A 121,896-nucleotide genomic window follows, 5' to 3' on the forward strand; every position below is an offset into this window, starting at 1 on the left:
CCGATTTCTCAGCAACAAACCCAAACAAGCAGACAAAACACATCCAGAAACCCTAGCCATTCTCCCCTACATCAAAGACATCTCGGAAATGACTGCCAGACTACTCAGACCCCTTGGCGTCATGGGAACCCACAAACCCACCAACACACTAAAACAGCAACTAATGAACTTGAAAGACCCTATACAGAAAATGAGCAAAACCAACGTAATTTACAAAATACTGTGAAAGAACTGTAACAAAACACTACATTGGACAAACAGGCAGAAAACTAGCCACCACGATACATGAACACCATCTCGCCACAACTCGACATGACCCTCTCTCACTAGTATCCTCACATACTGATGAGAAAGGACACCACTCCTACTGGGACAACACATCCATCCAAGGACAAGCCAAACAAAGACACACACAAGAATTCCTGGAAGCATGGCATTCCAACAGGAACTCTATCAACAAACAGAGTTAGACCCCATCTACCACCCCCTAAGAAAAGGAGCAGGAAGTGACTTCACCACAAGAAATGACATCACCAATCCAAAGAAACCCAAACATATAAATAGAAAACAGGAATTTTTAACATTGCTTCACATGAGACCCACTGAAGATGATGTTACCTAGAAAGGTAACAAAACGTCTGGAAATGAACCTTTCAGTTCAGTGAACAAACCTACATCCAAAACATAAATAGCTGTTCTTTCCAGATTCAATTAAATGCAATCCGTGACTACCTGGTCAGGTCTGCACTCCCCAACAACCAACCCTCCCTTCCTGGCACCCTGCCCTGCCACCGCAGGAATTGTAAAACCTGTGCCCACACCTCTTCCCTCACCTCCATCCAAGGCACCAAAGGAGCCTTCCACATCCAAATGTTTCACCTGCACATCCACCAATGTCATTTATTGTATCCGTTGCTCCTGATGCGGTCTCCTCGACATTGGGGAGACTGGACGCCTCCCAGCAGAGCGCTTTAGGGAACATCTCCGGGACACCTGCACCAATCAACCCCATCACTCTGTGGCCCAACATTTCAACTCCCCCTCCCACTTTGCCGAGGACATGCAGGTCCTGGATTTCCTCCACCACCTCTCCCTCACCACCCAACGTCTGGAGGAAGAACACCTCATCTTCCGCCTCGGAACACTTCAACCCCAGGGCATCGGTGTGAATTTCACCAGTTTCATTTCCCCTTCCCCCACCTCACCCCAGCTCCAACCTTCCAGTTCAGCACCTCCCTCATGACCTGTCCTACCTGCCTGTCTTCCTTTCCACCTATCCACTCCACCCTCCTCTCTGACCCATCACCTCCATTCACCCATTGTACTCTATGCTACTTTCTCCCCACCCCCACCCCCCTCTCATTTATCTCTCCACTCTGCAGGCACCCTGCTTCTACTACTTTTGCCCGAAACGTCGGTTTTCCTGCTGCCTGACCTGCTGTGCTTTTCCAGCACCACTCTGATCTAAACACATCTTTTACCTAGTATACTCTGCTACCTGTTGCAAATGTTTCCTTCACTTTACTGTGAAATTCCAAACAGAAATTGATCTCAGATGCACTGCTGGTTACATGTAAATCAATAAAATTCATTTTTAAATAGATGCTAATTAAAATGTATTAAAACAATTCCAACATAATTAGAATAATCCTTACATCATTCCTGATAGAGGTTCCAATGGAGAAGAGGACAAACTTGTCAATTTGCTCTGCGTCTGAGGGAATATAGTCTTTTTAATGAATGCATCCAACAAATACACTTAAGAGGGGCGATTTTCATTATTCATAACATACTTTCAAAAAAAAGATCAACTCACCAAATCCGTCCTGCCTGGTTTAGTAATCTCAGTATCCTTAAAGAATCTGCTTTTTTCAGACAGCTGTATTTCACACATCAAGTTCAGGTTTAGCTGCAAACCTTTCTCCCAATACATTGTTATTCATGTAAAAATCAGCCTTGAGAACGGTTTGAACATTTGATTTCCCCAAGTTGAGAAGCAAAACAAAGGTGGAAAGGAATGGAGCCTGTTAGTGGTGGAATGATTTACAGATGAAGAAAAATAGTAATGTCCCTCAAAAAACAGCTTTTTTAATCATGCCAAGAACTTGGCAAATGAGGATGTCAATAGTTTTAAAATATTTCTTTTCCCATAATTGCATCTAATTTTCAAATCAGAAGGCTGTAAAAGGAAGAAATGTAATATTGAATATCCTTTTGCCCCCAGAATTTGTTTTAGTAGTTAGATAGGCCATTTATATATAACAAAACAATATATTGTTTAACTTGTGCAGACACAATTACATCAGATTACCAACAATTAACTTTGGAATATGACAGTTGGTTATAATCCATGCGTGAGTTTATTAGTGTTTTGACATTGTCTTCTCTGCTGCATCGTTGATCACCAAAAGACACTTAAAGACTTTATATACTTGGTGATATCTGCAAGGATAATATGCTAAAATTGACAGTTTCAGTTTAGGTCCTAGCATAAATTATTGCTACAACATAATGTAAATAGGAAAAGATCAGTGGCTTTCCCAATACAAACCAGAGACGTCAGTCATGATGTGGCTTGAGAAGATGTTTGTCCAGTACTTATTACTTCTAATTTGTTTTCATCTTAAGAAACTATTGTTCTGAAAGTTAAGAATTTCATTTGATCTTGAATATTGCTTGACTTGTTGCAGCAGCAAAACTGTCTGCATTGGTAATTTGCACAAATTGTAGTGGTCATTGAAACATGCTTCTTGCTATCTGTTAATTCTAGGTACTGATGAGTTGGAAAAGGGAGGTAACAGTAACTCAGGTCAGTTTTTTTTTGCCTTTTATAGCAGTTAATATTGTGAGTGATTAAGAAGTTTTAATCCCAATATATAACAGTGTCCATAACATAAAACAGCAATGACATTTGACTAAAGTTCACTGTAAAAACGTAGGAGAAAAGAGATTTAGATGTTAGGAAAGCTGAGAAAGTGTGTTGGGTCACTGGTTCTCATGGCCTATCCCTCATTTTAAAACAAATAAAAAAGTTAAATTCCCACAATCAGGGTGAACTGTACACAATACACACAACAAAAAAGAATCAGCTCATTTAACACTGTATTCAATTTATTTTGAAAAATATAAGTTACAAATGACCTTGTATTCAGCGAGTGAGTAAAGATGGACAGAGTAAAATTCATGTTTTTCTCCCCCCAACAGCATATACATCATACTCAATTACTTGTAGCAGCAGTGAACTGTAAACACCTTATGCTGATAATGCTCATACTCTTAACACTATTTGAGGTCTACTTTCGGCAAAATGCCACTGCAATTTAAAGCACAATTGAAGTCACCTATCCCACTTGCACGAAGTCACATTGCATAAATAACTTGTATCACTAGATACATAACATAAAAAAATATACAAATTGTACAATATGTACATATGTACTGAACAATAAGCTCGATAACTAACTGACAGATGTGAGATCCTGAGAGTACCAATCGTAGTATACTTTTCCTGAATATAAATATGACCTTTAGAAAATCAATGGTTAAGTTACAATCATTTTAATGCACAAAAAATGGGTCAGGAATTTATGGCTTCAAAAGGTAAATGCAGTGCCCAGTTTCAAAAGTACATCAACGAAGTGCAAATAACCCAGATATACATCTTTCATTGATCTTTAGAATTATATAAATTTAAAGATGAAGTACTATTGACACTTTATGTATTAATGTCTCAATCCTGTACTTTTTTTTAAACTTCAAACATCAGCATCATAGGACTAGAGAAAATTGGAAGCAAATTAATCAAACCTTGTGAGTCACCCTAGACTAATAATGTTACCTTACATTCACGAAAGTCAAACAGCAGCATACACTACTATTTTTACCAAATAAGTAGTTCTGAAAGACTATGCCTGAATTTGCACCTCATTCACAGAGGTTACAGAATTGCCAATGAGCAATTTTAAATGCCCCCAAAATGATGCCACGGTGCTGTGTGCATGCTAAATAGTGGTGTTGACTATGCATATGAAAATAATCTGGATTTTGTAGTTAGATGCTCTTGGGTCTGTAGAACAATCAGGCTGAACTAGAAAATAAGATTGTTTCAGCTCTTGATTTCTAGACATTGCAGGTACCTAGAAAAACAATGAATTTTATGATTTGTATTCTATTAAGAGCACCTGACAAGGGTAGCTGATTATACCATCTGAACTTAGGTAAATGGATCAGAGCCATGTAAGACATTAGTTTATCAACCCCATATTACTGCCAAGGATATTTATGGTTCTATTTTCAAATATCTAATCAGAACAGCATTTTTGAAATGTATGAATGGAACTCAGATTAAAACTCAATTTACAAATATCCAAATAGTCACATGGTATACAGAAATGCTAGTTACCAATCGGAGACATGCTGTTGAAGCTTTGTATCTTTGATTCATCAAGGCAGATACAAGAATACCAGATTTCAAAAGGAATAATAATTTCTACAAATGAGACTGGGAATCTACTTGGCTGCAAAGTGGATTCTAAGGCCAAGGTAAACTTCATGGAAATTGGTCCTAGAAGTCATGCCAAAGATTTTATTTAAATTCAAAAATGGTGAGTTGACTCTCAAGCCTCCAGTATGTCTCACTGAGTGGCATGGTGGCTCAGTGGTTAGCACTGCTGCCTCACAGTGCCAAGGAATCTGGGTTCATTTTCACCCTCAGGTGACTTGTGGCATTTGCACATTCATCCCATGTCTACGTCAGTTTCCTCCCACAGTTTGAAGATGTGCAGGCTAGGTGGATTAGTCATGGGAAGTGCAAGGTTATAGCGCAAGGAGATAGGGTCTGGGTGGGATGCTCTTCACAGGGGTGGGTGGACTCAAACGGACTAAATGGCCTGCTTCCACACTGTAGGGATGTTATGAACTATTTCCTGGTGCATTTTCCATGGCACAGTCTCAATCAGAATTTGCTTACCAGTAACTAGCACCCTGGTCTCTCATGCACTATAAGTTTCTGTTCCTTCTGAAATTTGGTATTCCTGTCTATCCTGATTTGTGGAAAATGAAAAGCTTTGGTAGCAAGTTTCATTTTTTTTTAAGCAATACTCTACTTGTAAATCACAAATGAATTGGAATTTATACAGAGTGACATTTATGATCAGTTTTATTAGATTAAACAGACATTCTTTTAAGAACCAAACTGTACACGCTGTTGTGTTAAAAATTGTTGGACTTCAACTTTTGACCCAATTACAGAAGCTCTAGACAGTAATATTTTGCTACACCTGAATTCTACTGACATATAGACCCATACGCACATTGGATCTTTGTTCTGATTAAAATTATTTTTCTAATGTTATTTGATATTCATCAAATAGTAAATTGCCAGTGAGCAGGTATACTGAACTATACTTCTGTACAGCTAAAGGTGTCAAATTATATATAAACTTAAATAGAACTAAGTACAAGTTGGTATAAATAGTTTAGTTAACTTTTGACTACTGGCTATAAACAGAATAAAAGATACAAGTCGGTTAACTGGTATGAACTAACTGCAACAAGGTAGCTGTAACTTTATAAATCCAGTATAACAAATCAATAGAACTGCATTTTATTTTGTCATTAACTAAATTTATCTTTCCCTAAAAGTATTTCCGTTTATATAGTACCTGTACCTTTCATCTAGAAGTATTGAAGCACTTCACGATGATGTATGGGGAAAAAAAGATTTAGTCTAAAAAGGATAAGGATGTGACAAGAAGTTTGATCCAAAATATAATGCTGATGGGATTAGTGATTTAAGAAGAAAATTCCAGAGTGCATCAACCAGGCTTTGAACACCAAGTCTTTAGTTTAAAAAAACTACAATGGTAATTGATAATATTTCATGGAATTTTCTATATTTTGCTAAGAAAGTAACATTTATCTATTTGGTTGCTATATTGTTCAAACATTGGAACCTGTAGCACCTGAATTCATGACATCCTAACTTCTCTCTCCATGGGAAAAATTAAACAGAAAATCGGTTTCCAAATAACTGTCCGGTTTAGGCATATTAATTTTGCAGTCATCTGGACCCAAATATACTGGAAGCAGCAATTAATTACCTTAAATGACAAATCTACTCTGAAAAATCATATCAAACTTGAAACATTAACTTTATTTCTCTCCACAGATGCTGCCAAACCAGCTCAGTTTATCCAGCACTTCCTTTTCTTTTAGATTTCCAGCATTCACAGGATTTTTGCTTTTAACAGAAATTTGATTCTTAACTATTCCAAAACTTGTGTTAAGCATCTTGTTAAAGCTGCAGTAAAATTTAAATGTCCAAAAGTACCAGGCACCAAGGATTATGTTAAAGGCATAGAATTACATTGTCAATATAAATAGAAGCTTCTATATAAAAAAAAAAGATATATAATGGGATCAATAGCTGACAGATGTTACCAACCTACATGCTCCACATTTAACTATACAAGTAGCGTGTACTTACTCTTAAAATGCTCAAGGCTTGTTGGGAATGTATGTAAAAAAAAGTGTGCAAAAACAGGTAATAAAATGTACGTTCTAATACATTGTCAACTCACTAATGTCTACAGATTCAAATTAACTTAAACCTGTTTTGTATGTTTTCATTTCTTTCAATAAACGAAGTAAATAAAATTTTACAAAATGATAAATATGAAAATATTTGTGGATATGGTGCCAATCAAGTGGGTTACTTTGTGCTGGGTAGTGTCAAGCTTTGAGTGTTGTCGGAGTTGCACTCATGCTGGCAAACGGAGTTTTTCATTACACTCCTCACTTATGTCTTGCTGATGATGGAAAAGTTTTGAGAGTCAGGTGGCAAGTTATTTGCTGCAAAATTCCAAGCTTGATGTGCTCTTGTAACTATAGCATGTACATAGCTAGTCCAGTTCAGTTTTTTGTCAATGGTATTGACAGTGGGAGGAGGATCAGCAGTAGATATGCCGTTGTAAGTCAAGAAGTGATTGGAAATGGTTTTGCTGGAAATAGCATCACTTGGACAGGGCCTGGCGCTTTGTGACATTTTATCATTTGCCACTTGCTTTCACAAGCCTGGATATCATCTATGGGCATGTGTCTTGCTGCAGCATAAGGAATCACAAATGGTGCTGGATATTGTGCAATCAAACATTCCAACCTCTAACTCTGTGATGAAAAGTCATCATTGCTGAAACAGCTGAAAATGGTTGGACATTGGACATATTTTAAAGGAACTCACACAGGGACGACTAGCTGCTTTATAGCACTGATGATCCCCACCAAACTACTTAACTAATAATTGAGGTAAACTGGTGGGGCAGTAATTAGCCAGGTTGGATTTGCTCTGTGTCTACAAGACATACTTGGGCAAATTGTCACATAGCTGTACTGAAACAAGGTGACAAAAGGTGTAGCTGATTTGGAGCAGGAGCCTTCAGCACTGCTGGAATTTATTTCAATATTACCTATTCAAGTTTACTTTAAAATATGATTGCACAGCCAAATAAACATAATACTAGATACTCCAACACAAATTCTTTTACCCCTAGAAACCAGTTCTTCAACTCTCCCTTCCCCTGCTGTGTAAAATTTACATTTTGATTATGCTCACATTGCATCCAATCATTCCTCACTTAGGCGAGTCATGGATTTTATATTTTTGTATTGTTATCCTTACAAAATTTACATAATATTTACATGCATACACTGTGCTAATTGCTAGAATTAATTCAGCGTTCATACATGGACCCTGTAAGGTGAATAATGTTATAGGAATTGTGAGGGCTAAATTGCATTGGTGAAAACAGATTAAACATAATTATATGGCAACAACATATTGACTAATGAAGAAAAACAAAGTTTTTGTTTTAAAGTATACTTTTCCACATATGATAGATCTCCTACAAGCAATTAAAATCAGTTTAGTCGTTAGTTATTTTACCATGCATACATAACTCAAATTATGCTAATGTAAAAAAACCTCACCTTTACTATTCAGATGCAATATTATAAATGAATAAGCAATGGATGTTCAATTCTTTTAGAAAAAAATAACCACTTTCCGATCTTCAAAGCATGGAATTCACAATCACAAATACCAGCTCACATTTAGGCTCTTTGGCTGAAATCAATGCATGACTATTGTAGATGACGACCTCACGCTACAATATCTAGTTCATGTTAAGTTTGCGCTATTCGAAGCGATATGATTTGTGCACACTTGTGAATAGAAAAGATCATGACTAACATCCCTGTTACAAATGTAAATAAAACCCAAATAAAACAATGCTACCATTTTGGTCATCTTCCAATTACAGACCACTAAAAACATAGGCATTTCTTACCTCTTCCAAGCTCATTCCGGATAACTCACTACAATTTTGAATCTTTAATGATAAAGACATTCTGCTCCAATTTAGTTGCAGTTGAGCATTTTGGACATCGTGTAGTTATTAACACTGAATGAGGTCAAGCTAATTATTTTTAAAAATTGATCTATACAAAGCTGTGCTACAAAATTAATTAAATAAAATGTAATCTTTTATGTTTAACAAGATTTAATCAAATTAAACAAAAAAATGCGCACATTACAAACTCATTAACTCGAAGTAGCTTCCTGGAAATTGTTGTTTAAGGAAATTATTCCAAATTTTCTTTTTGAAAATTTCTGTAAAAATCACTAACACCCACTTCCCCACTAAAATCTGACTTTGCATTAAGTTTATAAAGTCATGGCGCACAAAATTATTGGTGTTATTCTACATCTTCAATTTCAAGCTGCCTCAGAGGCCTTTAGCTGTACATTTAGGTGAGGAGCAGAAATACTAATAATTCAGTTTTTCTCCATCTTCAACTTTTTCATCTGCCTAAACTGCTTTGATTTCACATACGAGAAGTTCTCATCATGCAAAAGGATTCCGCTATTGTGATTATTTACACTGTACCAATGAGGATTATAACATTGTGAAGGTTTAATAAGGTGAACATAAAGTAGTTGGTAGTATAGAAACTGACTATTGCTGAAAAAAAGTGACATCGTGTTGAAGCTTCTCATCATGTAATCATCAGGACAGATGCAAACATGCCAAAACACTTCTCCAATTAAGCCAAAACACATGGGACAATAGCACCCTGTACAACCTCCAAAGCAAAATCTCAACCATCAAGATTGACTTTCAAAGCCATCAGCAGCCTTTCATGCCATAAAAAATATTGCTTCCTTTGAAATTTCACACTCTTGCGCCAGTCATGATGAACACAAAAAAAGTGACAAAAGCTGGACTCTTAATTTCAGCAATATCAAACATGAATTGTGGTTCTTTTGGTTTGAGTCACTGATGATAGTTCATCAATTAAAGCCATCACTAAGGAAGGAAGGAAATATTTGCCGTTAATTCTTTACTTGGTTGATGGAGCATAGAAAATTTTTAACAATGGAAAATTGAGGACAGAAAAAAAGAAAATGTGAAAGCAAGGCAGTGTCTTTTAGAGTTATAAAATTGGATGACACTGTACGAAGTAGTTCAAGGAACATGCTTTTAGCCAATAAAAATGTTACTGCAAAAGGTGAATTGGCATGGAATTGTAACCTGGTTTTTCAAGTTCAGTCCACATTGATGAGATGAGTGTCTCTTCAATTTCAAGGGCAACTAGGGACAGGCAGTGAATCTGGCTAGACAGCAAAGCCCACCAGTGAATAAAATAAAAAAATCTGCCCGACAAGTGAAATAGCTTTTGATCAACGCAGACCAGTTTGTTTTTGATAATTACCTGCTGTGAGAATACTGATACTAACTTGGTGATTTGTGGGGAAAAAAACCCACTCTTCTTGAGATGCAGCCCAATCTATGGCATTGATTTTGGTAATAAGGCACACTTTGTGTCAGTGTAAGAGGGAGCATGATTCTTTCATAAGAATTATTATTTCATTTTGGAGTTAATGAATGAGAATAGCCATATTTGGCACTTTGGTGCATTTACATTGCAATTTTTGTAATATGATTTTGACATTTTACTTAGAATCGTAGCATTTTACAGAAAACCACTCGACCCATTGTATCTGTACTAGTTCCTCACAAAGAGCTATTTAATTACCATTCAAAGCTATTAATAACAGATGTAGTTATTTTCTTCTCTACAGAATAAAATGGATAAAATACCTTTCAGATCGTATAATAATAATAACACAATAATAGCTAATGGAAGTTCTCTGTATAATAGTCGATAGGACAGTTGGGTATAAATTAACATTTTGATACCCAACCAATCACAATTTGTTCATTTTCTCGACTCAAATTACCAAGTTAAATGAGCATCAGAAATAAAAATGATGTCAAATTTAACAGATTAAGGCAGAATTGTAGCATCAAAAAGTAGTGCAGATGAAATGTCATCAACCTGAAACATCTCTCTTCAGATATTGCCAGACCTTCTTAGCATTTCCAGCATTTGGTGATTTTGTTTCAATGTTTAAAATCACCATATCAAATGAAGTTCTACCATGATAAGTCACTTAAAAAGTCTCTAAAACCCACAAATATTATTTGATCTACAAGCATTCAAATGGAGTAACACATATGTTTCTTTCTGGCGAATACATATCAAGTAATGATAAAAGGATTTAGTTGTTTCAAATTTTAAAAAGTTAGCTTTACATAACTATTACTTTCTAAAGCATTTCTTTGTCAATGTTTAGGGATAACCAATACAATATAATTACCTTGATTTATCCACAATGACAATGACGCAAGCAATTTTTCTTCACTAAGGCAGAGACAAAAGTCAGTTGTTCACAGGATGCAGGCAGGATCTTACATTTGCGAATGCATCAGCTTACACATAAAAAGATTGGCTCAAGTGCAAATCAGATGTCAACTTTTTTTTAAAAACCGCAGCTTGTCAAGGAATTGTATGCTGAGGCACCATTGGGTATTTGTACTAGATTCATTCAGTAATAACGCTAAGGCTTTGGACTGGGACATCCATAGCCCTGCTTTTTGACATGCCTTCAGTTTAGCCTTTTTTCAATTGGCCATTCACAAACATCACACTGAAAAATTCATTTTTTCTTCCCCTTGGAGTTTCAGCTACTTTAACTACTTGCAGGTTAATTCAATTTTTGTTTAAGTATATATATTAACAGTAGATAGTCTTTCTGCTTGTGCATTCATATTTGTAGGTCAAATATAGCAGGTTGACAGTGTAATATCTATCAACTTTACAATACAATCATGTGTTGAACATATCATTAGCTCACAGTTGCGTTATACTGGAGCAGAGGGGATAATTACAAGTCCTATGATACAACATCCTATTTCACATATGAAGTGTGCAGATTTCAGTTCAGAGGAATCTCAACCTGTTCATAGAAACTCCTTTTTTTTTCTTGGAGTGCAAGTAATTAGGATATGCGTGAGAAAATGTTAACTCAAAAGAGCAACTAATTAAAAATATGAAAAGTACTCCCCTGAATATGTCGATACATGCCAGGTCTAATGTAGTTATTTAAGTATGTACCTGTGACTTCCATGAGCTGATCACAAAATGGTTGCCAAACAAAAAAATACTTTGAAACAATAGAACTACAGTTCATTAAACCTCGAGTCTTCTGAAATGACTAGTCACAAAAATAAAAAGATTTATAGCTTATTTTTTGACTTAGCTTGCATTAAACAATTTTGCAAATATGACACTTGCAGATGTGTTTAACTCTGCGGAAGTAAAAGCAACCCAAATTTAAGACAAAGAAATTTATCCATGTCTGTAATTTTCAGGCACCTAATACTCTATAGGATTAACTAATTTCAATAGCTATGAAATCAAAACATTTATCTTTGAATGAAATAAGATAATTAAAAAGTCAAATGCAATTCCTGCTATGTAAACAGAAAAATTAAGAATGAGGTCCAGCCTTTGCAAACAACCAACAATTTGATCAGCTCATGGTTTAATCATCCCAGGGTTTAAAAAAAAAACACTCCTTAAAATTCAATTTAATTCCTAGGGATTAAATTATCCCAGTACATTTTAGGAATATGAGGTAGGTAACAGTATTTTGATTGTCATATCTCCCCAAAGTTGGTGTGCCCAGTCTCTTTGGCATGGTCTCGAGCCTCTACCTGACCCACCAGTCCCTTTTGGCAGACAACACATCGCAAAGTGAATCTATTAAGGTCAGTAAATTGTCGTTTCCTTCTCGCTTCATCTGCCAACTCCAGGGCTTGGGCCAGCACAACATCATCTGCTGTGGAGAAGATGGTTTGTGGGGGTGTTTCAGGATCTTCAAATTGTCGTTCTAATGGGTCATAATGGATTCCATCATAAATCAGGAGGACACGTTTTCTGTAACCTACGTCCTCTCCAAACCGGTCTATTCGCACAGTTTGTGTGTCCACAACACATATTTCACATTGGTAAAACTTGGATAAGAGAGAGATTTCAATGGCTCCTCCCCAAGTGTCTTCTTGTCGAATCCAGTTGCAGTAATCCCCATTAGATTTTCCTAGTACAGCTTCAGTGTAGGAATCAGGGTCACTTGCCACAATCTGTGCTATCAAATTTCGCATTTCTGGAGCACAGGATGGCTCACAAACACCTCCTTCTACCACATAGTGGATGCTTGTGAAGAGACATGAATTATCTGCAGGGACAACATGCCGTATCAGATGTGGGAAAGTATCTTTATCTGAACTTTTAGCACTAAAGTTCGACACTGAGACTTTGATCTTCAAAGTATCCCTTTCTTCTTCCACAATCAAAGTATCTCCTGCAGAAAAGTATAATGATACATTTAACGCAATCTTATTTTAGTGATGCCATAATAACCAGCTTAATACTAATAATTTACAGAAATTGAAAATGTTTAAAGTGAGTTTTGAAATAAATTTTTGTCACTCATTATTGGACAATGAATGTGCATTATAAAAGGTTTTATGCATAACCAAAAGTTGCCGGAAAGTGTTTTACAACTAAGAAATATTGTCTTTTGAAAAATAATCACTGCTATTATGCTGAAAATTAGGATATTTAGCTTGGTTCACACAGCCCATTTTATCTTACAGTTTCATATACAGTTGATATTTACACACATTACTTGTTATCGTGCTTCAAAGTTCACATTCCCCAATAAACATTTGGATTACATTTAAATCTAGCGTGAAAGAACAAAGCTATTTCTAGTGTGCAGAAAAGGTTTTCAGGGGCCTGCATGTTCATTTGATTGTAGTTCTTTTGCAAAGGTTTTATAGTCTGAACAATGAACCTTCACTAATAAATCTTTGCAGGCTTAGAGAGATATGTCACTAGTTGTATATTGTGTAATCACACTGCATCACAAACTGGCTATCCAGCCACTGAGTTAACCCAAACAATCTCCCTTTAATGGGAGAGCAGCCGTATGGTTTGGTAGGATTATAGTGACTTTATTATACAATGCCTCTAGCTCTCCAGATAAACATTGCATTGAGTCTTAATGCAAGCATTGTAATATATTAAACATGTTCATCATGTCTTCTTTATTCTTCTCACTTTTATCTCGTACAGGATATTGTTTTACATGAAATCTTTCACAATTGATCACACTCTCTATTACACTAATCACATTCTACATGACATTTTTCCCCATCAACTTCAACTAGTCTCCACACAAAGAAACAATTACTAAAAGAGATGAATGGTATTAAACAACTCACGTATACTTATGTACACCATGACTCTAGTTGACTGACCCCCAACCAGCAGAGTTTGCCTGTTTCCTAGATTTCCTTCTATGTCTGCATTCAGCCTACATCCTAAACATGGTTGCCAAACACAAAGTCATGCCTTAACCCAAGTAAATAATTAAGTATGAATTTAAACCAGTTGTCTAACAGCAGTTACCCAAGTTATTATTTACACAAGCTTGTGCTGCTACATTTTGGAAAATTTAGAATTATTCAATTTGTGCAGTTTTCTTTTTTATTTGCACATGGATGGACTTGAGGTTGAGTTTCTTTAGTTGCTGGTTTATTTTAATTTTGCTAGTGCAAAATAATGTTTGGCCTGATCCACCTTGAATGAATCAATTATAAAAAATGAAAACATTCAATCAAGTAAAGGTTAGTTATGCAACCCTTGTGGAGTCAACTTTTTCAAATTACTAATAATGATTTCCTCCAAAAGAACCAGTTCAAAAAAAATGTACGCCTCAGAGTGGTACTGTTGTGTACAAACCAAAGTTTCAAGGTAGATCCCTGACCTAGGCTGAGACTGTCTGTCTCTTCTGGGATTGCTACAATTGTGACTACATCTCAGCTTAGCAACACAAGGTAGAGAAGGGACAAATAGGTATTCTTGTGACACAACAGTAGTGTCACCACCTCTGGACCAGAAGGCCTAGGTTCAAATCCCATCTGCTCCAGAGATGTGTAAAAATATTCTGAACACGTTGATTAGAAAATAAAGAGAGAAGGAACAAGTGATCCTTGATCTTCACCACAGATTTGCAAATGGAAACGCGTGTCTATCAATATGAAGAAGGACATTTATTATGCCCTTCAGTTTTCACTTCTTGAATTCACAGACAATGTAATCATATCACTTGGGAATGAATCAGCTAGTAGGAGCACTTACAAAACTATACCATAGCTTGTTTCAGTGTCATTAGAAAAGGAATATGGGGGATGGGTGAGCTGAAAGTCAGAGTAGACAGTCTAGATTTCACCACTCCACATATTTCTAGAATTTGAGATTGTAGATAAATAAACATTGCATTTTTGTTGAGGGTAATCATCAATAGCGATAACAATCAGACAACAGAAATTAAAATTACTTACTTAATGGACAATTGAATGAAATTTATCCTTTCATTGTGAAATATCATAACAGTAAGAAACAGATACAAAAAAATATCCAAAATTCTGGAAAATATAATTTTAAGTTATTTTTTGGATCAGTAACTAGCAAACAAAGTCTTTCTGGAGATTGCAAGTTGTGTTCTGTACCTGTAAAGAAAAAAATTGCACTATGATTGAAAATTTCTCAGAAGAACATTAACCTGCTTGGGTTGTTACTCACTAGAATTTGGTGCAATAGTAAGACATTGGTATAACAAAACAGTTTTGCTTTGTCTCCACGGGCATTATATGAAGAATAATACGAGATTTCCCAAATTGGTGGATCATTGGACAGGAAATAATTCCAAATAATGGCTGTAAATATCAAAATGCAAAAGCAATTTGACAATATCGCAAGATCTTGGTATTATTTACATTTCGGATAATTTTCAGGATGATTCTTTGTAGAGTCTTGTAAGTTCCAGGCAATGGAAAATGAAATTGTAACCTAAGGATAGCAAGCATCCCCAGTTGAGCCATGATTTATAACCCGTGATATTAACTTTTTCCAGTGATTATATTTTAATGAAATAGTTTGTCTTCTGATTTTTCTGCAGGATGGTCTGACCAAAACAGGCAAAAATCTTTGGGTGTCAGGGCAAGCCAGCTACAGAGCAGAAAAAAAATGACTATCAATACAGGCAGTTCCTGGGTCGTGAGTCGATTTATACACAAATCAGAACACAATACAGGATGATATAAAATAACCATTTGGAAGTACAGGAAATATTTGCATGTCAGGTCTTTAAAATTTCATCCCTATTTGGGATAGTGGTCATAAGTCAGATGTTCAAAAAGTGAGGACCCCTGTAATGATCAAATTATGCTTACATACACTTTGTATGAACAATACAGCTTTACAAAAAAAAAGCCAGATCAACATTTGGTTATCCAATTAATATCTTTCTTATCAAATAAAAATTTGGATCATCATGGCATACATCTCATTTTCAAGGAGTTGTGAACCTTCATATTGGATTTGCTGCAGCTGATGCGATTGCATAAGGCATTATATAAGGAATAGTATGAAGCTGTTGGACTGTTCAATCTGCACACATTTAAACCAGTTCACTGCCATGTAATCACAATACAGCAAAACTGTTAAGAAAAAGCCAAAGGGAGAAAAGATTGTGCATTTCCTTCCAAATTGAACATGCCAATTTTACCTGCATTTTGAGAACTGAATTAGAACAATTCTTAGTTGAAGTCAATACTTTATGAAATATCTCCCTGATCCTTAATAGTATAGTGCAAATTCAGCTAATCAATATTAAAGCAGTCAAACCTGGTCTCACAGTTGTTCAATGTCCCAAACAAAGAGACGCAAAAGTGAAAGCAAAGGAATTTAGAATCTAATTTCATAAACATTAGAAGTGCGTTTATATTTTGAACTGTTAAAAATCACAACACCAGGTTACAGTCCAACAGGTTTATTTGGAAGGACTAGCTTTCAGATCAGTTACCTGAAGGAGTAGCACTATAGGGGCGTAAGAATTCAGGTTAACGACTTTAACCAATCCTGATTTTTCAATCCACCTCTCTATACTTTATCTTCAACAGACTTACCAGATTTGATAGGACAATCTTTGAGAGGCAGTTCTCCATTCCGAAGATCTAGACTGGATGGAGGAAATCCCACCATGATTTTTTGCAGTGCACTTGGAATTCCAGTTAGCTCTTCCACTTTATCTTTTAACTCTTGGACATTAGATACTGAAGTCAGTCCTTGCATCAAATGAGTTCCATTCTTTGCTTTACATCGTAAACGTAGCATGATACTCTAGAATTGGCAAGGTGAATAGATGACAATTGCAATGAGATATCCATCTTATATCATGCTTCACCTATATGCTCCAGAAGATCTGATCTTTCATTTCATCACCTGCACATTTATACCATATGAATTAGGTATGGTATAAATTAATTTTCTTGTAGTTATTAAAATATATCACTTAAGTAATCTGCGTAGTTCTCAAAGGGAACAATCCACTCACCAGAATTTTTGAAATAGATGTAGACAATCAAACTTTGCATCTCTTTTTCAAATGAACAAAAGCTCAAATCACTGGAGTAAATGTACATTTATGTTCAACATACAAGTGAACACTTCTTTTGCCTTCAGCAACTATTTTTGACAGCCCACAATAAAGTTCAGAGAGGACAATGAGCAAGCGGTCAAGTATTGCTGGTTACTTTAGCTTGGTTTTACCCTTGGCTTCTCCGATTAGTCATATGCATGTTGTTTCTTGGTCAGGTTAAATCGAAAAGCAGACTGTTAATTCTCACAGATATGCTGACAACTCTCAAATTCTACGTCAATATCACCTCAATAACTAAGTTATAAGGCCTCTTAACAAATACCTGTTCTAAATAAGCAGAAATATCCTTCAATTAAGTATTCATAAGATTGATGTCATGTAAGAGAGGACTGAAAACTCTCTCTGTTTTAGCTACCGACTCCCAGACTCTCCTAAAGCAATTATACAATCAGACCATGGCAACCTTGGTGTCATATTGGATGGATGAGGTTCTGGCAATAGACATATATTACCATCAAGACAGCCAAGAGAAACAGAATAAGATTAGGCCATCAAGCCCATACTCCCATTCAAAAGGATCATGGTGCATCCAATATCTCAATGCCATATTCCTGCTCTCTCTACATCTTTTGTTTCTAAAATATCTATACCTTTCTTAAAAACAGTGACTTTACTTCCATACCATTTGTGGAAGAAATTTCTCATTGCAGTCCAAAATGCCCTACTGCATATCCTCATAACATGACCTCTTGAGTTGAACACCCTGCTCCCCCCACCAGTAAAATCTCTTGACAAAAATGCTACCATTTCAGCATTCAGACTGGTGAAAGCTTGTTCACCAAGTATGTCTTTGATAAAGAGATGGTCAAGTTAGGATGGTCACACCAAGGCACTGTAGATCTCCAGTAAGACTTCCTTTCTCCTGTACACAAACCCTCTTAAAATGAAGACCAACATACCATCTGCCTCAGACTTGATGCACTGAATGCTAGCTTTCAACAACCCAGGTGCCTTGTGCATTAATAGTTCCCAATCTATCAGTTTTAACAATACACTGCCATTCTGTTTTCCTACTGAAGTGGATAACTTCACATTTATCCACATTATATTGTACCTTCTATGTATTTGCCTATTCACTCAACTTGGTTATTTGCCCTGAAGCCACTTCACTTCCTCCTTACCACTCCTATCTAGTTTTGTTTAGTCATCAAACTTGGAAATAATACACTTGATTCCTTCATTCCAACTGTTGATATCACACTTGTCACCACATTCAACTCCAAAAATAGCCCACATATTCCTATTTAGTTTCCTGTTTGTAAACTAATTCTCAATTTATGCAGGGGTGTTTCCACTAATTTTACATAATAATCACTTACATGGGATTTTATCAAAAGGTTTTTGAAAATATTTATCACATTGGCTCTCCTTCATCGAGTCTACTGAAGAAGTAACAAAACGAATTGATGAGGGCAGAGTGGTAGACGTGATCTCTACAGCCTTCAGTAGAGCGTTCGACAAGGTTCCCCACTGCAGACTGGTTAGCAAGGTTAGATCTCATGAAATACAAGGAGAACTAGCCATTTGGATATAGAACTGGCTGAAAGGTAGAAGACAGAGGGTGGAGGGTTGCTTTTCAGACTAGAGGCCTGTCACCAGTAGAGTGCCACAAGGTTTGGTGCTGGGTCCATGACTTTTCACCATTTATATAAATGATTTGGATGTCAACATAGGAGGTATAGTTACTAAGTTTGCAGATGACACCAAAATTGGAGGTGTAGTGGAAGCGAAAAAGGTTACCTCAGAGTACAACAGAATCTTGACCAAATGGCCCAATGGGCTGAGGAGTGGCAAATGGAGTTTAATTTAGATAAATGTGAGGTGCTGTATTTTGGAAAAGCAAATCTTAGCAGGACTTATACACTTAATGGCAAGGTTCTATGGAGTGTTGCTGAACAAAGATGAGTTCAGGTTCATAGCTCCTTGAAAGTAGAGTCGCAGGTAGATGGAATGGTGAAGAAGGCGTTTGGTATGCTTTCCTTTATTGGTCAGAGTATTGCATAGAGGAGTTGGGAGGTCATGTTGTGCCTGTACAGGACCTTGGTTAGGCCATTGTTGAAATATTGTGTTCAATTTTGGTCTCCTCCTTATTGGAAGGATGTTGTGATACTTGGAAGGGTTCAGAAAAGATTTACAAGGACGTTGCCAGGGTTGGAGGATTTGAGCTATAGGGAGAGGCTGAATAGACAGGGGCTGTTTTCCCTGGAGCATCGGAGGCTGAGGGGTCACCTTATAGAGGTTTATAAAGTCATGAGGGGCATGGATAGGATAAATAGACGAGGTCTGTTCCCTGGGATGGGAGACTCCAGAATTAGAGGGCATAGATTTAGGGTGAGAGGGGAAAGATATAAAAAGAACCTAAGGTGCAACTTTTTCACACAAAAGGTAGTGCATGTTAAGAATGAGCTGCCAGAGGAAGTGGAGGAGGCTGGTACAATTGCAGCATTTAAAAGACATCTGAATGGGTATATGAATAGGAAGGGTTAAAAGGGAAATGGGTCAAGTACTGGCAAATAGGACTTGATTAGGTTAGGATATCTGGCCAGCATAGGAGAGTTGTTTCCTGCTGTACATCTCTATGACTCGACATACATAGAAAAAATTCCAGAATCTTTCTAGAACAAAATCTCCCTTTCGTAAATCCATGTTGACTCCGAGTAATTTTTAAGTGTCCTGTTATCACATCCTTCATAACACGAACATTTTCCCTACTGGTGAGATACTAACTGGTGTGGAACAGTTGGTTTTCTCCCTTCATCCTTTTTTAAAGGGTGGGGTCACATTGAAGATGGAAGAAAATTTTAATTGTGTCTGCACTGACTGACTGCCCATTCTATTCTAATCCACTTTCCAGCTCCTGGTCCATAGTCTTGGAGATTAAGGCTGTGCAGGTACAGATCCAGGTTCCTGTGAAATAAATTGAATGTTTCTATTTCAAGTACTGAACCAGATAGCGAATTTCAGACATTCACCAAATTTGCGTGAAAATATTTTTCTTCCTAAGATTTCTAATCCTCCTACCAAACACCTTAAGTCTGTGGCCCCAGGTAACTGATCTTTCCATTTGGGTAAATTGGTTTGCACTGTTCAGTCTTATCCAAAATCCCTCATTATTTATATATCTCAATTAAATTACTTCTCACAGTTCTAAGGGAAGACAACCCCAGACCATCCTATCTTTCCTCACAGCTGTAGTTTTCAATCCCTGGTAACATTTTTTCCAAATTTCCCCTGTTTTTTCTCCAGAACAATTATGTCCTTCCCTTAATATTGTGACAAGAAAAGTAAATAAAACTCAATCTATGGCCTAACCAACATCTTAGATAGTGCCAGCATTAGATTCTGTTTTTGTATTCAATAACTCACCCAATTAAGGAAGCCATCTCATATGCCTTCTTTACTATCTTAATCGACCTGTTCAGTCACCTTCAGGGACCTATGGACATAAACACTATGAACAAGGTCTCTTCATATCCTCTGACTTAATGTGTATTCTCTTCTTTGTTTTCCCTTCCCAAACAAACAGTCTCACAATTTTTCATAATCAATTCCATTTGCCAATTTTTGCCAACTCAAATGAACCATCAATGGGGTAACACTCTAAAAATCAAACTGATATTCTCAGGTTTGTCATAACTATTGAAGATACTTAAAATTATGCAATGTACCGATCTTTCTGGCCCAGGGTGACAGATAGCACGTATCAAATTTCAGTACTTAACAAGAGTTACTATTCATTACACATAAATGCATTCTCGCTAAAGAAAAACAATAATGAACCATTGGTTTAAAACTCTACTAGTTATAACTCTGATCTTGTCACAAATGGCCCCTTACAATACACAGACAAAAAAAAAGACATGGGCATATGGTGAAATTGGGAAAGCAGTTCAGATGGTCCTTGTGCTGATCAGAACGCTGTTATTTCGTCTTCCTTTTCTGGATACTTCCATGGTTTCCATGAGACATAGGGTGACTGGTTCACACTTAGAAAAAGGTCTGACTTTTTAAATTAAAAAGTCACAGCATACACCAACTGAAGGAAATATAAACAATTTTTTTTCCAGGCTTGAAGTGGGTTTTACCACAGAGAACAAACAGCGAGATCTCCTAATTAGTCAAAGTCTGTTGCCTTCTAACTATCCTGTTCATAACTCCAAGCTGTTCAGATATCCGAGAACCAATCACATTGATGCTGACAGGCAAAAAGCCTTTCCCATTAATAACCAGTCAATCGCCAACAGATCAATCAGCTACTTGTTACCAGCTGAATCTCAACTTCCCCTTGTCTGCAACTCATCAGTAAACCACGCTTCAACAACTGCTTGAGACTGTGTTAATGGCATTTATGAATGTCAGGTTACTAGTGTGAAAATGTGGTCATTTTAAAAAGGTTATTTTATTCTGGGTTTTCTTTGAAGGGAGGTGCCAAAGTGGCTACGGAAATAGCCTAAATCAAAAATCTGAGGCCACCTTAAAACAATTGTAACAATGGAAGGGAAGTGGCCAGTTTTCCTCAGATCGGGTTTTCTCATTTTTTTTAGCTGTAGCAGTCAGAAGCTGTTTGGGTCCCAGAAGAATTGGAGCTTCAGTAAAATGATTCCTCGCTGCTACATTCTTTGAAATCTCTTGATGCTGTTCCCTCCTGGATTGGAAAACTGAAAGAAAGAACTTTTGTCTCAATTTACCTTTTTGCCAAGGGTATCTTTATGGGATGTTATGATATTGGAACAATGTGTTCTGTAATAGGTACTGTACCTATTATACAGTTAGGTTTTCCAATAATTAAGTTACTTGAAATAGGTCCTCCTTTTGTTTGTAATTTAAATGTTAGTGTTCAAATACATTGTGTTTTGCTTAATGTTGAGTGGTTTGACCAGTTGCATTACATCTGCAGCATGCACTTCACATCTACTATTAAAATAAGAAAAAAAGTTATGGTACAGGCTACCTTTCTAAATTTTGTTCGGGGGTCTGCTCTGGCCCATTATACCATCATTCAAAGCTGTGGTAATAAGACCACAAGACATAGGAGCACAAGTTAAGCCATTCGGCCCATTGAATCTGCTCCACCATTTAATCCTGGCTGATGGGTTTTTCAACCACATTTTTCCGCTTTGACCCCGTAACCTTTGATCCCTTTTGGCATCCAAGATCTTGTCTACCTTTGTTTTAAGTATACTCAATGACCTGGCCTCCACAGACTTCAGTGGCAATGATTTCCACAGATTCACCATTCTCTGGCTAAAGACATCACTCCTGATCTGTTCTAAAAAGGTCTTCCCTTTTCTCTAAGGCTGTGCCCTCGGGTCCTTGTCTCTCCTGCCAATGGAAACATCTTCCCAATGTCCACTCTGTCCAGGTCATTCAGTATTCTGAAAGTTTCATATATAGATACGCCTTCATCCTTCTAAATTTCATTGAATATAGTCCCAGTGTCAAACGTTCGTCTTCTGTAAGCCTTTCACTGCTGGGATCATTCTCATGAACCTCCTCTGGATGTGCTCAAGGGCCAATACATCCTTCCTGAGGTATGTGGCCCAAATTGCTCACAATACTCTAAATGTGGTCTGACCAGAACCTTATAAAGCCTTAGAAGTATATCCCTGCTTTTATATTCTAGCCCTCTCAAGATGAATGACAGCACTGTATTTGCCTTTCGAACTACCGACTCAACCTGCAACTTTACCTTAAGAGAAACCTGGACGAGGATTCCAGAAAATAGTCCATGCCTCTATTCTTTCTACCAAAGTACATGACCTCACACTTTCCCATGCAGTAATCTTTCAGCAATGTTTCTTTATTTAAGAAACAATTTTCCATTTCAGACCACAATTAAAAATACAGAAAAATAAATTTTAAAATTGTCTTTATACCATTGATGATATTCTGCGGTTGACAGCCATCCTCTTCACTATCAACTATATGGCCACTTTGTGTTTTCTGAAAATTCTGGTCTCCTTCCTAGAAGAAAGATGTTGTGAAACTTGAAAGGGTTCAGAAAACATTTACAAATATGTTGCCAGGGTTCAAGGATTTGAGCTATGGGGAAAGGTTGAACAGGCGAGGGCTGTTTTACCTGGAGTGTTGGAGGCTGAGGGGTGACCTTATAAAAGTTTATAAAATCATGAAGAGCATGGATAGAACAAATAGACAACGTCTTTTCCCTGGGGTGGGGGAGTCCAGAACTAGAGGGCATAGGTTTAGGGTGAGAGAGGAAAGATATAAAAGAGATAAAAGGGGCAACCTTTTTCACGCAGAGGGTGGTACGTGTATGGAGTGGGCTGCTAGAGGAAGTGGTGGAGGCTAGTACAATTGCAACATTTAAAAGGCATCTGGATGGGTAAATGAATAGGAATGGTTTGGAGGGATATGGGCCAGATGCTGGCAAGTGGGACTAGATTGGGTTGGGATATGTGGTTGGCATGGACAGGTTGGACTGAAGTGCCTGTTTCCGTGCTATACATCTCTATGACTCTATAATTCTAGAATAATCATAAGATTGTGCAAGTCCCTCACCTACTTATTTCATTATTTTTCTAACTATCCTCATTTCAACCAGGTTATCCTCATCCTGTAAAGACGGATAAAAATACAAATAATAATCAGCACCATTCTTTAAGGGATCAGCATTAAACTCATCCACCCTTTCTCTTTACAGTTCTTTTTAATTAACATATCTGGGTAAGTGGGACTTGAACCCAGACCTTCTGAACCAGGCAGAAGGACACAACCATTTCACCACACCTCTAGATATTTTTAAAATCAACATGTTCAGACATATTATGACATCCCTCTGCACAAGGTGGGACTTAAGAGTCATGGAGCTGTACAGCACAGAAACAGATCCTACGGTCCAACTTGTCCAAGCTGACTACACATTCTAAATTAATCTTGTCCTATTTGCCAGCATTTGGCGCATATCCCTCTAAACCTTTCTATTCCTATACCCATACAGATGCCTTTTAAATGCTGCAATTGTACCAGCCTCCTCCATATCCTCTGACATCTCATTCCATAATGCACCACTCTCTCCATGAAGTTGCCCCTTAAATCTTTCCCCTCTTATCTAAACCTATGCCATCTAGTTTTGGAGTCCCTTACCCAAGGAAAAGATCTTGGCTGTTCATTCTGTCCATACCCCTCATGATTTTATAAGCTTCCACAAGGTCACCCCTTAGTCATCAACGCTTCAAGGAAAATAACGCCAGCCTATTCAGCCTCTACCAATAACTCAACCCCTCCAACCCTAGCAACATCCATGCAAATCTTCTCTGAACCTTTCAAGTTTCATAACATCGTTCCTACAGCAGGGAGTCTAGAACTTAATGCAGTATTCCAAAAGGTGCCCTTACTAATGCCCTGTACAGCTGCAATACATGATCTCTCAACTCCTATACTCAATGCACTGACCAATAAAAGGACCTGTCACACTGCCGGTGACAGGCCTCCAGTCTTACAAGCAACCTGCCGCAACCACACTCAGTCTCCTACCTTGGACCCAGTTCTGTATCCAAATGGCTAGTTCTCTTCACATTCCATGTGATCTAACCTTGCTAACCAGTCTACCATGAGGAACCTTGTCGAACGCTTTACTGAAGTCCATACAGATCTTGTCCCACCACTCTTCCCTCAACCCTCTTTGTTACTTCTTCAAAAAACTCAATCAAGTTAGTGAGACGTGATTTCCAATGCACAAAGCCAAGTTGACTATTCCTAATCAGGCCTTGCTTTTCCAAATACATATAAATCCTGTCCCTCAAGGTCCCCTCCAACAGTTTACCCATCACTGATGTCAGGCTCCCCAATCTACAGTTTTCTGGCTTTTCCTTACCCCCTTTCTTAAACAATGACACTATGTTAGCCAACATTCAGTCTTCCTGCACCTCACCTGCAGCTGTCAATGATACAAATCTCTCAGTAAGGAGCCCCGCAATCACTTCCCCAGCTTGCCACAGAGTTCTAGGGTACACTTGATCAGGTCCTGGGGACTGATCCACTTTTATATGTTTCAAGACATCCAGCAGTTCCTTCTCTGTAATATGGAAATTTTTGAAGATGCTGCTATTTATTTTCTGAAGTTCTCTCATTTCCATATCCTTCTCCACAGCAAACACTGATGCAAAATACTCATTTAGTATCTCCCACATCTCCTGTGGTTCCACACAGGCAGCGTTGCTGATTTTTAAGGGGCCCTATTCTCTTCCTAATTACTATTCTGTTGTTAATGTATTTTTAGAATCTCTTTGGATTCTCCTTAACTCTATTTGCCCTCCTGATTTACCTCAAGTATATTCCTACTGACTTTATACATTTCTCAGGATTCACTCGATCCCTGCTGTCTATACATAAGCTTATTTCTTAATCTTGACCAAAACGTCAACTTCTCTGGTCATCCAACATTCTCTACAGCTCCAGCTTTGCCCTTCACCCTAACAGGAACCTACTATCACTAGACTCTAGTGATTGCATTTTCAGCTGTCATTTCACCTGCGCAAAGCTGCCCCCTATTATCTTTTGAAAATTGTTGCCTCATACTGTCAAAATTGGCCTTTCTCCAATTTAGAACTTGAATTTTTAGATCTGGTCTATCCTTTCCTATTGCTATTTTAATACAATTATGATAATCAACTACAAAAATTAAATACCTGAACTATCAAGCAAAGTTTTATTGTGTACAGGATCACATTGTGACTAATACTATCCAGTATTATCAGCTGGGATCATAACAGTGTGGTACAGAAAATGCAATCTGGTAGAATTTCCTATCGTACCAACAGAAGGTGTAATAGCAATCTCCACAATTTCCTGGCATGTGACCCAAGAAATTAGTATAGGGTGGAAGGAAGGAAAGATGCACATAACAAAAATTAAGAGAATTCTATCCTGCAGGAAAGATGCATAGTTTTAGGGTGTAGGTTTGCTCACTGAGCTGTAGGTTTGATATCCAGATGTTTCATTACCTGGCTAGGTAACATCATCAGTGGCAACCTCTAAGTGAACCGAAGCTGTTGTCTCCTGTTTTCTATTTATATCTTTCTCCTGGATGGGGTTCGTGATGATGTCAATTCCTGTTCGTTTTCTGAGGGGTTGATAGATGGCACCTAGATCTAAGTGTTTGTTTATGGCATTGTGGTTGGAGTGCCAGGCCTCTAGGAATTCTCTGGCATGCCTTTGCTTAGCCTGTCCCAGGATAGATGTGTTGCCCCAATCGAAATGATGGCTTTTTTCATCCATGTGTAGGGCTACAAGGGAGAGAGGGTCGTGTCTTTTTGTGGCTAGCTGTTGTTCGTGTATCCTGGTGGCTAACTTTCTTCCTGTTTGTCCTATGTAACACACACAAACAAAACTGTATCAGAACACTATTCCAACGAGCCACCACACTGCAGCACAGACGAACTACGCAAAACAGAGGAGAACCACCTATACAACGTATTCAAGAAGAACGGATACTCAAAAAACACACAGTGCGCTGATTCCTCAAGATCAAACCACGACAAGCAGACCAAACAGCCAGAAACCCTAACCACCTTACCATACATCAAAGAAGTTTCAGAAATGACAGCCAAACTACTAAGACCCCTCGGAATTCTAGTAGCACACAAACCCACCAACACACTCAAACAAAAACTAACAAACTTAAAAGACCCAGTACAACCCATGGACAAAAACCAACGTCATCTACAAAATTCCATGCAAGGGCTGCCACAAACACTACGTAGGACAAACAGAAAGAAAGTTAGCCACCAGGATACATGAACACCAGCTAGCCACAAAAAGACACAACCCTCTCTCCCTCGTAGCCCTACACATGGATGAAAAAAAGCCACCATTTCGACTGGGAAAACACATCTATCCTGGGACAGGCTAAGCAAAGGCATGCCAGAGAATTCCTAGAGGCCTGGCAGTCCAACCACAACACCATAAACAAACACAGAGCTCGATGCCATCTATCAACACCTCAGAAAATGAACAGGAAATGACATCACCACAAACCTCAGGAACCCCATCCAGGAGAAAGATATAAATAGAAAGCAGGAGAAAACAGCTTCGCTTCACTTGGAAGTCGCCACTGATGATGTTACCTAGCCAGGTAATGAAACGTCTGGATATCAAGCCTACAGCTCAGCGAGCAAACCTACATCCTAAATCTCAACCGGAGCTACAAACCTTCACAAACCTTGCATGCATAGTTTTCTTAACATTATTGTTGCAACCTTATAGGTTTCAGTTACCATTCTTAAGGATGCAAGGCATGCTCAATTAATTAGGGTTAATCAATTTTCACATATTTCATAATACAAGAATAAGCAATGTTGCAATAGCAAAAATGCAACCAATCCAGAAGAAATTCTCCCATGTCAACTATCACGAATAGTAAGTTCCGTGCCAAATCCAATCAACCTGTGTAGTAAATCAAAAACTCCATGCAGGCCTGGGTTTGAATTGTCTAAATGGAAGACTAAGTACCCTGTGGAATCTAACTTGAAAAAAAAACAATAATCTCACCTTCAAACTAGAAAACGTGAACAATAGTAACAGTTTTCCAAGTGAGATGGTTGGACATTTAAGATTTATTAGACCAGAACAACATCTAGCTTGCACGCATTTTATGGAGAGATGCATGGAAGGATTGATTTTCTGTTGTAGGTGTGACCTTCAGGTTCAAACATTAACCTGTGGCCCTGTTACCCCCTCAGGAGGACGCACCAAGAATTTGCAGGAGATGCAGGGAAGTTATCTCCAGTGTCATTTAATCCGCAACATCACAAACAAATATTCTGATCATACTGCCGCTGGTGGGACTGTGCTGTGCACAAATTGATTGCCACATTTCCTACTTTACAACAGGAATACACTATAAAATACTTTATGACATCCCAAGGTAGCAAAAGGCACAATATGAATATTTATTTATTTCACTTCTGAAATAATTCAAATATTACAGTGCTGTTACATCATTTGGCTGCCTTACACAACAAAGATGCTTAGGTAACCGCGAAACAAGCACTCATCATAGGTGACTCCATTCATGAACATACCAGAGTTCTGAGCAAAAAAAAACGTATTTTCAAAAATTAAATAACATACAATCAAGCACAAATTTCAGAAAATTGATCCCACAGACTTATATGTATGTGCATGTGCATGAGGGAGAGATTGAGACGATATGTGTGCATGTGAGAGGGAGAGAGGAAGTGTGTGCATGTACATGCGTGCTTGATAGAGTGTGTGCACAAGTGTGACAGAGCATATACCTATGAGAGGGTGTGCACAGAGTGCAGGTGTGTGCATCTCGTGAGTGTAATCATGTGCCAGTGTGCATGTGTATGTGTGTGTGTGTGAGTGTGCAAGAGAGTGGAGAGGGTAGTCAGGGTCACCTGTAGTGTGATACGAACCCAAGGTCCCAGTACCGAACTTGGCTATCAACCTCTGCTCAGTGACTCTGTGTTGTTGCATATCCCGCAGTCCTCCTTGGAGGACGGTCACTCTAAGATCTTAAGCCGAAGTCCCTTGACTGCTGAAGTGTTCAGCAGCCCTGGGAGGGGACAGCCCTGTTTGGTGATTGTTGCAGTGTCTATTCAACCATTATTGTCGACACACACTCTCTTACTCCCTCTCTCATTCACATGCACATGCATGCGCATACACACAAGTCTATGGGGTAAATTTGCATTTGCAGATACATTCTATTTTATTCAAAAAGCAAACAATCTGCAGGCAGTCAGTCCATGTGACTTTTATAAATTCCTACTTTGGAAATAGAATCAGTCTGACTCAAGGTTGGAATACAGACAGATGCTCGCCTCACACCGTTAATGCATTGTCTGAGCTGAGATGTCACTTTTTAAAAAAAATAAAACCTTAAATTATCTCAGGACTGTGACTTGAAAGTAGTTCTGAGATTTACGTATTAACGAATCGAAACCTGCAACCATTTTAAGTGATTAAGACTTAACAGCAATCTAGTCTTGCTCAATACATTGCATCAGTTGATCTTTTACTATAAATTCTGTATCCCCTGATCCTGCCTCACTACCTACCTGTCGAAGGAACAGTGCTCCGAAAGCTTGTTCTTCCAAATAAACCTGTTGGATTATAACCTGGTGTTGTGTGATTTTTGACTTTGCCCACCCCAATCCAACTCCAGCACCTCCACATCACAGTATATTCAAGGCCGAGATTAATAGCGTTTTTTAAAAAAAATCAGTGAGGGAATCAAGTTATAAAGAAAAGGCAGGAACGCAGAGTTGAGGATTATGAGATCAGTCATAATCTCACTGAACAGCACAGCAGACCTGATGGATTGAATGTTCTACTTTTGCTCCTGTGTAGTTTGGTCTACTTTCCAAACCTGAGGCCCTTATAATTTGTATGCCTCAATTGCATTCCCTCTCAGCCTTCTCTGCTCTAAGGAAAACAACCTCAACATATCTTGTCTTTCTTCATAGCTGAAATGCTCCAGCCAGGAACATATTCATGAATGCCCTCTGCAATCACATCTTTCCGATATTGCATCAACCAGAAGTGTACAAAGTATTCCAGCTATGGCTTAACTTACATTTTATACTGTTCCATCATAACCTCGTGTTGACAAAAATGGCAAGTATCCTATTAGCATTCGTGACAATCTTATTTCCCATCCTGTTGTCTTCCAGGACCAATGGACTTGAACACCATGGTCCGTCTGATCGCCTGTACTTCCAAGAGCTCTACTATTCATCATGCACTCCTTTGCCTTGTTAATCCTCCCGAAGTGCATCACCTCATTTCTCAGTATTAAATTTTAATTGCCATTGGATTGCCTATCTGACCAGCGTGCAGAGATCATCCTGTACTCTAACGGGCTCTTCTTTGCTAGGGACCCCACTTCTAATTTTCATGTCATATGCAAGTTTACTGATCAAATCTTCTGCATTTATGTATTGATCCTTGAAGCATATCACAAGCAGCAAGGGAACTAGCACCAAATCTTATGGTTTCCCATTGGACTCTGGTTTCCAGTCACAAAAACAAACTTTCACTAATGTTTGCTTGCTTCCGACTAAGCCAATTGTGAACTTAATTTGCTAAATTGCCTGGATCTCATACACTCTTACCTTCTTGACCAGTCTGTGACAAAACATTTTGACAAAAGACTTAGGAAGTAAGTAAAATGAAGTACTGAAGTAAACTTTATTAACGACAGTACCCTCATCTTATGTACCTAGTCAACTTCTTGACAAATTCAATAAAAATTTGTAAGAAATGATCTCCCCTTCATAAAGCCATCTTGACTTTCCTCAGTTATTCTTTGTCTCACCAAAGGAGATTAGTTGTTCCTCAGAATTTTTCCAATAGCTTTCCTCAACTACAGAAAGATTGTGTGCATAATCCAGAACATTACAGAAGTCAACCCCCCATCTACAGAGCTGAAAATGTGTTGCTGGAACAGCACAGCACGTCAGGCAGCATCCAGGGAACAGGAGAATCGACGTTTCGGGCATAAGCCCTTCTTCAGACTTATGCCCGAAATGTCGATTCCCCTGTTCCCTGGATGCTGCCTAACCTGTTGTGCTGTTCCAACAACACATTTTCAGCTCTGATCTCCAGCATCTGCAGACCTCACTTTCTCCCCCATCTACAGACCCCATTTACACTTCTCATTGCCGTGGAAAGATTTCCAAAATCAAAGACCCCCTCCCAGCCCAGTAATACTCTCATACGTTTTCATCAGGCAGTAATACTTTCATCAGGCAGAAGATACAGAAGCTTGAACACACATACAACAGGTTCAAGAACAGCTTCTTCTCTGCTGTTAATAGACTGATGAATGGACTCACTAAATAATATTGATCTTGCTTCACACACCTCCTGTGCAGTGTAACCTGTATGCCTCATTCTGTATAAGCACCCTATGATCTGCCTGTACTGCTCACAAACAAAGCATTTCACTGCACTTAGGTACACACGACTAAAATAATCAAATGATGTTTGACTCAATGACCTGCAGCTTCTCAGTTTATCACGATTACTTCTAAGTAATGGTACTACCTTCACGGTCATCCAGTCTTCTGGCATCTTTCCGGGAGATCAGAAAAAATCTGAAAATAAATGACTAAAACCCAAATCTACTGCTTTCTTGGTTCCTACAGCACCGTTGTATATACTTCTAGGGCTGCGGATCTCTCGTTTTTTTTTTCACTTTTATATCGGCCAATACGTCCTTCTCTCGATGGAAACCTGTTTAAGTATAGGTCACCTCGTTGATTTCTATAATTCTTCTTCTCTATAGTGAACACAGCTACACCATTTAAATCATTTGCTTTCAGCAGAACTATTCGTAAATGGGATTTGGGCCAGCAGAAGCGATACATTACCTATGCTTCTCAATAAATGTACACTCTCCCGGTTATAAACTGTCCTGTTAAAGGGATACACAAATAATACCAGGGCCTAATGAATCACCCCAGCGCGCCCATCACCACCACAACCAACCGACACAAATTTCTTTAATAATCACAACTTTCCTAAATGAAAAAGGCGAACAGGCCCGTCTTCTACTTCCAACAGCTGAAAGCGTTACATAAGTTTTAGAAAAACGTCTATTTACCCACATAAAAAGGGCAGGACCCGAAGTTGCACCCAAACCAACGACAAACAACAAGCATTCACTCCAGAGACAATGCGGCGCGTCGTTACTACGCATGTGTACGACATCACAAAGCCCGCAACGTCTATCACGTGTTTATCCCCACCGCCCAGACCGACACACACCGCGATCCTTTGCGAATGGTTTCGACCCGCCCCTCGAGCCATCGCATCGGTCTCTGCGGCTGACGTCACGCGGACGCCGGCTGGCGGTTGCTGTATTTGAAGCGGCCGCCGGCGACATGTCCCTGCCAGTGAGGAAGGGTGAGTGAGAAAGAACGCGGGATCAACGCCAGAACCCGAGTGGCTGGTGACTGTCGTCCAAAATTTACTGTCTTCCCCTCACTTCTTCTCTCCCAAAATAAACATTCGGTTGCGTGTTGAGAAGGAGTGGCACCGGGCTGTCAGATTTCGTGCACTTGCGGTTGAATCTTCCTGACCGACGGTGTTCGGTGCAAGGTTACAGTAAACCTAGGCTGGTTTACACATTCAGTACTGTACGGCATTGCACTATTGTAAAGCATTCTTAAAACTGTTGATTTAAATATCAAAGTGATTACTAAGGGGATCAAGGGTTACGGGAGAACGAAGGAGAACGGGGTCGAGAAACGTCAGCCATGGTCCAATGGCGGAGCAGGCTCAATGGACCGAATGGTCTAATCCTAGAAATGGCTGGAAATACATAACAGGTCTGTTAGCATCTGTGGACAGAGCATGATAGAAATATCGTTTCGGATCGATGACCTTTCATCAACCTTCGTAAGATTTTGAATGGCAAGATGTGAAGGGAGGGTATGCTTTCCTTTATTGGTCAGAGTATTGAGTAGAGGAGTTGGGAGGTCATGTTGCGGCTGTTGATTAGACCACTTTTGGAATACTGTGTACAATTCTAGTCTCCTTCCTATCAAAAGGATATTGTGAAACTTGAAAGGTTTCAGAAAAGATTTATAAGGATGTTGCCAGGATTGGAGGATTTGAACTATAGGGAGGGGCTGAATAGACTAGGGCTGTTTTCCCTGGAGTTTTGAAGGCTATGGGTGACCTCACAGAGGTTTATAAAATCATGAGGGGCATGGATAGGATAAACAGACAAGGTCTTTTCATGGGGTGGGGGAAGTCCAGAACTAGAGAGCATAGGTTTAGGGTGGGAGGAGAAAGATATGTAACCTAAGGAGCAAGTTTTTCACACACAGGGTATAGTGTATGTGGAATGAGCAGCCAGAGGAAATGGTAGAGGCCCGTACAATTGCAACATTTAAAAGGCATCTGGATGGGTATATGAATAGGAAGGGTTTAGAGGGATATAGGCCAAGTTCTGGCAAATGGGACTAGATTAGATTGGGCTATCTGGTCGAAGGGTCTACTTCCTGTGCTGTACATCTCTATGACTCTGAGGGCCATGGAGGAAAGATAGGGGAATGGGTCCAGCTAAATTATTCTTGTAAATAATTGGTACAGAGTCTGAATCTATGGTTCAAATGCCATTCCTATGTGCTGTAACTATGATTCTGCGAAGAAATTTCTACTCTTGGCTGACTTCTTGTCGTTGAGACTGAACATATGATAGCCACTGAGCATCAAGCCTTCTCTGAGCTTTTTGTTCCAACAAGATCACTTAGTCTTCTGAGTTCTGCAGCATGTAAGCCCCTTCTCTATTTATCCTCCTGGCAACTGTCCCATTCCAGGATTCAGTCTGGTGATTTTTATTGTTCTCAGATATGATTTCATGAAAATAATTGTCAGGCTGTTGATTGGTTAAGTCTGTGGTACCACCGACACAGATTTGTTGTGAGCCCTTAGGTGTTAAGCAGGAGTTTGTATGATTGACTGGGTAAAGTGTGGCTTTGTTTCTGGTGCCTGTGTGATCTGTCCAAATTTGTCTTCTGTGGCTTTTCTGTAGTAATCTGATACAACTGAATTAAAATAAAATAAATTCTGGAAATGTTCAGCGAGTCAGGAAGCATCCATGGAAAGAAACAGAATGAGTTTTCATCAGAACAGGAAAGTCATCCACCTAAAGTGCGAATTCTTTTTTCATATATGATGCCAAATATACTGAGAATTTCCAGCATTTTAAAATTTGATTTCACATTTCCAGTGTTTGGATTATTTTGCTTTTGTGATCTAACTGAATGACTTGCTACACCACTTCAGAGGTCATTTATGAGTGAACTATATTGAAGTGTGAATAGAGTCATCTTTAAGCCAGACTGAGTAAGAATGGCAAACTGGATGGATTTTTCTATCTTATGGCATTGTATGGCACCCATTAAATCTTGTTTAAATTTGGTTTCTAATTTTTGACCAAAAATCTTTAATTTTTAAATAGCCCATGTAAATGTCACCTCAAAGTTTCTAGTATATATCACTCTAACTCAACTCACTTCCCACTTGTGTTCAGAGTTATACCTCAGCGACCAGGATTTGAAGCAGGAGTTTTCTGTTCTATCTACTTCATTGTTAGATCGCACAGTGCAATTTTTTTCACAAAGGTATTGGGCAAGTTTAATTTGTCATTGAAATGGCAGAGGTAAGATTGGAACAAAATGCAAAATAACGTGCAAGATTTGTATGATCATCACGCATATTAAACTTTCCCAGAAGCGGAACTACATTCACTGAATGGTCTTCATAGTCTTATGGCCCAGAGGAAAAGGATTACGAAAAATATACTTTTTTGGGCTTCCTTTTTACTAAAGAACATTTCCTTATAAGCTGCAAGCATTTGAAACAGAAAGACTGAATACCTAACACAGTTCTTTGCTGACTGTCCAAAATATTATTTTGTAAAAGTTGACTCTGTGCATTTTGCCTAAACATGTCTTGAATTCATTTAAAACAGTCACTAGTTTAAAAATTTGAACTTGTATCTACAGAGCATAAAATCGGCCTGTAGACTACGAGTCCAGTGGCATTAGCATTATGCCTCATAATGAAAGCTGAAAGAAAATCTAATTTTAAAAAAAACTTGGGCATTATTTTATACATGACAAGCAAGTTTTATGTTATCAAATTTGATTTAAAAAGTGTGCATTTCAAATCCAACCAACGTTTGACAATACTAAACAATATAAATATTTCACAACATTTTATGTCAAAAAATGACTGCATAGTCCAGAAAATGCCCTTGTGTATGCTCAGACTGAGCCCTCTTCTCAACTATAAATATTGCATTTGTGGGATTTCAGTCCTAGAGTCATAGAGATGTATAGCACAGAAACAGAACCTTCAGTCAACCAGTCCATGCCGGCCAGATATCCCAACCCAATCTAGTCCCACCTGCCAGCATCTGGCCCATATCCCTCCAAACCCTTCCTATTCATATATCCATCCAGATGCCTTTTAAATGTTGCAATTGTACTAGCCTCCACCACTTCCTCTGGCAGCTCATTCCATACACATACACAAATGTTGCCCCTTAGGTGTCTTTTATATCTTTGCCCTCTCACCTTAAACCCATGCCCGCTAGTTCTGGATACCCCCACTACTGGGAAGACACTTTGTCTATTTATCCTACCCACCAGGACCTTTCCGCAATCTAGGGAATTTTAGATTATTACAGTCAACTCATCTACTATCTCTAAAGCCACCTCTTTAAAAACCTATTGGCTTTTAGCTTGTTAGTTTTCCTAATACTTAAATTTATCCCTCCCTTTTCCCTCTTGATTTTCTTGTATTGGATACTTGTGTTTTCTATTGTGAAGACAGATGCAAAATGCTCAAAGTCTTTGCCATTTCCTTACTTTCCAGTGTTTATTCCCCAATCTCACCCTCCATTAGCTACTTTTTGAAATACTTGTCAAAACGTTTACTGCCTTTTTTTCATATTTCTTGCTAGTTTTCTCTCTCTCTAATTTCTCCCATTTTTAAAATCATCCTTTGCTAATTTCTGGAATGTTCCCAATTTTTAGGTGACCCGTAGCCTTTGCAGCATTGTGCGTATTTTTTTAATATGATATCACCATTAACGTGCTTCCTTAGATGGATGATGCATCTTTCTTATTCTAGTTTCAGTTTGTCTTTTATATTTGTTGACAGTCATGAAATATTTCCTTAAATGTCGGTGACTACTTCTCTCTATCTTACCTTTTAACCTATTCTCCCAAATCCACTCTCGCTACCTCTGTCTTCATGCCCAGCTTTATTTCAAAGTTTCAGACCTATCTTTGAATTGAATCCCAATATGATAATCATATTGGGATCACTCTTCCCTGGAAGAGCCTTTACCATGAGCCTATTAATCGATGACAAATCATTTTACATCTCTGGTTACGGAATGTTTTGCTGTCAGAAAATGTGCTGACTGCATTAGAAGTACTCATTTTCCAAACTACCTTTGCCATTGATTAATTTGATTTATGTAAAGATTAATGTCTTCAACAATTATCACAGTACCTTTCTTCCAAGTTCTCAGAATTTCCTGATTTTTGCTGTCCTACTGTATAACTACTGTCAGGTATCCTACAAATGACTATCCCTGACATTTTTCCTTTCACAATTATCTTTATTCAAATTGATTCTCAAACCAAGATCATTTGTCACTGTAATCGAAAGGGCATTGTGTAGTTGGAGCTTTGCTTTTGTTTTTACATGTTTTTGTTTTCTCTGAAGTTGTCACTTATTATTTACAGTTACTTCCCACTCATCCATTGATGCTATGCTTGTTCTGTCTTCAATTTTAAAATTCTCATTCTGGTATGTCCTACTCCTTGCCTCTGGGCTATTAAGGGTTGGAGCAGAAAGAAATGAAATGCAAAACCATCAATCGTGCAGACACAGAAAATACAGCACAGTTCTAAATTCCAATGGTCAAATTCAAAAGGAGTAATCAACATATGGTCATCATTCCACATTGAAACCTCATTAATCAGCGGGTTGAATTTGACCATTGGAATTTAGAACTATGCTATAACCATGCTCTATGTCAGTGATGGTTTTGCACCTTGTTTCTTTCATGTGTTCTGCAGCAAACAACACAAACCTCTGGCCAGGTCTAATTGGCGTACTATTTATGGAACTAATTTAGTGAAGTTTTATGTATCTTAGCATGTTCATGATGATTAGTGGAGTGGTTGTAATATTGTTAAAGAGATTGGAATGTCATTCAAGATCGACTGTGAACACAATGGTGGGATAAGTTTTACACTAGTTATATAGCAAAAACACACAACCATGAGTAGTAAGTACTAGACCAGATCAGGCAGGATGGTTGGCATGCATGAAAAGCTCTTTCTCTCTCTCTTATTACACATATTCTTGCTCCAAATCTATCCAAAGTTTTAAATCAGTCAGGAGTCTTGCTGAGAGTCTTCCTCAACTATCTATTGTACTGAGACCTCCCAAAGTCTTTTAATTTATACTTGTGAACTTGAAGCCTTTTCATCCTATTAAGATTTGCTTTATTTCAAAATATGTTATCAGACATCAAGTCTTTTCTATAAACTTTGGACTGAGTTTGGAGTAGGAGATCAGGCAGCAACTGTGGAAATTGAAACCAAGTTAATGTTTTCAGGTAATAATCTTTCAGTGGAACCTGGGCATATGTTCACATGTTGTGTTTCAGCTGCTGTAGTTCATAGCTTTCAGGGTTTTTTTAAAATAAATATATGAGTGACATCGATTTTCATTCAGATAGAAAGTCACTTGTATCAAGTTAGAAATTTCTAAGTTCCCAGAAACACTTGCTGCATACATTTTCTTAGATAAGGGATTTTGGCAAATCTTTCAAATGAGAGTAAAGTACCAATAAAGATTAAACTTGTGATATTAAAAAGTCCATACAGCTCTTCTTTATGGTTTTGAGCTAGCAATTGAAGATAAGGAGCTCCCTTTTTGCCATGCGCAAGATACAGCAGTTAAAAGTGTAGTGCAAAAGGAAAACCTTGCCTATGAAGAGCTCCAACCATCATTAATCTGTGTCACATGAAGCTTGAATGGTGTCTCATGGAAAAGTAAAGAGGAATTTGAGCTCAAAATTCCTGGCTTTCATGAAGTAAGACCAGGTCAGTATTTAGCAGTAGCTGCTCAGTCCCAGCAACATGCCTTGGTATTCAGTCTCAAAAGATGTTACCTCAAGAAATATGAGCAGGGGTAGACTGTTCAGTGCCTCAGGCCTACCCTGCTATTCTATAAGATCATGGCTTACTGCCCCAAGCCTCAATTCCTCTTTTATGCCAATGCTGCATGTCCGTCAACTTCCTGATATTCCTCTGTCCTCCACTCCAACCTCTCACCCTCACAACGTGCAGCCTTCCACTCCCTCTGCTCCAATCCCAACCTCACCGTCAAACCAGCAGATAAAGGGGGTGCAGTAGTAGTTTGGCGCACTGACCTCTACACCGCTGAAGCCAGATGCCAACTCGAAGACACCTCCTTCTACTGCCCCCTTGACCATGATCCCACCCCCATCATCAAACCATCATCTCCCAGACCATACAGAACCTCATCACCTCAGCAGCTCTCCCACCCACAGCTTCCAACCTCATAGTCCGGGAACCCCGCACCGCCCAATTCTAACCCTTCCCAAGATTCACAAACCTGACCACTCCGGCCGACCCATTGTCTCAACCTGCTCTTGCCCCTCCGAACTCATCTCCACCTACCTCGATACTGTCCTGTTCCCCCCTAGTCCAGGAACTCCCCGCATACTTTCAAGACACCACCCACGCCCTCCAAGACTTCCATTTCCTGGGCCCCCAACGCCTCATCTTCCCCATGGACATCCAATCCCTCTCCACCTCCACCTGCCATGACCAGGGTCTCCAAGCCGTCCATTTCTTCCTCTCCCGACGTCCCCAACAGTACCCTTCCACTGACACTCATTCATTTGGCTGAACTGGTCCTCACCCTTAACAATTTCTCCTTCGAATCCTCCCACTTCCTCCAGAACAAAGGGGTAGCCATGGGCGCCTGTATGGGCCCCAGCTATGCCTGTTTCTTTGTCGGCTACGTAGAACAGTCTATCTTCCGTAGTTACACCGGCACCACTCCCCACATCTTCTTCCACTACATTGATGACTGCATCGGTGCCACCTCGTGCTCCCGCGAGGAGGTTAAGCAGTTCATCAACTTCACCAACACATTCCACTCCGACCTTAAGTTCACCTGGACTGTCTCTGACACCTCCCTCCCCTTCCTGGACTTCTCCATCAATGACAACCAACTTGACACTGACATTTTTTTACAAACCCACTGATTCCCACAGCTACCTGAATTACACCTCTTCCTACCCTACCTCCTGCAAAAATGCCATTCCGTATTCCCAATTCCTCTGCCGTATCTGCTTCCAGGAGGACTAGATTAGATTAGATTACTTACAGTGTGGAAACAGGCCCTTCGGCCCAACAAGTCCACACCGCCCTGCCGAAGCGCAACCCACCCATACCCCTGCATTTACCTTTTACCTAACACTACGGGCAATTTAGCATAGCCAATTTACCTGACCTGCACATCTTTGGACTGTGGGAGGAAACCGGAGCACCCGGAGGAAACCCACGCAGACACTGGGAGAACGTGCAAACTCCACACAGTCAGTCGCCTGAGGCAGGAATTGAACTCGGGTCTCTGGCACTGTGAGGCAGCAGTGCTAACCACTGTGCCACCATGCCGCCCATAGTTCCACCACAGAACACACCAGATGGCCTCCTCCTTTAGAGATTGAAATTTCCCTTCCCTCATGGTTGAAGATGCCCTCCAACACATCTCATCCACATTCCACACCTCCGCCCTCAAACCCCACCCTCCAACTGTAACAAGGACAGACCCCCCCCCCCGTCCTCACTTTCTACCCTACCAACCTTTGCATTAACTGCATCATCCGCCGACATTTCTGCCACCTCCAAACGGTCCCCATCACCAGAGATATATTTCCCTCCCCACCCCTTTCTGCTTTCCGCAAAGACCATTCCCTCTGTGACTACCTGGTCAGGTCCATGCCCCCCCCCCCCCCCACCCTCCCGTCCTGGCACCCTCCCCTGCCACTGCAGGAATTGCAAAACCTGCGCCCACATCTCCTCCCTCACCTCCATCCAAGGCCCCAAAGGAGCCTTCCACATCCATCAAAGTTTCACCTGCACATCCACCAATGTCATTTATTGTATTCATTGCTCCCGATGCAGTCTCCTCTATTGGGGAGACTGGATGCCTCCTTGCAGAGCACTTCAGGGAACATCTCCAGGACACCCAAGCGTCCCCACAGCCCCGTAGCCCAACATTTCAACTCCCCCTCCCACTCTGCCGAGGACATGCAGGTCTTGTGCCTCCTCCACTGCTGCTCCCTCACCACCTTACGCCTGGAGGAAGAACGCCTCATCTTTCGCCTCAGAACACTTCAGCCCCAGGGCATCAATGTGGACTTCACCAGTTTCCTCATTTCCCCTCCCCCCACCTTACTCCAGTTCCAACCTTCCAGCTCAGCACTGTCCTCCTGACCTGTCCTACCTGCCGGTCTCCCTTCCCACCTATTCGCTCCACCTTCCCCTCTGACCTATCACCTCCATCCCCACCCCCCCCCCCCCCCATTCACCTATTGTACTCTTTGCTACCTTCTCCCCAGCCCCATCCCCCCCTTTTATCTCTCCACCCTGGGGCTCCCTGTCTCTATTCCTGATGAAGGGCTTTTGCCCGAAACGTCGATTTTCCTGCTCCTCGGATGTTGCCTTTCCTGCTGTGCTTTTCCAGCACTGCTCTGATCAAAACTCTGGTTTCCAGCATCTGCAGTCCTCACTTTTGCCTTTCAATAATCTACCTAGTGTGCTTTATATGGTTTTTGTAATCAAACTTAAACAACTTTCTGGCGTAGAGAATTCCAGAGTTTCGTTGCCTTCCAGGAGAAGAAATTGCTTTTCATTTCAGTGATAAATGTGTCTCCTTATTCTGTAACTATATCCCTTATTTCAGATTTCCCCACTAATGGGGACATCACCTTACAATCTACCCTGTCAAGCCCCATCAGAATTTTGTATGTTTCAATAGATTTTTTTTTAATTTCGCTACAATCTAATGTTTCGCTGTTCTTGATGTCAATCCTTTCATCCCAGTATCAGCCTCGGGTGAATCTCTTGAACTGCCTCTGAAGCAGTATGTCTTCTCTTGAATACAGGCATTAAAACTATACCCTTCACTAGGTGTAACCTCGCCAGCACCTTCTATAGTTGTTAGAAGATTTTCTTATTTTTAAACTCCAATCTCCTAAGAGTAAAGGCCAAAATTCCATTAAAAACAAAATTTTGCAGATGCTGGAAAGTGACACAGTGTAAAAATACAGCAGAAAATCAGGTCTGTTCGCATGTGTGGAGTCAGAAATGGAGATATGTTTTTTGAGCAGTATGACTTCAAATCTGAGTTTTTCTAGCATTTTTCTTTTTTCCCCAAAGTTCCATTTGCTTAATTCCTTTGCTGTCCCTGCATACTAAATTTTTGTGATTCAAGCATATAAACACCCAAGTCTCCCTCGACTGCACCGTTTTGGTCTCCAAAAATGACTTGACCTCTATTTAAATAACATTCCACCTTTCTGATTCTTGCCACAAAAGTGCATGATCTCACAACTTCCTACATAAAACTTAATCTGTTTTTCCCTCTCACGCAATCCATCAATTTTCCCCTGCATATTTCTTATGATCTCATCATAGCATACCCTCGCACCTATTTTCATATCGCTCGCAAATTTGGATATATTACATTCTGCCACCTCCTCTAAGTCATCAATATAGATAGTAAATAATTGAGGCCCTTGGATTAATCCCTGTGGAACTCCACTAGTTGCATCTCACCTGAAAAAGACCCATTATTTCCAATTCTTTCTGTGTGTTAACCAATTCTTCATCCATGTTAATGCCTTACGCCTAATATCATTGTCTCCTTTCCTTATTCACACATGCATTGTGGGTATGCACGTTTGAATCGGTATTGCTTGCCCATCCATAGTTGCCCGTGAAAAGTTGATCGTGAGCTGCTGCATTGAACTGCCACAGTCCATGTGCTATAGGTAGACCCATAATGCTGTTACAGAGAGAATTCCAGAATTTTGACTCAATTATGCTGGTGCAATAGAGATGTATTTCGAAGTCAAAGTGGTGATTGCCATTGAGGTAACCTGCAGGAGGTGATGTTACCATGGATCTGTTGACACATCATAGTATTGTGTGTAATCGCCCTTTATGTGGCATCTTATTGAATGCCTGATGGAAGTTTGACTACACCTATTGATTCCCATTTATACACTTGTGTCCTAAAACAATTCTAGCAAATTTGTCAAATGTGATCTATCTTTTACTAAGCTATGTTGAGTTTGATTGCATAAAGGTTTCCTAAATATCCTGTTATTTCTTCCTTAATAACAGATTCTGGGTTTTCCCCAATGACAGCCAAGTGACCTATAGTTTCCTGCTTTCTGTCTCACTGCCTTCTTGAATAGGGGTTTCACATTACTGGTTTTCCGCTGAACCCTCCTGCAACTGAGTGAGTTCTGGAATATTGTGACTAAAGCCTCTACTACCTCTGCAACCACTTCCTTCAGAATCCTTGGATATAGTCCATCAGTTCCTTGTGACTTATCTACTTTTAGTTCAATTAGTTTATCAAATACTTGGCACAGTGGTTAGCACTGCTGCCTCGCAGCGCCAGAGGCCTGGGCTCAATTCCCGCCTCAGGCGACTGTCTATGTGGAGTTTGCACATTCTCCCCGTGTCTGCGTGGGTTTCCTCCGGGTGCTCCGGTTTCCTCCCACAGTCCAAAAGATGTGCAGGTCAGGTGAATTGGCCATGCTAAATTGCCCGTATGGTTAGGTGAAGGGGTAAGTGTAGGGATATGGGTGAGTTGCGCTTCAGTGGGTTGGTGTGGATTTGTTGGGCCGAAGGGCCTGTTTCCACACTGTAAGTAAACTAATCTAAAATAAAAACTTTGTCCTTTGTGACAGAGACTATGACGAGATCTTTCCTCCCATTCGCATTATCTTTGGGGTGTTTACAGTATCCTCCACTATGAAGACTGATGCAAAATATTGGTTTAAATTATCTAACATTTCCCTGATTAATGATAACCCCATGATTAATTCTGCAGTTGCATCCTCCAAAAGCCTCACACCTATGTTAGCTACCCTCTTATTTTTTTTAAATTATAAATCACATTGTATGTAAAGCAATAACTGGTGCATGTAAACAGATTTTTGCAGGTATAAAACATGTTTCTATTTCTCATCCATCATCTCTCTCCACACCCAGAATTCTTTGGGGCCTCCACCCTGAAGCCATTTTTCATGTGGTTTATAAATTTCAAGATTGGGCAGACCAACGCCTTTTTCCAAGGAGATCTTCAACTTGATCTTGAATACTCATGGAAGTCAGTTGCTTTTGGTTTTTATGTTTCTTACCAATTTATTTTTATAATCAAATCTTTCCCTTATTATTAGTTATTTTGTCATCCACCGTGAATTCCTGTATTCAAAAATCCTAATTCTTGCACTACATTACTTTTTTGCATGCTTCATATGCCTGGCAAAGAACAATAAAGTCGAATGTGTGGTGCTGGAAAAGTACAGCAAGTGAGGCAGCATCCAAGGAGCAGGAGAAAAAATGTTGTCGGGCATAAGCCCTTCCCCAATTCTGAATAGAAACAAATGAATTCAGCCTAAGGGTTAAAGAATGTTATCCTGTTAATTTGTGGCTGAACTTCAACCAGATAACTCTTCAGTGTATGTGCTTAAGATTTGTTCTGGGAGTCAAAGGTTATTGCCAAAAGTTGGTCAAGATCACAAATGGTAGTTTAAAGCAATTTTTTTTGGTTGTTTCATATTCCAGAACTCAATCCATTACAGGATGGTTCCAGCAGAAAACCAAATAATGTGAAACTTTCTGACGATGCTGCTTGCACGCAGAAAGAACCTGTGCATGGAGGCTTTTTTTTAAATGTGAGAAGGTAATTGCACTCCAGCTGCCACAAAAGTCTGGCTGCCCACTTTTATCACTAGCCATAGGCATATTGGAAGAATTCGCAGGTTGGTAATCAACCTCTTTGGCTGTTATGACACACTTACTGTGGCTAACAAGATGGGACTTGAATCCAAAGCTTCAGGCTCTGAGGTGAGGTCTCTACAACTGCATAAGAGACCTCCTGGAAACTGTATTGCATAAGTTAAATAGACAGGACAGTGTATTTGTTCCAGATTTGGTGATAGGACTGACTGGGAAAATAGTATCGGTCTCTTCTGTTCTCTTCTGTCTTCAGCGAACCCAAGTGTCAGGCAGAAACCTGACATGTGGGTCCACTTCAAAAAGCTCTCCTCTATTGAAATTGCATTCTACTCTTGATTCAATTTATATACTTTACTTCCAAGTGGACTGGTGAGTGTGTTTGAATTCAAATGTCCAATTACTCATAAACAGGCAGACAAGGTGGACAGCTTTCTCTTACCCCTGACATCATCTTATAGCTTATATATTGTACGCACATCATATTCATTTGGTGAACAAAATATTCCATCTAATCAGGAATGTCGATATGGAGACTGTGCTTGAAAGATATATGTCTCTTAGATAACATCCTTGTGAACAATGGACAATTGATTGTGTTGTCTTATTGTTATCTCCTGAACTGGGAACAGAGAAACTTTATTGCTAAGAAACTGCAGAATCTTTTAGAGCTATTTCTTGCAGTTTCTTTAATTTCAAAACTGTTCTCTGTTGTAACTATAGTATTAAACTACCATACTCTCATGTATATATCTGCCCACTGTAATTTGCTGATTTTGAAATCTAAATTTGCTGATTTTGAAATCTGCTTCTCGCACATTGTATTTAATACTGTATTACTTTTTCCAGGACTTTGGTTATTCACTAATACAGTTTTACCTAAATTTTCATGGTAGCCTCTGATGCTTAACACTGCGAATGAGACTCTTCATTTTTTTTAAAATTCTTGTTTCATATTTTCTTTTAATTGCAGCCTGGGCATCTCACATGACCAATTCCCCCACATTGATTGTAATGGTGGGATTGCCTGCTCGTGGGAAGACTTATGTTTCTAAGAAACTCACTCGCTATCTCAATTGGATCGGTGTCCCCACCAAAGGTAAGTCATCTTATTATACAGATTTAATCTCTTGTATTATGATATATTCGATCAACCACATAACAGTGGCAGCAAAGATATACAGAGGGAATTAATTTATCACAGTAATAACCAAGGGTGTTATTCGTCAACGATAGATGTTTCCTGATGAGGATACTCATTTTTGTTAAAGTACTTGTCTCACTGTAGTGATATAGTCCATTCTGCTGGTGCAGTATTATGATCCTTAAAGTGTTTTATTTATTATCCTGTGGTTTAGCACTAATTGTAGAACTTATATCATCATAGACCAAATACTTGCAGAAAATTACTGGTGATTTGAACCAACCACATTACTTATTTAAATCTACAGCACTTGGAGCATGAACCTACTTTCTGTTTGCTTGTCTTTCCTGATGCAGTAAGTGCTGGTTTCATTAAATTTTTAAAAAATCATGGGATGTGGGCTTTGCTGGCTGACCAGCATTTATTGCCCATCTGTTGCCCCTGAGAAGGTGATGGTGAGCTGCCTGCTTGAACTGCTGCAACTCGTTTGCTGTAGATGGACCCACAATGATATTAGGGAGGGAGTTCTAGGATTTGAAGGAATGTCAGTAGATTTCCAACTTTGGATGGTCAGTGGCTTGGAGGGGAATGTGTAGGTCTTAGTGTTCCCATATATCTGCTGCCCTTGGCATTCTAGATGGTAGTGTTCATGGATTTGGGGCAGCATGAAGGCACAGTGATTAGCATTGCTGCCTCACAGTGCAAGGAACCTGGGTCTGCCTTTAGGTGACTGTCTGTGTGGAGTTTGCACATTCTCTTCATGTCTGCGTGAGCTTCTTTAGTGTGCTCCAGTTTCCTCCCACAGTCCAAAGATATGCAGGTTGGGTGGATTGGCCATGCTAAATTGTCCAGGGATGTTTAGACTAGGCTGGTCAAGGGGAATGCAGGGTTAAGGGGATAGGTGGCGGGGTGGGTCTTCGTGGGAAGTTCTTCAGAGGATTGGTGTGAACTCGATGGGCCGAATGTCCTGGTTTCATACTGTAGGGATTCTATGACAGTGCTGTCTAAAGGGCTTCAGTGAATTTCTGCAGTACAACACATAGATGCTGCATGCTGCTGGTACTGAGCATTGTTTAACACTGAAGCTCATTGTCTGCTTTTTTTTCTGGCCCAGAATAATTTGGAACTTGGGGGTGGCCTGTGTGATTTTCCGTGCTCTCCCTGTGCATACCATTTGCATCAACAAAATAGATGTACTTGGAAGAAAGAATGAAAGCAGAAGTTGCACTGAGATAGAAACGGGGAAAAAATGAAAGCTTAGGGTCAAAATCTAGATTAGAATGGATAATTTTTTAAATTATTGTATATATCACTGCATTATCCTATTTCCAGCTTTATCCATATGACTGTATTCTGACTTTATATAAAATCTATAATATTGGATTTCCTTTAGGCATCTGTTTATGAATATTAAAAACCTCAAATCTTCCTTTAAGCATACAATTTGGAGATGTCGGTGTTGGACTGAGGTGTACAAAGTTAAAAATCACATAACACCAGGTTATGGTCCAACAGGTTTAATTGGAAGCACACTAGCTTTTGGAGCGCCGCTTCTACATAAACCTGTTGGTCTATAACCTGGTGTTGTGTGATTTTTAACTAAGCACACAATATTGTGTTTTATTCTAGTACCAGTCCAAAAATACTAGATTTATTAAATTTAATTGAATGATATATCATGATGAGATTTGAATTCACCACCAAAACGTTTACACTTTGCATCATTCTTCTTAAGATTTCCACTATCTTGAATGGGGATTTCAACTGAATTCTAAGTTCTAAGCATTGCATTTCTTTCTTTCCTAATCCCCTAGCTGTTGATGGTGAATCACTGTTTGGTGAAGTCTTTGCTATTAGGGGCTAGCGATGACTTTTTGTTTAATCTAAAGACTTGAATTTGAAATATGCTTTTAGGGTTTGTCGGAGAAATTTGCCCAGTAGGTTGGAGATCACAAAACAAAGCTCAAAGTGAAATTAACAAACAGTTTATTGCAAGCAATATCGCTGGAGGAGAAAACACTAGCTTACACAGAACTGACAGTCTGCACAGAGAATTTGATTTCTCCTCCCAGAGCTGAGGATGAGACCAGTTTTATAGTATTGCTGCACAATGACACTGATTAAGAAATGGGAAAATACGATGTTTCTGAAAATGGAGTAATTTAGTTGTAAGGGTGCTAATTGGAAAACAGTTTATCGATGAATGTCCTGTTCCTTCTCACAATGCAACATCTTGACAGTATCATGGTTCCATTCATCTTCAAAGGTAGGTGTTAAAGTCAAGTGGTGAGGTGCTTCCATTGTCCTGTGGTGCCTGTCTGTCTGTTCTACTCTTTGTGTGGCTTTGCTGTTGCTGGGTTGTGAAACTGCTCTTAGGGTTTTGAGCCTCTTGTCATGTCCATGGGAGCTTGAAAGCATATTCCATTGTCTGCGTGCCATCTGATCCAGTTCGTGAGGTGCTCGGGAATTCTGGGTGTCCTGGTACAATTTGGCCAATTTGCTTTTGTGGGTCTGTCGTGGGTTAGCAAATCTTTTCCCACAAGGTTTGTGGATTATCCTGTTGTCCCTCTGGTCCTGTTAATGCTGTTCAAGAATAAGACTACAAATATATCTCCATTCACTCAGATTCTTGCATGTCCCCACTTACAAATTTTGATTATTTTCACTATTAATTGATGGGGTGTTGCTGTTGGATCAGCACTGACCATTTGTATTTGCCCTCAAGAAGATGATGAGCCACCTTTTTGAACCACCACAGTCCATGGGTGTAAGCACAACCACAGTGCTTTTAAGAAAGGAGTTTCAGGATTTTGACCCAGCAGGAGTGAAGAAACAGCAAGCTAGTCATAATTCAGGATAATTTGTGGCTTAAAGAGTTTGGAGGTGACAGGGGCCCCAATCATCTGCCATGCTGACTTGCTAGGTGGTAGAGGTCATGGTTTGGAAGGTGTTGACCATAAGACGATATGAATAGGGAGTGAAAGCAGGCCAATCATCCATCAAGTCTGATCTGTCATTCAATGTGCTTTTGGCTGATTTGATAAACCTCAACTTCACTTCTGTCATTTTCCTATAACATTTGATTCAGATACTGATCAAAGATCTGTCTATCTCTGCTGTGAATATACTTAACAAAGAAGCCTCAACAGCCCTCTATGGTAAGGAATTCCATTTAGAAGAAATCCCTCCTCATTTTGACCTAACTGGGCAGCCTCTTAATTTATGCCCAGATTAGAGTGGTGCTGGAAACGCACAGCAGGTCAGGCAACATCTGAGGAGCAGGAAAATTGATGTTTTGGGCAGAAGCCCTTCATCAGGAATCAGGAATCAGGAACCCTTCATTCATTTCTGATGAAGGGCTTCTGACTGAAACGTTGATTTTCCTCTCCTCAGATGTTGCCTGACCTGCTGTGCATTTCCAGCACCACTCTAATCTTAACTCTAATCTCCAGCATCTGCAGTCCTCATTTTTGCTTAGTTGATTTTAGCTTATGTCCTCTGGTCCTAGACTCTCCTGCAGTGGAAACAATTCTCCATCTGCCCTGTCAAACCCCCAAGAATGTTGTATATATTTCAAGAATGGTGTATATATCACCTCTCATTCTTCTAAATTTCATACCCTGGGATCAACTGATGAACTTTCTCTGGGTATCTCTAGTGACCTTTGATAGGGGAATCAAAACTTTTCAGTGTTCTAGGTGCCTTGTATAGTTTTAGTAAAACTTCATTATTTTTCTACTCCATTCACTTAGAATTAAAGTCAAATATTCCATTGCCTTCCTTATAACTTGCTGAACTTATATGCCATTTTTTATGATTTATGCACAAGGACTCCCAAATCGCTGTGCTACAGTTTTTGCAGTTTTTCTATTTAAATAATATTTGGCACTCGCTTCATCCTGCTAAAATGCACAACCTCTCATTTTTTCACATTTATTCCATCTGCCAAGTTTTTACCCCTCTGGTTTAACCAGTCTATACTCCTTTGCGGACTCTTTATGCCATCCTTGTCACTTGCCTTCTCATCTATTCTTGTTATATTCACAAACTTGGTAATGGTACATTCACTTTTCTCATCCAAATCATTAATATATATTAAAATAATTATGGATACTACACTGATCCCTGTTATGCACCACTAGTCACAGTTTGCCATCCCGAAATATCCCCTCTTATCCCAACTTTGTCTTCTGCTAGTTAGCCAATTCTCTCTCCGTGCTGATGTCAAACTCGCCACACCATAGCTCTAATTAAGTAGTCGAAAGGGAGGGAACTTATCAACCACCTTATTTTAATCCAAATATATGACGCCGTTTCGTCTTAACACATCCTAGTTATAAACTCTTAAGAGAATTTCAATAAATTTATTAGGAATGATTTCCTCTTCATGGATCCATGCTGAGTCTGATTATGCAATGTATTTCTGAAAGGTCTGTTCTTATATCCTTTATAATTGCCTCTAACATTTTTCCAATAACATGTATTTTAAGTTAACTGGCCTATATTTACCTGTTTGTTTTTGTCACTTCTTTCTGAAAAAAGGCATTATCTTCGTAGTTTTCCCATCCTCTTGCATTTTTCCAGAATCTAATGATGCTTGTAAAATTACTACCTATGCATCCACTATCTTTATTGCTACTTTAATAACTCTGTTGCAACAAGTCTAAGGGATCTATTGACTTTTAGCTCCATTAATTTTCCAGCTACTTTTTCTCGAATGATAGTTACTTTTTTTATTTCCAGTCTTCTGTTTTTTTTTCAATTTTGATAACTCATGTCATTGATTTTTTTTAAACTTTGTTTCATTACCTCTGTAAACATACCATTCAGTTTCATGAGCGTGTCCCATCATTCGGTTATAAAGGGGGTTGAACTGACTGGTCAGTCTCAAGTAGCATCTTACTACCTAGTATTAAGCAAGTTCAACAAGAACTAGAAACATATAACCATACAATGAGACTAAATTGGACTTTTGAATTGCATTTACAAACACTTTAAAACGAATCACTTCCTCTAAAACGCAATTTTAAGGTCTTGATATGCTGTATAGACATATAGAAGTTCTATTTATTGTCGTTTCTCAATACCCATCGAAATATGAAGCAAGTGACTGGATTTGGCTATCTTTAGTACGTTTTGCAAAGTTGAGAATGTAGTTTACATCTGTTCAAATTAATGCTGGACAGTACATATTTATATATGTACATGTTAAGGAATAAAAGCTTCAAGCAAAGTACATTGGGTGAGGTTAATTTTAATATTAATTATCCATAAACTATATTCACAAATAATAATGGAAAATTATCCTTCAAAAGTATCATATGACAAAACTATCAATACTCACTGCTGTTACTCCAGTAAACCTGTTTGCAACTTTGGGAGTCACAGATGCAGAATAATAGAGAAGTCTAGATGTTTTGGACAGTAATTCAACTTTTCTCCAAAGATCATACTATTCAAGTCCACTCAAAGTTTAGTCCTTAAGCATTCAGTTAATGACATGGAGGTGCCAGTGTTGGATTTGGGTGGATTCTCTCTACTTTGAGCCGGCAGTTTGTGATGTCGATAGTAGCCATTCAGTTATTCGACAGTGATTATTTGCATCATGTCGAATGTATTTGCATTCAATTGATTGCACCTGCTTATGTCCCAACTCCAGAGTACCAAATGGAGATGAAACGGACTTGGGACCTGCCTGCTGAAGCACATTGGTTCCACACTTCTTTTCATTACATATGGAGAATAAAGGAAATGTGGATCTGAGGCCTTGTGCAACAAAAAGCAGGAACAACTTAGAAGTGGCTTGGTAGGTGTAAAAGCTACCTACCCATCGGCTTTGAGGCTCGTGAAGAATGTGTTTTGGCATGCCCCACTTCAGGCAAGGCAGTTTCAATTTTCAGGAACAGGAATCCACAAATGGGCCCTATTTGTTGAACCACATTATTGCCATTCTCAACTATTGTCTGAAATGGGGACTGCTGAAGCTTTCTTTTTTCAAGTCTGGTAGTGATGGGAACAATTACAACATTTAATAAGTGTTTAGATGAACAATGGACCTGAAACTATTTTTTTACAAATTTCTTTCAAATCATAAAATATGCTCTATGTATAGTCACTAGAGCAGTTCAGTTCTATACATTCTTTGCTTATTGAAAACAAACATTGGGGTTTGAGTTTCTGTATAGCTACAACAAACACAAAGGCACTTCGTAATTATGCAAAGTACTATTTACATGTATTTGAAGCATCGGGAGGATCCAATAACTGAACACACCCCCACTGTATTTTTGTAGAAAGATCTTAGATGTTAAATCTGCTTTCTCTGTACTAATGTTGCCAGATCTGCTGAGTTTTTCCAGTAATTTCTGTTTTTGTTCCATCTTTAATGAGCCCATATTACCCTTTAATGTTTTTCTAAAGTAATTATGAAATTTGTTAACTTCTATAGCACTTGCAGATACTTCTGTTGTGGTTTTCTATTGTTTTCTGACTGGCCATTTAGATTGTTTTTCACTTTACCTTGCATTTTGTGCAAGCTTTTTCTTTAAGCTTAGTTTGTTATGTATATAATTGGTGGTGCTTCCCCTTTAAGACAGCTGTTCAGGTGATTAGAGGAGCAGAACTTGCAGTCTAGAGAACTAGCTTTGGAGGTGTGAGTATCATGAGTAACAGGTGTGAGTAACAGGAAAGTGTTCCTGTTCTGATTTGCCATTTGTCTACCTGGCATATAGTTTCTGGTTCAAAAAGGAAGCACCATCATAATAAATGGCGAGAAGAATGGGATCCAGTTCACAAACTGTACGTAAACAGTCTTTTTTTTGTCCAGGGAGGACGTCATCCAGACTTTGGAAAAGGCGCAATATTAAGGATGTAACATTGCAGAAAAAAGTCGCGAGGAGGCTCATGTTGTGGGTAAATCCAGGAAAGAACGTATGCTAGCACAGCCAGTGAGGAAGCAGCCAAAATGGAGATGGTTCAGCAAGGGGACCCCAGTTGAAAATGGCTACTGGACTCAAGTGGCAGGAAAACTAAATGGCAGGCCAATTTGGAGTAGTGGGATCATTTGAAGAGTCAGAAAATGAACTTTACATGGAGCACTTCAGTTCCTTAAAGGTGAACAGAGGCTGAGGACGTGGTACTTGTTTTCTTAAGTATCTCTGAATCAAGACTTTTGCAATTTTAAGGAGTCTGCTACAGCCACAGAAACAGGCAGAGACGGCATTCCAAGAGCTATGCCAAGTGTTAGAAAATTATTTCACATGCAAGCCACTGATGATTGCAGAAGGTTTGTGCTTTTACAAATGGGTAGAGGACAAAGGAGAGTCCTTTAGCAAATTTGTGGCTACTTTCAAGAAGTTAGCAGGACATTGCAAATTCAGAGTGTTCCTCCAAGATGCATTGTGGGACCTTTATTGTGTGGCCTCAGAAATGAAGCCATCCAATGGAAGCTTCTAACAAGGAGAAACCTGGATTTCAAGGCAGCTTTCGAAATTGCTGCCTTGATGGAGTTGGCTGCCAGGGAAGCGACCCAGTTGGCTGTCATCAACTGCTTGTGCCAAATAGTGCAAACTCAGCAGAGTGCCATACCAATGTAGAATGCCATCCATGTGGCAAGAGTAGCCATAAGACTCGGAGCCCAGCACTGCACATGTAAGTCAGTGAGTCATATTGCCCAAAATTGCTGGGAGAAAGTGAGGACTGCAGATGCTGGAGATCAGAGCTGAAAATGTGTTGCTGGAAAAGCACAGCAGGTCTGGCAGCATCCAAGGAACAGGAGAATCGACGTTTCGGGCATAAGCCCTTCTTCAGAAATTGCTGGGAACAAGCTAGAGGATGAGGCATAAAGTATGTGCCACCAACTAGGGAGTGGACAGAATCAGTGGGATCTGTAGAAGAGGCAGAAGGCCCAGGGTCAGCAGTCTATGTTAAATATGCAGTCAGTACAGGGTGAAACTGATCATTTCTGAATTCTATCCAAAGTAGAGGGAAGACATTGAAAATAGAAGTGGATAGGGGCACAGTAGTGTCCCTTCTTTCTGAATTGGTCTCTAGGGAGAAGTTAAAGGCACTGCCATTCATACCTGTCAAGATTATGCCACAGACATACACAGAACAAGTGGTGTCACTGAAAACCTATGTATTGTTGAAAGTATAGTTAAGGGACCACGTGCAGAACTGCTACTTTATGTAGTAAAAGGTGACTATCCCACATTATTCAGATGTTCCTGGTTACAAAAATTGAGGTTGAACTAGGGTGTGGGTAATAGACTGGCGGACTCAAAAATGAATTTGCAAGAAATCCTGGACAAGTACGAAGATGTCTTCAGTGGAATTCTTGGGAAAAGGGAAGGATTCAAAACTAAATTACAGTTGAAGCCCAAAGGCTTGACTTAGGAGCTTGAAGGTGCATCTGGTACCATATGTCATCCAGTCTAATGTGAAGGTGGAACTAGAACGGCTGGTGAATCTGGGAGCATTGGAATCAGTAACCACCAGTGATTTAGGCCACTCCCATTATTCCAGCCTTAATGGGATGATGAGGATTTGTGGTGACTTAAGGTCACAGTCAAGCCAGCCCTGAGTGTAGATCAATACCCCTTTGGACTCATATACTAAATCAGTGGACTGGCCAGGGAAAGAAATTTTCAACAATGGATCTGTTGCAGGCCAACCTCCAGATAGGGTCACACAGGTAGCTGCTGCTGACAATACTGACACGCGGCAGTTTTGATGGGAGGCTATCATGAAGGCCCCTAGACTCAAATGTGTCTGTACTGAGATTGTTCTTGACACTTGGAAATTACAAAGGTAAGTTTGTGTCTGATCTAGGACCTGTGCTAAAACCCCTGCATCAGTTGCTAGGAAAAGGGCGGCCATAGAAATGGATCCAGGCATGTGAGGTGGCTTACCGGGAGGTGAAGCAAGCCTTAAAATAAAAGTTGGAAGTGTTAATGCATTTCTACCTGAAGTTGCATTACAGTTAGCTTGTGAGGCCTCCCCTTATGGGTTTGGCACTGAGCTGTTGTGTATCTTACTAAATGGAGAGGAAAGGCACATTGCGTTTGCATCAAAGTCACTCTCCAAGATGGAGGAGAATAATGCTCGTTGAGAAATAAAAATTGTGTTGTGTTCAGCATAAGGAAGTTTGCCGATTTCCTTTATGGCAAGCACCCCATGCTACTGACAGAACAGAAGCCGCTAACCTCCATTTTTGGCCCGTTGCTTGGGATGCATCATTGGCAACAACACAACTGCAGAGATGGGCTCTGGCTCAGTCTACTCATATGAGATCAAATACTGACAGGTAAAGAAACATAGCAATGTAGATTGACCGTCAACGCTGCCAGTACCAGGGAATGAAGGTGTTCCCAACTAGAATATGAAAATTATATACTTTGCCCAGGCTGACAGGCTGTCAGGGTCAACAAATCATCAGTAGAGGCTGGTTTTGAGCTGGTCTAGAGCTTGTGTCCAGTCTAGAACTGCCTGTGGAAATGTCAGCATTGTCAATAAAGTGTTCCTGCTCAAATTTACCATTTGTCTACCTGGTATACCTGGTTTCAAAGGAAGCACCATCATGACATGATGCTTTTACTCATCTCATCTCATTTATTGACCACGGTGCTGGACTTATTCCTGAGAGGGAGGACCAGTTGTGGAAATTGCCCAGAATTACATCCTTCACTATCCAGGCGGTGGGAGTTATCCATATAGGACAGGTGTTTAATGTGGGGAATGAGAGTTGTTACTCCTCTCCAATTAAGAGGAAAGGTGCTGGATCAAACGTACCAAGGCCACCGCAACACGGTGTTTCGAAGGCAATAGCTGGGAGGTATTTTTGGTGGCTGAATGTAGACTTGCAGATTGACAAGAAAGTGAGATCGTGTGAAGCCTGCACATTAGTTAGAAAGGCGCTGCCTTATCAACCCTTCACCCATGGGAATGGCCTCAAACACTGTGGCAGCAAAATTTCATCAATTTCATGAGACCATTAGAGATGTTACTAGTGCTTGTGGATGCCCACTCAAAGTGGCTGAAGGTGCAGTCATGAAGTTGGTATCAGCAGAAACAATGATAGATTGGTTTGAAATGTTTTCCAGGTTCAGGAACCCTGAACAAGTTGAGTGACAATGGTCCACAGTTTGTGGCACAAGAATTTGAGGAAATCATGGAGTTGGACATGCGAGTTTGGTTCCATATCACCTGGCAAGGAATAGCAAAGGAGAGAGAAATTTTCAAACCTTGAAGGCTTTACAAGGGAAGGGTTGCTTCAACAGCAAATCAACAACTTCCTCACTATGTATATGAACATGACCTCATCTTCGCTGGTAACACTGTTGTTCAGCTATCAGCTGAGAGCCATGTCTGACTTGTTGCAGCTGGGAGAGACCAGAGAGTTAGTAGAGTGAAACCAGGAAGGACAGAAGGACAGGAACTTCAAGGTCGAGGGTATTATACTTCTGGAGAAAAATGAATCCCAGGATATGACAGGACTGTTGTCATATAGGATACAGACTAGGGATAAATTGTCACACCTCACCAGCAAAGGGCAGTCCCTCAGAATACTGAGCTGGTTAGGTTAGGGCTGGTGATGTTGACCAAGTAATGTCTGTCTGAGCCATGGTTGTTAATGTAGTTTATGGATGGAATATCTTGTATAATAGAGGAGTAGTCATTCTTCTGTTGTTGCCATGCTTTTGTAAATATTCATGACTATTTATATGCATTCTAGCTAATATATGTACAATCTTGATAATTGTATATATGTTTATTAATGAGACGTTTAAATTTGTGGGCGGCACGGTGGCACAGTGGTTAGCACTGCTGCCTCGCAGCGCCAGAGACCCGGGTTCAATTCCCGACTCAGGCGACTGACTGTGTGGAGTTTGCACGTTCTCCCCGTGTCTGCGTGGGTTTCCTCCGGGGGCTCCGGTTTCCTCCCACAGTCCAAAGATGTGCAAGTCAGGTGAATTGGCCATGCTAAATTGCCCGTAGTGTTAGGTAAAGGGGTAAATGTAGGGGTATGGGTGGGTTACGCTTCGGCGGGTCGGTGTGGACTTGTTGGGCCGAAGGGCCTGTTTCCACACTGTAAGTAATCTAATCTAATCTAATAAAGGGAAAAAGGTGTTATATATGTAGTGGGGCGTGCTGCCCCTTTTAAGAGAGCTGGTGAGGAGGACCTGGAAATGCAGAGCTTGTGTCCAGTCTAGAACTGCCTGTGGAAATGTCAGCATTGTCAATAAAGTGTTCCTGCTCAAATTTACCATTTGTCTACCTGGTATACCTGGTTTCAAAGGAAGCACCATCATGACATGATGCTTTTACTCATCTCATCTCATTTATTGACCACGGTCAGTTAACAGCATGGGACCTTTTGCCTTTTAGGTTGCATGTTTGTTTTGTATCATATCAAACTTATTTGAACAATTTTCATTGTTGTAAGTTTATCCATTAACAGTTCAGCCCAATTTATGATGACCAAAACATTTCTCAATTCTTTGAAATCTCCCTTATTTAAATTTAAATCCTTGGTTTGAGACTCTCCTTTCTCTGTCTCAAGCCCTAATATCAAATTGATTCATACAGCATAATCCTAATGTTCATTAGGATTAAGTACCTCGAACACCTCTCAAACAGTGGATTTAGAAGCAGCAAGCATGTTTTGTAATGGAATAAATGATTTCTAACCATCCAAAATTATGGTATATATGGAATACAGGAGACAACATTCAATGAAATACAATGTTTTAATAAATATAAAGATATTCTACTGAGAAAATGATATAACAAAGTAAGGTGTATAAAATTTGCTACATTGACCACAGTTATCGGCTATCTAATATGTATATGTGCAAGGGCTACCATGCAATATGGCAACAGACACACATGCAGTACTCACTTTCCTGCCTCAGAAATATAATTTCATGTCATAATTGCGTACATATCTTAGTTTTTAATGGGCAATTTTTCATTTGTTTGACATCTTCTGAAAATTTCTACAGCTTTTTGCTCCTTAAGACTGGGAGTACGTGAACATTAGAGCTGCAATGGGTAAAATTGTGTGCAGATAAAGAAATTCATGAATGTGAAGATGTGAAAGGTGGAGTTTCACTGCAATACTTTGATTTATTACTAAACAAGTATGGTATAGAAGTCCACTCTAAAGCAAATTGTTCTGGAAATAAAATTAATCAAACCTGTTATTTAGTTGTTGCAATATAGTTGATGTAAGTACATAGGAAAGTTTGTAGCTATTTACTTTATAATAGGAAATACATTTGATTGTCACCTGGAAACAAGAGAAAATTAGTGTTGGACAAATAAGGAGCATGTGACATAACATAACAAACTGTTCCAGATTCTGTAAAGGGGAGGTTCAAGCTCTCCAGAAATTCCAGGGGACTCATAATTGGAATCAACTCCAAATAAATCATTCTGAATTTCCAGTTTCTTTATTACTTATGCGTTTTTCTTTGACTTGCAGTTTTTAATCTGGGCGAGTACCGCCGTGAAGCTGTGAAATCATACAAGTCATTTGAATTTTTCCGTCATGATAATGAAGAAGCTATGAAAATCAGGAAGTAAGCAAATTTTCCTGTATCATGCTGAGTACAGAATACTTAATATGTTGTCCAACGAGTGATGTAGCTAACTAGTATTCAATCAGGCTTGTGATATGCTACTGAAGTAATGTTATTTTTCCACTTGTCAATTTCCACTCATGATCCCATAGTTTGCCGAACATAGGTGACGGTGCAGAGTCCCATTCATATATTTACTTTGAGCTGTTCAGCTGCTAGGTACATCATGCTACAGAGCTCATTTATATTCTGTTTATCAGAAACTGGAATCTTAGTTGACGTTGGCTCTGGAGTCGAAAGTGTGGTGCTGGAAGGACACAGCAGATCAGGCGATATCCGAGGAGGAGGAGAATTGACGTATCAGGCATAAGCCCTTCATCAGGAATGATGCCCGAAAAGTTGATTCTCCTGCTGCTCGGATGCTTCCTGACCTGCTGTGTCTTTCCAGCACCACACTCTTGACTCTGATCTCCAGCAGTTGCAGTCCTCACTTTCTCCTAGTTGATTTCAACCGTCCTGAAAAACCTAATCCAAAGATGGCTACGTTGAAGAAGTTCTCCTCTCTCTACAAGGATCTCAGTGAGTCTCTCTCTCCCTGCATCCACCACGTCATCTCCTGGGCCCTGAAGTTCTTCAGCCACGTCCTGAAGCCACTACCACAGCCACATCTCCTTCCTCAGTGCCTGCCTATGGAATCAACTGATCCCACATGGACTCCGGTCGACATTCAGATCAACACAATTTGGACCTGAACAAGACAACCAGTACATACTACAAATCCGAAACCTTCAGCAACAATTTTCTTTCCGGATCCTCCGCTCTATGCTAGCGGCCATGTCCCGCCCTACCTACTCTACCTGCAGTCAGCCCTGCCTCAGCTCAGAGTCACACTCTCCCAGACCTGCAACGAACCTCTGCTGTTCTACATCCTGAGAAGAATTCACACACTCAACAAACATTTTTTTCTCTACCATATTGGACATAAAAGAACATAAGTGAAGCCAACTTTCAAGTACTTACTTCAATACGTGGGTTTCCTCAATCATTTCAGAACCTTCCTTTGGAACTGCTCAGACGCCATTAGCCATGCGGCCACTCCTCCTATGATTGGCACAGTGAATTATGATGTCACTTCCGCCCCGCCGCCCCTCAGACTGCAACCACTGCTGACCACAACACCTTCGCGATTGCTGTCCAAATGACTGACTCTGTGACCACTGCAGGATCCGCCACTACTGCTAGATTCACCGCTGCTGGCATAGACACAATACCTACTCTGCACATCAACTCCGCCCCCGCAGTTGTCGCCGACACTGCAGCAACTTCAACCCCAAAAGACGTCACTCACCTGGACACGGAGGATACCATCACCGATGTCACTTCCACCACCAGTGACATCACCCACTGAAACTCAATCTGCCGACACAAGTGATGTCACTTCCACTCTTGTGGGCACTGCTGTAGGCCCCACCTCTGCCCCCATAGCGAGCATCACTTCCGTTGGTGACATCACTCCTGACCCTATTACCACGCCCATTCAAGTGGCCGTCTCCACCCCAACACCCTTTACCTATATGCATTAATGATCTAGATGAAGGCATTTGTGGGTGGCACAGTGGTTAGCACTGTTGCCTCACAGCGCCAGAGACCCGGGTTCAATTCCCGCCTCAGGCGACTGACTGTGTGGAGTTTGCACGTTCTCCCCGTGTCTGCGTGGGTTTCCTCCGGGTGCTCCGGTTTCCTCCCACAGTCCAAAGATGTGCAGGGTCAGGTGAATTGGCCATACTAAATTGCCCGTAGTGTTAGGTAAGGGGTAAATGTAGGGGTATGGGTGGGTTTCGCTTCGGCGGGTCGGTGTGGACTTGTTGGGCCGAAGGGACTGTTTCCACACTGTAATCTAATCTAATCTACACAGTAAAAGTACTATTAGCAAACGTGCTGATGACACAAAGCTGGGTGGCAGGGTGAAATGTGAGGAGGATGTTATGAGAATACAAGGTGACTTGGACAGGTTAGGATGCATGGAAGATACAGTTTAATGTAGATAAGTGTGTTATCCACTTTGGTGGCAAGAACAGGAAGGCAGGTTACTATCTAAATAGAGTGAAGTTAGGTAAAGGGCAAGTACAATGAGATCTAGGTGTTCTTGTGCATCGGTCAATGAAAGCAAGCCGTAAAGAAAGCTAATGGCATGCTGGCCTTCATAACAGGAGGAATTGGGTATCGAAGCAAAGAGGTCCTTTTACAGCTGTACAGGGCCCTGGTGAGGCTGCACCTGGAGTATTGTGTGCAGTTTTGGTCTCCAAATATGAGGAAGGACATTCTGGTTATTGAGGAAGTGCAGTGTACATTCACGAGATCAAATCCCGGAATGGCGGGACGAACATATATTGAAAGATTGGAGCAACTGGACTTGTATACACTTGAGTTTAGAAGGCTGAGAGGGGATCTGATTGAGACGTATAAGATTATTAAAGGATTGGACACTGTGGAGGGAGGAAGCATGTTTCCGCTGATGGGTGAGTCCAGAACCAGAGGACACAGTTTAAAACTAAGGGGTAGACCATTTAGAACAGAGTTGAGGAGAACCTTCTTCACCCAGAGAGTGGTGGATATATTGAATGCTCTGCCCCAGAAGGCATGGAGGCCAAGTCTCTGGATACTTTCAAGAAAGAGATGGATAAAGCTCTTAAAGATAGTGGAATCAAGGGTTATGAGGGTAAGGCAGGAACAGAATACTGATTGTGGTGATCAGCCATGATCACAATGAATGGTGGTGCTGGCTCGAAGGGCCGATTGGCCTACTCCTTCACTTATTATCTATTGTCACTCCGTTCCAGCCCCATCCCAGGTCCTACCTCCCAGCCGTGCTGTGTTTTCACTATTTCCCCCAAACTCCCCCTCACTGCAGATGAACGTTTACTCCTCAGCAAAGGCCTCACCTTCATCCCCCTGCACTCCTGAATTAATGAGTTTGACATGTGCCGTGACTTTGAACATTTCTTCCGCCTCTGGGCCCACTATTTCAAACAAGACTCCCGCCCACCCACCAAGGATCCCCGCTCTGACCACCAACACACCCCATTCACCTGCCCTGTTACTTGCCCTTAACCTCTTCATTTCTAACAGCCACCATGACATTGGCCGCCTCAACCTGTCCACCGCTCTCATCCACCCCAACCTCCCGCCTTCACAATGCGCAACCCTCCGTTCCAACCAACATCATTATCAAACCTGCAGACAAAGGGGCACTTTGGTTTAGCGAATGGACGTCTACACCACGGAAGCCAGGCACTAAGTTGCAGACACCTCCTCCTACTGCCCCCTCGACCACGACCTTGCCTCCCATCACCAAACCATTATCTCCCAGGTCATCCACAATCTTATCACCTCTGGGGATCTCCTATCCACAGTCTCCAACCTCATTGTATGCGTACCCCACACACCTTCTACCAAAGATCCACAAACCTGATTTCCCCCCTCAACCTATAGTCTTATCCTGCTCCTGTCCTATTCCTGATGAAGGGCTTATGCCCGAAACATCAATTCTCCTGCTGCTTGGATGCTGCCTGATCTGCTGTATCTTTTCAGCATCACACTCTCTACTCTGATCTCCAGCATCTCCAGCAGTGCTCTAGAGCAATGAATTTGTCAAGTACTTGAATTTATGTTTGTTCATTTATAATTCCTTCACAGAAATGTTGAGAAAACATATATCAAGCATAAGAGCAAAAGTGTAGTAGGTCCTATCAAAAGATTGGTCAAAAAAGTGAATTTCAGTTCAGATCTCAAAATATCAGATCTCAGAATATTAAAAGTGGTGAGAAAGGTCAAGTAAATTAACAGTGTTGAATTTAGTGCCAAGGGCTAGACAATTCAAAGTTTGAGTATGAAGTTGTAAGCAATTTGAGTGGAAACTTCTTACCTCAGCCAAAATTTAAATCAGCCTTGGATATTAATGATCTGTTAAGTTGAGCACTTGTGTCTCTGAATTAGCACTTTTTTACATAAATTGTGAAGGAACTGTAGTCAGTACCATATTCTATGCATTGTGCAGTTTATATCAGAATATGAGAAGAGAAAGGTATCACCTCTGTTTTCATAACCACCCACTGTCCATTTCACACCAGAATGATCAAAACCCGTGTCAAGACGCTACCTTTCCTTTTAGTTGGAGGTGACTACATCATGAAGCTTTCTGCACAAAGGGGAAAAAATAAAAAGGAATATGATTATTCAAGTCACAGGAGAAAAAACAGTGACTAAAAGAATGAATATATTTCCACAAAATTGGGGAAACTTTAAAGCACAGAAGACTTACTTTGCTAATAGAATACGTACTGTGCAAGATAATCTGATTCAAAATGCATGTTGTTGTGTTGACTAGTTAATTTACATGCTATTCGCTGTCTTTTTATGATTTATTGGGCTAATCTCATGAGAACATCACTGAACTTTGTAGACATTTAGTAATGTAATGAAACAGCATCTAGCCTTCTAGATGGCACGTGTGAAATTTGAAAAAGAACCATTATGATCACTATGGAGAGCATTGCATATCATGTTAGGGTATGCTCAGTGCTGCAGAGTAGCTGTGATTTTATTGTGCCTGTTCCACTTTTGCAGAGAGAAACTTGGCAAATCCTGGCATTCCTATTCAAAATCCATTCTACTATACATGGGCTATTTGTTCAAATATTAATTTTCCCTTTGCTTTCAATAGACAGTGTGCCTTAGATGCCTTGAAGGATGTGAAAACCTACCTTACAGATGAAAAGGGACAGATTGCAGTAAGATGTTTTAAAATTGTTACACTTACGGTGGCAACTTATTATTTTTTGTCATTTATTTTGATATTCAGCAACAAAGAATAAAAGTATGCACTTAGACTATTTCATTGAAACATTAAATTATTTTCTTATAGTTTCTAATATTGCATACGTTCATAGCTGTGTCTAAACAAATACGTGAATTAATTTTATACTTATTGCATTGTATGTATTAATGTAGAAGCTTTACCAGTTTTGTTAGGTTGTGTGGACAACAGAATTGTCATGGAATGGGAAATTAATGCTGCGTTATGAATGAGTTATCTCAAAGCAAAAGAGGAATTGTGAAATGCATCCCATTTCTTGTTCAATGTTTATCCACTAACTTTATTCTTTGTTGCAGCTTCTGTTCTTATTCTGTTCCATTATGGGTACTGTGTTATTACTACCCCTTCCTTCCAATGATGCTCCAAGTTGCCACCCTGTGGTTTGTAATACAGTTTGGTTGATCTCCGAGAAGAATCTGATGAATGATATAAGATCTGTCTGTCATTACACTATATTGGCTCGTCATTCCTCCTGTCTTAAACACACCCCTATCCTTCAGTGTAGCACTAGACAGCACAGCCACTGGCACATAATGTGGCTAATCACCTGAAGTGATAGTTTAACAAAACAAAATTGAAGTTCACATTGGAAATATGACATTAGTATTAAAAATATTGTTTTCTTTTTAATGAAGGGTCATGTTCTCTCGTAGCTTTGAGAGATCATTATTTCTATTCATTAAAAATATAATTTGTGTATAGATTTAAAGTCAATATAATTGTTTTCATTTTATTTCTCTATCCCAGGTCTTTGATGCAACTAACACAACTAGAGAAAGAAGAGATTTAATCCTGAGTTTTGTACGAGATAATGCATTTAAGGTTAGAAATCAGAAGAAGGAGCAAGTTTTCTTTTGTTGGTATTAACAGAATAATTTTAACTACTCTCAAAGTAAATATTTTGTCCAAATATATCAATTCAACTTAGAGTGCTTGTTAACATTATCTTTATTCATTCATAATTTTGCGAGTTAAAGCAACGTGTGATAGAAATGTAGTACAGTGATTATGTTATGGCATTTAAGACTTGAAGATGTAAACTGGTCATCCAGAGACATGAATTCTAAACCTGTTATGGCAGTCAGGGAATTTCAATTCAGTTCATTGAATAATCCGTGTACAAAATTAATATTAGTACTGGTGACTACAAAACCTCTGGATTATTGTAAAACCCATCTGGTTCAGTAATGCTGTCTGGGGAGAAAGTCTGTGTCTCTCACCCAGACTCTCAGGAAACCAAAGCAATTTGTTGCATTCTAACTGTCTTTTAAAATGACCCAGAAACTACTCGATTCTTAAGAAGGTGGCTCATTTGAATAGTTGTCAGGGATGGGCAATAAATGCTGGCTTTTCCAGCAACAGCCAAATCCTGTGACTGAAGAAAAAATTGAAATATCTACCGAGTCTACTGAAGCATTAATTTGTGGAGTAGAAGGTTCTTAGTGAATTCTTCATGAATTTCTGATGAAAGGAATTTACCAAAGATTTTACATTTTTATAGAAATTGACTGCAATTGCTATGGCATTGATTATGAGAAATTTTTAGGTATTACGTGATTTTAATTGACTGTTTAACTAAGCAAGAATAACTTTTTTCCCAGGTGTTCTTTGTTGAATCTGTCTGTGATGACCCAGAAGTTATTGCTGCAAATATCAAGGTATGTAGTAGCATCCAGAGATTCCTCCCAATAAAGATCTAACAAACTATTTTCTTGTAAAAGAAATTCCATCATCCCCACTGTAGTAAATTATAGCAGTTCACTGTCTGATTTTGTTTTCTCCTGTTTCTTTGTGACAAAGAGTTTGGCTTCTATTTGACTTTTCTGCACATTGTCACAGCTGATACTGCATGCTACATGGAGAATGCTGTTACTGTGGGCCTCTAATATTCAGACTTTGCTACCTTGTCATGCTGAATGCCATCAGGTTACGTTGTCCTATTAAATCTATGTTTTTATGACAAATGTCAAAAGATTTACTTTCTTATAATCAAGTATAATGGAAATCTATGAACAAGAGGAAGCATGTGTTCACACTCTGCCAATATGCTGCCTTTTAAAGGTTTTGCCTACAGCAGTGGTTCATGCTGGGAAATGTCCACTTTGTTTGGTTTCCCATTAATTTACATTGATTACATTTGCTGTGCAGCTTTTTAAGCTGTTCTGCTTATTAAAGGTAAATGAAAGTCTGGAAGGGGATATTTTATTTTACATCCTTTCCCTCATCAGAAAAAAGCGTCTTAAGTAAATTTTAAAGCAAAACTAGGAAGTACTTTCTTCTGTTATTGTAGATAATTGAGAATAGTGTTTTTTAAAATTCTGTTACATTACTCAGTAGTATCAATTACAGCAGTGTTTGAAAGCTGCTTTAATGGATGTAGGGCAGCAAGTTCAAAATGGTAAGGAACCTTTTTTTTAGAAAACAATTATGTAGGTAGAGTTGATGATGTGTCATCTCTCAACCCCATGCCCCACCCTGACTCCCTCCTCCAAATCCCCATGTTTCAACATATTACCTCCCTCTTTGCTTGGTATTGAGGGCCTCTGGATCACCTTGTATACAGCATTTACTCAAGTGTAGCCTTAACTATTTGTGGTGGAATGTTTCTTGGATATGCAGAGCTGGAGGGAGGTTGATATCACTGTTGATTAGCCACAGTATCAATAAAGTCAATATTTTTAAAACAATATTGAAATAATGTATCCAATCCCTTGTTTCATTTTCCTCTGTTTTATATCTGAATGGTGCTGCTGTGATTTGCAATAAATTAGAGTTACAACTAAGGGTCTTTTTCTTAGATTACATAACTAATCTGATTGGTTTCACCAGGAGCAATGACATCCTAAACATTTATTGATGCAATGTCTTTGCCAATCCAGGAGAATGCCAGAATTTAGAAAATTATAAATGCATTATTTATTGCTGATTCTATATGTAAGCATTGTCTGATATAGCAAGTATAAGATCTTTCGCATATATGTACAGGAGGTGAAGGTATCAAGCCCAGATTATGCAGAATGTGATCAAGACCGTATTATGGATGATTTCCTCAAACGAATTAAATGTTACGAAATCACCTATGAGCCACTGGATCCTGATAATTACGACAAGTAAGGGTTTTAAAATAAATATTCGATTATTATCAGGTGGCTTAAATTATGATCAGCTTCTTGTTGAATGTATATGTTCTTAAGTCATTTATGTACAGACAGTCTATCAAGTTTAAGTTGGCCTACTGCAGAGCAATCCAGTCAGTTCCATTCTCTGCTTCTATTCTTGGAGCTTTGTAAGTTTATTTCCTTTGAGTGCCCAATCAATTTCCTTTTGACACTTTTCGTTGTCTTCGATTCCTCCATGCTCATGGGCAGAGAGTTCCATGACCACTCATTGTAAAAATGTTCTTTCTTACTTTTTGTCCTGCATTGTTTGCCAAGAACTTGAACTTTTATAATGTCATGGAGGTTGACAGCATGGAAACAGGCTCTTTGGCTCAACTTGTTCATGCCATCCAGTTTTCGCAATTTAAACTAGTTCAATTTGTCTGTGCTTGGTCCATATCCCTCCATTCCTATCCCATTCGTGTACCGTTCCAAATGTTTCTTAAATGACAAAATTGTACTCGCTTCAACCACTACCTCTGGCAGCCCATTCCAGACACTCACCACCCTCTGTGTGAAAAGATTCTCCTCTGTACCCTTTTTATATCTTTCTGCTCTCTCCTTAATGTTATGCCCTCTAGTTTTAGACTCCCCGATCATGGTGAAAAGCTGTCGGCTACCTACTATCTCCTATTTCTTGTAATATCAGCTAATTGGAGCATTCTTTCCATGTCCGCATTATCCAAACCTGGCGTAATCATGAACATATCTATCAAACCTCCCTGCCAATTTCCATTAATCCCAAGGAGAACAATTCCAGCTTCTGTAATCTAACCTTTAAATAAAATTCTGGTAAATCTCCTGGGCACTCTTTAAACTACCTTTACTGTTAGAAATCCTGTACAGATCATTAACTTTTTAAAAAGATACTTAAATTCCCAAAAGCAACTGAAGAGTATCATTACAAGACATCAAGTTTTAAGACTGCTACTAAACATTATTTAGTAAGCCACTAAGACATTAAACTGCAAGAAATAAAACTATATAATGTGACTGGTAGCCCCACACTGCAAATATAGATTATGAAACACTCTCCAAAATATTAGTCTTTTTAGGTAAAAGTCCACAGTCATTTCTGTTATGTATGTAGTTGGGTGTGTGTAGGCCCTTTAAGACCATTTGATGAAGTGTTGGATGCAGTTTAAGTGACCCAGAGATGGGAGCTAGAGGGGCAGTCTAGGACTGACCGTGGAGCTGAGAGGATAAAGTATTCCCTGTTCAAGTTTACCCTCTGTACATATACTTTAGTTACAACACAATAACTGATGACAAAAATGGGATCCAGTCCACAAACTCTGTGTGACTGCTGGTTTCTTTTTGAACTTCAGAAATGGTGCAAGTTTGAGGAGGTAGCATTGAGGGAAGCGGTCACGAGGGGCAAGGTCACAGCCAATAGCTGAAGAGGGCAGTACTTACTCACTGCTGAAAAATGTATTGCTGGAAAAGCGCAGCAAGTCAGGCAGCATCCCAGGAGCAGGAGAATCGATGTTTCGGGCATAAGCCCTTCTTCAGTACTCACTCACTGACTGAAATCTACATGGATAGCAGTCGTGGAAGACTTGGGCTGTGGTCGACAGCAGGGAAGAGTGGTACACTAACACACTCAGTAAAGGAGAGATCTGCGCAGAGAACATTCACCAAGGGGTTTGGGATGCGAGCAGCTACTAGACTTGAGTAGTGCAAAAACTCCCACTGGCAAAAATGAGGATAGGACCATTTGAAGAAGTGTTGGATGTGTACACCGAATGTTTTGATGTGCATTTAAAGGTGAATAAAGTGGGTCAAGACATAATGCGGCCACTTTTCTTGACTTGGAGGTGCCGGTGTTGGACTGGCGTGGACAAAGTTAAAAATCATTATAGTCCAACAGGTTTATTTGAAAGCATGAGCTTTTGAGGCACTGCCTCTTCAGGTAATTGTGGAATAGGACCAGAAGACACAGAATTTATAGCAAAAGGGTTACAGTGTCACAGTTGTAATGAATATTAAACAAACTTACATTAAGTCTTGCATCTTTTCAGATGGGATATGCTGTTTTAGGCTCTTTAATATGAAAATCTGAAAACTCCTTTTAAGTTACATTCTCAAGGTGGCTTCAATATATCTAACAATAGGTGTTATGGTAGCTCAGACAATGTATTAAAGGTGTGAACTTCAAGTCTGTCCCAATGTTGAGTCCGTTTTCTTTCTAAAGTGGGACTATCAGAATCCCACATGGATTTATGCAGTTTTTGAGCAAAATAAAATGTAATTCTGCAACAACAGATCCACCCCATAAATTTACATATGCGGGTGTGCAGGGGAGACCGAGTGGGTGTGCATATGTAAGTGTGTGCACGTGGATTTGAGTGTATGTGAAAAAGTGTGTGTAAGCTTGCTTAATAAACAATTCAGGTCTTTTTCAATGTATAATTTCAGTTACATCATACTGTAAACTTTTGCTATAAATTCTGTGTCTTAGAATCTTATTCTCCACAATCACGTCTTAAAGGAGTAGCGCTCCAAAAGCTAGTGCTTCCAAATAAACCTTTTGGACTATAATCTGGTGTTGTGTGATTTTTTAACCTTGGTTGTGTGTGTGTGAGAGAGAGAGAAAGAGAGAGAGATGGGCTATCAGCCTGTGAGAGGGTGCGGGAAGTACATGTGTGCGCGCATGAGAGAGAGAGAGTGTGTGTGTGTGTGTGTGTGTGTGTGTGTGTGTGTGTGTGTGAGTGAGAGAGAGAGAGAGAGAGAGAGAGAGAGTGTGTATGGTACAGTGGAGTCACCTGCTGGTTTTCTTGAGTAGCTTTTGAGAGCAAGAGTTTCACAATTCTAACAAGTTAGTGAAACCAGAAAAACCCACAGAAGACATAGCAGGATCAATGAAATGTGTTGGAGTTATTCTGCACAAAAGCCACTGATGATTGCAGAATGTTTCAGTTTTTATAAAAGGATGCAGCATGAAGGATAGTCCATTGCCCAATCTGTAGCTGCCTTAAAGATGTTCGTAGAACTTTGCGAATTTAGAGGGTTCGGTTTGGTTTGTGGCCTCCAGTGTCAAGCCATTTAATGGAAGCTACTAACAAGGAGAGACCTGGATTTCAAGGGCAGCTTTCAAATGGCTACCTCGATGAAGTTGTCTGCCAGCATAGCAACCCAATTGACTATTGTCACCCGAGTGAAAAAGTAGTGGAAACTTAGCAGAGTGCAGAACTAACTTAGGATGCTATAAGAGTGGCCACAAGGAGTCAACATGTTTGTCTTAAGAAGCCTAGTACTGCAGGTGTCAGCCAGAGGGTCATTGCCAAGCACAAATCAAGCAGGAAAACGGGTATTTAAATGATATAATTTAGAGGACAAGGTATAAAGTACATGCCACCAGCCAAGGAGTAGAACGGGGGTCAGCTTTGTCTGTGGGAGAAACAGAGTAGCGTATCAGCTAAACATCCTGTTGCTACAGGATGAAGCTGATTTCTGGGCTCTTCCAAAATTAGAAGGCAAGACAATAAAGATGCAAGTGGATTCATGTGCAATGGTGTGTCTGATTCCTGAATCTATATATAAAGAAAAGTTAAAGGCATTGCCATTGAAACCTGCCAAGATTACACTTTGGACATACATGGGACAATTGATGCTACTGAACAGCTATGTACTGGTAAAAGTACAGCTAAGGAGTCAGTGTGCCAAAATGCCTCGATTTGGCACCTGGTTACAGAAAATAAAGTTAAATTAACACATGGCTAATGGACTGGCAGACTCAAAAATGAGTTGATTAGATTTTGAATAAATATAAGGGAAAATGAAGTTAAACTTTGGGTGAAATGAGAGGCTTGTCCAAGGAATCTGAAGCCCTGTTCAGTACTGTATGCCATTTGGCCCAAAGTGGAGACAGAACTGGTATGGCTGGTGAAAGTGGAACCAGTAACCATTAGTGGGCCACTCAAATTGTCCCGGTCTTAAAAACAAATGGTACGGTGAGCATTTGTGGTAACTTTAAGGTCAATATCCACTTCCACACTTTGAAGACTTGTTTCGTGGACTGGCTGGGGGAAAGAAATTCTCAGAGATGGATCAGTCTCAAGCCTACTTGTGGATGGCTGTTCATGAAGGAGTCCCAGCCCTTGCTGACAATAGTGACACACAGGACATTGCTCTGCTACAAACCACTGCCTCTTGACATCACATCAGCACTGGCTGTATTCCAGAAGGCCATGAACCAAATTTTTAGTAGACCTAAACAATATTATTGTTACTGGATCCTTAGCAGATGAGCATTTGAGAAACTCAATCCCTGAAAAGGTTGTAGGAATGTGGCCTTCAAGTAAAAAGGGAAAAATAAGAGTTCTTTTTTTAAAAGACTCCATAGTGTACCTGGGCCACGTCATAGCCAAGAAGATGAAGGCTATCATAAACGCACCTAAACTAGAAATTATGTCTCAGCTGAGATCGTTCTTGGGACTTGTAAAGCTATTATGTCCAGTTTGTGTCTGATCTGGCAACAGTGCTAAAACCCTCCATTGATTGCTAGAAAAAGGCTGACCATGGAAATGAAACTAGAAATGTGAGGTGGCTTACTGGGAGGTGAAGCAAGCCTTAAGGTGGTCTGAAGTGTTGATTTATTTTGACCTGCAGTTGCCACTGCAATTAGGGTGTGACATCTCACCTTATGGGGTTGGTGCTGTACTGGCACACATCTTGCAAAATAGAGAGGAAGGCCCACTGTGCTCGCATGAAAGTGACTAATGAAGACGGAGGGTAGGTATACTCAAGTGGAAAAAGAAGGATTTGAGCATTATGTTCTATATTAAGTTCATCCATTTCCCCTATGGTAGTCATTTTGTGCTGTTGACAGACTACAAGCTGCTAGCCTCCATTTTTGACCTGTATACAGGAATATAGTCAATAGCAGCAGCATGCTTGCAGAGATGGGCACTAGCTCTGTCTGTCTATCTACTCATATGAAATCAGATGCTGACAGCTGGAGAAGGACAACAATGCAGATGCTTTACCAAGGTTATCACTACCAGGAAATAAAGATGCTCCTGTCTGGAACCAGATACAGCCTGAAAATGATGCACTTTTCCCCAGGAAGACAAGGTAGCAGTATGAGCAAGTCAAGTACAGAACCTTACCCGGAATTAGTTTAGTGTTGAGAAACTGCCTAGAATTACACCCTTACCTGTCAAGGAGGTGGGAGTTATCTGTATCAGACGAGTATTTAATTTTGAGAAAGAGAGTTGTTATCCCGCTCCTTGTGGGAGGAAAGGAACAGGAACAAGAATACCAAGGGCACCCCTGCATGGAGCAAATGAAAGAAAAGGCAGGAGCTATTTTTGGTGGCCGAATGTGAATTCCCAGATTGAGAAGAAAGTGGGATCATGTGAATCTTGTGCATTAGTAAGGAAGACTCCACCATTGTCGCCCCTTTGCCCAAGTGACTGGCCTCCATTACCGTGGCTGTGAATTCATGTCACTTTCATGGGACCAGTAGAGGAATGGATATTACTAGTGGTCATTTGATGCCCACTCCAAGTGACCCAATGATGCGGTCAAGAATTCTGTATCAGCAGAAGTGATGATAGGCCAACTGGATGAAATAATTGCCAGGTTCAGGAACCTTCCACCCCAGTTCCACCGAACAAGTTGTGAATGACAATGGTGCACAGTTTGTTGCACAAGAGTTCATGGAGTACCTGGAAAATCATGGAGTCAGACATGTGAGATTGGCTCTATATTTCCTTGTGACAAATGACCAGACAGAGAGATTTGTTCAAACCTGGAAGCAGGCCTTAAAGCCCTCTGAAAGTGAGATTTCGCAGGAATGGCACCGCAACAAGTTCCTCAGCATGTACAGGAACATGCTACATGTGATGACTCAATATTTAGCAGCATTCTTAATGTTCAACCACTAGCTGAGGACCATATTTGACTTACTGCAACTGGAAGAGACCAGAGAAGTGCTCGAGCAAAATCAAAGATAAGGTAAGAAGGGTGGGAACCTTGCGGTTGAAGGTATTCCAAAGATGAGAAACCACATTGGCCTGAATTATATATCTGGGGAGAAATTGATCCCTGCTGTGGTGGTGACTCAAATAGGACCGTCATCTTAGCACCGTGCAGACTAGGGATGAATTGTTCTGGAGGAGACACTCAATGCAGGGCAACAGCAGCCAATCAGAGAGGGACGGACCAGCAGACAAACAGGAGCTACCAGAAGTCCAGGAAACACATTGGCAAAGATTCCTGAGACGAAAAAATGGTCTTCTAGGATTTGCTACCCTCCTCAGAAACTGACTGTGTCAATGTAAATAATGGAAGGATGACGTTTTTCTTTTTTTATCCTGACAATGTATATATGTTGGCTATGATACTTGTATAATAGTTATAGTTGTTGCATGTGTCAATAATACATATATAAAGGAGAGTATGCAAATAAAGGGATACGCATGTTATATATGTACTTGGGTGTGTGTTGCCCCTTTGATAGAGGTGACCCAGAGGCGAGAGCTAGAGGGATCAACTGTGGAGCTGAGAGGATGCGCAATATACTATTCCTTTTTCAAACTTACTCTCTGTCTACCTCCTGTTCTATGGTTGTAGTTGACCATAAACTCAACAATTTCCAGCTTGCAATGATGTCATGTTTCCTTGTTTTCCCAAATCATAATATCCAGCAACCATTTAAGGTCCCCTCCTTCATTGCTGTTAGAATTTGGGAATTGATATCAAGAGTAGGCCCATTCTGATAATTTCTTCTCTCAGCCTTGCCAGACTGCCTGGGTATCAGGCTGTTTAAAAAGTGTAAGTCTACTCAAGGCAGGACAGCTACCCCTCTTTGTGCCACATTTCACAACCATACAATGGTTCAATAAGTTCTCACCTGGGCTCCCTGTTCCTATGGCAACTGTCACATAACCTGTTGCAGGACACAGTTCAATGCAATATTATCCACTGTTTCCAGAGCATGCTGATTTCCTTTAAACTAAAGAAGACAATGCAAACAACTATAACCTTTCATTTGGAATATTATCATATCCTTCCTAAAGTGTGGTGCCCAATATTTGGTGCAACATTTTAGTTGTGAACTAACCCGAACTTTATAAAGGTTCTGAATAACCTCCCTATTTTTGTACTCAATACTTTAATTTTTGAGGCCCTAGATTTGACATGTTTTGCTAATCTTTTACACACATTTCCTGACATCTTCAAAAATTGATTTAAATGCATTCAAAAGGGCCATCACTCCCTCTGTCCCTGCACACACAATTTAGAGATGTGTCATGAGGTATTACCATCCAAATCTATTTGTCTAAAATGCATTGCCTCATCCTTCTCTGTTAAATATCATTTTCCACTTGTCTGCCCATTCTGCTAGCCTGTGTCCTGTTGCAGAAGATTAGTACCCTCAAAGTACACCACTTCTCCAAATTTGGTATGATTAGCAAATTACTCAGTTTTGCGATATACAAGTCACTTATACATATTTTGAAAACAACACAATAGCCCTAGTATTGCCTGTGGAATATATCATCTTCTGGGATAAAAAATAATTATCTATCACAACTCCCTGCTTTCAAGACAGTGTTCCTTTCCCAGTCAACATTGACTCGGCTGTTCTATGGACCAGAATATAATTAACAAGCCTTTTAAATGGTATTTTGGCAAGTACTTTGTGAGATTTATTTTGACATTATTCCTTTCATCAACCTTCTCAGTTATCAGGTTGCAAGTTTGCTCACTGAGCTGGTAGATTTGTTCTCAGGCGTTTCATCACCATGCTAGGTAACATCAGCAGTGAGCCTCCGATGAAGCGTTGGTATTCTGTCCCGCTTGCTATTTTGTGTGTCTTGGTCTGTTGTGATGGGTGATATCACTTCATTTCTTTTTCTGAGAGGTTGGTAAATGGGGTGCAAATGGATATGTTTGTTAATGGAGTTCTGGTTTGAATGCCAGGCCTCTAGGAATTCCCATTTGTGACTTTGTTTAGCCTATCCCAGGATGAATGTATTGTCCCAGTCAAACTGGTGTCCCTCTTTTTCTGTGTGTATAGATACTAGTGAAAGTTGGTCATGTCTTTTGGTGGCTAGTTGTTGCTCATGTATGCTGGTAGCTAGTTTCCTGCCTGTTTGACCCATGTAATGTTTGTTGCAGTCCTTGCAGGCTATTTTGTATATGACACTCATTCTGCTAGTTGCTGGTATGGGATCCTTTAAATTCATCAGGAGCTGTTTCAGTGTGGTGGTAGGTTTTTGGGCTACCGTGATGCCTAGGGGCTGGAGTGGTCATCATCGCCGAGATGTCTTTAATGTATGGCAGGGTGAAGAGAGTCTCTGCGCATGTTGTGTCTTCTTGTTTAGGTCTGTTGTGTAGGAATCATGGACTGCTTATTGGGTACCCGTTGTTCCTGAATACGTTGTATAGGTATTTTCTTTCTTGGTTTCTCGTAGTTCCTAGGTGCTGCAGTGTGTTGTGGCTTATTTAAATAATATCCTGATGCAGCTCTGTTTGTTGGTGTTGGGATGATTGCTCCTGTAGTTGGGTATCTGGTCAGTGTGTGTGTGTGCCTTTCCTGTAGACGCTGGTCTGCAGTTCTCCATTGACCTTTCATTTTTCTGTGATGTCTAAAAATGGGAGTCTGTTGTTGTTCTCTTCCTGTTCAGTGAACTTTATACCAGTAAGGATATTGTTTGTGTTTGTGAGGTTTTTAAAAAATTTCTTGCGTTTCATGATGACAAAGTGGTCATCCACATACCAACCCTAAAGTTTGGGCTGGATCATGTTTACTCTAACCTCTGCACAACCGCGTCTGCTAAGAGTCTTGATTTTGGTGATCTATTAATGTGAATAGGTAGAGAATGACGAGGTCATGGTTTCCTTTGACGTGATGGCCTTATTCACATCAATAAACATCACCCCAGCCCAAGAAACACTGGCCTCACCACTAGACGAACCAAGAACACAAACACCTGACAGCACTAACTCCATCAGCAAGAACAGCATCCTCAAACTAGTAGACCTGTGCCTCTCACCACCTTCAAAGACAAGATCTATAAACAAATCAATGGGACACCTATGGGATCACCAATATCAGGACTCTTTGCAGGAGCAGTTATGCAGGGGTCAGTTATGTGGATGACACTTTTGTTGTCACGAAATGCAACAAATTAGAAGAAGCACACAAACAAAAACAAAAACAACATCCTTACTGGTATCAAGTTTACCAAAGAGGAGGAGAACAACAAGTCTCCACTTCCTAGATGTCATAGTAAATTGAAAAGCCAATGGAGAGCTGCAGACTAGCGTCTCAGGAAAGCCACACACACTTACCAGATACTCAACTACAGGTGGAATCATCCCAACGTCCACAAATGGAGCTGCATGAGGACATTATTTAAATGAGCCACAACACACGGCAGCACCCAGGAATTATGAGAAGCTTGGGAAAGTCATCAATACAATGTATTCAGGAACGTTGGGTACCTGATAAACGCAGTTCGCTGACTCTGACACAACACACCTAAACAAGAAGAGACAACACTCCCAGAGACTCTAGCCACCCTGCCATTCATTAAAGACATCTCGGTGATGATGACCAGACTATTCCGGCCCCTAGGCATCATGGTAGCCCAAAAACCTACCACCACACTGCAACAGCTGAACAAATATACCAGCTCAGCAAGCAAACTTACAACCTGATCCACAACCTAAACCACAAAACTTCTCTAAAATTGCAAACTTCTCAGTTATTCCTTCAAATATTCAATAAGATTATTCAAGTATGACGTTTTTTTTAAAAGTCCATCTTGCCTTTCCTTAATTAACTTAAACCTCTTCAAGGGCTTGATGATATTTTCCCTCCCCGATAATGTTTTGGAGAACTTTGCCCCCAACAAATTTAAAATAACTGTTATATTTGTCTGGAATGTCCGTTTCACTCACGAATAAGAGTTTTAAATTTGCCATGGAAAATTCCTCTGGATCCCCTCTATGATCAGGAAAGATTGGAAGATTATAGCAAACCTTCCACTTTTCCAGCAACCTTGGATGCAAGATATCAGACCAAGTGACTTTTCCAGTTCAAGCATATCCAGTGTTTCCAATGTAGTCTGCTTCTCAATTTTCATTCTGTCCATTACCTCTCTCATCTTTGCTGTACCAATATTTTTCAGATTTCTCTGGTCAACAACTTGTCTAGGCTGGTTTACAAAATCATTCCCCAGTGCTGAATTTATACCATGGTACATACTGGGAAAGTAATTAACTGTAAATTGTTAAAAAATATGGATCCTTTAAATCTATAAAAGGCTAAATGTGATCATAATTTTCAGCTTCATTGGAATAGCAAGAGCAAACTTCTGTGAATTAACAATTACAGGGAAAGAATGCAAACATACCCTGAGGACTCTCACGTTGAAGTAGTAGTGTCTCCAACTCTGAGCCAGGAGTCCAAGGTTCAAATCTCACCTGCTCCAGAGATGTGTCATAACATCTCTCAATAGGTTGATTAGAAAATAGCTACAAATAGATCCCAAACCACTAATAAGGTTCACCAGTGTCTGTGACATTACTCAACTTTGTGCTGTTTTTAGTTATGGGGTATCAGTTAGTGCAGTTTGTAGTTTGTGATGCAAAGTAACACCAGCAGAGAGGGTTCACTTGCCGCACTGGCTCAAGTTACCATGAAGCGGTCAAACTCACCATCAGTTTCCTCGATGTAATGAGAAAGCAGCCTGATGCTTCTCTACGAGTATGGTGATTTTGCTTCACACCTGTGAAGCTGTTTGCTATGATGATTTTGCACCATTTGCATCTTTTTTTATGCTTTTGGATGTTGTTTATTAAACTTTTTTTAGCTTTCATTTAATTTATCTGGGGAAACTAAAAGTGAAAATTTATTTGGACTGCTCATGTTAATTAATGTGTAATATCTATGATTATGCTTTCTTAACTTAGGGATTTATCCTTCATTAAAGTAATTAATGTTGGTCGACGATTTCTAGTGAACAGAGTCCAGGATTATATTCAAAGTAAGATAGTTTATTACTTGATGAACATTCATGTCTATCCACGTACAATCTACCTGAGTCGGCATGGAGAGAGTGAATACAACAGTGCTGGGAGGCTTGGCGGTGATGCAGGGTTATCACGCCGAGGAAAACAGGTACTGAAAAGTGTTTTATTTAAATGGTCTTATTTGCTTAATAAAATGTATAGAAGTGATGCACTGTTTACAACAAAATTACAGTTAAGTTCAAATGCCAGAAGCAACATTAATATTTTCCACAATAAAACAAAGAAATGCAGATGGTAGAAATCTGAAGCAAAGACAGAAATTGTTGAAGAAACCCAGCAGTTCTGGTAGCATCTGTGGAGAGATAGGAGAATCAAATTTTTGGGTCCAGTGACCCTCCTTCCAAACTTCTGAAGAAGAGTCACTGGACCTGAAACGTTAACTAATGTTTTTCTTCCTTTACAAACTTGACGTTTGCCTTTTGCAAACTAAAGTAACTAAATAACATTTGAGATAGATTAACCATGTGCAAGTAAATTTTAAGAACTGATTGGCATTGTATTTGAAAAAGAATTTTTAAATAAATTGTACTGATTAGTAAGTATTAATTTTTTTTGATTTTCTTCCACAGTATGCTGAAGCATTACATAAATTTGTTGAAGAACAGAAAATTCCTGACCTGAAAGTTTGGACTAGTCAGCTGAAGCGAACAATTCAAACAGCAGAAGCCTTGGGGGTTCCTTATGAACAATGGAAAATTCTCAATGAGCTTGATGCTGTAAGTGCAAAAAAAATTTCAACTTCCAAGTCAGTTGGAAGTTCAAATGAATTGAAAGGAAAATTGTTTTTAACTACAGTTGTCAGTTTGTACTTTTAAAAAATGTCTTTTTTTTCGAAGTACCTTTTTACAGTCAAATTTTGAGTTTAAAATAAAAGCTTTATATGCATTGAACTTTAATTACAAAATCAGTTTAAAGTTTATCTTTACTTTTTGGAAACTGGAAATACTATTGTATTACATTTTTGTATCATGGTGTCTGCAAGTAAATATGCTTAACCTCACTTTGAAGGGTGTTTGTGAAGAATTGACTTACAGTGAAATTCAGGACCGATATCCAGAAGAATTTGCTCTGCGAGACCAGGACAAATACCATTACCGTTACCCAGGTGGAGAGGTGTGTGAGTATGGGTTATTTTTTATGTTTAAAATTTTGTAAGTTGGTGTAATAGGGATCACAGCATCAAAATTTAGCACTGAAGAGTAGACGCCTATCCTTTAAGAGGGAGTTACTAAATATAAGCCAAAAACATACTTTGTTTATATTTAGTAAGTCTGCTTTTGGTTTATATTTGGGCTAGTATCTTGTTAGATTGTGGAACTCACGCAGCAATTTACAGTTGGCTACAACTTGAACTTATAACTACTGCATTTGCAAAGTACTAACAGTAAGTATTGCAAAAGAATTTTAAGATCTGTTTAAAAATCATAGATGATGAATGTCTTCATTGGGAGCTGTAAGGAGAGGCTGAACAGGCTGGGGCTGTTTTCCCTGGAGCGTCGGAGGCTGAGGGGTGACCTTATAGAAGTTTACAAAATTATGAGGGACATGGATAGGATAAATAGACAAAGTCTTTTCCCTGGGATTGGGGAGTCCAGAACTAGAGGGTATAGGTTTAGGGTGAGAGGGGAAAGATATAAAAGAGACCTATGGGACAACCTTTTCATACAGAGAGTGGTGCGTGTATGGAATGAGCTGCCAGAGGAAGTGGTGGAGGCTAGTACAATTGCAACATTTACAAGGCATTTGGATGGGTATATGAATAGGAAGGGTTCAGAGGGATGTGGGTTAGGTGCTGGCAGTTGGGACTTCATTGGATTGGGATACGGACAGGTTGGACCAAAGGGTCTGTTTCCATGCTGTACATCTCTATGACTCTATAACATACACAATTAATGATCGGCCCCTAGGGACTACTCGGCAGCAAAGGGACCTTGGTGTACAAGTTACATGTTTGTCTTCATTAGCCAGGGTGTAAACTATCAGAGCAGGGAAATCTTCTGACAAACTTATAAAATATTAGATAGGCCACAGATGGAATACTGTGTGTAGTTCTGGCCAGTGCACTATTGGAGGGACATGATTGCATTACAGAGAGTGCAGAATAGATTCACCAGGCTGTTCCCTGGGATAAAAAGTCTCAGGTTTGAGGATAGCCTGGAAGGGCTGGGTTTGTTTATTTTAGAGCCAAAGAGGTTGAGAGAGGGCTGCATTTGAGACACACAGACAGAGTAGATCATGAGAATCTCTATCTGCAAGGCAAATCTGTCTAAGACCAGAGGACGTAATTTTAAGTTAAGGAGCAAGTTGTTTAAAAGGAGCCTGGGAAAATGTTTTTCCACCCAAAGAGTGGGAGAAATATGGAACATGCTGCCTGAGAGGGTGGTGGAGGTAGCTATTTCCTCAACATTTTAAGCATCTGGATGAGTGTTCTAAATTTTGGACATAGGCCATGGACCAAGTGTAGGTGAATGGGATTACTGTAGTTTGGTGTTGGTTGGTTGGCATAGATATGGTGAGCCAAAGGGCTTGTTTCTAAGCTCTATGAATCCCATTGCCTTTAATGAGTATTTGGTCCTGCCATTCAGTTTTTGCCTGTTTAACCTGGACATCCACTTGCACTGGGCAAATGGCCTTAGCAATTTACATTAACCATAAGCAATTACAAGGCACTACATTAGATTATGCTGGCTGTGTCAAGCAGTTCAAGCAGTGATTTGCATCATAACTCTTTACAATTCCAGTCAGAAGTTCCAGGTTCTGTTCCTTAGGTTTAAAATTTGCATTTTAATGTTCACCTCTCCCTCTGACTGTAATTGGAACTGACTTCATTAACTTCTTTGTGCTCCATAATCTGGCTCCAAGATCCCAGTGTTTGGTAATTCAATTCCAACCCCAAATTTTTAACACAGGTTTATGGAACTCCAACCATCAGCAAATTATCATGCTTTCTAATTCGATTGGTATGTTAATATGCCTAATCTATCTGATTATTGTAGTTTATGGGGCTGAAAAGACCAAGGATGTATAAGATTAATTTTAAAAATTATCTGCATTTTAAATTGTTCAACACAGATGAAGGCAAGTTAAGGATTTCCCTCCACAGTGGTTTTATGATGAAATGTTTATAATGTATATTATCATTTTGGAATTTGGATTGGTTTAAAGAGGGAGACAGCTGGATCTCAATTACTGCTGTGAAGGTTTCCTTTAAGAAAAACAGGGTAGCAAGTCATTCAGATAGGGCGAACCAGATCTAACATTGCTCACAAAGCTTGTGTCTGCTAATTCCTGTGACATTAATGGACAGATGTTCATACTATTGCATTCATGACACGTAAACATATTTAAGATCATTAGCTTTGATTTCAGTTCAAAACGAATTGAGTTCAGAAACAGGTTTTTATAGTTTAGTTTGGACAAGACCAGGGCTCAGTTCAGAAGCAAGTATTATTTCCTCTCCTAAAAGGAGTTTCTCAGTTCGGTTCAGAGCAGCCAGTCATCCTCACAAAAGTAAAACGGGCCTGGACAGTTTGGATAGAAATCTTCAAGTTATTGGAACAGAGAAAGTTTAGGCTGTCGGATTTGTGAAAAGTTCAAGCCAGCAGATTGAGAAAGAAATCATAAAATTGTCTCCAAAGCCTATGGGAAAGAGACTGGAAGGAGTCAGTTTAGTGTTGAGACTGTGTGGTGCTGGAAAAGCACAGCAGATCAGGCAGCATCCAAGGAGTAGGAGACTCGATGTTTTGGGCATTAGCCTTTCATCAAGAATGAGGCTTGTGGGCCGGCAGGTCGAGGGATAAATGGGTGGAGGGAGTGGGTTTGGGGGGGGAGGTAGCTGAGAATGCAATAGGTAGATGAAAGTGGGGGAGAACGTGATCGGTCAGAGAGGAGGGTGGAGAAGATAGATGGGAAAGACGATGGACAGTCAAGAGGGTTGTGCTGAGTTGGAGGCTTGGGATAAGGTTGGGGAGGGGAAATGTGGAAACTGGTGAAATATTAGCTGTTAGTGTTGTGGCATTTGAGACACAAAGCATTTTCCACGTCTAAACCATTCACAAAGGAATTTTTTTTTTTGTTTATGTTTTTCTAAATTCCAGAAGTATGTGCAAGGATTTAGAGTTATGAATGTCAGACTTAAGAACACTTGTGCTTACCAATGTGATTCCATATAGCAGTTTCATTTTACAAACCTATATATGAACAGCTGCTTTACAGTGGTACTACATTGTGTTCTACATGCATACAAATCAACTTTCAAACAGACCCCAGAATAGAATCCATTTGCAAACCAGGCACAGCCTTGGAGATATGTATCCAAGACTCGCAAGACTCATTCCTGATGAAGAGCTCCTCACATGCTCCCTGACCTGCTGTGCTTTTCCAGCACCATAGTCTCAACTCTGATCTCCAGTAACTGCAGTTCTCACTTTCTCCTAGGAGTCAATTTAGTAGAAAACTAAAGATTGGGATGTGGTGTAATACTCACCTTTTTTATTATTCTGAACTTTTTTTTTGCGTTTGTATTAGACCAGCTATGAAATTCGTCACTAGATGGCATTATAAGCACAGGTTAAGTTAAAATCAGAGATGATGTGGAGGAGCCGATGTTGGAGTGGGGTGAACAAAATTAAAACTTACATAACACCAGGTTATAGTCCAATAGGCTTATTTGGAAGCACTGATTAGATTAGATTACATTACAATGTGGAAACAGGCCCTTCGGCCCAACAAGTCCACACCGACCCGCCGAAGCGCAACCCACCCATACCCCTACATTTACCCCTTACCTAACACTACGGGCAATTTAGCATGGCCAATTCACCTGACCTGCACATCTTTGGATTGTGGGAGGAAACCGGAGCACCCGGAGGAAACCCACGCAGACACGGGGAGAATGTGCAAACTCCACACAATCAGTCGCCTGAGGCGGGTATTGAACCCGGGTCTCTGGCACTGTGAGGCAGCAGTGCTAACCACTGTGCCACCATGCTGCCCACTGCTCCTTCATCAGGTGGTTGTGAAGCAGGATCATAAGACACCGAATTTATAGCAAAAGATTACTATGTCATGTAAGTAAAATGATTTATTTAACAAAACTAGGTTGTTGTTAAGTCTTTCATCTTTTAGAATGGGTTACAAGTTTCTGTTCATCATTAATATGTAAATCCCAGAATTTCTTTTAAGTCACATTCTCGACATAACTTAAGACTTTATTAAACAAAAAGGTGACATCTCAGCTCAGACAATGCATTAAAGGTGCGAGGTCAGAGTCTGTCTGTATCTCAATCTTGAGTCAGACTAGTTCTGTTTCCAAAGTGGAATTTACAAAATATTATATGGATTGACTATCTGCATTCACTGCCTACAGGTTGTGTATTTTTTGAGCAAAAATGCAATTTAGCTGCAAATACAAATTCACTCCATAGGCTTATATGTGTATGCATGTACAGGAGAGAGAGAGAGAGTGTGAATTTGCAGAATTGTATTTACATTCTAATTTGCTCAAAAAATACACAACCTGTAGGCAAGCAATGCAGGCAGTCAATCCATATAATATTTTGTAAATTCCACTTTGGAAACAGAACCAGTCTGACTCAAGATTGGAATACAGACAGACCCTAAGCTCACACCGTTTATGCATTATCTGAGATGAGATGTCACCTTTTTTTTATAAAACCTTAAGTTATCCTGACAATGTGTCTTAAAAGAAGTTCTTGTATTTACATATAAATGAACCGAAACTTTAACCATTCTACAAGATTTAAGACTAAATAATCTAGGTTTGTTAAATAATCATTTTACTTGGATAACACTGTAGTCTTTTGCTATAAGTTTGGTGTCTGATGGTCCTGCTTCACAACCAGCTGAAGAAGGAGCAGTGCTCCAAAAGCTAGTGCTTCCAAATAAACTTATTGGACTATAACCCGGTGTTGTGTGATTTTTAATTAAAACCAGAAAGATTTTTATAATATCTATTTGAGAAGCGAAAAGGTAAACCCAACATCTTCATTTTCCATGCATGCTGTCTGACCTGTTGTAATCTCCAGCATTTGTTGTTTTCAGTATCTTCATTTCACTACACTGCATTTTTCATTTTTTTTTTGATAAACATATTTCAGCATGCCCTTGGGTATTGCAGTTTATTCAGCATTAAGGTTTGTTTTTTTTAAAATTAAGCAACTTGTTGCATTCAGTTTTAAACTCTTTCACATTGTATTTGCTGTAAGTTATCAACATTTGGCATTGAATTCTCCTGTTGTAATTGTCTGCATTAAAACTACAACTGCGGTAGTTTTAAAACAAAACTAGTTAATCTCCCATGGTGGTACTCTGACAGAGCTGAGACCATGTGAAGTCTTCAAGGATGTTAAGTTAGATGCTGAGAACAATTAGGAGAAAGTGAGGACTGCAGACGCTGGAGACCAGAGTCGAGAGTGTAGTGCTGGAGTAGCACAGCAGGTCAGGCAGCATCCAAGGAGCAGGAGAACCAACGTTTCGGGTATAAGCCCTTCATCAGATTCCTTTTCCACCACTACATTCTCGACGCTGAGAACAATTAGACCAGACTACACAAGTGTAATTCAATCTCCATTTTGAAGTATTTGTTTACTTTCCTTTCCATTAAAATTTTCTACATTACCTCCCTTGATGAGTATAATTAGAGTCATAGAGATGTACAGTATGAAAACAGATCCTTCGGTCCAACTTGTCCATGTCAACCAGGTATCCTAAATTAATCTATTCCCATTTGCCAGTGTTTGGCCAATATCCTTCTAAACCCTTCCTATTCATATACCCATTCAAATGCCTTTTAAATGTTGTAATTGTACCAGCCTCCACCATTTCCTTTGGCAGCTTATTCCATACGCACACCACCCTTTGCATGAAAAAGTTGCCCCTTAGGTCCCTTTTAAATCTTACCCCTCTCACCTTAAACCTATGCCCTTTGTTTTGGATTCCCCCACGCTGGGAAAAAGACTTTTCTATTTATCCATCCTGCCCCTTGTAATTTTATAAACCTCTATAAGGTCACCCATCAGCCTACAATGCTGCAGAGAAAACAGCCCCACCCTATTCAGCGTCTCCCAATAGCTCAAACCTTCCAATCCTGGCAACATCCTTGTAAATCTTCACTGAACCCTTACAGGTTTCACATCCTTACTATAGCAGGGTGACCAGACTTGAAAACAGTATTCCAAAAGTGGCCTAACCATTATCCTGTACAGTTGCAACATGACCTCTCAATTCCTATACTCTACACACTGACTAATAAAGGCAAGCATACCAAACGCCGCCTTTACTATCCTATCTATCTGTGAATCCACTTTCAAGGAACAATGAACGTGCACTCCAAGGACTTTTTTTTTTTAAGATTCCCTACAATGTGGAAACAGGCCCTTTGACCCAACAAGTCCACACCGACCCTCCGAAGAGTAGCCCACCCAGACCTATTTCCCTCTGACTAATGCACCAAACACTATGGGCAATTTAGTATGGCCAATTCACCTGACCTGCACATCTTTTTGGATTGTGGGAGGAAACCGGAGGAAACCCATGCAGACACAGAGAGAATGTGCAAACTCCACACAGACATTCACCCAAGGCTAGAATCAAACCTGGGACCCTGGTACTGTGAGGCAGCAGTGCGAACCACTAAGCCACCGTGCTGCACCACACTGTTGTTCAGCAACACTTCCTAGGACCTTCCCATTGAGTGTTTAAGTCCTGCTCTTATTTGCCTCTCCAAAATACAGACCTCCTATTTATCTAAACTCCATCTGCCTCTCCTCAGCCCATTGGCCTATCTGATCAAGATCCCATTGTACTCTGAGGTAATCTTCTTCACTGTCCACTACACCTCCAATTTTGGTGTCACCTGCAACTTATTAACTATATCTCCTATGTTCACATCAAAATCATTTATATAAATGCCGAAAAGTAGTGGACCCATCATCCATCCTGTGGCATACCACTGGTCATAGGCCTCCAAACTGAAAAGTGACCTCCACCACCACCTCTGTCTTCTACTTTCATGCCAGTTCTGTATCTAAATGGTGAGTTCTCCCTGTATTCCATGTGATATAACCTTGCTAACCAGTCTACCATGAGGAATCATATTGAATGCCTTATTGAAGTACATATAGATCACGTTCACAATCCTGTTATTTCTTCAAAAAACTCAATTAAGTTAGTGAGACATTATTTCCCACAATCAAAGCTATGTTGACTATACATAATCAGTCCTTGCCTTTCCAAATACATGCAAATCCTGTCCCTCAGGATTCCCTCCAACAGCTTGCCTACCACCGATGTCAGGCTCACTGGTCTATAGTTCCTGGGTTTTCCTTACCACCTTTCTTAAATAGTGGCACCACGTTAGCCAACCTCCAGTGTTTCAGCACCTAATTATTGAATTACCATTATAAATGCAGGCATTAAAACTTACATTACCTGACAATTTTCTATTGTATGTTTAATATTTTTATGATTAATCCATTTTTCTAATCAACTTATTCAGACTTAATTCACACTTCTGGGGCAGGTGAGACTTGATCCAGTGCCTCCTGGTGCAGTGGTAAGACTCTATCACTCCACCACAAGAGGGTGCACCAATATTAAAAGTTAACTATAAGCATGCAAATCATATTGTTTTTTGGTTTAACCTGGATACTGTACCTGATTTTAAAAATCTGTCGTCAGTGGAACTGGACTGGTGTTAATCACAAAGTTCATCAGAAGTCTAAAGGGGCATCTTGCTGTGCTTTTTTATGTGATCAATTTTGGCAATTTCAATAAGAAAAATATTAGCTGTTAGTGTTGTGGCATTTGAGACACTTGGCATTTTCCACGTCTAAACCATTCACAAAGGATTTTTTTTTTTGTTTATGTTTTTCTAAATTCCAGAAGTATGTGCAATGATTTAAGAGTTATGAATGTCAGACTTAAGAATACTTGTACTTACCAATGTGATTCCATATAGCAGTTTCATTTTACAAACCTATATATGAACAGCTGCTTTACAGTGGTACTGCATTGTGTTCTACATGCATACAAATCAACTTTCAAACAGACCCCAGAACAGAATCCATTTGCAAACCAGCCACAGCCTGTATTTGGAGATATGTATGACAATGTTATCTTTTCAGTAACCTACCTACTTGTTTTTAGTCCTACCAGGATTTGGTCCAGCGGGTGGAGCCTGTCATCATGGAGCTAGAGAGACAGGGAAATGTCCTTGTTATTGCACACCAGGCTGTCATGCGGTGCCTCATCGCTTACTTTATGGATAAGGGAGCAGGTACAGTGAAAAGAAAGTGAACAGTATTATACCTTTCAGACTTTTCCTTTCTGTCTAATTCTCTTAACCTTATTTGCAACAAGACACACTTTCCTTAATATTGACTGTCTTTCTTCATTTATAAGCGTTGAGATTGAGTATTAGTACCATGTTGATGAACAGTAAAGGTTTGCAGATGAACCCAGCATGGACATATACTTTCCAGTTGATTTCATATTATAAAAAATGGGAACTTACATACCTCTTACCTCTACTTCCCTGAGACCCTTTGCTGCATTTACTACCTATATCCTGACTGACATCAACTTTTCTTTACGTCATTTTCAACATTTTGTCTCCGTTCCTCAGATATTCACTCTGCTGGAATGTCCTTTCACAGGTACCTCTTCCCACTTGCACAAATGGGCATTACGGATGTGAGCGTAGCCTGAGAATGTCAACAACCTACTTGGCCATGTGATGTTAGTACAAAACACATAGTAATCAGAAATTGTGACTTTGATTAATTTTTCCACCCCAAAACAAGAGCTTTTAGATCAGTTGTAGTCCCACTGTAGCTGAGATTGGCTAACTCAGCACAGACAGTAGATTTTATCGATACTTGTGTGCTACTTACTGGATAAATTTTCTGAATTCTACTGCTGTCTTAACAGATCTGAAATTAAAATTTATTTATGTGTGCAAACTCTCTTTAAATAGCTAAGTAGGATGACATGACTTTCAACTTACCAAACACGTATTGAAATGAATCCTGAAGAATTAATATTTCTTCTGGGAAGTAAGATTGAAAAGCCCAAACTATATATAAAGTCTTCACTGCTATTATTTGAGTGGGTCAAACATATTCAGCACTTTTAAAGAGATAGGGAGCAATTGAAATTGCCCAGAATCCAAGATAGTATAAAAAAAGAAAGATTCCAACATTTAGATAAGAAACAGGAGCTGGAGTAGGCCATTTGGCTCTTCAAGCTTCCCTATCATTCCGTAGGGATCACGACTGATCTTCTACTTCAACTCCACTTTGTTGCACTACACCCATATTTAACTCGCTCACTATCTAAAAATCTATTGGTGCCCATCTTGAATGTATATATGCATAGCTTTCTGGGACAATGGACTCCAAACATCCATAACCTTTTGAATGAAGAAACTTATCCTTATCACAATGCTAAATGATCAATCCTCATTCTGAGACCCTGATCTCCCCATTCTAGATCCTACAACTAGGGGAAATATTCCCCTTATTATCAAATTGACCAACCCCCCTGGGAAATTTATGTCTCTGAGAATGCCTGTAATGTAATGAATATAAATTTAATCCACTCTCACTCTCCTCAAAAGACACCTGCCTCATCCCAGAAATTAGGCTGATGAACATTTGTTTTGCTCCAAGTAATGCAATCAAACCTCACTACAGGTCAGGTGACCCAAACTGTGCACAGCACCGCAGAATGTAATTCACCAAGGCATCAGCGAACTACCATCAGAATTCTACACTCCATTAATCCAAATCTGCCTTTAACAAGACATTTGTTGTCCTCCCAATTGCTAAATATATACTGTCTGTCAACTGTGTGACTTGTATACAATGCCGCCCAAATACATCTGAGTACCAGCATTTTCCAGTCTCTTTTCCATTTTGTCTTTGCAAGTGGATAGCTTTTCAGTTCACTTCCCGACATTTTATTCTATTTGCAATACCTACCCAGTCAACTTACCTACAATTTTCCCCCAAAGTCTCACCTGCCACCACAGCTTACTCCCTGATCCAGGCCTGTATCGTCAACAAACATGACACACCACTTTTAATTCCTCTGTTTACGTCACCATTATAGCTTATAAAGAGCTGAGCTTCATTTACCTCCTGATTCCCAAACCTGAAAATGGCTCCATATCAACACATTACTCCCAGTTCCTATACAGTAGACTTGCAAAATATTTTCTGACAAGCTAAATAAAATATATCATCTGCTTGACCACTGCCCACTGTGATGGCCACAACCTCAAAACCTTCAGCAGATCTGTCACATCCAATTTCTTTCTTTCAAATCAATGTGACTATGCCCAATCACAGTTCTCTGAGTGCTTTATTAGCACATCCTACGTGATAGAGTCTTAACAACCTACATATTGGTAACAGGTACTGGGAGTTCTTCCTTCCCACCTCTCCGATCCACTCTTCGCTCCAAACTGTCAACATCACTCCCCAACCTTCGTCTACCTATCACATTCTTCCAATGCATCTCCTCCACTTTCTGTACCTCCACCCTTGAACCCCACCCCTTGAATCACAATAAGAACAGAATTCCCCTAGTCCTCACCTTCCATCCCACCAACCTCTGGATACAACGCATCATCCTCCACCATTTCTGCCACCTACAAACAGACCAAAGATATATTTTCCTCCCCACCCCTATCTGCATTTGGCAGAGACCATTCCCTCTGTGACTCCCTTGTTAGGTCCATGCCCCACACTAACCCACCCTCCACTCCCGGCACCCTCTCTTGCCACCACAAGAGCTGTAAAAGCTATGCCCACACCATACCCCTCACCTCCATCCAAGTCCCCAAAGGATCTTTCCACATCCGGCAGAGATTTTCCTGCATCTCCTCACATGTCATTTACTGTGTCCGTTGCTCTCGATGTGGTTGCATGTACATTGGGAGACAGGATGCCAACTTGTGGAACGTGTCAGAGAACATCCCCGGGATACCCACACTAAGCAACCTAACTGCCCTGTGGCCGAACACTTCAACTCCACCAAGGACATGCAAGTCCTGGACCGCCTCCACCACCAGATTCTAACCCCCCCCAATGCCTGGAGGAAGAACACTTCACCGCCTTGGCGCCCTTCAACCACACAGTGGCATGATGGCTCAATGGTTAGCACTGCTGCCTCACAACATCAGGGACCAGGGTTTGATTCTAGCCTCGGGTGACTGTCTGTGTGGAGTTTTCATGTTTTCCCCATGTCTGCACGGGCTTCCTCCGGGTGCTCCAGTTTCCTCCCACAATCCAAAGATGTGCAGGTTAGGTGAATTGGCCATGCTAAATTGCCCATAGTATTCTGGGATGTATAGGTTAGGTGCATGAGTCATGGGTAAATGTAGGGGAATGGGTTTGGGTGGGGTACTCTTCAGAGGGTCCAAGGGCCTGTTTCCATGCAGTAGGGATTCTAATTCACACGGGAATGATGTTGATTTCACCAATTTGCTCATCTTCCCTCCCTCCCACCTTATCCCAGATCCAACCCTCCAACTTGGCACCATCCTCTTGAACGTCCTACCTGTGCATCTTTCTTCCCACATATCCGGTCCACCCTCCACTCCAACCTACTACCATCACCCCCCCCACCTCCATCTACCTATTGCATTCCGAGCAACCTTCCCCAACCCAGCCCCAGCCCCTTCCCATTTATCTGTCAGCCCTCTTGCACACCCCCTCCCTCGCCACACCACACCCCCACATTCCTAATGAAGAGCTCATGCTTGAAACGTCGACTCTTCTGCTTCTTGGAGGCTGCCTGAATGGCTGCGCTTTTTCAATGCCACATATTTTGACTGTGAGTGATCGTAAACATATTGCTTGGCTGTTGTAGATTATGGAAACCCTCTGGTACAGAGGAACCTCGTGGTACAGAGGAACTTCGATTATCTAGCATTTGATTATTCAGCATGATCGCAAGATCGCAATGCTTGGCTAAACTGTTATCTGACACTCGCTCATCCAGAATTCGATTAACTGAACGAAATACTCCCCGCCCGTGTCCTTTGGATAATCGAGGTTCCTCTATTTATTTCAACTTATTTGTATTGTATTGGTTTGACACAAAAACAGTACTGGAGAGCTTCAGCAGATCTGGCAACGTGTGAAGAAAGAAACAGTTAATATTTCCAATGTCATATGACTGTTCTTTAGAACTGAAGGGGGATGAACAAATAGTGAAGGTGCCTAGTGCAAAAGTCAGAGGGAATGTTAATGGTAGTAAAGGAGAAATATAGTTTAATAAAAAGGTGTTAATGATAGGTGTGAATGATAAAATTATGGGTCAGATGTGCAGAGAGTATTCACTGTTTAGTGAAGGACAATGTAGGTATAGAAATCAGGGTACTAGTGTTTTAGGTGACTTGAATGTGAATAAGTCCCTATGCCCAAGGGAGATATATGCCAGGCTTATGTGGAGACAAGGGAAGAGATTGCAGAGGCTCTGACGTTAATTTTCAAATCCTCTCTGGCTATAGGATGGTTTCTAGAGGACAGCCAATGTGATACTGTTAATCAAGTAGGATTGTAGGGATAAACCAGAAAACTACAGAACAGTGAATAATACCTGTCATACCGAAACTATTGGAAAAATTCCTGAGGAGCAGAATTAATATTCACTCAGAGAGGCAAAGATTAATCAAGGATAGACAGCATGGGTTTATAAGGAGAGCATCATATGTAACAAATTTAACTGAATTTTTTTGAGGAAGTGATTAAGTGTGTAGATGAGGGCAATACCATTGATGTAGTCTATATGGGTTTCAGTAAAGCTTTGGACAAGATAGCGCATGGCAGACTAATTAAGAAGCTAAGAACCCAGGGGATCCAGGGCAATTTGACAAGTTGGATCCAAAATTGACTTAGTGGCAGAAAGCAGAGTATGATGGTTGAAGGTGTATTTTTTGACTGGAAGCCTGTGACCAGTGGTGTACCACAGGGTTTGGTGCTCAGTCTCTTGCTTTTGATAGTGTACATTGATATCTCAACATGAATGTAGGAAATGAGATCAGTAAATTTGCAGATGATATGAAAGTTGTTGTAATGAGCAAAGAAGAACAACTACAGGACAATATAGATGGGCTGATCAAATAGTTTGAACAAAAGCAAATGGAATTGAATCCTCAAACGTGTGAGGTGATGCATTTTAGATTAAATTACAGTGTGGAAACAGGCTCTTCGGCCCAACAAGTCCACACCGACCTGCCGAAGTGCAACCCACCCATACCCCTACATTTACCCCTTACCTAACACTACGGGCAATTTAGCATGGCCAATTCACCTGACCTGCACATCTTAGGACTGTGGGAGGAAACCGGAGCACCCGGAGGAAACCCACGCAGACACGGGGAGAATGTGCAAACTCCACACAGTCAATCGCCTGAGGCGGGAATTGAACCTGGGTCTCTGGCGCTGTGAGGCAGCAGTGCTAACCAGTGTGCTACTGTGCCGCCCACGGTGTTTCTTCTTATCTTGACTTCATGTTTTCTCCCTTCATCTAATCTCTTCCCACTTATCCTAAAGACCAGAAGACAGTGGAGCAGATGTGCTTGCTGTCATTCAATGAGATTGTGGCTGATCTAATAATCCTCAACTCTAATTTTCTGTCATCTCCCCATGACACTTGATTTCCCTAATGATTCAAAATCTTTCCTAAATTTACTTAACAGCCCAGCTTCAACAACTTTCTATGGTAATGAATTCCACAGATTCACTGGCATCTTGTGGAAAAAAATAAACTCTTCATCCCTGTTTTAAATGGACAACTGTTTACTCCAAGATTATGCCCTCTGGTCCAAAACTCTGCCACAAAGGGAGGCAATCTATTCACATTGACCCTACCAAGCCTCTAAGAACCTTAATGTTTCAAGAAGTATTTTTAAATTATTCTACTGAACGCCAGTGAGAACAAAACCAACCTAGTCAACCTCTCGTCATAAGAAAATCCTTCCACCTTTGTGAATTTTCTCTGAATTGCCTCCAATGCCAGAATATTTATCCCTGGCCAAGGGGACCAAAACTATTTATAGTATATCAGCTGTGTTCTGACCAGTGTTTTATATTGTTTTAGCAAGGTCCCTAAATCTATACTCCATTACATTTTAAATAAAGACCAATATTCCATTTCTCTCTCCCGTTACCTGCTATATTCTAGCTTTTTGAGATTATTGCACTAGAACCCTCAAATCCCTCTCTATGTTACAACTTTCTGCAGTCTTTACCCATTTAAATAATATTCAGCATCTCTAGTTTTTTTCCTATCTCCAAACTGCAACTAATTTCTTTCAGCAAAAAGAGAGAGATTGAACCCTGACCACCTTCCTAAGTTTCACCATCTCCATAACCATATAGCTATTTGTTTAAGGTTAAAACTTTAGGGTTTACGGAAGTTTTTTTTTCAAAGCTGGTTTAGCTCAAATTCCCTCTGGACTGTCATTATTCCAAATTTTTTGCAGACCCCAGACTCCAGCTAACTAAGCCATCTGTTCTGTTACTATATCTCTTTTTTTTCTACTCAATAAATATTGGTGCATTATCTTTATGAGCTGCAGTCACTAAAATCTGACATTTTAATATTTCTTTCCTATTTATTAACCTCTTAAGTCAACATGACTCCCGCATCTTAAGAGCACTAGACATCAAAAATACAGTTGTATTTATCCTATTTTAAACTACTAAAACACATGAACCACGAACAAGATATTCATAGGTATTACCAATTTGCAACCTTGCTTTCTCTTATAAAGCAAGGAAATAAAATGTATATTTTGGATTGTGGAAACCAAGAAATTGCCAGTTTTTGAAACGTTTTGTACCATTATCTGACATCATATGATTCTAGGAGACTTTGTGTAGTATAAGTTAACATCCTTTTTCTTCATCTCTTGGAAACTGTTCTAAATCCAGTGAAGTTCATGAAATAAAAAGCAAGTGTAAGGCTCCACATGAAATGTTTAGTGAACTTAACTGAGTATTTATTGAGAAGCCTGAATGTTTCAGTATAAAGTGGAGTAAAGATTACAAGCTGATGTAGAATCCACAATCTTTCTGTTTAGGGAAAGAGAAAATATGGCACAGGTACTTTTCTGAGGTTGAAGTAACTTTGCATTGATAAAATATCATGCAAAGTTATACCAAGTCTATTTGTGAATGATCAGCATTGACAAATATCAAGAGTCATTCTCCAGCACTGATACCTGACATTTCTAAAGTAGTTTTTTTTAAAGCCACAAACAGATTTAGTACATAACTGAGTGATCTTCACTTTAATTCAGTGCCACCATGTGTAACAATGATGGAAAAGAGTTTGTTGTGAACAGGACCAGCTTTATTTCTTGTAATTTTAATTTTTTTTGTTTTTGTTTATTACAGATGAGTTGCCATACCTGAAGTGCCCTCTACATACTGTGTTAAAACTAACACCTGTTGCCTATGGTCAGTAATCAAATATTATACTATCATTCAAATCTGTCTTTAACAGTGAGCACAGGGAATGGTGGGTCAGATGCTGAATTTGTTAAACTTGAAGAGCCCCTACAGTGTGAAAACAGGCTCTTCGGCACAACGAACCCACATTGATCTTCCGAAGAGCATCCCACCTGATCCATCTCCCTACCCTATTCTTGTAACACTGCATTTCCCATGGCTAATGTACCTAAAGTACACATTCCTGAGCACTGTGGGCAATTTAGCATGGCCAATCCACCTAATTTGCACATCTTTGGACTGTGGGAGGAAACTGGACTATCTGGCGGAAATCCACGCAGTCACAGAGAGAATGCGCAAATTCCAACACAGACAGTCACCCAAGGGTGGAATCGAATCCAGGTCCTTGGCACTATGAAGCAACAGTGCTAACCACTAATCAACCGTGCCGCCCTGATTGTGGTTTTTGTCATCCTAGAATAACCATTCTTCAATTTATATGTCCAAAATACATCTAAATCTTGAGAAATGAAGACACATTTGAAACATAATGTTGCAAAATGCTGGTACCACTTTTCACACTACAGGAAGTTCAAACAAAAAAATTTCAAAAAGTAAATGATGTATGGACTATGCTAAGAAAAGTCATATACTGTCAAATCGTCTTGTCCAGGACTCAGAAAGATAGATTACAAGAATAAAAAATTAAAGGGGTAAACCATCTTTTATATTACATGAGAGGACAGAATGCTGATTGGGTGGCAGATGGACTCTGTTAGAGGACTTGCCATGGAGAATTTATCAGTTGACAGTTAACTGCCAAGCTCTATTTAAATCTTAAATCAGGTAAATTGACTGATTTATCGGGACGTTGCTCTAAGAAAATGAACCAATGAGTGGTTGCTATCTATTTAGTTGAGCTGAAATAGGTGCAGTGCATGTATATGGTCAATCTGTCTGCAACTTCTCAATATTTTTCAGCAATTCTCAAGTTTTGTATGACTAAATAACATCTGTAGAGTTTTTAAAGACAATTTATAGGGATATATCCCCATAGTCATGCTCTATTTCAACTTATTTACTGCTGCCTGTGGTTTTACTTTCAGACATGTATTACAGTAGCGATGTTATTAAACTATGGAAGCAGGACTTGGTTTATATATTCCAGAATTGGCCTAGTTATCTTGATTTCTATTTAGTTCTATTTTCTTTCTTTCTTGGGAAAGAAATTTGATTATAGTTTTGCACAGTACAGCTATGTATTTACAATTATGTTTAATAAGTGTCACGCACTGTGTCTAAATGAGACACAAAGAAATTTGAGGGCATAGGAATATCATGAGTAGAGATCTAATGTATTTACCAGAATTCACATTTCCGACTTCAATTCTGTTTTCATTTTGTTAAGTTATGTTTCTCTCCTTTTCTCCTTTGCTATCTCTGTCTCTCCAGTTATCTCTTTGAGTCATCCACTGAGGACTATTTTCTAGACTTTGCATGCCTCTCATACATAACACTGTTGCTCTAGTCCCACCGGTCCATAACATAAAATAAAAATACTTTTTCTAGTAACCAAGATGGGTAATTAAATATCTTTATCAGATTTTAAACAACATGATCTATCAACCAGTTTTCCTAATCAGTACAATTATGGGTTTATTATCAATTAAACCTTATTCTTTAAAGTTACAATACTTAATGAACATCTATGATAATATAAAAGCATAAATACTTATCCCTCTAAATATCTTTTAAAAAGCACATTCTTTTCAGGGAAGTAAATGCTTTGTTTGCAAGAGATTGGCTTTCTGACAAAAAAAAAGTCAGTTGTTCTTGAAGACAAAATGTGAAAGTGTGGAAGGTGTTGGAGTTTGTTTCTCTAATATTCTGACAGGTGTGGTGAAATGGCATGGATGCCCCTGAAGTTTTACAAACACAACTAAGAGAAAAAAACTTGATGTTTCTTCAACCACTTTTTCAAAGAACATCAGGTTTCATCCTGAACTCACCTAAAGGGTTTACTTTGCAGAAATTAGGGACAGCTGGGCAAGTTGTTCTAAGCAAACTTTCCTCCAACTCGTACTTAGCAGGCTTCTTTCCAACGGAGTCTAATGAATCAAGAACCTCTACAAACCGGTCGCTGTTCAAAATACCCATCAGGGGTCTACAGCAAAGCAAATAATTATCACCAGTAATGTGATTTCTATGAAACCTTGTTAATTGTGAATTGTCAATGACTTTTTAAAGAAACTAGTCCAAGTACCTCCATAAAACCTGTTAAAAATTCAGTTTCCACAATCCTTCAAAACTCAAGTTTAAGTAACACAAATCTGTAACTAACTATTAGAATGTGTACAAGAGTACAAAGGATGCAATTTCATTTATTTTTCGCCTTTTCTAGAATCTGTTCCTAACTTCCATTCAGTTTCTTTAAGATCAGAAACTTTTTAAACTGAAGAATCCTCATGCTCATCCCAAATCCTATCACAAATCATTGATTCTACAACATACTTTAAATTGGCAATAGGAGACCTATCATAGTCATAAAGTAATATTTATAGCTGCATTTACTGTCCCTGCAGCTGCAGAGGTGCAGCTATGTCACAAGCCACCTCAGGATCTGTAACATCATTGACAGCGATACTGCATATAGCTGCCTGCAACAAAAAATAATGTTTTGGATGCCTGCTGATCATTGCCTCACAGGCAACCCCCAATCATCCTGCTCGCTGTTTCATCACCTTGTTTGTCACACCAATCACCTTGCATTTGCTATCCCTCTTCTCGACCCTCTCACTATTCTGCCCCAAACCCTTGAGACCTCACTTCCTCACTGCTGCTTCACTACCCGAGCGGGTGACGAAAGAGTGAGCAACTAGAGGAAGTGACTGGTCAAAGCAGCACCAACAGACTTACAACAATGATATAAGTGGCACTGACTGTCTGTTCCAGTGTGGTGGTAGAAGATAGTGATATTTATATGAAAGGAAAAATGAGCAATGTGATTTTAATACTATTATCCTGGTATTCCAGGATGTTCCACTGCTCTCCCTCTTTACCACTTCTTCCACCTCAACAATCTTTTGAGAATGTTGCATTCCTCTAGCTTATTAAATATTATTCAACCCCAAGTTATTCACCCCACCTAGAGGCTTGGCCATATCTTCAGATGTCTAGGGCTTTAAGCTCTAATATTCCCTTTGCTAAAACTCTCCACTTCTCTCTTTTACCTAACATTCTTTGATTAGTTCTCCGTTTTTGTCTCTTTACCATTTTTAGCATATTTTATTACATTGAAAGTGTTGTGTAGCAAGTTGTTATTTATATTGGTAGACATGGGGACTTTTAATCCGCCAAGGATGCCCACACACAGTGTAGCCATATATACCATTTCCTGGGAAAGTTCAAAGAAAACCATGGGAAACCTTCATCAAATTTAAGGAGTACCTGAGGGAATTTCATCTCCAAGGCCCTGATACAATCGAGTAAAGTGGCAGGATATTGCAGTAAGTTGTAAATCTTCCAAGTCCCAAATAACCTTCAATCCGTCCTGGAAAGTGGAAATCTCCTTTCTGGTAAAGTTGTTTCTTCAGCAACTTTCTGAAGGACTGTCCCTGATCCTTATTTGTCAGTTGCTTTAATATTCTGTTGCAGAAAGTGAGAGCTCTGAAAGTAAATTCTTCCTACCACTGACTTATTGAAGATTTTATTTGCTCCTGGATTCCACAATCTGTTTCAAACAATCTATTGAGCTGAATATAATCCAATTTCATGTCACTTTTAAATTTTCCATTTTCTGAAAATTAATATATAACTACTTCACTTTGCATCCATTACAGTAATAAGACAAATTAAAACCATAGGATTGTGGATCTGGAAATTTGAACAAAAGTACAAAATGTTGGAGAAGCTCTGCAGATATTATCTCATGATCTCCATAATCTCATTGAATGATGGAACAGGCTGAAAGGGCTGAATGGCCTACTACTGATCCCATGTTTGTATCTCTGCCAACATCGTGACAGAAAAGAGTTAGTATTTCCAGTCCAGTGACCCTTTTGAACAGGGAAAATAGGTTGTAAAATATAAATATCTGGTTTTACAATTATAGCTATTGCTGACCAGCTAGCTTTTATAGCTTAGTTGATCAATCATATACAATGTGATAAGCATAAGACTAGATTCCTCACATATTAACATAGTAAAGAAAGTAACAAGTTACATGCAGCCTTCAAACCTAAAGTGATAAACATTTCTGTGAAATGTGCTATCAGCATGATAACATTGGAATTTGATGTCAATATGGAAAATGTTAAACATTTGCTAATCTGAAAGGGCAAACTGAAATCCCAAGCCAAACCCCTGGGCATAGGAGAAAGGTTGAGCCTTCCTATTGCCATTTAGACAGCTGAAGTTCCAGAAGTGGAATGAGTGGTTATACACCAGAGCGTTTGCATTTATACCATCAGGCAACCAGACTTCTCAATCAATGTCCAATCGATCAATGAAAATTGGCATTCTATTGAATCCCCCTGTATAATCTCAAGAAGTGTAGGTAATGTCAGAAATGATGAAGCTGTTAAGACAAATAAAGTGGATGGAGATGATATCTGTGGTGATTCCACTTATTTGTAGACATATTTTGGCAATTCACATTCAGCATATTAAGGCTGCCAAATATATAAATAATATAAATGTATAAAAGAACCTCAAACTTTGTAATAGTTTTTTTTAGAAATTAATTTTATAAATACCAATTCATAAAATTCATAAAACAGAACTTCCAGATACATTTTTCTAGTACTTCCACATCAGAGAACAAAATAGAATAAAGCATCACGATATGTTCAAGTCAGGTTTTCACGATTTCCCTTCCTTCACCGTTGATCTGATAAACACTGAGTATTTCAAACAGTAAATCAGGATTAATAGAAGGAAAGTTTGATTTTATCTTTTCGTATTCAGATGCATTTGGGTTCGGCAATCAACATTTACAATTAAAAGAAATCTGAGTGTTCACACTGTGCTGCTTATAATTTCTGTATTCATACTTAAGACTTTATTTTCTTTCAGGATGTAAAATGGAATCAGTTTACTTAAATGTAGAGGCAGTAAACACACACCGTGAACGGCCACTGGTAAAGATTCTTTGTTTTTGACTATCTTCACAGTATTGTGTGTTAAGGCTTAGATTACAATGTAACTGGTCTTTTCTGTCTAATTTTTCTTTTTCAAATAATTATTATTCTCTGTACATGCGCATTATTGGGAAAACTAGCACTTCCTGCCCATCCAATGTTGCTGTTGAATATAGCTATGCCTGGTAAAGATGCTTGTACAGTGAAGAAAAAGAAAACAGATAATTCATTGCACAGATGCAAGCCAAAACTAGTACCTTATCCCATCTTCCAACTCTTAACAGTGAGGTTATAAATTTGGATATGGAGTTTCAGTACTTTAATTCACTGATCAAAAGGGAATAACAACAGATAGTCAGTGCGTTGATGTTGGACTGTCCACTTCGCACCACAGCCTGCTGACTGAGCTGGTGAGATTCATAACATGAGAAAAAGGAGCAGGAGTAGGCTATCTGACCTCTCAAACCTGCTCCATCATTTAATAAGATCATGGCTAATTTTATCGTGGACTCAGTTCCACTTACCTGCCTACTCACCAGAACCCTTAATTTCTTTACTGCTCAAAAATGTAACTATCTTTGCCTTAAGAACATTCAACAAGGCAGCCTCAACTACATCACTGGACAACGAATTCCAAAGATTCACAACGCTTTGGGTGAAGAATTCGCTGGCAAATGGGACTAGATTAGGTTATGATATCTGGTCAGCATGGATGATTTGGACTGTTCCCATGCTGTACATCTCTATGATTCTAATGTTCTGGAGATCTGGATTCGAATCCTGCCCATTACAGATGGTGAAATTTGAATTCAATGGTTTAAAAAATCTGGAATTGGAAATTTACTGATAACCATGAAACCATCGTCGATTGTCGGGGACAAACCCATATGGCTCACTAATGTCCTTCAAGGAAGGAAATCTGACATTCTCACCTCGTCTGGTCTTGTCACTCCAGACCCACAGTGATACTCAACTGCCTTCTAAAATGGCCAAGGTGATCAATTATACTGGTTGTTACGAAGTCTCAACAAAGAAATAAAACCAGATGAATCACCTGGCTTCGAGATAGGCACATTAATGACAAAAAAGAAAACAGTCCTTACTAACACCTGCATTATAGTGCCAAAATTGGGACTAGTCAAACAGCAGCCTGACATGGTCATACTTACAGAATCTTACCTTATAGACAAGGTCCCAGACACACAATTACTATCGTTGGATATCTGTCCCACCAACAGGACAAACCCAGTGGAAATGGTGGCACAGTGGTATACAGTTGAGAAGGAGTTGCACTGGGAGTCATCAACATTAACTCTGGACCCCATGAAGTCTGATGGTATTAGATTAAACATGGGAAAGGAAACCAGCTTATTGCTACATACCATCCTCCCTTGGCTGGTGAAACATGGGAACCCCACCACTTGCAAGTTCCCCTCCAAGTCAGTTACCATTCTGACTGGGAAGTGTATCACTGTTCCTTCAGTAATGCTGCATGAACATCCTGGAATTTCCTCCCTAGCAGCATTGTGGGTGTACCTACATCAAATGGACTGCAGTGGTTTAAGAAGGCAGCTCACTATTAGGGCTGCAATGAGGAGGAATCTTATAATTTGGACAGTGGTGGAACTTTGAAATTCTCTCCCTCTGAGCTGTTGAGATTTAGTAGTTATGTATATTCAAGACATAGATGAATGGCTTTCCTGACATTAAAAACATTATGGGTTATGGAAATAATGCAGGAAAAATGATGTTGAAGCAGAAAATCTGTCATGATCAAATTGTGAATGATACAGCAGGCAAAAGTGCTAAATGGCCTATTCTTGCTTCTAATTCTCATAAGTAAATTTACTTGAGAAAATATTTGAGAAGGCTTGAATGGAGCTTAAACAATCACGTATACTGCTCGGCTGGAATAGCCTGTTTCTGTACAGTATATGCGCTGTTGTTCCCTCCTTCACTCTGAATTCCCACCCACAAAATTCATGACTTCAGCATTCTGTTAATATTTCTATTATAACCACTCTTTGCTACCACTGTGGAAAATATTGGTGCTCGGCCATTTAGATCTAAGTTACCTTTTAATGAGTCTTAATTACTATTCTATTGAATAATTTCACTAGGTTTGAAAATTAATTTTTTTTTACAATTATCAAGTCCCATTCATAGAGTCGTAGAGATGTACAGCATGGAAACAGACAAACTCACTCATGCTGACCAGAAATCTAAAATTAACCTAGTCCCATTTGTCAGCACTTGGTCCATATCCCTCTAAACCCTTCCTATTCCTATACTCATCTAAGATGCCTTTTAAATATTGTAATTGTATCAGCCTCCACCACTTCCTCTGGCAGCTCATTCCATACACACACCACTCTGTGAAAAAGCTGTCCCTTAGATAATTTTTAAATCTTTTCCCTCTCACTCTCTAGTTTTACCCTGGATAAAAACTTTGGCTAATCATCCTATCCATGTCCCTCATGATTTTATAAACCTCTAAATGGTCACCCCTCGGCCTTTGAAGATGCAGGGGCAATAGCCCCAGCCTATTCAGCCTCTCCCTATAGCTCAAACCCTCCAAACCTGGCAACACCTTTGTAAATCTTTTCTGAACCTTTTCAAGTTTCATAACATCCTTCCTATAGCAGGGAGATTGGAATTGAAAGTGATATTTGAAAAGTGGCGTAACATGACCTCCCAACTCCTTTACTTAATACACTGTCCAATGAAGGCAGCATACTAAATGCCTTCTTCACTATCCTATCTACCTGCACTTCCACTTTAAAGGAGCTATGAACATGCACTCCATGGTCTCTTTTTGTTCAGCAACACTCCCCAGGACTTCCCATAAGTGTATAAGTCTTGTCCTTATTTGCCTTTCCAAAATGCAGCACCCCATATTTATCTAAGTTAAACTTCCTCAATCCTTTGGTCCATCTGATCAAGACCCCATTGTACTCTTGAGGTAATCTTCTTCACTGTCCTCTACATCTCCAATTTTGGTGTCATCTGCAAACTTATTAACCATATGTCCTATGTTCGCATCCAAATCATTTATATAAACCACTACTCACAGGCCTTCAGTCTGAAAAGAAGCCCTCTAACGCCACCCTCTGTCTTCTATCTTCATGCCAGTTCTGTATCCAAATGGCTAGTTTTCCCTGTATTCCATGTAATCTAACATTGCTAGCCAGTCAAATGCCTTAAGTCCATATAGGTCATATTCACTGCTCTGCCCTCATCAATCCTCATTGTTACTTCAAAAAACTCCATCAAGTTAGTGAGACATGATTTCCCACACACAAAACTATATTGACCATCCCTAATCAGTACTTGCTTTTCCACTGTCGATATCTTCCATATCTTTCTCCGCAGTAAACACTGATGCAAAATACTCATGTAATATCTCCCGCAGTTCCACACGTAAGCTGCCTTGCTGATCTTTAAGGGGCACCCTATTCTCTCCCTAGTTGTCCTTTTGTCCTTTATGTATTAATAAAATCCCTTTGGATTCTCTTTAACCCTATTTGCCAAGGCTATCTCATGTTTCCCTCCTACTTTCCTCTTAAGTACACTCCCACTGCCTTTATACTCATCTAAAGATTCACTTGATCTCTGCTGTTTATACTTGACATATGCTTTCTTCTTTTTCTTAACAAAAACCTCAATTTCTCTAGTCATCCAGCATTGCCTATCCCTACTAGCCTTGCCCTTCCTCCTAACATGAGTATACTGTCCCTGGATTCTGGTTAACTTATTTTTGAAGACTTCCCATTTTCTAGCTGTGTCTTTCATCCACCCCCAATCAGCTTTTGAAAGATCTTGCCTAATACCCCCAATTTCATGTTTTAGATCTGGTCTATCTTTCTCCATCATTATTTTAAACCAACAGAATAATGGTTGCTGGCCCCAAAGTGCTCCCCCACTCTCATCTCAGTCACCTGCCCTGTTTATTTCCCAAGAGTAGATCAAGTTTTGCACCTCTAGTCAGTACATCTACATACTGAATCAGAAAATTTTCTTGTACACACTTAACAAATTCCTCTCCATCCACACCTTTAAGACTATGGCAGTCTATGTTTGGAAAGTTAAAATCCCCTACCTATACCACCCTACTATTCTTACAGATAACTGGGATTTCCTTACAAATTTGTTTCTCAATTTTCTGCTGAATATTGGAGGGGTTTATAGTGTAATCCCAGTAAGTGATCTCCCTTTCTTATTTTACAGATCCACCCAAATATCCTCCCTGGGCGTATTCCCAGGAATATTCCCTAAGTACAGCCGTAATATTATGCCTGATCAAAAACACAAACCCCGCCCTAATCCTACTTATAAGGTCTATACTCTGGAGCATTAAGCTGCCAGTTCTGTCTATCCCTGAACCACTTCTCTGTAATCACTATTATATTCCAGTCCCATGTTCTCAACCATGCCCTGAGTTCATCTGCCTCAGCTTTTTGGTCTCGCATTGAAATAAATGCAGCTTATTAGTCCTATCTCATTCTCTGCTTTGTTCCTGCATGCCCTGATTCTGTGATTTGCTCCTTTTCCCAACTGTAGCTGATCTCTTTCCTCACTATCTCCCTGGGATTCCCCCCCACCACCCCCTTTTTACTAGCATAAAGCCTCTCGAGCAGCCTTAGCAAATTTTTCTGCCAATATATTCGTCCCCTTCCAATTCAGCTATAATCCATCTTTCTTATACAGGTCACTTCTACCCTAGAAGAGATCCCAATGATCCAAAAATGTGAATCCTTCACCTCTGCAGCAGCTCCTCAGCCGTGCATTCATCTGCTCCATCCTCCTACTCCTATCCTCACTAGTTTGTGGTAATATCCAGATATTAATATCCTTTAGGACCTCCTTTTAAATTCCTGTATAACTTCCCATATTCTTTCATCAGAATCTCATCCTTTCCTCTTTCTATGTCATTAGTTCCTATGTGTACAACAACTTCTACTGGTCCCTCTCCTCTATGAGAATATTCTGCACCTTCTCCAAGATATCCTTGATCCTGATACCAGGGAGGCAACACACCATTCTGATTTTTCGCTGTTGGCCACAGAAATGTTTGTCTGTGCCTCAGTCTAAAGAATCCCCTATCACAATCAATCGCTTGGAACCTGATGCAGTCTCTGTACCAAAACCTTGGCTGTCAGTGCTCCATTTCCTTGAGATTCCATCATCCCCCATATTTTCCAAAACAACGTACTTGTTTGAGTTGAGAATAGTCATAGGAGACTCCTGCATCACTCCCTCTCCTACCTTTCTTCATAGTAACCCATCTACCCAACTGTATGTGGTTTTTCTCCCTTCTCATAGCTGCCATCCATGACACACCCTTACTCCTGTAAATTCTTAATTGCTTGGCTGCTGCTCCAAACAATCTATGCAATCCAATAGGATTCTCAACTAAACACACTTCCTGTAGATGTAATCATCAGTGACATGGAAACTCTTTCTCATCACCCACATTCGACAGTAAGAACACATCACTCTACTAAAGGCCATTTTTGCACCTTTAGTATCTACAGATCCAGAAAATAGCACAGTCTTACTGTTCTAAAAAACACTGCTGCAAGCTAACTTAGTACTTACGTTTTATATTTTTAAAGTTTAATCAAGAGACAGATCTCAATAAAACATATAATCAAAAAAGAACCCACTCTACTCACTATATAGCTTTACAAAATAAACAGTGATGCTACACTTTAAAAAAACCACTTAGCTTCCCTGCGGTGAGCTCTCCCACCAATGCTTCTCCAAGGTCAGCTGTGAATTTCACTGTTTGTTAATTTTTCTTAGAGGAACTCCAATGTCCAGAGATGCCTGAAATCAAACAGCAGTGGCTGTGCCAATTCAGTGTTGGATCACATGACAATGTAGATTTATTTCTCCGTTTGAATCACTTCCCATATGGTCATTGTCACCACATTTGCCTGTCTTACTCTTTTTTTTTAAAGTGCTTTGATCTTTTAGTATTTTAATATTTGGAGATTTGGGAGAACATTTTAAAATTTTTACTTTCTTGCTCCTCTCTCCCTCTCTTTATTCCCTTTGATTTACTTGCTGTGACTGACTTCATATCAAATTAAATCCATAGTCCAACTAATCCTTCCAATACAAAACCTGTACAACTCTTTAATGTTTCTTCAGTCTGACCAGTTAAAGAGGTACAAAGTTGCTTGTACTGTTCACTGGCCCCAAATGCTATAAAAGCTCTTGGATTATTGGTTAATGACGATTTCAGATTCCCGTGAAGTTCTTTGTATGAGTGTAACCAACTGCTGTTGCCATTTATTTGTCACTGACCACATTTCTTGCCCGAAGTTCCTATTTACATACAATTAATTACCTTATTCGTACCAAGCTTTGGACTCATAACTAGAAAAACAGCTCTCTTTTTTTGTCGATTTTTGCATTTAATCTTCCCTAATAAGCAAGGATTTATTTGTAGTTAACTATGTTACAGACTGGTGAACAAGAAGTAACCTTAACCATGCCCGTTTTGGCAGCATTTTAAAAACTAGAAAATTATTGTGCTTTGATTCTTTTAGATGGGCCAGGTGTTGTAAGTATTGTGTCACAGGAAAGTTGTGATAGTGATAATGTCATGATGCTAGCAATCCAGAGTTCCAGACTACTGCTCTGGAGACATAGGTTTGAAAGCTACCATGGCAGGTTTGAAAGCTACCTATGGCAATAAAAGTCTAGAATTGACGCTAATCTAATGACTGTCAATTGTCATATGTCTGCATCTGGTTCACTAATGCTCTTTAGGCAAGGAAATCTACCATCCTTACCTAGTGTGGCTTACACGTTATCCCAGACCGACAGAATGTAGTTGATTCTTAACTGCCTTCTGTGATGGCTTAGCAAGCCATTTGGTTTGAGGCCAATAAGGAATGGGCAATAAATGCTGACCCAGCCAGCAACAACCACAATCCATGAAAGAATAAAAAAAAACTATAAAATTACGTTGGTTTGCATTTGTCATTTTTTATGTCTTCATATAAGAAAACTATATATATATATATATATATATTGCATTAAACTATCATAATTGCAACAGAAAATGTTGGCTGCCTGAAACAGTTGATACGTGGAAGCCAGATTTTGTCATCCCCAATGGTTGAGCCGTTAAAGTGCATTTTATGAATAAGACACCCTATTTATATTAGCTGTTTTTGCTATTCCTCATTCTGGGGAATGGGAGGCAGTGAGAACATTTATTGTTTCAAGTAGAGTGAGAATAATCCTTTTAAATTATTAAAAATTATTTAAAATCAATTTGATTACTGGGAGAAGAGTAATTTTATAATAGCTGAAGGGCAATTAAGATGAGCAATAAATGCTGGCCAGCCATTGATACCCACATCTACAAATATCTTTGAAAAGAAAATTAAATTAAAAATACAATTTGGAAAATGCTGAGTTCTGTGGAAGGATCACTGGACCCAAAACATGAACTCTGATTGCTCTCCACAGATGCTGAAAAATATGTTGCTAGAAAAGCGCAGCAGGTCAGGCAGCATCCAAGGAGCAGGAGAATCGACGTTTCGGGATAAGCCCTTCTTCAGGAATGCTCTTTTCTAGCAACACATTTTTCAGCTCTGATCTCCAGCATCTGCAGTCCTCACTTTCTCCACAGATGCTGCCAAATCTGCTTAGCTTTTCCAGCTATTTGTTTTTGTTTCTGATTTCCAGCATCTACAGTTCTTTTGTTTTTTATTTAGAATTAGAAAAATGTTTGTCAAGATGAGCATGTTCTGATTCAGTGACCTTATGTACTTTTTGAATTAATTCCCAGATCTGATTAGTTTGCCCTGCTCACATTATCACTAATACCAGCTGATTAGCTTGTACCAATCTGCAAGCTAGAAGGAACTTCACAAAAGCAAAAAAGTATGTAAATACGTAGAAGTATAGATATCGAGAAATAAATATTTTCCAAACATTTCAAATGTTTAGGTAATACTGGTATTTGTGAATGTTGATCAGGGCTTATATATTTTTCATGAGTGTTGTCACTTTTTGTTTATACTGGTTATTAACCATTTGGAGCTGATAGTAGTTTCAATCCTCAGGGCAGACAATTGAATTAATTTTTTCCATGATTTTTATTCAGCACTATGTAACTTCCCCATCTAACAATGCTTTGTCACTTAAATTTACCCAGTCAAACGTCTTAGGACACATTGTATAGGCAATATCTAAATTCTCTGATGGGCTGCAGTTTTGAACTAAACTATTAGAAGCAAGTTTTAACTAGATAAATATTTAAGTGTTCTCATTTTCTTATTACAATTTTCCAAGGTCAGTTCATTAATAGAATTCCAGATCCTGATTTGGACAATTGCAATTTGGATATAAAAATTTAACAGCCAATTAAAATTTAGAAAATCATGGAAAGACGATTGAACCTATGAAAATTTTCCAAACAGAAGTTTGTTGAGACAATGTGCAGAGTAAGGGGGGGACAAAATGCTCAAGATGCAAGCATACGTTTTCAAGCAAGTGATGGTGCAGTACAACTCCCAAGCTGTTTGATAATTAGAGCACTTGACCCTTTGGTCATATCCTACTCCTATGGGTCACGTTATAATATGAATGAACATAGAGGTAGGTTGTGTTCATCCTCTATAACAGATCCTATCATCAAATAGTACAGCCTATTGACTCGGACACTGTTTCCCTAAGATAGTCACTAGCGAGATGTAACATGTAAGAAATGAAATGGTCATTGGCACCCTGGAGTTTGTGGTCAAACCAACTGTCTCAGCTTTGCATATTTCTGGCAAACATATTTGCAGATATCTATACTCATATCTGTTCACAGAATGGGATGGCACACATACCACTCATGCAGTCATGTTCTTTTTTTTCAAATAGGTGTGGTAAGTTGAGAAATCCATTAGGTCAATTAAGGAACCCATTTACAATCGGAAAAATAACAAAAAAGGTTGAGATATTAAAGTGCAGTATCTTGAGCATTACTGTGTGCTTTCCACCACTATTTATATATTTTACCATTGCTCTGATAGCTATGGTTATGAATTAGAATACATGAGAAAGATAAAATGACATGCAGAACATGCCACCACCAAATTTAACATTCAAAATAAAGTTCTGATCAATTTGAGACATGCACTGATTGACATTTACTGATTTACATGAACTGATTGAAAAGTTGCATCACCAACTAGGCTGCATCATGTGCAATTTCCACACATAGTAAATGTTAATTAGTGCATGTCACAAATTGATCAGAACTTCTTTGAATGTTAAATTTGGTGGTGACGTGTTCTACATGACATTTTATCTTTCTCATGTATTCTAATTCATAATTACAGCTATCAGATTAATTGTAAAATATAAACAATAACAAGTCCACCTGTGGATTGTCCCCACTGGAATGCCACTTGTCATACCTTACTAATCGGAGCATATTTTCTAACCCTACCCACCAAACAATTGCCAACCTACATTACAAGATCACATACAGTTCCAGGAACTCCCATTTTCATTAATAATTATCACATAGAAATGGGAAGGGCAAGGCCATCAAGAGTGAAATTTTAAAATGAAGTGATAAGGTCAGAGTTCAGGCAGGGACAGGTAAAGGGATCGTGCAAGTTAGTGCTATAGGCATTTGAGTTTGGACATGTACAATTCTAAGAGAGCATTAGAATTCTTGTCCAGAGTGAGCAGCTGATGAGTTGAGGTAGGCAATAAGAAGAATGTAGAAATAGGTAGTCTTCTTGAACCACTGCAAAACATATGGTTTAGGTACACCCACAGTGCTATTTGTTCAGGAGTTTTTTTTTTACAGTGAAGGAACTGGGATATTGTCAAGATGGTGTGAGACTTTGCGAGGAACTTGCATGTGGAGTTTGCAAGATCTTGCTTTCCTTGACCTTCAGTTTGGGATGGATTGTGGGCAGCATTCCATCTCATTTTCAAGGGCCTCCGTGGCCGCATTAGAGCGGCTGTGTGTGCACACAGATGCACAGCTTAGGGGGAATATTGAGTGTGGATTTGAATGGTGCTGTTGAAAATGGCTTGGCAAGTTGCAATAATGCATCTCATAGATGGTATACGCTGTAGCCGAAGTGTGGTGGTGATGATGAAACTAATGATCAAGACATTGGATAAGGCATCAGGCTGCTCGTCCTGAAGTCCATGTGGCTCACCATAATTCCCAGAATTTTACCTTTTGTAGCCATGGCAGTTATGCGGCTACTCCAGTTAAATTTCTGATCAGTGATGACTCTGCTTCAGGATGTTGATCCCAAGCAGCTTCAGTGATGTTAATGCTTCTGTATGTCAATCAGACTTTGGTCAGAGCTTCTTTTGTTGATAATTGCTTGGCAGTAATGTGGAGCAATCCTGAATGTAATCCATGTTTTGTAACATTGGATAAACACCTAAATGCAGTACTGTCATAGACTAATCGTGGACAATTGAATTGCTCCTGTAACTGAGAAAACAATGCCCTTGAATGCCCATCTCGCAGGTAGTTCAAAGTTTGTGGAACAAATTCTTAGGTCAAACCATTGAACTCAACTAACCATCCTGACTGGAGTTTTGCCAACATTTTCTGTTTTTGTGTCAAATGTTTTGTTATCATGACTTTCGCTTATAGGGCATGTTTGACAGGTGTATTTGTGCCTCGAAATAGCTGATGATCTTATCTAGTTATTAGAGATGCAGTGTCTGCTTATCTCAAAGAAATGTGAAGCAAATCTTCAATGGTAAATACAGCCGTCAATTTGAAACTGTCAAGAATATCTGACATAAACATTCCAGTTCGTCATACTAAAAATAATGACATGATTCAAGATTTAATTTGTGTCCACAAGGTATTGTTATTTGTTTTATATTTCAAGGATGATTGCAATGTTCATTGTCACTATCACTGTGTTGATTACTCTTCTTTTACTGTTTATTCTTCGCTAAATTTATCAAGTGGCACAACCTGAACTGTGATAGAATATGTATCCGTTCTATCACTAAAGCTGTATTTTAGTAAGCCAAAGGAAATTTATCATTGTTCTTTGGTAGATTGTGATTAAGACTTTTGACTTGCTGTTTTCATCTGGATATCAACCATTCGAAATTTTCCCCCTTTTGTAAGAATTGTACAGTAAAGCTTGGGTGACTGTGTGCTGTAAATAGATTAGATTAGATTAGATTAGATTATTTACAGTGTGGAAACAGGCCCTTCGGCCCAACAAGTCCACACCGACCCGCCGAAGCGCAACCCACCCATACCCCTACATGTACCCCTTTTTACCTAACACTACGGGCAATTTAGCATGGCCAATTCACCTGACCTGTACATCATGGACTGTGGGAGGAAACTGGAGCACCCAGAGGAAACCCACGCAGACACGGGGAGAATGTGCAAACTCCACACAGTCAGTCGCCTGATTCGGGATTTGAACCCGGGTCTCTGGCGCAGAGAGGCAGCAGTGCTAACCACTGTGCCACCGTGCTGCCCAAAAGTAGGATGCCAAGAGGCTGCAGGGTGACTTGGATGAGTGGGCAAATGCAATATAATGTGGATAAATGTGAGGTTATCTACTTTGGTCGCAAAAACAGGAAGGCAGCTTATTATCTGAATGGTGGCAGTTTAGGAAAAGAAAAGGCGCAACAAAACCTGGCTGTCATGATGGAACAGTCACTGAAGGTTGGCATGCAATTGCAGTAGGTGGTTTGGGAAGCTAATGGCATGTTGACCTTCATAGCGAGATGATGAGAGTATCGAAGTAAGGATATCTTACTACAGTTATACAGGGTTTTGGTGAGGCTGCACCTTGAGTTTTGTATGCAGTTTTTGCCCCCTAGTCTGAGGAAGAACGTTCTTGCTGTTAAGGGAGTCCAGCGAAGATTCACCAGACTGATTCCCAGGCTGGCAGTATTGACCTAAGAGGAAAGACTGGATTGACTGGACTTGTTCTCACTGGAATTTAGAAAAATGAGTGAGGGATTTGATAGAAACATGTAAACTCCTAATAGGACAGGGCAGGCTAGATGCAGGAAGAATGGTCCTAATGTTAGGGAAGTCCAGAACTAGGGGTCACAGTCTAAGAATAAGGGGCAAGTCATTCAGGACTGAAATGAGGAGAAATTTCTTCACTCAGAGTTGTGAGCCTGTGGAATTCTCTCCACAAGAAGCTGTTGGGTCAGTTCTTTAGATATATTCAAGAGGGAGCTGGATGTGGCCCTTCTGGCTAAAGGGATGAAAGAATATGGAGAAAAAGTGGGAATGGGATACTGACATTGCATGATCAGCCATCATCATATTGAATGGTGGTGCCGGGTCTTTATATGTTAATAAGGGTCAATATGAGTTCTTCTTCATGAGTCACTCCAAGGAAAATGTAGTGTCAAAACCAAAGTGCCTAAAGCCTAACAAGGATTGTCTTGGATGCAAGGGATAATAAATAATTCCAGCATTCAAAGCAGGAAAAGCTGTGTAAAAAAGCTTTTAATCTTAAACTAACCTGGTTCATCACTCCAGCGGTAACATTAGATCACCTCCTGCAGGCAAAAATCTTTGAGGACACCTGCTAACAATGTGATTTGAGTAAAATGCTAAGCAGTCTGTTGGGTACTAGGATTAAAAAAAATCATCTTGGCAAGCTTTCTCCTACAATTTGAATAGGTTCTTCAATCGATTCAACGATTATTTACTGGGAATGCTTCTATTAGGTTTGTTCTAAGTTTAGATTTGGTCACTTTCCAAAGAAAAATGAAGTTCTGCTTCTATTACTTAGTTATTCTGAAAAGAAATGTGATCCCCACAAATATATTTGCTGCAGAATCAATCAAATATGCTACTGCATTCTTCACAAAATGAATTTTTGACTTTGAATTTGATCAATGTTGTGTTATGATCTATTAACTCTTCTCTCTTCTGCAGAATGTTTCATTAAATCGCACCCGGGAGGAGGCATTGAGTACTGTGCCACATCAGAAGTAATTGGAAATTTTTCAATGAGTATCTCAACTAGTTATTAAATTGGTATTCATTTGGACCCACTGGAATTAATTTACCAAGAATGTAACAAACATCAATCTTCGTATCTTTTGGAACCATGGGGTTATAATATAATCTGAGATCTGTTTTTATATAATTTTCTTGATTTTTGCAGACAGACAATCTAAATCACAAATCTTAAATCTTGTCAAATAACAAGTTAATTCTATTTCTGTTAATAGCCAGAAACTAGCTGGCTAAAAGAGGTAATTATGATTGAACCTATCTTTAATCTTGGAATTCTGATAGACATTGCCCAATGAACAGATGAAATATGGAAAATATTTTCACAATTGGATTGCTTAATTGTGTCATGTGAATTATGAAGTCAGTCTAAAAGTGAAGATATTCTTGTACTTCATGCATACCTTACAGAATCATGTTTGTCACAAATATTCCATTTTAATTTTTTGTTCATCTGTATTAGTCATTGTGACAGTAATATGTCAAATTTAATATATTTTAATCTTTATTTATTTCCCTGTAAATTTTTAAAACTTTTTGGTGAAACTAATAATGTTTCATTCCTCCAGAGTACAATATTATGTGTTAAATGAATTTGATTCAAATTCTTGTTTTTTAAAGTCTTGTCAAGGTCACTTGAAAATCAGGCTGTCTTCTCAAAAGCTTTTGTTTTACTGGTAGTGTAAATAGTAGCTAAACCAAATAAAAACCTCAAAAAATAAAATCGATTTGTTGTACATCATGCTGGATAGCATACACTGCCAGACACTCCTCATTTTAAATTAAAATGACACTTCAACACTAATTTGGAATATTTTTACCAAGGTCAAACTTGGTTATTTTGAAGCAGATGTTTCTTCTCAACTGCTGTATAACAGGCCCTAATCCTGTTTTGTTATTTATAGCATTTTATGTTTGTTATGAGAACAATCATTTTTTTAAATAAAACGAGGTGGGTATTTTTGTAGGGTGGTAGACAAGTGATTTTTTTTGTTAGTACAATTTTTCTGAATTGTTTTGCTTCATTTCTCTTGCATTTATATTCCAAATGTGTTTTTTTGATAGCTACTATGATAATGTTTAATAGAACTGGAAAACTATCTAGCAACGCAGAGTTGCAACAAGGAAGCCACAACTAACAAGATGGAGGCCTCAGTATTTTGTATCGATAACTGAGTTTCAGCAAAATGACTTGTGGACTGCATTACCACAATTTCAGTTGTGCTCAAGCTTTTAACCACTTAATTAATAGGACTTCAGATATTTTATGTGGCCAGATTATTAATTGGAAATCAGTAATTTCTCAATACTGCACTGTCAAAAATTTCAAGATTAACAAAATGCTAATCAGGTATTCATCTTGTTAAGTTTCTTTCCAGTCACAAGTGGATTTTCAAACCTTATTTGTACTACAGTAAAATGTGTAAATTTAATTTTAACATGTCAAATGTTATTGTGGCGTTCAATTGCAAGTGTCCTTATTTTCAAAATGACTATTTCCTGTACTATAAACATTCTCCAATGAAATCTAGAACTCTTTGCTTAGCATTCATTGCCACAGGGAAACTTTTGTATAACTGAGATTAAAGCATGCATGCATTTAATCCCTAAGAAGAGTTTCTCTGTGCTATGCATGCTGTGTAAATAGTTCCCAAGTCAACAAAAGCCATTTATTCACAAAAGCTGTAGCACCTGTCACTAAATGAGGTGAATTGATCCCAAGAATTTGTGGGCTGAAAAGCAGTGAGCCTCAAAATAAACCATTGGTGATTCTGACTTTGTTAATTTATCGAATACAGAAGCTTTGTAACAGGCTAAGTCCTATTTATAAAAGTGTTTCATATATTGAACACAACCTAAACATTTTACTTTAGAATGTCTGGTTCCAGAATGTCTCTTGAATATGTCATCATTTAATTATTTGAATTTCCTAATTGTCTGTTTGTTTATGCAGGCATTCTGTTTTTGGAAGAGTCCATTTACATAGAGTTCACTGTAACTTGCTATAACTGCATACAGTGGCATTGTTGATCGATGTTAATCTGCCTTGGGTCATCTTATCTGCTATCAGTTCAACAGTTTGTAAAGTAATGTTATAAATATGACTGTGCCTCCCACAAAGTAAACGTTTCTCTGTCTTTTGTTCTGGTACACTTTTTAAAGTGGAAATATGTATTGCTGTTGTGAAAAGGGCCTGCAAGTTGAACCCACTGAAGGAAGAAAGGACACAGATTGGCTGTCAATTACTAGTCAACAAATTCTTTGTCCCCAAAGCCAAGTGAAAATAAGTCGATGCCTCTGGATACTGCAGCATTTATGAGAGCTTTTTGATGCTACCATCCAGCTATGTAACTACTGGTATCGAAAGCAAATTGAGTTTCCAGAAGTCTTGAGTCTGTTGCTTATAGACCTATTTACTGTGAGAAGATAATGGTCTAAACGCACAATTAGATGTATCTAAATGCACACTGCACAAGTTCCCAGAATAATGTAAACTATGATAAATGTTGTAAATTTAATATAAGGACATATTTTTAAATGTAGCTGACAAATCCATCTTTGTAGTTTGAAGTGTATAAGATTATTTTGAATTGTTGAGTATGTTCAATGGTAGTTTCATTGTCCAAAAGGTTTGTTTAATTTAATGAAAAGCTCATCCAAAAGAAATGCTATACCACCATTTTTGCACAAAGCAGTAGAAAAAAATTTTTTGTCCATTTTTAATCTTAAATATTTTATCTTTATTCAGGTTGCACGTTTGCTCGCTGAGCTGATAGGTTTGTTCTCAGACATTTCGCACCATGCTAGGTAACATCAGTGAGCCTCCGTTGAAGCGCTGGTGTTCTGTTCCATTTTCGATGTAGCTGTCTTGATCTGTTGTGGTGGGTGATATCATTTCCAGTTCTATGAGGTTGGTAAATGGGGTCCAAATCAATGTGTTTATTGACAGATATCCGGTTTGAATGCCAGGTCTCTAGGAATTCCCGTGCATGTCTCTGTTTAGTCTGTCCTGGGATGGATGTGTTGTTCCAGTCGACGTGGTGTCCTCCGCCTATGTCTAAGGATGCTACTGATAGCTAGTCATGTCTTTTGTTGGCTAGTTGGTGTTCGTGTATCCTGGTGGCTAGTTTCCTTCTTGTCTGTCCAATGTAGTGTTTGTTACAGTCCTTGCAGGGTATTTTTTAAAATGACATCATTTGGCTAGTTGTTGGTATAGGGTCCTTTAGGTTCATCAGTAGCTATTTCAGTGTGTTGGTAACCACCAGGATACACGAACACCAACTAGCCACCAAAAGACATGACCAGCTATCACTAGCACACACACAGACAAAGAAGGATACCGCTTTGACTGGGACAATACATCCATCCCAGGACAGGCTAAACAGGGACAGGGGATTTCCTCGAGGACAGGCATTCAGACCGGAACTCCATCAATAAACAAATTGACTTGGATCCATTTACCAACCTCTCAGAAAAAGAACCGGAAATGATATCATCCACCTTAGCAACCAAAACACCTAAATAGTAAGTGGGACAGAACACCAATGCTTCATTGAAGCCTCAATGATGATGTTACCTAGCATGGTAACAAGGCGTCTGAGAATAGACCTACCATGTCAGTGAGAAAACTTACAACCTGAACCTCAACCTGAGTTACAAATCTTCTCAAAAATCACATTTTATCTTTGTACTTTGTTATAATTGGGAGGAACTGCGGGCCATTGGTTAAAATGGAATAATTCATGTCTATGGACAGTTATGTACATGCTTTTTATTCTTGAAGAAAAATATTGCTTCATTTCTCTGCATGTATAATTCTCAAGAAGGGAACATGTACTCAGCTGAAAAAAATAAATTGTATCCTGTATAAAATATGTAGTATCTTGACATTCATTTGATTACACAATATAATTGATACTTTTCTTCCTTTTCAGTCTTTGCTGATTGGTCCATTATAACTATTATCTCCACCCGAGGTTAAGCTAATTCAGTGTGTTAAAAGTGCTCCAAGAATAAATGCGTTCATGGATTAGTAGAATCAGAGCAGTTGATAAATTTTGTCAGTTTATAGGCAGGTTATCCTGGTGAGACATATTATGCACTTTGGTTTCATTTTTTAGCAGATATAGTCCATGCATATTATAGATTGTGAATGTATGCAATGTATCTTGGTGGACAGCAGTGAAACAGTTTGTTACTGGTAACTCAAGCTATCAAGTAAATGGGTGAGACGAGCAATGATTGAGAGTAGACTGAGGGGACGCTAATTCGCTCGGATTTGTCCTGTGTGTGTGCAGAAATTCAGATAATGTGGTTTGAATTCTGCCATGGGTAATAGTGGAATTTGAATTCCAATTTTAAAAATCTGGAATTAAGATTATCTGGAAAAACCCATCTGACTCACTAATGTCCTTCAGGGAAATAAATCTGCTTTCCTAACCTGGTCTGGCCTACATGTGATTTCAGACCTACAGCAATGTGGCTGACTCTCAACAACCCTTTGAAATAGCCTAGAAAGCTACTCAGTTGTATCAATTGCTATGATTTCTCAACAAAGAAATGAAACCAGACGGACCACCTGGCATTGACCTGGGCATTGGAAAAGACTGGCAAAAATAGCCCTGTCAACCCTACAAAGTCCTGCTTATTAGCCCCCAGATGTTAGTACCAAATTGTGTCAGCTGTCTCTCAGACTAGCCTGACATAGTGATACTCTCAGAATCATGCCATATAGACAAGGCTCCAGACACCACAATCACCATCCCTAGAAATGTTTTGTCCCACTGGCAGGACAGATCCAGCAGAGGTGGTGATACAGAGGACAATCTATCTTAGTCCCTCTCGTGGTCTCCAATATCATGTATACCTTAATTTAAGCAAATTTGTTTACTCCATGATATCAAGGAGTTGAAGGAACTGGATAGTGGAGCAGATAAAGGCTCTGACAAGATTCCATTAATAGTACTGAAGGCTTGTGTTCCAGAACTTGCTGCTCCCCTAGCCATGTTCTACCAGTACAGTTACAACATTGCCATCCACCCAAAAATGTGGAAAATTGCCCAGGTGTGGCCTGCACACACACAGGACAAATCCGAGCCAAATTAGCGTCCCCTCAGTCTACTCTCAATCATAGGTGAGGTGCTGGAAGGTGTCATCAAAAGTGCTATCAAACAGCAATGCCCACTTTAAGACTGCAGGCATAGATTTAAGTTAAGGGACAGGAAGTTTAGAGGGGATGTGAGGAAAGCGTTTTTGATCCAGAAAATGTTGCATGTCTGGAACTCTCTGCATGGACAGGTAGACACCTTCACCATATTTAACTATTTAGATGGCAAAACATATAAGACTATGAACCAAGTGCTGGAAATTGGGATTAGAATTGTTAGGTGGTTGTATTTGCCCAGCACAGACTCCAAGGGCTGAAAGGCTTTTTTCTATGCTGCAGACCTCTATGACTGTAAAAGCAAAATTAAGTTGGTTCTCTTTTAGAATTGCTTCAATAAACAGCATTTTTATAGTAGAGTTCTCATTTACAAAACTAAGCACATCTATAATCAACAAGAAATGTAAATTGATCTGCTTTATGAACTGAAAAATATGTTACTGTTTACATTACTTCCATAAGTGGTGACATTGATTTTAGGCCTTGTTTAATTACACTTTATTTTATTGTAATAAAACTGAAATTATCTGTCAAATCAAAACCTGTAAAGCGTTTCTCAGAAAGAAAGGCACATACTGATACCAATGACGATATATAATCTTGGTGAAGTATGCTTACCGACTGCCTGAGAGCTAAAATTATTCTGTCAGCATCCTGTCACCCTGTAAACCTCTTTTACCAGTAGTAGCCACATTTAGATTGATTTATAAAGATTGGACTCAATAGTTCTAAAGGCACAGCCAGTTTAAATATTGATCCTTTTTCAGAATGGATAATAGCATGTAAGGTACCTTGTCCAGGTTATTGTAGCACAGCATTATTGCCCTCCCATGGAACCACAATTGTCCTGGTTAGAGTCCCATTCTTGAGTGCTTCTTCCATTTTCTATCATGGATTGAACTCAATAACCCCTTTTCTATCTCTATCTGCTTTGGTGCAAGGTGATATTGGCTCCTTTTATGTGTTCACACCCGTTGTCTGGTCCTCCTTGTATGACAACATTGGATAGTTTTGTCCATGGCCAACTAGTTTGTTTTCCTATATATAGTGATGAAGACCCTGTTCTATTTTGCTATTTACTTTGCCCCCACAAAATTGACAATTGAATATTGTCATAGCAAACTCAAATTATTCTTCAACCAAACATTTGGATGGCACAAGTCAGCACTTTAGTATCCACCATTATCTCCCATAGACATTCACCACCTGAAACAATATAAGGAGATTTTTTATGCTGCCTGACCTGCTGCACTTTTCCAGCAACACATTTTCAGCTCTGATCTCCAGCATCTGCAGTCCTCACTTTCTCCCCCCAATATAAGGAGATTGCCCTTTAAAGTAAATGAAACAAAAGAAGACTAACATGCTGTAAGGAAGGAAACCTGCCATCCTTAGCTGGTCTTGCCTATATTTGTCTCCAGATTCACAGTAATGTGTTCACTTGTAACTGAAATGACCTAGCAATCTAGTCAGTGCAAGGTATATTAGGGATGGACAACAAATACTGGCCTTGCCTAATATCACATTAATGGAATAAGCGGAAACAAAAATGAATTTAAGCTTAAAAGCTGTCGAAGAAAATTGAATAGGCAATTAAACTGACTGCAGGGAAATCAAAATTAAGACCATGAAAGTTGCAGAAACCAGTTATATCATATTGGCTTATGTATGTAAATAGATCATGGAAGGACAACTTTGGTAAGCACAATCTAAGAATGGTTCATCGTAGCACATTCGTATGTTGTGAACATCTGTGTGGAACATAATGCTAAAGAAAAAATTAAGGAGCTGGAAATAAAAGTATGACTTTGTATGCATAGATTGCTCAACATGGTTCACTCCATCTAACGTATCAGATTGATTAATGGATGGGAAAAGACTTTAGATGCAGGGTCTTTTAGAAAAAACTTCTTATTTCTTATGAGATAGTGGTTCTCTTCATTTCCTTCAATGTTCTACAGTGGTCCTTACCTAGAAAATTAATAAGAGAGCCTTTAAAAGTATTAAAATGGTTACAAAGAGGCATTCAAAACAGAAACTGGCCATTCAGTGCAACCAGATCATGCTGGAAATCAGATCAAAGACACAGTTATAGAAATCAAATTGTTTGATTCCTTAAGACAGTTACAGGCAGAGGTCATTATGTGTTATATAATTGTATAAACTCTTTCAAATTAAGGAAAATGAGAGTTCAGGCAGTTAAACTCAGCTAGTATTATGAAAAGGAGATTCACTTGCAGCAGAGCTTCCGAATGGCAGCAGGAGATGCCTCAAAGCCTTTTTAGAGCATTGACCCCGCCAGGTTGCCACCACCAGGTTGCCATGGAATAGTGGAGCTATTAGGAACTAGAAAATTCAAGTCAGCTTCTGATAATGAAATTGAACAGATCTTTAAAGATGAAAATGATTTGTGTTGGAAAGTGAAACTGCCTCTCACCCAGTCCCCATTCTGCATGAGTGAAAATGGCCTGGGGCAGAATGGGGCTAGAATACCAGAATACAGCCAGTGGTGCAAAATTTGGTGCCCACCTATATCTGAACCCATCCGCCTTGGGGTCAAAAAATCCAATTCCTTGTGTTCTTCCAAACAAGCCATGCAAAAACAGAGCATCATATCAACATACAACATGTTTAAAAGCCTTCTGTGTGAAATAATTTATGTCTTCTGTGTTATTCATTCAGTAACTCAATTGTTTCAAGATTTTTTTGTTTGTAAATTCTCAATTAAAGAATTAGGCATAAGGAGACCACTCAGCTCACTGCTAATATGTCAGTTCTTTGGGAGACCTATAATTACAATGTCTTTTAATTAGATGAGGAAAGGTTGAATGGCTCCCCTCTTCCCTCTCAAGGTGTGTCTTTATATAAAAGGACATATTTGCCATGGATGTGGGTTTATTCGCTGTGCTAGAAGGTTCATTTCCAGACGTTTCATTACCCTACTAGGTAACATCTTCAGTGGGCCTCAGGTAAGCAATGCTGAAAATTCCTGCTTTCTATTTATATGTTTGGGTTTCTTTGCGTTGGTGATGTCATTTCCTGTGGTTATGTTATTTTCTGTTCCTTTTCTCAGGGGGTAGTAGATGGGGTCTAACTCGACGTGTTTGTTGATAGAGTTCCGGTTGGAATGCCATGCCTCTAGGAATTCTTGTGCGTGTCTTTGGCTTGTCCTAGGATGGATGTGTTGTCCCAGTCGATGTGGTATCCTTCCTCATCTGTATGTGAGGACGCTAGTGAGAGAGGGTCATGTCTTTTTGTGGCTAGTTGGTGTTCATGTATCCTGGTGGCTAGTTTTCTGCCTGTTTGTCCAATGTAGTGTTTGTTACAGTCCTTCCACGGTATTTTGTAAATGACATTAGTTTTGCTAGTTATCTGTATAAGGTCTTTCAAGTTGCTGTTTTATTGTTTTGGTGGGTTTGTGGTCTACCATGATGCCAAGGGGTCTGAGTAGTCTGGCAGTCATTTCCAAGATGTCTTTGATGTAGGGGAGAGTGGCTAGGCTGCCAGACTACTCAGACCCCTTAGCATCATGGTAGCCCACAAACCCACTAACACAAGAAAGCCCTGTAAAATTCATATCCATGACAGAGAATGGTAGGTGCAAAAATACCAGGTGAATTTATATCAAGATGCGCTGTGCTAAGATTCATCTTACAACATAATGGCAGTTGTGAAAGACTCCATTAATCTTCAGCACACTAAATGCTGTCAGCCGTGGAAAATCTTCAAACAGCTTTAAGATGGCTACTCGAGTAGACAGTTGGCAGCTGAAACAGTTGAATGTTCAATAAACTGACAGAAGAGAATCTTGTGACAAGATTGTACAAGGTAACATTCCTGAAGAAGGGCTCATGCCCGAAACATCGATTCGCCTGCTTCTTGGATGCTGCCTGACCTGCTGCGCTTTTCCAGCAACACATTTTCAGCAAGGCCACACAAATGCCAGGCTATGACCATCACCAATATGAGACAATCTAATCACCACTCCTTGATATTCAATGGTGTTACCATCACTGTATCCCCCACTATCATAGAGTATAGAGTCATAGACATGTACAGTATGGAAACAGACCCTTCGGTCCAACTTGTCCTGCCGACCAGATATCCCAACCCAATCTAGTCCCACCTGTCAGCACCCGCCCCATACTCCTCCAAACCATTCCTATTCATATACCCATCCAAATGCCTTTTAAATGTTGCAACCCTACTAATCTCCACCACTTCCTTTGGCAGCTTATACCATACATGTACCATCTTCTGTGTGAAAAGGTTGCCCCTTAGGTCTCTTTCATATCTTTCCCCTCTCACCCTAAACCTATGCCCTCTAGTTCTGGACTCCCCCACTTTGTCCATTTATCCTATCCATTCCCCTCATGATTTTATAAACCTCTATAAGGTCACCCCTCAGCCTCCAATGCTCCAGGGGAAACAGACCCAGCCTATTCAACCTCTTCCAATAGCTCATACCTTCGAATCCTGGCAACATCCTTGTAAATCTTTTCTGAACCCTTTCAAGTTTCACGACATCTTTCCAATAGGAAGGAGACCAGAATTGCACACAATATTCTAAAAATGGCCTAACCAAGGTCCTGTACAGCTGCAACATGACCTCCCAACTCCTGTGCTCAATACTCTGACCAATAAAGGAAAGCATACCAAATGCCTTCTTCATTATCCTATCTACCTGTGACTCCACTTTCAAGGAACTATGAACCTGCACTCCAAGGTCTCTTTGTTCAGCAACACTCCCTAGGACCTTACCATTTTTATATAGGTATTTTTAATGAAAAAAAAGGAAATTTTTAAATTTTTTACAAAATTACAAAGTAATACCAACAAGTATAAACACTAATATACAATAAATATATATAAAGAAATAAATAATAACCAAAATACAAAAAAAAGGGAGTAAAAACCCCAACTAACTACTAATCTATCCTACAAACAATCAAAACATAAGATAGGATATCATACATTACTAGCGAAAAATAACAGAATAATTAAGTAATTACTCAAAATGAATTAATATCAAGTCATAATAAAGCCCATATTTATACAGGATTCCCCCCGGGGGTCCTCGGACCAGCCAGAACCATTACCACAGGGAAACAAAAGCCCTTGACAATATGGCCGAAATATCTGTGTCAATATAGTTCAAACAGGGTTGTCATATTTTATAGAATAATTCAGTTTTTTGGTGCACCATTTTTGTGAGGAAATCAAGGGGGCTGTGTTCCATGATTAACCTGTGCAAATGCGAAAAGCCCTCAGCTACCCAATTCACTAAGATATTTTTCCTTGCACAAAAGGAGAGAATGGAAAATAGTTTCCTCCTGTGCACATCCAGGGAGGGCAAATTTGAAAAGCCCAGGAGAAGAGACACTGGATCTAATCTAATCTCCGTTCCCAAGATTTCTGTCAGAGCATTCACTACTCTGTCCCAGTATCTACGGATCTTGTGACATGTCCATAAACAGTGCGTGAGAGTGCCCACTTCTATCTTGCATTTAGGACGCATTGGGGATGTTCCCACCCTAAATTTTGCAAGCTGTTCAGGTGCTATATGAGCCCTATGGGGTATCTTTAATTGAATAGCTTGGGTTCTATTACAAATAAAGATCTTTCTGGCATTTTCCCAGATGTCTTCCCACATTTCTAGAGGGATTTCTAACCCCAATTCCTGATTCCATGTTTTAAACAATTGCTCCATGTCTT

At 39.5% G+C, this 121,896-nt stretch overlaps 2 protein-coding genes across 9 annotated transcripts; one reads left to right on the plus strand and one right to left on the minus strand.

The window, feature by feature from the left end:
• Positions 1–3,090: 3,090 nt before the first annotated feature.
• Positions 3,091–31,628, minus strand: yod1 (YOD1 deubiquitinase). Of its 8 annotated transcripts, none has more exons than XM_087973558.1 (4): positions 31,566–31,613; positions 20,339–20,408; positions 16,440–16,653; positions 3,091–12,766 (listed from the first exon to the last, which is right to left on the minus strand). In XM_087973558.1, the coding sequence occupies exons 3-4, from the start codon at positions 16,645–16,647 to the stop codon at positions 12,063–12,065; spliced, it is 912 nt and encodes a 303-aa protein (XP_087829684.1). In that variant the 5' UTR covers positions 16,648–16,653; positions 20,339–20,408; positions 31,566–31,613; the 3' UTR covers positions 3,091–12,062. The 8 variants fall into 8 exon arrangements, with proteins under 8 accessions (XP_087829684.1, XP_043572590.1, XP_043572588.1 ...); XM_043716655.2 differs by lacking the exon at positions 20,339–20,408 and adding an exon at positions 22,849–22,936 and having other exon boundaries at positions 31,570–31,602; XM_043716653.2 differs by lacking the exon at positions 20,339–20,408 and adding an exon at positions 22,849–22,936 and having other exon boundaries at positions 31,566–31,595.
• A 126-nt stretch (positions 31,629–31,754) lies between these two features.
• On the plus strand, positions 31,755–114,908 carry LOC122563165 (6-phosphofructo-2-kinase/fructose-2,6-bisphosphatase 2-like). The gene is made up of 15 exons (XM_087973559.1): positions 31,755–31,867; positions 44,546–44,671; positions 57,201–57,297; positions 62,021–62,087; positions 62,921–62,995; positions 63,775–63,831; positions 65,159–65,283; positions 76,264–76,471; positions 76,953–77,099; positions 77,392–77,496; positions 85,552–85,681; positions 92,817–92,879; positions 97,944–98,008; positions 110,937–110,992; positions 112,972–114,908. Exons 1-15 carry the CDS (start codon positions 31,846–31,848, stop codon positions 113,024–113,026), a joined length of 1,398 nt encoding a protein of 465 aa, XP_087829685.1. The 5' UTR covers positions 31,755–31,845; the 3' UTR covers positions 113,027–114,908.
• The last annotated feature ends 6,988 nt before the right edge of the window (positions 114,909–121,896 follow it).

The sequence above is a fragment of the Chiloscyllium plagiosum genome, unplaced genomic scaffold, assembly GCF_037043375.1.
Source record: "Chiloscyllium plagiosum isolate Xiang-an unplaced genomic scaffold, Cpla_swu_hap1 HiC_scaffold_26, whole genome shotgun sequence".
NCBI classification, from domain to species: Eukaryota; Metazoa; Chordata; class Chondrichthyes; order Orectolobiformes; family Hemiscylliidae; genus Chiloscyllium; species Chiloscyllium plagiosum.

Bases quoted from the DNA above. Each gene is read 5' to 3' on its own strand.
- yod1 (XM_043716652.2), bottom strand. From the start codon at position 31,623: ATGCTTGTTGTTTGTCGTTGGTTTGGGTGCAACTTCGGGTCCTGCCCT. The intron at 16,654-31,569 runs GTGGGTAAATAG...TGCCAATTCTAG, and splicing joins TCGGGTCCTGCCCTTTTTAT to AGTATCATGCTACGTTTACG. The intron at 12,767-16,439 runs GTAAGTCTGTTG...ACTTTTCTGCAG, and splicing joins AGATTGTCCTATCAAATCTG to GAGATACTTTGATTGTGGAA.
- LOC122563165 (XM_087973559.1), top strand. From the start codon at position 31,846: ATGTCCCTGCCAGTGAGGAAGG. The intron at 44,672-57,200 runs GTAAGTCATCTT...TTTGACTTGCAG, and splicing joins GATCGGTGTCCCCACCAAAG to TTTTTAATCTGGGCGAGTAC. The intron at 77,100-77,391 runs GTAAGTGCAAAA...CTCACTTTGAAG, and splicing joins TTCTCAATGAGCTTGATGCT to GGTGTTTGTGAAGAATTGAC.